A 144,179-nucleotide genomic window follows, 5' to 3' on the forward strand; every position below is an offset into this window, starting at 1 on the left:
CCTATCTGTTCGTCATTTTACTCACTGCCGAGATACTGCATCAAGAGGTTCAGTGCAGATGAGAAGAATTACGTGGTGTCCAGAGGAGCATTCCAGCTTTGTCACAATCAAGACTAAACACAATAGAACTAATGTGAAGCAGTACATAAAACAAATTATGTTTATTAACCTTGATTGTATTGATATTAAAGGTCTGTTGATATTGGTATCAGTTAAACTTCACCCAGGATCGTGCTGAGATTCATAAACTGCCTTCAAATTTCTTTCAACGATTTTTTCCAATCAATTTTCCAATTATTCAAGCAATTATTATTCAATTTCCATCGTGTCACATACCTATTCAGTTGACATTAAGGTTTCCACTTATATCTATTGCTGTTTTTTTTATCATGTAATATATTTAGCAATGCCTCTAATCTACTTCTAAAGATATCAGGATCGCCACATGGTGATCTGTACACAGACAGTATTATTAATTTACTCTTTTGTTTATTCAGCTGTACTGTTGCAACCTCAAAATGTTTTCCTTCATTCATAGATTTAGCTATAGACAAATTTTTAACTTTTAGTCCATGTTTTACATAAATGCAAACACCAGCATGTCTTGTTTCTTTCCTGCAATAATGACTGACTAAATTATATGGGGAAATACAGATATTTATTAGTTCCTAATTCCTGCCCCAATATTCTTGAACACAAAGAGAGTCTATACTAGCTTCACTGGCTGCATTCTCAAGTTTTAACACCTTATTTTTCATACATTGTCTATTGAGGCTCATGCTGCTCATTCCTACATTGAAAGCACACGCTTTGAATCTGGCCACACTCACTCGATCTGGCTACTCTGTCTTTCAATTCAAACTGTCTTTCCTGGGCAGCCCTTTAGTATCCCGTTTCTCGCCCATGTGTATGTCATTCTCAATGGCAGCTATCGTACTATTTATGCCGGAAAACGATCGTAGCTTAGGTGTGAGCAATACTGATAATCAGTCTTGTGGCTGCATCCCTTCTAAAATGCTGACAACCACATCATTTTCCAAAATTTCTAAATGCAGGAAATCATCGCTAATCGTACCTGATCCATGTAATCTACCAATGTCTCATTCACTGCTCTCAAACGATAAGAGTACCCATCAAAGTCCCTTTGTCTATTCATCCCCAAACACTCAGATAGAATCTTTTCACAGATAACCCTGAGAGAATAATCATTCCAAAATACCAGCTATTAATCTACTTAGATGTTTCACATCACTTGACATATCAGTCCAACCAGGATCTGTAATAATTTGGCTTGGTTTTGTAGCTTTACTACCAACTGCAATAGCAGACAAAATTTGAACACTTTGAATGATTGGAAGTAGGGGACTAGAGAGTTTGTTAAACTGACCCTGCATGTCTACTAGCTTACTTAACTTCTAGGTATTCTCCAATTCCTGGACCCCTCCCTTCCTGACTTTTAAGAAAAGCAATGTGTTGTGTACAAAAAATTTCGTTGTGCAAGGTTTGTACCTCGAACACGAACTTAGGCCATTGCGGTTTATTTGTCTCATATCGTTCATAATGTAAATCATTTGATTCAGGTACAGGAGACATATCCAAATTACGGAAAAGTTTCACTGTAAAAACAGAACAGCTGAAGTTAACAAATAGCATCATTATAATAATACAATTTTGTTATATTTATACACAATTTAATCAAATACTTAATTACCCCTTGATCAAATTATCATTTCATCCTCTAAGAATTCTTCTGTTGAATAGTGGCATTTCTCCCACAGACTCTACTGTAGCCTCATATTTCAAATTTATCAATTCTTATTCAATATGTTTTTGTCCATTAACTTGTTTTGTATACTGTGGACTCCTAGCATATAATTTCAACTGTTGTATAGGTAGCATATTTTTTAATTTCTCTTGTTATATGTGTAGTTCAAATGATTCTCCACAAATAATTTTTGTCTGCTGTGTAGACAGATTACAGTTTCATAAATGTATTTGGAGGGAACAGTCAGGATTTGTATTTTCCTCAATAATGGGCAACAAGACTGTGTTCGTTGTGCAGTATACTTGTATCTGACAACTTACTTCTACAGTTTCAATATTGCAGATATACTATTTGAACTTCCTCAGATAATTATCCCATATTTAATAACAGATTCAAAGTAACTATAATGTGCAATTTCTTGTGTACTCAAGTCAGTGGAATTTGCTAATATTTGCATTGCAAACGCAAAACTGCATAGTTTATTTGACAGGAAATCAGTACGTGTGTTCCAGATTAAGGTTTTGTACACATTTAGTCACAGGAATTTCCCTGTGGCAACTTCTTTCATAAGATGGTTGTTGTGTTCCACACATTTTGAATGTTTGGTTTTGAAATGTACCACACTGGCTATTGCAACATTCAGTTTCAACCCATTTAACCTGGAACTAGTGTTCTAAGGTAACCACTGTGCTTACGATGGAGCTCAGAATTTTTTCTCCATCATCATCTTCAATTAAAACAGAATTATCGTTTACAAACAGAACTGATGGGGAATTTATATTTCTGGGTAAGTCATTTACATAGAATAGGAACATGATTGCCCCAAATGGAGACTTGAGGCACACATTGTGATACTGTACTCCATTTAGAATAATAATTCACTGAATCTCGAGATATAATTACCCTTTGGTTTCTGTTGTGTAAGTATGAATGAGCCAATTTAAAGCATTGTCCGTAATCCCGTATTTGTCTAATTTGTAGATAAGCAAGTCACAGTTCACAGAGTCAAATGCTTTTATGACATCACAGAAGATACCTCAACTTTACTCCTGTATCCAATGATTTGCTTAACGTTTCAATAAAGTTATTCACTGCATCCAGAGTGTTTATTCCTGGCTGAAATCCAAATTTGTGACTTATAATAATTGCGTTTTCTACAATATAATTTTTGATCTGGTTTTCAGCTACTTTCTCTAATACTTTTGACATAACTGGAAGAACAGAAATAGAGCGATAGTTTCTCATGTCTTCCCTCGATCCTTTCTTGAACAGAGGTCTGATTTCTGGATACTTCAAAACATGGGGGAAGTATACCTGTTCAAAATTTGGTTGAATATTTTAGTTGGGGAGGAGGTATGATGTCACACACTGTTTGGTCATTTTAGTGAGTATCGCATCCTGCCTACCTGTGTTTTTTTATTTTTTTATTATAATATAAATTTTCCACATCCTATATTGTGACATTCTTAAAATCTGTTACATACTCAGCTTCTTGGTGGAATCCAAAGGGATTTACTTTACTCTGATTCTGAAGATGGTACTTATTTCAATACTTCTGATCTAAACGCTTCTTGCTGCCATAATTAGAGAACCCTGTATAGACACAACAATTTATAATAACAGATGCAAACACATACAGCAAAATAAATTCCTATAATTACAAACCCTAAAAGTCACTATTTGCGCAGTATTACGGTATGCAGTTACCCATGCTCACTATTACCAATGGAAATGGTTTACTGTAGGTTAAGGGCACATATTGGCTAACCATGCAGCCGGTTGGCTTGGATACAGGGATCCGTGAGCAGAGAGCCACTGTGCCCTTTTATTAAATATTTATTTTGGCAAACGTACAATGTTACAACTTTATTTTGTGTACATTGATACTTGAACAACCATCCTACTGGATGTTCAAGACAACCCTTCCAACAGGGTAACGAGCTCATAACTCTCAAGCAATTAATAACTTACTTGCACAGCCTTTAAATCAGCTATTAAGAAGGCCTACCAGACTTTAGACCTAAACAGTTGATTTAAACGACTAGCAAAAGGTACTTTAAAAAACTCAACACGTCCACTTACAACCAGAAACTCTTCGCCACATTAAATAAGATTTGTTAATTTAAATAGCACCTCAAGCAGCATTCTGTAATTGTAAACAAACACCAGTTTTTAAAATAAACACGCCACTCAGTAGAAACGTAGAGCAATAATATGCAACACACAGCCAACCTTTACTTTCTACTACTGGATCAAGTTTTGCCAGTTAATGGATTAAGTATTGACTCAAAGCTCTGATATTAAACAATATTAATTAAAAACAATATACAGGATAATAACAACATTTATAAATACAGTCATTTGCTGACTTGACATTTATTGCAGCCATGAACCCCAGCCATACATTCCACAGCAAATGTTCAGTAAACTGACATCGGCTCTGTCACATCTGGCCAAAGTACAACTTCCAACAACCACATACGTCATCACCCAATGTCTCACGCCGCATGCCAAATTAATTAAATGCTTCACAAATATTGGAGGGTTTTTACAACAGAGAGAGTATCACAATTAATCACATATAATAATACAAGTTAATTACACAAGAATTAACACTGCAGCCCCATCAAGCTATTCTCATGGCTGCAACTGATAGTGTAAATAAAAAATGTCAGACAAATAATAAACATATTGGTCAACAGCTCAACAAACAAAATGGGATATAGTTTAATGCTGGCAGTGCACATGCTGGAATCTAAGTCGTCGAGAGTGCAATATGCAGTACTGAGATTTAATCAGAGGTTCCAAATAATTGCCTGCCATTTGTCATGGATACCCAATGGAATTACCACCAAGTTCAGTAGAGTTGAAGACACTTGACTTGGCTTTAGTGTTCAGCAAATTCCTTCTGTTAATCAAACGTCGAGGACGAGAGTGAAACTTCAGCTTTCAGTGCAGTGCAGCTTGCACATTCGACACCTCGGCCGGTAGATCCACCTACAATTTGCATTAAAGTCTCATCCTCTCTCTCTCTCTCTCTCTCTCTCTCTCTCTCTCTCTCTCTCTCTCTCTCTGCCTTGTGTATCTTCTGGATGGCAGAAAATCTGGAACTGCCGCTCAGGCTCGTGTTGGTCTTGGGTGTGAACACCAGCACGTGGCCCCAAGTGCGGGCTCCCTACTCCTGTCCAGTGTACATTCCGCTTACTCTCCACAGACAAGACCCATTTTCGTGCTTGCACGCAGCTTAAAAGTTCTCCCCAAATCGTGGCAGGCGTCCTCTCACTACAAGGAGGACCAGCAACCACTTACACTGGTAAAATCGACCCAGAGAGAAATCAATACAGACATATCCATCACTGATGTTGTAGTAGGAAGGGATGGTAGTAGGGCATGTGTGTGTGTGTGTGTGTGTGTGTGTGTGTGTGTATTTTTAAGTTTCATTTTTTATTGATTTTGAGTGTGTGTGGCAGATTGTGAATTCGCTTGAATATTAGTCTCCTGTTGTTGTTCTTTTGGTTATTAAGTATATTTTGATTTTTATTTGTATCCTTCTGTATGAAATATTCTTCCTGTAGAGTAAGCTTTAACTCTCTTTTGTTGTTATGGCATAAGGTTGCCATGCCTGCTTTTATCCCAGGGAGATGGTGATTTTCTTTTAATAGGCATTCTACATATAGAAAGTTGGTACATTCTATCTTCAGTGCTGTTATATGTTCTCTGTACATGATGTTAAGATTTCTTGCCATCGTCCGAATATGTTAGATTGGAGCGTAAATTCGTAGCGTTTTTGTTTGGCATGTTGGTATTCCGCTTGCTATTGGTTTAATAAACGACTGTCATTTGTTATTTGTAGTTCATTGTTGCTATTTGAGTTTACATACTGTCATTTTGTCATTTAAAAACAGTGAATGGAGCTGTGGACGCCAGAATCTAGAGTGCCATGTGGAGAAATCGGAACGTTTCCGACATATTCTTCTGCTTAAATTCAGTTGAGAGATGATACCTGCGGAGGCTGCCAGAAACATTTGCGCCATGTATGGGAATAATAACACTGGACAGAGCTGGTAGGAAAATAGTTTTCTCGTTGTAAGGAGGATCACTTTGACGTTAGTGACTCTCCATATTCAGGAAGATCTTTGGGGTTTGATGAAGATCGTTTAAACGAATTAATTCACAATTATCCACGTCACTGTACTCAAGAACTGTCTTCATTCAACCATCTTGCAACATTTGTGTGCAATGGAGAAGGTTCAAAAATCAAATGTATGGGTAACGCATACCCTAAGGTAAAACTTCAAAAATCAGCAGGTGGCCATATGTGTACCTCTGCTTGTTCGTCATCAACTGGCTCATGAATAACACCGACCATCACTATTCTGTATGGTTTCTGGTAATGGAAAGTGGTATCTTTATGCTAACATAAGGAAAACAAAGGAATGATTGAGCCCAAACAAAGCACCAGCTCCCAGTACAAAGTTACAGAAGATAATTTTATGCATATGGTGGAACAGCGATGGTGTGGTACACTGCATATTGCTTACCCCACGGTGTAACCATCACTGCTGTCAGCTATTGAGCTGGGTATGAACTCATTCTACACACCCCTTATTCACCTGAACTTGCACTCTCAGATTTTCACCTTGTCCGATCTCTGTCGAACAACCTTCAAGGAGCTTCATTTCTGGATGAAAATGTCCTTGCAAACATAGCTGGACGAGTTCTTCACTTCAAAATCATTTGATTTCTACAGTCGCAGAATCACAAGGCTACCACAGCATTGACAGACTGTACCAGTTAGCTTAGTATTCATACATTCTGTTCAGTTTAAACCCATTTGTCACACTATTGTTTGTGACATACTTTATGCTGATTAATTATTTATTGGGATAAAAGGAGTATGTGGATCTGTATTCAATGAACGTGAAAATTTATTCAATCTTCATGTTATATATTATTAGATTATTTTTGTATCTGTAACCAATTGTAAATAAACCCTAATGAAATACACTTCATTATTCATATGTAGGGACTCCACTCAGGAAGTAATCCCAATGATGTTGGGGTACACCATTCATTGATGCACTTGTTTCATTTATGACTTTAGTGCATTTTAATTACAGTCAAATTTACATGTACATAGCAAACATGGAAGCAACTAGACAATAGAACAAAGACAAAAATAAAAGATAATACATTTCAGCTATGAACAAGTATGTTGTTAATTTAACCTCCCCAACATAGTGCACAGCCCCACTGCAGATGTACCTGCATCTGCACTAGTCAAGGGCATAGTCGCCGAGGCAAGGTGTTAGTCAGTGGGTGTGCCCATGAGGGAATTGTGGGTTGTTGCCCTTTCAAGGGTATGGTGCAGCTGGTGGTGGAGGTGGGGAAGCAGGTGGTGAGAGCCCTACCGGTGTCGCCAAACAATAAGGTGTGTCTGAGTGTTGCTGTGTGTCCACAGATGTGAGAGTACTGCCCGCCTCCAGGGCATCAATGGTGGCCTGTAGGTTATAGGCTGATTTAAGTCAGTGTAATAAGACAGTTGTAGATTTGTGGTGAAGGAGTACATCAAAAGTGTTAACACCTCTCCTTAGACACTTTTGGGGTTTAGAGTATGGTAACTGGAGACCTTTCAGTACTGTGTCATTATGCAGCACTACAAACTTGCAGGTTGTGAGGGACTTATGAACGAATATCTTGTGAATTCTGCGGTGTTGAGGAGGTGGCGTTCTAATGTGTGAAATGTGCTGTTTCACACAGCTGACTAGAGTTGGCAACTGACTGGTGTTTTGAAGTTCTATAGGCTCGAGGAACTCCGCTACTAGATTCAAAGGCTCTCCATATAAAATCTGTGCCAATACTGCCTGCAAGTCCGCCATAAAAGCTGAATAAACCCCTATCAGTAGCCAAATTAGTGCTTCTGTCTACTCGCCCTCATGGCACATTAACAGCGCCTTTAAAGAGCTCGACCATCTTTCCACCAGCCTCCCTGCCGCCATTGGATAAGCAGCATCCAGCAGCAACTCTTACCCTGAGTTCACTTATTTGTTTCATGGTTTAATTCTTAACTTCTTTGCGTGTTTTTGGGTACTTGTGTAGTTTAATTCATAAATTTCGGGCGTATTATAGTATTTGAGAATTGTATCGTCGCGTTTTAGTACCTGAATAGTGTAAATTCGCGTAGCGGTCAGTCATCGGTTTTTGTTTTGAACGGCCAGTGTCGGTTGGTCACAGCCAGTGAGCTCCCTACCGCCGTTGGATAAGCAGCAGCAAGTCGTACTCTTAGCTCACTTATTTGTTTCATAGTTTAATTCTTAATTTCTTTGCGTGTTTTTGGGTACTTGCATAGTTTAATTCACAAATTTTGGGCTTATTATAGTATTTATAAGTTGTAGCATCGCGTTTTAGTACCCCTGTAGTGTAAATTTGTCATCAGTCATCTGTTTGTTTTGAACGGCTTGGGAGATAAAAGAGAGGAAAAATATTGTTAGGGATGGATAGGGACTGCACCTGTTGTGTACGGATTCAGGGGGAATTGGCCACCGTCCGTAAACAGCTGGAGGCTGTGTTGGCCGTGGTCGACAGGCTCCAGGCTGTTGCCCTGGGCCGCGGTGACATTGGGACACCCGAGGCGAGCGCTTTGGCGCCTCTGGAACCTATAGCATCGCCTGGGATCTCTGTGTCGACACTTGCATGACGGTGATTGGTGAACTTTGGCGGGGTCGCGAATCCCTCGGCGGAAGGCGACAGTTGGTTCTGGCCGCAAGGCTATATCCTTACGCATCCGTAACAGATCTGAGGTGCTGCTCACTGCTGAAAGTACTTCTGAGCCAGCAAAGGCGGCTTCGCCTGTTGCGGCACTGACCGGTCTTCCTGAGAGGTCCGGACAAGCGCAGGGAGTGGGATTACTTGTCACTGGGAGCTCCAATGTTAGGCGGGTGATGGAACCCCTTAGGAACATGGCAGCTAAGGACGGGAAGAAAGCCAACGTGCACTCCGTGTGCATACCAGGGAGAGTCATCCAAAGTGTTGAAAGGTTCCTTCCGGATGCCCTGAAGGGTACAGGGTCCAGCCAACTGCAGGTGGTGGCTCATGTCGGCACTAATGATGTGTGTCGCTATGGATCGGAAAAGATTCTCTCTGGTTTCAGGCGGCTATCTAAGTTGGTGAAGACTGCCAGTTCTGCTTGGGAGATGAAGGCAGAGCTCACCATCTGCAGCATGGTCGACAGGACCGATTGCGGACCTTTCGTACAGACCCAGGTGGAGGGTCTGAATCAGAGGCTCAGACGGTTCTGCGACCGTGCAGGCTGCAGATTCCTCGACTTGCGCCATAGGGTGGTGGGATTTCGGGTTCCGCTAAATAGGTCAGGTGTCCACTACATGCCGGCCGCGGTGGTCTCGCGGTTCTAGGAGCGCAGTCCGGAACCGTGGGACTGCTACGGTCGCAGGTTCGAATCCTGTCTCGGGCATGGATGTGTGTGATGTCCTTAGGTTAGTTAGGTTTAAGTAGTTCTAAGTTCTAGGGGACTGATAACCACAGCAGTTGAGTCCCATAGTGCTCAGAGCCATTTGAACCATTTTTTTGTCCACTACACACAGGAGGCCGCTACACGGGTAGCAGGGGCTGTGTGGCGTGGACTGGGCGGTTTTCTTTAGGTTAGACAGTCTTGGGAAAGATCAAAAATGGCTTCAGTCTCATAGGGCACATGGCAAAGAAACGACGACAATCGACCAAGCAACAGTCGGTATTGTAAATTGTCGTAGCTGTGTGGGAAAATTACCAGAGCTTCAAGCTCTGATAGAAAGCACTGAAGCTAAAATCGTTATGGGAACAGAAAGCTGGCTAAAGCCTGAGATAAATTCTGCCGATATTTTTACAGAGGCGCAAACCGTGTTCAGAAAGTATGGATTAAATAAAGTAGGTGGTGGTGTGTTTGTGTCTGTTGGTAGTAGTTTATCTTGTAGTCAAGTTGAAATAGATAGTTCCTGCACATTACTGTGGGTAGAGGTTATACTCAACAGCTGTACCAAAATAATAATTGGCTCCTTCTACCGACTCCCCGAATCAGATGATATAATAGCTGAACGCTTCAAAGAAAACTTGAATCTCATTACAAATAAGTAACCCACTCATACAATTATAATTGATGGAGACTTCAATCTACCCTCGATTTGTTGGCGAAAATCCATGTTCAAAGCCGGTGGTAGTAAGAAAACATCTTCCGAAATTGTACTAAATGCTTTCTCTGAGAATTACATTGAACAATTAGTTCATGAACCCACACGAATTATAAATGGTTGCGAAAACACACTTGACCTCTTAGCCACAAATAATCCTGATCTAATAGAGAGAGTCATGACGGATATAGGGATTATTGAACACAAGGTCATTGTAGCGAGGCCCAAAACCATATCAACCAAAACCACTAAAAATAAAATATATTTATTTAAAACAGCAGATAAAAATTCGCTTGATGCCTTCCTAAGAGAGAGTCTGCATTTCTCCCAAGCTAATCATGTAAGTGTAGACCAGATATGGCTCAAATTCAAAGCTACAGTATCGACAGCAATAGTCAGATTCGTACCGCGTAAGTTAAGAAGAGATGGGACTGATCCATCATTGTACACAAAACACGTCAGAACGCTGTTGCAGAAGGAACGAAAAAAGCATGCCAAATTCAGAAGAATGCAAAATCCCCAAGGCTGGCTAAGTCTTGCGAGATGCTTTTAATAGTTTCCACAATGAAATATTGTCTCAAAATATGGTAGAAAACCCAAAGAGATTCTGGTCTTATGTAAAGTACGCCAGTGGCAAAAAACAGTCAATACCGTCACAGTGATAGCGATGGAAATGTTACTGACGATGGCGCCACTAAAGAGGAGTTACTAAATACAGTTTTCGGCAATTCCTTCAAGAAAGAAGACGAAGTAAATATTCCAGAATTCGAAACCAGAACAGCTGTTAGCACGAGTGACATAAAAGTAGATATCTTAGGTGTTGTGAAACCATTCAAATCACTTAAGAAAGGCAAGTCTTCTGGTCCAGCTGGTATACTAATCAGGTTCCTCTCAGAGTATGCAGACACTATAGCGCCTTTCTTAGCAGTCATATACAAACGCTCACTTGACGAATGATCTGTACATAAAGACTGGAAAATAGCACAGATCATACAGATATTCAAGAGTGGAAATAGAAGTAACCCATTGAATTACGGACCCATAGCAATGACCTCAATTTTCTGTAGGATTTTGGAGCATATACTGAACTCGAACATTATGAATCACTTTGAAGAAAATGACTTATTGATACAAAACCAGCTCGGATTCCTTGAGTGAATTCCTCACAAGACAGACTGTAAATCATCGCGTAGAACAGAAGTGATATCTGGCGTTCCGCAAGGTAGTGTCATAGGCCATCTGCTGTTCCTGATTTATATAAATCGTCTAGGTGATAATCTGAGCAGCCCCCTTAGGTTGTTTGCAGATGACACTGCAATTTACCGTCTAGTAAAATCATCAGACGATCAATTCCAATTACAAAATCATCTAGAGAGAATTTCTGTATGGTGCTAAAAGTGGCAATTAGCACTAAACAATCAAAAGTGCGACGTCATCCACATGGGTGCTAAAAGAAATCCGATAAATTTTGGGTATACGATAAATCGCACAACACTAAGGGCTATCAATTCGACTAAATACCTAGGAATTACAATTACGAGGAACTTAAATTGGAAAGACCACATAGATAATATTGTGGGGAAGGAGAAGCAAAGACTGCGCTTTGTTGTCAGAACACTTAGAAGATGCGACAAAACCACTAAAGAGACAGCCTTCATTACACTTGTCCGTCCTCTGCTGGAATATTGCTGCGTGGCATGGGATACTTACCAGCTAGGATTGACGGAGGACATCGAAAAATTGCAAAGAAGGGCAGCTCGTTTCGTGTTATCGCGCAATAGGGGTGAGAGTGCCACTGATATGATATGCGACTTAGGGTGCCAGTCACTGAAACAAAGGCGGTTTTCTTTGCGACAAGATCTATTTACGAAATTTCAATCACTAACTTTCTCCTCCGAATGTGTAAATATTTTGTTGACACCCATATACGTAGGGAGAAACGATCATCATAATAAAATAAGAGAAATCAGACCTCGAACAGAAAGATTTAGGTGTTCCTTTTTCCCACGCGCCATTCGAGAGTCAAATTGTAGTGAAGTAGTATGAAAATGGTTCGATGAACCCTGTGCCAGGCACTTCAGTGTAAATTGCAGAGTAACCATGTAGATGTAGATGTAGATAGATTGCTTTGTGTGTGTTAGGTCATGTTGTGACAGCGTTTCATTCCAAACACTTTGCATACTTCTGATAGCAGGGTCGACTCAAACTGGTGGCTGTGGTCTGTGATTATTGCAGCCAGACTTGCAAAGCGTGTGATCCAGAGCTGTACAAAGGCCTTAGCTGTGGTTTCTGGCATAATATTTGGTATGGGCACTGCCTCTAATCGCTGCATAACGCGATCAATTGTGGATAGTATGTATTTATATCCTCCATACTCCAGAAGTGGGCCGACTAAGTCCAGGTGAATGTGCTGCGGTCTTCCCGTTGGACATCATATTCTCCAAGTTCCAGATTTGTGTGGCGCTCTGTTTCGCATCGCTGGCGGTCTTCGAAAGCCTAGTGTCTGCAGTTTCCACTCAAATTTCACTTGAGGCCATGCGAAACAGTATATACCTAGTCTGCGGGCAGGTCGAATTCTGTGACGTGACAAACGGTGGAAACTTTGAACGGTGTAATGTTGGATTCAAACATGAATCAATGGGCGAACTCTCCCAAGTGATATGTCACATCAGATCTGTTTCTCAGATCTGGTAAGAGAGCGATGTTCGAAAATCAAACTAGTCGATTGATCGTGCAGTAGTACACAGAATTGCCGGCCGCTGGTGGCCGAGCGGTTCTGGCGCTACAGTCTGGAACCGCGCGACCGCTACGGTCGCAGGTTCGAATCCTGCCTCGGGCATGGATGTGTGTGTTGTCCTTAGGTTAGTTAGGTTTAAGTAGTTCTAAGTTCTAGGGGACTTATTACCTCAGCAGTTGAGTCCCATAGTGCTCAGAGCCATTTTTTTTTTAGTACGCAGAATTGTTGGTCGTGTTATTGAGCCAAAGCGAGTTCATCATAGTTTATATTCATAGACAAAGCATTTACGCGAAACAAATAGTCTGTTACTAAGTTCTCACAACCCTTGATGTGTTGAATGTCGGTGGAGAATTGGCTGACATACAGGGTGTAACAAAAACGTATGGCAGAAATTGCAAGACACATTCCCCACACATAGATGAATAAATTATGTTATGTGAGCATGGATCTGGAAAAGCTTTGTTTACATGTTACAGCTCATTCTCCAACTCTTTAATCATGGGGAAAAACACACAAGAACAGGACATTAGAATTGTGGGAAACATGCTTTCTTGGTGACAACTGGTTACATTGTGAACTGCCAGTGTTTTGTTTTACATGTCCCTATTGCCATATTTACAGGTAATATAAACTGTTCCAGCGATCATCCTGACAACTGCAAACACACGAGTTACTATGTAGAGTTAATCACAGACTTGGGTCGTGCAGTCAAAGTGTACACAAATACAGAGGTGGCAGACGCCCATTTGATTTATGGATTAGCTGACGGAAATGGCGCTCACGCTCAACGTTTGTAGCGGAAGAGATTTCCAGAAGTAAGCTACACCAACAGGAAAACGTATGAAGCCATTGACCATCGACTTAGAGAACAAGGGGCATTTCAACCTGATACTTGCTACCAGTTGAGGTCTAGAAGGACGAGGACCACTCTAGTATCAGCACAAGACTTGTAGCTGTCACACTGAATGTTGACCACATGACTGCCTCATGAGTGTTACACGAAGACCAGCTGTATCCATACCATTTACAGCGTGTGCAGGCACTATCAGCAACTGATTTTCTTGCACAGTTACTCTTCTGCAAAAGATTTATTCAACAATGAGTCAACCCCAATTTTAGTGAAGCGGTGCTGTTCACAGATGAGGCGCTGTTTCAGTGAGATCAGATTGTAAATTTCCACAATCAGCATCTATGGGCAGATGTCAACTCTCACGAAACTGTTGAAGTAAGTCATCAACAAAGATTTTCTGTCAATGTTTGGGCCAGCATTCTTGGTGACTGTTCGACAGGGGCTCTCTTTCTTCCACCCATTATCAACAGCCAGTTATCATAATTTCATAGAGTTTGTTATACCTGATCTTTTAGCAGATGTGCCTTTAGCTGCGTGACAAAACATGTACTTCGTGCACGATGGATCACCTACTCATTTCAATGTTAATGTCCGTCGGCTTCTAAATAATAGATTTGATGACGGATGGATAGGTAGAGATGGACCAATTGCCTGGCTCCACGCTCTCCAGACATAACCCAATGGACTTTTTTGTGGAGACATCTGAAATCTCTTGTGTATGGAACCCCAGTAAAAGGCGTTCATAGTCTATGTGCCCATATGATGGAAGAGTGTGAAACCTGATGCAATACTCCTGGGATACATCAGCACATTCAACATTCACTACACTGGCGGGTTGCTGCATGTATTAATGCCCACAGGGGGCATATTGAACATCTCCTGTGAGAAAGAGTTGCGGTTAGTATGCTGGTGTCTTCTATTTGTGCGTGTTTCCCATGAGTAATGAGTTGGAGAATATGAGTTGTAATATACACTCCTGGAAATTGAAATAAGAACACCGTGAATTCATTGTCCCAGGAAGGGGAAACTTTATTGACACATTCCTGGGGTCAGATACATCACATGATCACACTGACAGAACCACAGGCACATAGACACAGGCAACAGACCATGCACAATGTCGGCACTAGTACAGTGTATATCCACCTTTCGCAGCAATGCAGGCTGCTATTCTCCCATGGAGACGATCGTAGAGATGCTGGATGTAGTCCTGTGGAACGGCTTGCCATGCCATTTCCACCTGGCGCCTCAGTTGGACCAGCGTTCGTGCTGGACGTGCAGACCGCGTGAGACGACGCTTCATCCAGTCCCAAACATGCTCAATGGGGGACAGATCCGCAGATCTTGCTGGCCAGGGTAGTTGACTTACACCTTCTAGAGCACGTTGGGTGGCACGGGATACATGCGGACGTGCATTGTCCTGTTGGAACAGCAAGTTCCCTTGCCGGTCTAGGAATGGTAGAACGATGGGTTCGATGACGGTTTGGATGTACCGTGCACTATTCAGTGTCCCCTCGACGATCACCAGTGGTGTACGGCCAGTGTAGGAGATCGCTCCCCACACCATGATGCCGGGTGTTGGCCCTGTGTGCCTCGGTCGTATGCAGTCCTGATTGTGGCGTTCACCTGCACGGCGCCAAACACGCATACGACCATCATTGGCACCAAGGCAGAAGCGACTCTCATCGCTGAAGACGACACGTCTCTATTCGTCCCTCCATTCACGCCTGTCGCGACACCACTGGAGGCGGGCTGCACGATGTTGGGGCGTGAGCGGAAGACGGCCTAACGGTGTGCGGGACCGTAGCCCAGCTTCATGGAGACGGTTGCGAATGGTCCTCGCCGATACCCCAGGAGCAACAGTGTCCCTAATTTGCTGGGAAGTGGCGGTGCGGTCCCCTACGGCACTGCGTAGGATCCTACGGTCTTGGCGTGCATCCGTGCGTCGCTGCGGTCCGGTCCCAGGTCGACGGGCACGTGCACCTTCCGCCGACCACTGGCGACAACATCGATGTACTGTGGAGACCTCACGCCCCACGTGTTGAGCAATTCGGCGGTACGTCCACCCGGCCTCCCGCATGCCCACTATACGCCCTCGCTCCAAGTCCGTCAACTGCACATACGGTTCACGTCCACGCTGTCGCGGCATGCTACCAGTGTTAAAGACTGCGATGGAGCTCCGTATGCTGACACTGACGGCGGCGGTGCACAAATGCTGCGCAGCTAGCGCCATTCGACGGCCAACACCGCGGTTCCTGGTGTGTCCGCTGTGCCGTGCGTGTGATCATTGCTTGTACAGCCCTCTCGCAGTGTCCGGAGCAAGTATGGTGGGTCTGACACACCGGTGTCAATGTGTTCTTTTTTCCATTTCCAGGAGTGTAGAAACAAAGCGTTTCCAGACCCATGTTCATATAAAATAATTTCTTCGTCTATATGTGAAGAATGTGTCTTGCAATTTGTGCCGTACATTTTGATACGCCCTGCAGTCTAGGTGGCAATAGTGTCTAGGAGATCAATCACTACTCAGATCGCTTATGGCATCCACGAGTGGCCAGTGGTCCGTATAAACATTAAATAGCCTGCCCTCCACTTCTGCTTTGAATTGCCACACAGCGTCATAATCTGTCACGAGCTCTCGGTCAAATATAGATAATTTTGGTTTTGCAGTGGTAAGTTTTTGCGAATAAAATCGTAATGGCTACTGTTGACCATTTACCAATTGTTGCAGGATCGTTCCAACTGCTGTTTCACTGGCACCAGCCGTGACTGCTAAATAAGCGTTCTTGATAGGGTGAGCCAAGGTGACAGCTTGTTGCAGATTTAGTTTGATGTTGTCGAATGTTCTTGTTGTGCTTATTTTTTCCTAGTAGTGCATTCATAAGTGCAAGTTATATCTCCCAGCTTGGGACAATGTCTTCTGTAAAAGGTAATAGCTCCAAGGAATCTTCTTAATTCTTGATAGTTGCTTGGCTGTAGGAGTAAGCGTAATAATTTGATTCTTCTTGCTGCAGGGCAAATTCCAGCCTGATTGATGGAGTAACCAAAAAACATAATCTCTTTCTGTCAACACTGACATTTGTCGTTATTCATCGCAGCACGGTGCTTTTCTAGAGTGTCGAAAATACGTTCGAGATGTATGTCATGTTCTTGAGGCGATGATGGCAGTTTCGGATATATCTTCACTTGCCGTGGGAATCTGTAAATACGCCTTTTTGAAGTCTAAAATGCTAAAGATGGTAGCCAATCAAAGCCAAAGTATATGAAAAGTCCTGAACGTTCAGAATGGATATCGATCAGGTACCGTACGCGTGTTTAGTAAACGATAGTTACCGCAAGTTAATAAGAACTGGCTTTCTTTGTCACTAAGTGGGCGAGTGAGGCCCATGAACTCTCTGATGGGCTGACAATATCCGCCCACAGAATATATTCAGTTATGTTTTTGGCAGTGCGTAGTTTATTCAGTGCCAGGCCTACATATTGTGATGCACTGACGGTCTGGGTATGGAACTGATTCTATGACCAGTGTCGTGAATCACTTCACATTGTTTAATTTGCTCACACAGTGAGTGATTGGTAGAGATTTCATTGGCAGGAGTAGCAAGAAAACTGGGAGTGTCATAAACTTTATGGACCTGAGCATCTGGTGATATGTGGGTCACCTTTTCCGAATTCTGTTGTCGTGGAGTCGGCGATGGACGCTGCTGCTGTACTTCCTAATGCTGCAATTACTGAAAAACTGGCTGATTCTGCTGGTGCAGATGACGCTAATGAAGGTGATGCCATTGTAACTGACGGGGTTTTGTAACTGTTTGAGGTAAGTTTATTTGTTGTTGGGGTATGTCTCCAACAGACATAATTTTTCTCTTGAGACAGAGTTTTCATTCAACATGGAAACTCGCTCTCTTTCAGTTTCCTTAAACACACATCAAAAAAAGTTTTGCATCGCCCCGGTTCCCAGAAATCTTGAAGATAGACGTTGACTGTGGATGTTGTATCACAGACACAGTCAATTTGACTGTTCAGAGATGTCACTCAGTCCACCCAAAGATGTAAACAACCATGCATGAGCAGCACCTATTAGACAGAAGGGGTCCTACAGCCAATCAGTTACAGTCATTCCACCAGGAAAGAGGTACACGGCTCGTGTTGTCTGTAGTTCAACCTTGCCTAGACGGTCAATACCGCGGTTCGATCGCGGCCGCATTATTACTTTGTGCCAGGAAGGGCTCTGAACAAAGGAAGTGTCCAGGAGTCTCGGAGTGAACCAAAGCGATGTTGTTCGGACATGAAGGTGATACAGGAGAGAGCTCAGGTCGTCCAAGGGCTATTAGTGCAGTGGATGACGGCTACCTACGGATTATGGTTAGGAGGAACTCTGACAGCAACGCCACCATGTTGAATAATGCTTTTCGTGCAGCCACAGGACGTCGTGTTACGACTCAAACTGTGCGCAATAGGCTGCATGATGCGCAACTTCACTCCCAAAGTCCACACTGAGGTCCATCTTTGCAACCACGACACTATGCAGTGCAGTACAGATGGGCCCAACAACATGCCAAATGGACCACTCAGGATTGACTTCATGTTCTCTTCACCAATGAGTGTCACATATACCTTCAACGAGACAATCATCAGAGCCGTATTAGGAGGCAACCCGGTCAGGCTGAACGCCTTAGACGCAATGTCCAGCGAGTGCAGCAAGGTGGAGGTTCCCTGCTGTTTTGGGGTGACATTATGTGTTGCCAACATGCGCCACTGGTGGCCACGGAAGGCGCCATATTGGTTGTACGATACGTGAATGCCACCCTACAACCGATAGTGCAACCATATCACCAGCATATTGGTGAAGCATTGGTCTTCATGGACGACAATTCGCACCCCATAGTGCACATCTTGTGAATGACTTCCTTCAGGATAACGACATCTCTCGACTAGAGTGGCCAGCATGAACTCCAGAGACGAACCCTATCGAACATGCCTGGGATAAATTGATAAGGAATGTTTATGGACGACGTGACCCACCAACCACTCTGAGGGATCTATGCCGAATTGCCATTGAGGAGTTGGACAATCTGGACCAACAGTGCCTTGATCAACTTGTGGATAGTATGCCACAACGAATGCAGGCATGCATCAATGCAAGAGAACGTGGTACTTGGTATTACAGGTAGCAGCGTGTACAGAAATCTGGACGACCACCTCTGAAGGGCTCGCTGTATGGTGGTACAAAGTGAAATGCGTGGTTTTCATGAGCAATAAAAAGGGCGAGAATGATGTTTATGTTGATCTCTACTCCAATTTTCTGTACAGGTTCCGGAACTTTCGGAACCGAGGTGAAGCAAAACTTTTTTGATGTGTGTATTTCATAATCATACTCTGAAGGTCGTATTCCAGCGAACACTGTGTGTCACGAAGGGTAGTAACCACGTCAAATGTCGGTGGGAAGTTATCCACTAACTGTCTGTCAAGGAACAGCTCTGCCAAGCTGGATGAAATGTGGAACTTTCATAGGGTTGCACAGGCTAGTTACAATGAATTGCCAAGTAAATATCTCATGTAGCCCCATATCTATTGTCTGTTCCATAGTTCTGAAATGCTTGACAGAGGTGTGGTTTGCGGTGTATAGTTGTGCATCTGACACTTCATGTGTTGATTTAAATGAACGAGCAGATATGATGCTCACTGTGGAACCTGTGTCAATTACAAAGAGTCTGTTAGAGGTGTAGTTGTTGTTGTTGTGGTCTTCAGTCCTGAGACTGGTTTGATGCAACTCTCCATGCTGCTCTATCCTGTGTAAGTTTCTTCGTCTCCCAGTACTTACTGCAACATACATCCTTCTGAATCTGCTTAGTGTATTCATCTCTCGCCCTCCAATGTTAAATTTGTGATCCCTTGATGCCTCAGAACATGTCCTACCAAGCGGTCCCTTCTTCTTGTCAAGTTGTGCCACAAACTCCTCTTCTCCCCAATTCTATTCAATACCTCCTCATTAGTTATGTGATCTACCCATCTAATATTCAGCATTCTTCTGTAACACCACATTTCGAAAGATTTTATTCTATTATTGTCCAAACTATTTATCATCCATTTTTCACTTCGATTCATGGCTACACTCCATATAAATACATTCAGAAATGACTTCCTGACACTTAAATCTATCCTCCATGTTAACAAATTTCTCTTCTTCAGAAACAATTTCCTTGCCATTTCAGTCTACATTTTATATCCTCTCTACTTCGACCATCATCAGTTATTTTGCACCCCAAATAACAAAACTCCTTTACTACTTTAAGCGTCTCATTTCCTAATCTAATTCCCTCAGCATCACCCGACTTAATTCGACTACATTCCATTATCCTCGTTTTGCTTTTGTTGATGTTCATCTTATATCCTCCTTTCAAGACACTGTCCATTCCATTCAACTGCTCTTCCAAGTCCTATGCTGTCTCTAACAGAATTACAATGTCATCGGCGAACCTCAAAGTTTTTATTTCTTCTCCATGGATTTTAATACCTACTCCGAATTTTTCTTTTGTTTCCTTTACTGCTTGCCCATTATATTGATTGAATAACATCGGGGAGAGGCTACAACCCTGTCTCACTCCCTTCCCAACCACTGCTTCCCTTACGTGCCCCTAGACTCTTATAACTATTATCCGGCTTCTGTACAAATTGTAAATAGCCTTTCACTCACTGTATTTTGCCACCTTTAGAATTTGAAAGAGAGTATTCCAGTCAACATTGTAAAAAGCTTTCTCTAAGTCTACAAATGCTAGAAACGTAGGTTTGCCTTTCCTTAATCTTTCTTCTAAGATAAGTCATAAGGTCAGTATTGCCTCATGTGTTCCAAGATTTCTACGGAATCCAAACTGATCTTCCCCAAGGTCAGCTTCTACCAGTTTTTCCATTCGTCTGTAAAGAATTCGCGTTAGTATTTTGCAGCTGTGACTTATTAAACTGATAGTTCGGTCATTTTCACATCTGTCAACACCTGCTTTCTTTGGGATTGGAATTATTATTTTCTTGTTGAAGTCTGAGGGTATTTCTCCTGTCTCATACATCTTGCTCACCAGATGGTAGAGTTTTGTCAGCACTGGCTCCCCAAGGCTAGTTCTAATGGAATGTTGTCTACTCCCGGGGCCTTGTTTCAACTTAGGTCTTTCAGTACTCTGTCAAACTCTTCACGCAGTATCGTATCTCCCATTTCATCTTCACCTACATCCTCTTCAATTTCCATAATATTGTCTTCAACTGCATTGCCCTTGTATAGACCCTCTATATACTCCTTCCACCTTTCTGCTTTCCTTTCTTTGCTTAGAACTGGGTTTCCATCTGAGCTCTTCATATTCAGCCAGAAGTCAACGAAACAGTGTACAGATTTAATGAATATATAATGAATTTGTCATCTAATTTTGTTAATGTGAAAGTAATTGATGTCAATTTATTCTTGCAAAGGCCTGATTACACTAATCATGGGCTACACCTGAACAAAACAGGAAAGCTCAGACTGTGCAGGAACATTGCTTCATCAGTATCAAACCCAATGAAACGGTGTGATGTAGTAAAAACACTTACAACCAGCTCTGCAAGAAAGGTCAGATTTTGTACCGGTACTGTAGAAACCAATTCATGCCAAGATAGACAGGGAACCAATGTGAATACAAGAAACAGATGTATAGCTGTGTCTCACCCTGTCACTGCCAATGACATATTAATACCATATGATGAAGTTCCACCCAAAGAACCTCAAGGACTGGAAAATAATTCCGATGCAGTATCTCCAAGGATAAAAGGTAATCCCCGATTTTCTAAGAGAGAAAGAAGAATTCCAAAAAGAAACAGTGATTTTTTATGGCCAGCACCCACCCGACCTCGCCAACGACATCTAGTGAACAAATCTCCAGCTGCGACATAGGTCTTAATGTATCCAACACAGTTTTGAGTGCAACGGGGACTAACGGTGTTAATGGGCAAGCAGACCAGCAGAAGGACAGTAGAGGTAGCTATAAGAATCTTATTATTCTTCATCAAAATATCAGAAGTCTCAAAAGTAAATTAGAGTTTTTATCTGTAAATTTAGGGGACATGGACACTGTTGACCGTCCTCATGTTTTATGCCTTACTGAGCATCATGTAACAGTTGGAATTGATGGGCTGCAGCTTGATGGGTATGATCTAGCTACTCATTACTGCAGAACAAGTAAGGAGAAAGGTGGTGCTGTAATTTATATAGACAGTAAAATCATTTATAAATCTTTAGATCTAAGTAAGTATTGTGTAGATCAACATTTTGAAGTTTGCGGGACTGAAATTTCTGCAAAGGACATGTTACTTACTGTGCTTGCAATTTACAGAGCTCCAGCAGGGAAGTTTTGCATCTTTATTAATAAGTTAGAATCTCTTTTGACCAAATTGTTCTCTAAAACTAGAAATTTAATAATTGTAGGTGACTTTAATGTCAACTTCTTAACTGATAACAACCTCAAAACTGACCTGGACCACTTAATGAATTCTTACAACTTGGCTGCGATGGTTACCTGGCCCACTAGAGTTACAGAAAATTGCAAGAGCCTTCTAGATAATATTTTCATTGACAAGAATAGAGTCAACAGTGCTAGTGTGAGCAAAGTAATTTATGGCCTGTCTGACCATGATGGACAACTTCTGAAAGTAAATAACATCAGTTTGTGCAATAAAATCTCCCACACCTATAGGTCCTATAGATGTACAAACACTGAAACTGTGTCTGCCTTTAACGACTATTTGTCACAGATAGATTGGGAGCCAGTGTACAGCACATCAGATGTTAATGATAAATTTAACCTTTTTTTAAATGAATTTATATCTGTATTTGAAATGGCTTTCCCAAAAAAAACTGTCAGAAAGAACAATGAGGTTTCTTCCAGTAAATCATGGATTACTGGAGGTATAAAAATTTCTTGCAGGACTAAGAGGGAGTTACATGCCTCACTAAGAGTATCAAATGATCCCCTTGAAAGGTCTCATTTTAAGTTATATTGTAAAATTTTAAAAAGGGTGATAAACAAATCCAAGAGCCTGTATATTAAGTCTGAAATTGATAAATCTGAGAACAAAATAAAAGCAGTTTGGAATGTTATAAAGAGAGAGTGTGGCAAGAGTAACAAGAATGTTAATACCACAGAGATAAGCTATAAGGATGAGGTTATTCATAATCCTGTAACAGTTTCCAACATATTCAACAATCACTTCATAACTGCAGCAGAACAAGTAGGTTGTAACGGTTCCTTAAATGCTGCTACGCATTTATTACATAGAGCTAACCCTAACACGTATGACCCAATTTGTATTGCCCCAGTTACTATTACTGAAGTTAAAAATACCATCAAGGCCTTAAAAAATAAAAATTCCACTGGTATTGACAACATTTCACCAAAAATACTGAAGCATTGTAGTGACCACATATGTCAAGTCCTGTGTCACATTTTTAATGAGTCTATCCAGCAAGGTGTTGTCCCAGAGAGACTAAAGCTTGCCGTTGTGAAACCACTTTTCAAGAAGGGTGACAAAACTAATTTATCTAACTACCGTCCAATATCACTACTAAGTAGTTTCTCAAAAGTATTAGAGAAACTAATGTATACAAGAATTGTAGAACATCTTAACAGCCACAACATACTCAACAGAAACCAGTTTGGTTTCCAAAAAGGTAGATCAACTGAGCAGGCTATTTTTTCTCTCACAAATGAAATTTTAGAGTCAATAAATAATAAAATGTCACCTATTGGAATTTTTTGTGACTTGTCTAAGGCCTTTGACTGTGTGGACCACAACATTCTCTTACATAAGGCTAATTTTTATGGCTTGCGAGGTAGCATTGGTAGATGGATAGAATCATATCTGCAAAACAGAAAACAGAAGGTGATAATTAATGGTGCCAATGATAGTCCCATTTCTTCTGATTGGGGCACATTAAAGTGTGGTGTGCCTCAGGGGTCCATCCTAGGACCTTTGCTTTTCCTTATCTTCATCAATGATCTCCCACTTTGCACAGACACCGAGTGTAAATTTACTCTTTTTGCCGATGACACCACTATTCTGCTTGAAAGTCGAACTAACAGTGACCTAGAAAATAAATGTAATGCTGTACTCGTTGACATCCTACACTGGTTTAAGTGCAATGGACTAACTCTAAACATTCAGAAAACTCAGTATATGCAATTTCACACATCTCAACAAGAAAATGAAGTATGCCACTTAAACTGTGGTAACCAAAATATACTACACTGTGAATCATCTAAGTTCTTGGGCATTCTAATTGATGGCAAGCTGAACTGGTCTGAGCATATCTTAGACCTACATAGAAGGCTCAGTGTGGCAACTTATGCTCTGCGTGTAATCACCCCCATTGGTGATGAGGACGCTACTAAAGCTGCCTACTTTGGTTATTTTCATTCTATCATGTCGTATGGCATAATATTTTGGGGCAACAAGCCTTTAGCCAAAAAAATATTTACTGCACAGAAGAGAGCTGTTAGAATCATGAGTGGTGTTCATCCAAGATATTCTTGCAGAAGTCTGTTTCATAAGTTACAAATATTAACACTTACCTCTCAATTCATATTTTCTTTGATGATTTTTGTTTCTAACAACCTATCTCTTTTTAAAACTAATAGTGAATGTCATGATCATAATACTAGGTCTAAAAATGATCTACACAGGGATCTGAAACATTTAAGTCTTGTTCAGAAAGGTGTTCATTATTCAGCCACAAAAATTTTCAACTCCCTTCCATCAGGTATTAAAGATCACATTAATGTCTTACCTACTTTTAAATGTAAATTGAGAGAATACCTAATGGTAAATTCCTTCTATTCTCTTGATGAGTATCTACAGATAAAGCAATGATTTTTTATACTGATAAAAATTTGTTTGCTATAGATCACATTAACTGTTTAATTTGGAAAATGTACTATATTTCCTTTTTAGGTATTGTTTTATATTACTTGAGCTATACCTTTGATTTGATTTTAACCTACAAACTTATTCATAATCTTATGGTACATTTTTGTCATTTTATAAATGTGTATTATTTGTTTAATTTGGAAAATGTACTATATTTCCTTTTTAGGTATTGTTTTATATTACTTGAGCTATACCTTTGATTTGATTTTAACCTACAAACTTATTCATAATCTTATGGTACATTTTTGTCATTTTATATATGTGTATTATATCTGTTGTATGTAATCATGACTCATTCCACATCCTTGTGATTTATCACAATACGGATTAATGGAATACGAAATAAATAAAAAATAAAAAAAAATACAAGTGGCTCTCTTTTCTCCAAAGGTCTCTTTAATTTACCTGTAGGCAATATCTATCTTGCCCCTAGTGAGATAAGCCTCTACATCCTTACATTTGTCCTCTAGCCATCCCTGCTTAGCCATTTTGCACTTCCTGTCAATCTCATTTTTGAGACGTTTGTATTCCTTTTTGCCTGCTTCATTTACTGCATTTTTATATTTTCTCCTTTCATCAATTAAATTCAATATTTCTTCTGTTACCCAAGGATTTCTACTAGCCCTCGTCTTTTTACCTACTTGATCCTCTGCTGCCTTCACTACTTCACCCCTCAAAGCTACCCATTCTTCTTCTAATGTATTTCTTTCCCCCATTCCTGTCAATTGTTCCCTTATGCTCTCCCTGAAACTCTGTATAACCTCTGGTTTAGTCAGTTTATCCAGGTCCCATCTCCTTAAATTCCCACCTTTTTGCAGTTTCTTCAGTTTTACTCTACTGCTCATAACCATTAGATTGTGGTAAGAGTCCACATCTGCCCCTGGAAATGTCTTACAATTTAAAATCCGGTTCCTAAACCTCTGTCTTACCATTATGTAATCTATCTTCTAGTATCTCCAGGATTCTTCCATGTATGCAACCTTCTTTTATGAGTCTTGAACCAAGTGTTAGCTATGATTAAGTTATGCTCTGTGCAAAATTCCACCAGACAGCTTCCTCTTTCATTTCTTACCCCCAATCCATGTTCACCTACTATGTTTCCTTCTCTCCCTTTTCCTACTCTCGAATTCCAGTCACCCATGACTATTAAATTTTCGTCTCCCTTCACTATCTGAATAATTTATTTTATCTTATCATACATTTCATCAATTTCTTCATCATCTGCAGAGCTAGTTGGCATATAAACTTGTACTACTAAAGTAGGCATGGGCTACATGTCTATCTTGGCCACAATAATGCGTTCACTATGATGTTACAAAGAGCATAGTGAACGCATTATTGTGGCCAAGATAATTCATTATTAAACCTACTACTGCATTATCACTATCTGATTTTGTATTTATAACCCTGTATTCACCTGACCAAAAGTCTTGTTCTCCTGCCACCAAACTTCACTAATTCCCACTATATCTAACTTTAACCTATCCACTTCCTTTTTAAATTTTCTGACCTACTTGCCTGATTAAGGGATCTGACATTCCATGCTCCGATCTGTAGAACGCCAGTTTTCTTTCTCCTGATAACGATGTCCTCTTGAGTAGTCCCTGCCAAGAGATCCGAATGGGGGACTATTTTACCTCCAGAATATTTTACTCAAGAGGACGCCATCATCATTTAACCATACGGTAAAGCTGCATGCCCTCGGGAAAAATTATGGTTTGTAGTTTCCCCTTGCTTTCAGCCGTTCACAGTACCAGCACAGCAAGGCCGTTTTGGTTAGTGTTACAAGGCCAGATGAGTCAATCATAAACACTGTTGCCCCTGCAACTACTGAAAAGGCTGTTGCCCCTCTTCAGGAACCACACATTTGTCTGGCCTCTCAACAGATACCCCTCCGTTGTTGTTGCACCTACGGTATGGCCATCTGTATCATTGAGGCACGCAAGCCTCCCCACCAACGGCAAGGTCCATGGTTCATGGGGGGTAGAAGTGTAGATCTGCATTTAAAGCCTTGTATTCGTTCCTGCTGGCTCAGTCAAGCTGGTTTACCTGTTGCTCTTGATCCTCAAGAGATTCTACTGTCTGTCATGATTTAGAGCACCTATTGTGGGCAACTTCTGAAGTTTTGAGAAGTCACATGGTTGTGAGCCACTGCTTGCTCTCTTGCCAAAATGAGCATGGAACCAGCACCATCATTTTCGCTCCATGTCATCGACACACTGTAATCCCCCCCTCTTACCATCTTCTATCTATTGTCCACTTTAAACAGTACCCAGTCCAAGTAATTAATAAACAAAGTCTTTTATGAATATTTGAGAGGAGCAAAGATTACAATAAACTTTCAAGTTTACTTAACTAGTCATGCTGAGATGGCTCGAGTTCTTCTTGTCTAAAGGTCTGATTCTTGAAGCTGAAAATCTAACATCAGGTTCGCAGAGATGGCTACAATAAACTTTCAAGTTTACTTAACTTGTCATGTTGAGATGGCTCAAGTTCTTCTTGTCTAGAGGTCTGATTCTTGAAGCAGAAAATCTAACATCAGGTTCTCACAGATGGTTTGAACTAAATAAATTGGAAGATTGTTGTTGCAGAACTTTTCACTTAAATATATTTTCCACTGATTTACTCACATTTTATTATATCATACAGTATTTTGATTTTTCACATTAACAAAGCCAAAATTACATTGCTCGCCCCTATTATACAAAAATACGTCCAATCACATCAGAGACAAGCTTACGACTCTCACACTCTGCAGAAATAACAATAGGAATAAGGATTTGCAATTTTTATTAACAAATGAGTGTCTACTAGTTTTTGTTACATTATTAATTTCGATTATTATTTCATAAATGAATCCAGAAATAAACATAGGTGAACTGTTCAGGATTGCGTAATTAATAGTAGAAATTTTAAGTGTGAAAATAATTCATAACTTAAAATGTTTCTAAAAAAATAATTTTAACCGTACATTCAGAACTAGAACTTATCGATTATAACATACAAACTAAAATATTTTATAAACTAATTGCTTTTCATAAATTTTATCTTGTAATATAACATGCTGTGTATAAAATTATATGAAAGTTTTCAGAAAAGCAACTGAGATAATATTGGCCTGTCCAAAATTCGAAAAAAATAATACTGCTATCGACAACTCTGTTGAGGAAAAGTAATGTTAGATGAGGATGTCCTGTTATAACATGAAGTGTTGACATCCATTGAGGGCATGGTCCCCCAGCTGCTGTGCACACAGCCGGGCACCATTAGCAATGTCCATGAGCATTTGGGAACCATAGTACTCGTTTGTTGAGGATCACAAATGACCAGTAAATTTGAGTAGCAGATGTTATAGTTCCAGTCATCTGCTCCTTGTCGTTGTGGTAGAATAGCATCAAGCTTACAAGCTAAACTCAGTCCTGCGGATCACATTCCTTCAGAATCAGCACACACTGAGTTATAGCATGCTGTGTATAAAATTATATGGGAGTTTTCAGAAAAGCAACTGAGATAATATTGACCTGACCAAAATTCGAAAAAAATCAACCAGAGAGTGTTGTCCGGCATGCTGCTTGGAAATACAGCCTCTCACAGTTGCCATCCATAGTTGAGAGGGTTTTTTGATACCAATTCTTTTCTTGTAGATAACCTGACATAGCTGTTGTCTAAGAGTTTTTCCAAGTCACTGAAATAGCGCCCATTTTGCGGTGTCGAATTTATAAGAGCTGGCAGGGCATGGATGATTTCGCTGATAACAGGGGCATAATTCGCAATACTACTCAATAAGGCCATAATTTTGGGTTTGTCTTCCACAATGCTGCGCCTTTTTAAAAATGAGTGCGCTGGTTCCAAAACACAATGCAACATGCCAAGGATAGAAAGCCACTAATTTAGAAATGGCGTCAGATCTTAGCGGAACAGCATAAAATCCAGATTACATTGTTCAGCCTGGGCTCACAGCACATTTGCAGTGCGGGAACAAAATCTGAACGCATCTCGCAAGGCCCAATCAGCTGGACTGCATATTGTTTAACGAACAAATTCACCAAGGGCGGAACTGAAACGAAACAACAGAGAAACATTCATGTGTCTTAATTGCAAATTCCTGCACTTGTCATCTAAACTGAATATTGTTGGTAAGTAGCACAATGTTTTCACGGTGTGGCTACAACTAGTACGTCTGCATGGTACAAATGTTGGTCATATCTTTGTCTGCCATCTGCATAGTCGGCAAAATGCTGCTTCGTACAACACTTTCGTGTTTCGGTTCCACCTTGCGTTGCACAAGGAGCATGAAAATGTTTGTCTGTGGAAGAGGTTGCTTTGAAGTATTTGTGCGAAGAACGCATGTTCTTGAAGGTTCTCCATGTCTGGTGTAGGCACTGTAGCTGCAGAGCACACTTCAGAAGTAGAATCTGCTTTTGTTGTACTGGGGTCACCAGTGTAGGGAATCTACTCAGGAAGTACTCTGAATAATGTTGTGATACTTCGATCATTGATGCACTTCTTTTATATGTCAATTTAGGGCACTTTAATTACACCAAAATTAACATGTTTATAGCAAAATGGAAGCAACTAGGCAACAGGAAAAAGACAAAGATAAAATTTAATATACTTCACCAAAGAATAAAGATATTATTAATTTAAGGACTATGATCTCTGATGAGAAGAGTTCCCATAAGCATATAATAAAGCAGTAATTAATTACAGTACAGTACAAACCTTAAAACTTATTACTGTCGTGATTTTCTAATAGTCAGGGAACAGCAGTAGATTATAAATTCATTCCTAATTATTTTCTAACTGTGTTTTGATACAGATCAACTTTAGCTCTCATATTATGATGACGAACATCATTTCTAACAATAAGTTCTGAAATATTGCTTTTGTTGTACCGTACACTAATAAACCACAAATGTATAAATTCTCTCTGATAATGAACAACCTTCTTCCATATAATCTTCTTGTTTAGAAGCAGAATACTTTTGTTTTTCGTTTTCTAAGTGTTACTAATATTTTAATTTATTTAAGCCATAGCTTAACTACCAATCGAATTTTAAAGAAGATGTCAATTTAGAGACAAAAATTTTATGAGACAAAAGCATAGTGGGCTATGCCATTTATTACGTTATTTGCTGCTATTACAGAAATAGTCCCTGTACCAGATTTATCATTAACCCTAAAATAAACTTGAATACTGGTTAATAAATAACAATGCGAAAAACAAATAAAAGCTTTAAAACTTTGTTAAGGATCAACACGAATGTATGTCAAATATTTTTACAGTCGGTCATTGTCCGCTAAATTTATTTGTTGTTACAGTATTTTTCTTGGTGACAATTCGATAGACATTCAACATATGACATGTCGATAGTGTAACATCGATCATGTAACAGTTGACCCGCTAAAGAGGTTCTATGTTCGTTTTGACATTAGACACATTGTTTATTTTGATTATCTGTGGATTATGTTGACACTTGGTGGTGTTTTGTTGTGCGTCAGCGTCGGAGATACAGTGAGAGTGAAATACGTGTGGAACTGCTGCTAAAATTGCCCTTTTTCACGGCGTCGCTCCATTCGTAATACAATTTATTGTAGCGTGATGTCGTTTACTGTTCCGAAACTAGCTGTGAAAGACAGCTTCGACGAAGATGATGGGAGCGATGATGTTGAGGACGATGTGTTTATTCGTGACGGTAGAAATGGTTTCAAAGTGGACGAAGAAAGAGGAGTGAAACGACCACTTATGGCCCCAAGAAGGAAACTGAAAAGCACACATCTTCAAAATGAAACTGGCAAAGTTTCGTCCTGTAAAGTTTTCTGCGTACCTTGTTGTTACGGTGTAATAGCATTGACGGCACTTTTAGGTAACACATCTTGGTCTCTACTTCTTTCCTGATCCTGTGCTCTTAGATTATTGCATTACTTCTGCAACACCGTGTTTTTCTTTTCCTGTTTTGTGTTATAACTTATTAGTACGTAACGATGTAACAGTTCTTAAGTACATTGCTAAACCAATAGAGAATTTACGCAGAAAGCACCTACAGAGTGAAGATCACTGCAATTTCGCAGTTGGCAAGTTCTGGCAGTTACCACCATATGTTTGTGGACACAATTATGTGCCCGAAAAGGCTACTTACAAAGGACACTATACCAAGAAATATTGCTCAAACAACACTTAGCACTAAATAAACATGCAGCGCCATATGGATGAAAAGAGAAAAATTAGAACACTTTATACAAGTCATAGTCTGATACAGCTTTCTCCTTAAATTACATGATTCCACTAAGAATACCGAAGAGTCAATAAAATATATTTCCTTTGTCACTTTTTTGCAATGTTATTGAAAGAGTATACTATTATTATTAATTGTGTTTGTAATTATCTATGGAATAACGGGTTTTCTTTAACAACTTAATGCAGCTAATTACTGTATAGGAAGAATGAGGTGTGTGTATGCCACAATTTTATCTTAAATTTTGCAGGCTATAATATTATGTCCCGTACGTTATACTATTTATCTGAGGTAGCCTATTTTACATATTTTATGTCACAAATCGTTATTTACTGAGTTTTAAAAACAAATTGTAGTTATTCCAGTATTCTACTGCATATATTATGATAGCTCATGCAGATACTCAAACACCCATTGTAGTGCCCCCATTTTCGCATAGCCACATAAGGTTTCCAGATCGTTGACCATGAGCAGGGAAAGAATATATAAATCTTTCTACAGCTGATTGCATTGTGTGAGAGCTGAAATCAGCAGATTGCATCTTTCTATTTATATTTCATGAAAAGTCTATGAAGGTAAGATAGAGAAATTTGAGCTTACATGGAGGTGTACCAGCAAGTGTTCTTCCCACAAACCATTCACAAGTGGACAAGGAAAGGAGGAAGTGACAGTGGTACACAAAGTACCAGCCACCATGAGGTGATAATGTGGCTTGCTGAATATAGATGTAGATGTATCACAAGTACTATATGACACTTTACTGAAATTGACCTGGTAACACTGTACTAAAATTGTAGAAATATCATGTTCTGTTGGAAATACAGTAACACTGATGCAGCTGCTGTAAAGCTGATGTGTAGCTATATTAGCATGGTGTAGAACTAAACACATTATACAGTTGCACATCTTATCTTTGGAATGAGTGCACGCTATTCAAAGAAAGACACATTGGTCATTGTTCAATGCAGTTTAAGTAGGTAGAACTTTTAAAAAAATACACTTAATGGATTTTTTCCTGATGCACTTTTTTTGTATTGGTACTGACGAACGAATCCAGTAACAGGTTGGGAGGGGAAATGGAAGTTGTCTGCATCTAAAATCATTGTAGCTTGACATAATGGATAGAACATTTTTAAACTTCAGTTGTCTTCAGTATATATGGAAAAGAGGCAGAAAGATGAATATATTAATCTGTTTACTGATAGATTAGCTGCTGTTTGCTGTTACTGTGTGTGCAACAACCAATGGGAAGGGCACTGGGGATTAGTGTTTGATAATTTCCTGAAAAAACTGACAGAAATATGGTACTCTCATTCACCATCAATGAAAGTTAGCCCTAAGCATGAACAGAAAAAGAAACAGCTCAGATGGTATAAGGATGAGCTGACTCACATGGGAAGATATGCTCAGACTGTACAGAACATATAAAAATATTGTAAACAAGAGCCTGAGTTGGATGACACCATATATAGAGCTTATTTACAATGTAAAAAGAACTACAAAGACAAACTGACCCTGGCCAAAAATCTTACATGTGAATACTACATAGAGGGTGCTCCCAACAAATGTAAAGCAGCATGAGACACAATCAATGAAGAAAAGTCGAAAACCCCACACAAGTTGCAACACTGGACCCTGAAGAAGTAAAGGGTTACTTTATTAACTATCTGAGCAAGCTGAAAGCCAAAATTAAAGAAAATGGCACTTGTACTTTAGATCTTATTGTTGCTGAGCCACCTAAGGGTTGTGCCTTCCATTCGAATGCCATCATCCCCAGGGATATTACAAAAGCTGTATCAAGATTCTCAAACTTCAGAAGTATAGACTGTTATTAGTTCTCCAGCCATGTGAGGGAAAAACGACTGTCTGTATGCCTCTGTATGAGTCCTAATTTCTTGTATCTTATTTTCGTGGACCTTACGTGTAATGTAGGTTGACAGCAGTAGAATCGTTCAACAATCAGCTTCAAATGCTTGTTTTCTAAATTTTCTCAACTGTGTTTTTCGGAAAGAATGTCGCCTTCCCTCCAGGGATTCCCATTTGAATTGTCAAAGCATCTCCGCAACACTTATGTGTTGTTCAAACCTACCAGTAAAAAAGCCAGCTGCCCACCTATGAATTGCTTCAATGTCTTCCTTCAATCTGACCTCATACGGATCCCAAACACTCGAGCAGTAGTCAAGAATAGGTCTCACCAGTGTCCTGTATGCTGCCTTCTGTAAGAGGTGAACCAATCTTTACTAAAATTCTCCAAATAAACCAAAGTCGCACATTTGCCTTCCTTACCACTGTTTTCACATGCTCGTTCCACGTCATATCGCTTCGCAACATTAAGCCCAATTATTTAAGTGACTTGACTGTGTCAAGCAGGACACTAGTAATACTATATCCGAACATTACATTTTTCCACATTTAAGGCTAGCTGCCATTCACAAATTGTCTTAATTTTCTCCAAAGTTTTTGACAATCTAATGTACAAACAACTCAATAGCTATTTTGGAAAGCATGATCAACAGACAGTTTGGATTCCAACATGGCAAAAATACCACTTATGTGGTCACTGAAGTTGGTAAACAACTGTTAAGTGCATTTGAACATAAGGATCTAGTATCAGTTGTATTTTGTGATCTCAGCAAAGCCTTCAACTGTATGCCATTTAACACCCTATTGCAAAACGCATATTTTAGTACATTCAGCCTATTTTTAGATGTAATAAAGTAATACTGAAGCAACAGAAAGCAGTTTGCATCAGTCAAAAACAGATGCTCTTCTTTGAAGGAAGTTTGGACCAGAGTGCCACAGGACTCCGTCCTAGGTCCATTTCTGTTCATCACTGCAGTTAAGGATGTGCCAAACCATGCCGGAGCAGATTCCATAGTGTGTTTTGTGGATGACACAACACTGCTTAGTACACCGTGCCATGACATGAAAGAACTGCATCTGGCAACAAAGGGAAAATTAGAACTAGCAATGAATTGGTTTTCTTCCAATGGATTCCTATGCGCCAACATCACCATCTGTACTCTGCAAACTGCCTTGAGGTGCATAGCAGAGAGTCTATCCTGTTGTACCAGTTATTAGGGGTTCTTCCTGTTCCATTCCTGTGTGGAGTGTGGAATCAGTAAAACTACTAGGCTTTCACATTGATAGGAGATTAAACTGGGAGCAACACATTAGCCATGTCTGCAAGAGAATAGTAAAAGTAAGCTATTTCATGTGAAACTGACGTCACCAGAGAGTTTCTGAATGGAAGTAATTTGTAAATGCTTCACTGTAAAAATTATTCTTAATTGTATATTTAATGTTCAAACCTATTCCACCATAAGTGATCAATGGTGAACAAAATGAAAGTTGTATTCTTATAATGTAGATGCCTTGGGCTTTCTTTTTATGTATGAGATGCTACCTTTGTTACTACATTGGACATAAATTTAATGGGCAAATCACTTAAAGTAAATACCGTACCAAGATGGCACCTTCAGCTATGTCATAAATTCCTCTCGCAAATGTGTTTAGTTCACTAAAGCATTGTCTCTGAGTTACTGATGAAATGTTAACTTCAACATAACTTCCCTTCTATTCTGCCTTTCAGAATTGTCAAAAAGTGGTGATGCATGGCACCTCAGTGTAATAGATCTCAGAGAAGATGACTTTCTTAGATACTCATGTGTCAATGAGTCTGATGATATTTGTGGCAAGATACAATGACTTTATTCGTATTTCTAGTAGAAAAATAGTTTTTCAGCTACTTTGGGTGTCTCCAGCCAGTAACGTTCTCAGCGTTATTTTCTAGATTGATGGTACTGGCAACCTTAAAGACTGATTGAAGTTTCTGTTTTAGAAAAAGTATTCAACTTTGCCAACACAATAGTAGGCTTTCTTAATGGTGTTTTAGAACAGTTTTGATTGTACTTTTAATTGATTGAAGGTATTTATTGTATAAGCAATAACTTTTGCTCAGAAAATTAAACGTGTCTTCTAGTCGTCTATCCTGGACAGCACACGTGCAGTGATCAACAATCCCTTTCTTAGTAATTCTGAAAGTATTGCCAAGGCCTTCATGAATAGCATCTACACACCAAAGTCCACAGGCAGATGAGCCATTACCACCACAACCTCCACCAACATATTTGCATTCAGTTACTTCCACCAATATACTGCTTCTCACCCAATACTACCACAACCTGGATAGCTTAATTACATCCTCAGGCCAGGCTTTGAGTACTTTTTGTTGCATGGTTGCACTAGTGCTCATTTCAGTTGTGTGATTAAGAATCACAAAATATGCTGTGTTATTAATGACAACTTTATCACATGATACATTTATAGAGTACAAATTCACCATGCATAATCAATTGACAATGAGTGCATAGTTTTTATTGAAGTCAACAATTATGAATGCATATAACAGTGGACTGTACATAACATGTGATGCCCAAGTGAAGATAATAGTCTCAAACCAAAAAAAAAAAAAAGTTAATTACCTGACTATTTTGACAACCAAAGTGATGGACAGTGGTTGTCACATTAAGAAGTTTTTTGCCATATGTCTCTTTGTTTATAATAAACTGGTAACTGTTTGAAGTATATGAGGAGAAAAATCAGTTGCGTCTATTAGTACTATTTATTGTTACTAATGAGACATTCTTATTCCAGGTCTAATAATGCTTGTGGTGTTTCTTATTATGTGGTTCCCATTTCCTCTGGATCAAGTTGCATTTTGGAGACTGGGTCAGCACAGCAATATTGGAGGTTCCTTAGCTCCTTGTACAGAAATACGAGTAACTGACATCTGGAAGAAGAATTTTCCTAAGTTTACATCAGAGTCTGCAGTTCAGCTGAATGATGTTAATAATGATGGAATAGATGATGTGATCATTGGTTACGGGACAGGTAAGTTGGGAATTCTTGTTGTGCTTTCCAAGCAACTTTGCTAAGTTTGCTCTTGGAATCATGACTGATTGTGTACTGCAGGCACGTATAAAACTTGTGTGGTAGCTTCTCATAATTTTACATTGCCTGCTCAGGGCTGTTGTGTACACAGTGTTTATTACATTTCTTCCTTTTATAAGGCCTGACACATAGTCTTGAAATAAGGTTGTAACTGACCCTGATTTCATATATTTGGGGATACACTTTCAGGGAACATATAATACTGTACAGTATACAGATTTGAGATGGTGTGTGTGACTGGAAACATGGGATAACTTTTTTTTAAGCTCCCGATGTACATGACATGTTGGAGAACATGCTTAAAATAGGTTGTATAAACTTGTCTTAATTTCTTTACAACAATAGTAGGACCTATATTTCAAAATATATGTTTTTCCAGCTCAGTAGAATAATAACAACATAAAAATATAATAAAAAGTATTAAAAATTATTACCAATAAAAATGCAATACAGTAATATAAAATTTTATGTTTATACCCCAGTTATAAAGTATTTATAAGCCTTCTCCATTTCTCACATTATTTAGAAACTAAAACTCTTCTAAGTACCAGCTTAGCACTGTCTTCAGTAAAACACAACTCTTAGCAGTGATACTACTTGTACAGGAACCTGATTTTCTAAATAAGGCCCAAAATTTTTGTGGTACTTGTCAGAACTTGAGCAACTGTATCTCATGTGGATTACGAGTTGTTTGATTTTATGATACTTGGCATGCCTACACTAACAGTAAATAGTGTGTCAAATCCAGTGACAACTATACAAGACATAAAAAGAAAAAAGAAACAGCTGTTTGGTATACAATTAAATATATTATGTAGTAATAATCAAACAGTGGGAACTCCAGGTTGGAATGTCAGCAGCTTAAGGAAAAGATAGCTTGCTACTTATCACAAAAATGACACATTGAGTTGCAGACAGGCACAATGAAAAGACACGTACACATTAGCTTTCGGCTAAAACCTTCTGTGGAAAAGGAAAGACGCAGACAAGCAAGCACATCTCATGCTTGCATGACTGCAATCTCCAACAGCTTGGACTGGAACTGAAATGCAACTGCCATGGAGAACAGTAGCAGCAGTCTGGAGGGGGCAGGGAAGGGGAGGTATAGCAGCGTATGTGGAAGGTGGGTGAGGGAAGATTGCTGTTTGGAAGCGCATGCAGGGATTGGACTGCCAACAGGTGCAGAGTGAGGCAGCTGTGGAACACTGAGGGGAGGGAGGAGGACAGATGGCCAAAAAGGAGAGGAGCAGGGAAAGGGGAAGATGGGTGGATGTGTCGGCAAAAGGTGGCACACAAAGGGGGTGAGGGGACAAGAATAAGGAGGAGGTCATAGGACAGAGGGGATGGAGACTGTTGAGTGGATGTATGGGGACAGTAGGTTACCGTAGGTTGAGGCTGGGATAATTTTGTGAACAGAGAATGTATGGTAAGGATAACTCCCATCTGCACGTTTCAGAAAAGCTGGTGGTGAAGGGGAGATTCAGATGGCTCGGGCAGTGAAGCAGCCATTGAATTCAAGCATGTTATGTTCAGATGCATGTTGTGCCACAGGATGGTCTACTTAGCTCCTGGTCACAGTTTGGCAGTGGCCATTCATCCTGTTGAACAGCTTTTTCATAGTTGTACTGACATAAAAAACTGCACAGTGATTGCAGCAGAACTGGTGTGTGACATGGCTGCCTTCACAGCCTCTGATGTGGTAGGATAAGCCTGTGAAAGCAATGGATTAGGAAGTGCTGATTGGGTGGATTGAACAGGTCTTGCACCTTGGTCTACCACATGTATGGCCTCTGTGGCAAGGGACTGGGAGTGGGAGTAGCATAGGGATGGACTAGGATATTCTGTAGGTCACATGGATGGTAGAACACTACTTTAGGAGTGGTGGCAAGGATCAGAATATCATTTGTTTCAGGGCATGAAGAGAGATAATCAAATCCCTGACAAAGGATGTGGGTCAGGTGTTCCAGCCCAGGGTGATTTTGGATAACAAGAGGGTGGGGGGGTTGCTCCCTTGTAGCTGATTTGTGTGGGGTAGTGGGAGTATTGGGTGTGTGTGAAGATATGGCACGTGTTCAAATATCCTCATGTCATAAAACTACCCTATTGTCCTCAGCAAAATTTTTTCTGTCATTTTCACTCCCTGAATTCATGCTCTGTTATCCAGTTCTCCTTATAACCACCAAATGCTTCCACTTGTCCATTTCCTGCATCATTCCCACAGGGACAAAGAAATTACCATCCTCTTGGCAGGTTCATGTGAACAAGACGCCACTAAGACTTATTTTTGGAAGAGTACACACATTTTATAAAATCTGGATGAGTTGATTGGCCTAATTACTGTAAGATTTTAACTGTTATTGTAGTTGTAAATGTTTGGCATAGTTTGTGTCACTTTCTTTCTTTGCTGTAAGATGCAAATTCTTGGATTTGAAGGAGATAGAAACTACCCGAAAAAAAATTCACAGACAATCATTTACTGTGGATGGGAATACATGTGGAAGAAATCTTGTAACTTTATCATGTCAGTGTGAATACTGAAGGCCACAGTGTGTAAAGGGATCCCCACACTGTATTGTTTGATTTTAATTGTACTTTTAAGTGTCTTTGTCCACTAAGGTTATATTGTGCTTTCTTGTGCATTTTGTTTATTATTGTTTCTGCTGTAAGTTTGTTTATTTATTCCAATATTATTTTACATATGTATTTACTTTTTTATTTTCACAATATTTTGTCTTACATCCAAGAGGCTCTTTAAATTTTTTTCTTTTTGTTTTTATTTTCAGATTTGCTGCTTTTGTTTTTGCCTTTGATATCGAAGTAGTGTACTATGTTGTTGTGAGTATGTTGTAACTTGTTACAATCATTTTTTATTCAGTGAGAGACAGTACTCCATTTTACATTTAACCAACAAGAAAGCAATTTTCTTTCCTTCTTTTTATTCTTTTCTGTATAATTTTTAAGATTATTATATTATAATATGTTGCATGTGTGATCTAATCTCTGTCCTACTGTATTGACGAAATTCAGAGACATTTGTCAGGTTTATGTAGCTTTAAGGTTTGAGTAATTTCAGGAAGTGGGTATTTATAATAAACATATTGCTTGGAGTAAAGAGAAAATTACTCTTATCCTTAATGTGGGGGGTGGGGGCAGAGGGGGGTGCCATATACTCAAATTAATATAACAGTTCACAGAAATACTTCTGAAGAGAAAGTGGAAGTTTTGTGGAATAGACTGTTGCTGCAGACAACTGGTAAGATGTATTTGGGCATTAGGCCAGCAGACTTCGGCCTACTACTGTCATGGGTTGTTAGCATGAGATGCCACAGTGATGGTTGTGACATCTGTGGTTCTGACACTGTTGTGCCATGTGATGCACTCGAGCTGGTTGAGTCTTCCTCATTTGGTACTGAGAGATAGTTGCAGATACAGTACATGGTGAATGTAGGTTCTGCTCAAATGGTCGTCCTGATACAACTTAATGACAGATATTAGGTATTATCCTTTGCAAAATGTATATCTAAGCAAGTGGATTGTGAATTGAAAGTTAATACTGGATTCAACTTTCATGAAAGGCCCAGACCCAGGCAAGCACAGATGATACATCCATACATATTATAAAAGTAGATATCTGTGTGTTGATTTTTTTCCACAGCTCCTCCTAAACCACTGGACCAATTTCAACCAAACTTAGTTCACATAGCCCTTGCTGTCAGGCGACAATTGCTGTTGGGGTAATACCGGCCTACTTACCATGGTTCAGGAGGTATGACATCGTAAATATTGAGATGCGTGAAAAAATGCCACATTACGCATGAAGTTTTAATACATTTATTCTTTATTACTTAGACACTCTGATAGTCGAGTCAACTTAGTGATGCTGTGGTATATCAAGAGGTTATAACAATGGAAAATTGTACTGAAATGGAGGAGGATCTCCAGCGAATTGACGCATGGTGCAGGGAATGGCAATTGAAACTCAATAACAATCATGTACGAAAGGTACTACGGAAACAAAGAAAGCTTCACCATAGGTTTAAGAGTAGTCGAATCATAGCTGATAAGGAAAAGCTGAACGAAGCGAAAAAGAGCGTAAAGAGAGCAATGAGAGAAGCATTCAACGAATTCGAACATAAAACATTGGCAAACAATCTAAACAAGAACCCTAAAAAGTTTTGGTCATATGTAAAATCGGTAAGCGGATCTAAATCCCCTATTCAGTCACTCGTTGACCACGATGGCACCGAAACAGAGGACGACCGAAGAAAGGCAGAAATACTGAATTCAGTGTTCCGAAACTGTTTCACTGCGGAAAATCGTAACACGGTCCCTGACTTCAGCCGTCGCACGGACGCCAAAATGGAAAATATTGAAATAAACGATATCGGAATTGAAAAACAACTGCTATCACTTAGTAGCGGAAAAGCATCCGGACCAGACGAGATACCCTTAAGATTCTACAGTGATTATGCTAAAGAACTTGCCCCCTTTCTATCAGCAATTTATCGTAGATCTCTGGAAGAACGTAAAGTACCTAGCGACTGGAAGAAAGCACAGGTCGTTCCCATTTTCAAGAAGGGTCATAAATCAGATGCGAATAATTATAGGCCTATTTCACTTACGTCAATCTGTTGTAGAATAATGGAACATGTTTTGTGTTCTCGTATTATGACGTTCTTAGATAATACAAATCTCCTTCATCATAACCAACATGGATTCCGCAAACAGAGATCATGTGAAACCCAGCTCGCCCTATTTGCCCAAGAAATTCACAGTGCCGTAGACACTGGCGAGCAGATTGATGCCGTATTCCTGGACTTCAGGAAGGCATTTGATACGGTTCCGCACTTACGTTTAGTGAAAAAAATACGTGCTTACGGAATATCGGACCAGGTTTGTGATTGGATTCAGGATTTCCTAGAAGAAAGAACACAACATGTCATTCTTAACGGTTCAAAATCTGCAGATGTAGAGGTAATTTCGGGAGTACCGCAAGGAAGCGTGATAGGACCTTTATTGTTTACAATATACATAAATGACTTAGTTGACAACATCGGTAGCTCCGTGAGGCTATTTGCAGATGACACGGTTGTCTACAAGAAAGTAGCAACATCAGAAGACTCGTACGTACTCCAGGAAGACCTGCAGAGGATTAATGAATGGTGCGACAGCTGGCAGCTTTCCCTAAATGTAGATAAATGTAATATAATGCGCATACATAGGGGCAGAAATCCATTCCAGTACGATTATGCCATAGGTGGTAAATCATTGGAAGCGGTAACGACCGTAAAATACTTAGGAGTTACTATCCGGAGCGATCTGAAGTGGAATGATCACATAAAACAAATAGTGGGAAAAGCAGGCGCCAGGTTGAGATTCATAGGAAGAATTCTAAGAAAATGTGACTCATCGACGAAAGAAGTAGCTTACAAAACGCTTGTTCGTCCGATTCTTGAGTATTGCTCATCAGTATGGGACCCTTACCAGGTTGGATTAATAGAAGAGATAGACATGATCCAGCGAAAAGCAGCGCGATTCGTCATGGGGACATTTAGTCAGCGCGAGAGCGTTACGGAGATGCTGAACAAGCTCCAGTGGCAGACACTTCAAGAAAGGCGTTACGCAATACGGAGAGGTTTATTATCGAAATTACGAGAGAGCACATTCCGGGAAGAGATGGGCAACATATTACTACCGCCCACATATATCTCGCGTAATGATCACAACGAAAAGATCCGAGAAATTAGAGCAAATACGGAGACTTACAAGCAGTCGTTCTTCCCACGCACAATTCGTGAATGGAACAGGGAAGGGGGGATCAGATAGTGGTACAATAAGTACCCTCCGCCACACACCGTAAGGTGGCTCGCGGAGTATAGATGTAGATGTAGATGTAGACAAGTGTAATGTGCTGCGAATACATAGAAAGAAAGATCCCTTATCATTTAGCTACAATATAGCAGGTCAGCAACTGGAAGCAGTTAATTCCATAAATTATCTGGAAGTATGCATTAGGAGTGATTTAAAATGGAATGATCATATAAAGTTGATCGTCGGTAAAGCAGATGCCAGACTGAGATTCTATTGATTGGCGACTCCATGTCTTGTGCACAACGACCAGATAACAGGTATACTTGAAAAAAGAGACAGCATTGGTCGTATATTTTTACTATTGCAGAATCGATTTTCTGTCACTGAGTGACCATCTTCAGTGCTATATTGTATAACTTAAATTGGGATGCACTGTTGACACTATGCATTACGGCGATCACATAGACTCTATGTGATCGCCGTAATGCATAGTGTCAACAGTGCATCCCAATTTAAGTTATACAATATAGCACTGAAGATGGTCACTCAGTGACAGAAAATCGATTCTGCAATAGTAAAAATATACGACCAATGCTGTCTCTTTTTTCAAGTATAGACTGAGATTCATTGGAAGAATCCCAAGGAAATGCAATCCGAAAACAAAGGAATTAGATTACAGTACGTTTGTTCGCCCACTGCTTGAATACTGCTCAGCAGTGTGCGATCCATACCAGATAGGGTTGATAGAAGAGATAGAGAAGATCCAACAGAGAGCAGCACGCTTCGTTACAGTATCATTTAGTAATCGCGAAAGCATTACGGAGATGATAGATCCAGTGGAAGACTCTGCAGGAGAGATGCTCAGTAGCTCAGTACAGGTTTTTGTTGAAGTTTCGAGAACATACCTTCACCGCGGAGTCAAGCAGTATATTGTTCCCTCCCAGGTATATCTCGCGAAGAGACCATGAGGATAAAATCAGAGAGATTAGAGCCCACACAGAGGCATATCGACAATCCTTCTTTCCACGAACAATACGAGACTGGAATAGAAGGGAGAACCCATAGAGGTACTCAAGGTACCCTCCGCCACACACCGTCACGTGGCTTGCGGAGCACGGATGTAGATGTAGATGAATCCCTTCACCTGGCAACACTTTTGACAGCTTTCAACTGTGAAGTGCAAATGGCTGTAGGCAGGAACAGTCACTGTCATTAGAGCTAAGAAAGGCATTGCCATAGAAACTTTACAAAATTGTGTTTTAGGCACATGAAGCAGATGCGCCCAGCATGTGTAAACTGTCCGGAATATTACAGTACAAATGCAGTTGGTAAAAATGGAATCCTTATAGGATCACTTTGTTTGTTTGTTTTTTTATAATAGAAAATTGATAAAATGAATACCCAATCAGTGCCAGGTTAGTTAGCCAGTATATTAATAATTGGGAGCTCCAGTGTTAGACCAGACTTGTTGCTGTAGCGACAGCATGCAGCCCACAACAAATATTTTTGCAGTCCAGCCATGCGAACACTAAACAAAGTGCTTTCTGTACTTGCAAAAGTCTTCAAATATGTAGTAAAATGGCCTTTCATTATTCACTAACTAATAAGTGAACAGATCCCACACTTAACTTTGCCACTTTTCATATTAAAAGCAGAGGACTGCATATTGCAGCTTTCTCTTTGAAGATCATGGTCTAGTGCTATAAACAACTGTGCAAGCAGCTACCAAAACACAGCACTTTGCTTGAATTGATCTGTTTTACTTTAATTAAAGAAACATTCCACTTGCTTGTAAGAAGAAAAATTATTTCATTGCCTAATGCTGCTAAGTAGTAGACCCCCCATAATATACTTATAACCTGTGCGAGGACGTCCATTGTACATTTTGTATGTTTAACGGGGAGGATGTGTGGCAGTCTTGTCCTAGATCCAGAGGCAGCCCTGCCTGCAGCACTAGTGGTTGCATATTGTGACTCATGTCAGCACCAGTGTCAGATGATGTCTGGAATCATAGGCCGTATGCTGTACTTTTATAGATGTGTAACTGCAGTCATGAAGCTTACTAGCCTTGTTCATGGGGTGTGCACATGGGTTGTGATGTGCAGTCTTCTGATTTAGAATCAGATGGAAGACTTAAACCACAAACACTGATGGTTCTACAATGATCTCAGTTGTAGAATTTGTCACCTATGCTATCGATTGGAGAAATGCAGAACACACTTAAAAAGATCAGGCACATGCTACACTTATGAAGTGTCTACTCAGATATTAGAGTACACGTGGAATTCACATTTGGATTTATTGAGAATCCCCTCCACAGACCTGATTATCAATCATGTACCACATTTGGATAGAGGGATAAATTCTCATCAGATTGATTACAGAGGGTAGCATTCATTCTTGTAGGTCATAAAATAACTTTTTTGTATGTTACTGCCTAACTGCAAGAAGTCTCACTTAATAATCGTAACAATATCCATGTATTACAAGCATAAAGCTGGCAGGAACCAGAAGCAAGTAGCAGCAAAACCCTAAATTCTAAAAGAAATAAATCACATGGGTACGCTACACATGTACTGTGAGGATGAATTTTTAGCTGTGAGAAGCATAACTAGAGAGACTTGCTGATTTCAAACATGAAATAAGTTGAGTGAAAATAAACACTTTGGATGACATTGTAATGGCTTGCTTTTATAGGCCACCTGTCTCTGATGTTTTAATAGCAAAATGATCCAGAGAAAGCTTAAAAAATGTCTTGCATAACTTCCCAATATTCCAGTGGTATAAGGGGAAGATTGCACTGTACCATTTATGAACTGGGGAATTTACAAGTAGAGCAGGGATTTATGTAACATTCTACTAAATGTATTCAGAAATTACCAGGCACCCTTCCACATCAATAATCTACAAATCATAGTGATGTGTATCCCAGAGAGTACTTTTTATTGTGCTTCGTACCACTGGTGATAATAATGTCCTGAACCTATAGTCCCAACCTTTTTGATTCAATTAACTTGACTGCAGGCATCACAAGTAAAGTTAAGCAGAGTAAAAAGATGTGTCTGATTAGCAGGTATGATTGCAACAGATGCAGACTATCTGACTAGTCATTTTTGGACCTGAAAAATGTGAAGTATCAGTGGATAAAATTTGAGTATTGTACAATAAAATGAGAGAAGAATGTGCTTAACAATGTTGTGAGACATGTATGCAAGCATCCTGATGCAGTAACTGTGTTGGAAATTTGCTATAAACTTAAATAGCATTTAATCATAGATTTAAACAAACCAAATATCTTATTGGGGAAAAACTGAGCAAAGTCAAAAGGAGACTAGCACAAGAAATTGGTACAAGTAGTCTGTCACAATATCTCATCTGTAAAAATGATGAAAAACTACGTAGGATAGATTGCTTCTGATTAGATACAAGAGGCATCAAGCGGTGTATGTGTTCATGCGTGCCCCCCCCCCCCCCCCCCCCACACACACACACACACACGCACACTCACACACACTAATGGTGTGCTTCCAGTTCACAGGAGTTTTTGTTTCCATATCTTGCAATATTTCAACAATTGACCAAGTCGTCTTTTTCTTGAGGTCCTGCTTATTGTGCTGTTATTTGTATTCATGGCCTGGACTCCAACCTGACTGTGAACTATTTTAATCATACTGTCACAGAAACTTGGTGTTTACACTACGAAGCTGATATCATTGCATTTAATTTATAATTGTATTTGAGTGACTTCAAGTGATTTGCATTGTACTCTTAGTCGGGTGTGTCACTTACATTCCTTTCATTTCTCTTCAGTTTTTCTAATAATTTGCTGCCAATAAGACACATAAAATTTGCATGGGATGCAATACACACCTGGCTTTTAGAGACCTAGATCATCTTAACATTACGAAGTAAACTTTTCTGTTTGTTGACATGAGAAAAATATACTGTATGCCATGTTTCCACAGGAGTCTACCAATCCTCCAGGATATTCTGGCAGCATAAAGTACACAAGCGATTTTTGGCATTTCTGTCCTGGTCTCAACGTTTTTGTTAGGCTGTTCTTGATTTTGACTGCAATATCCACTCAGTTTGATGATCTGAGTTCCCATTTCCTTAGAACGCTATTCATAGGTGTTTCGGTTCTTCCGTTAAGCTCTCAATATCTGAAAGTGTTCAAGCTTTATGGTCCAGAGTCTATAACTGAATTCTTTGGAATGAGTAATGATGGCACAATGCGTGAAGACAGCGGTCTCTGTGAGTGAATTTTCTATATGCAGTGAGACCCAGGGATCCATCTGGTCTTTTTCTTAACTGACATGTCAAGGAAAAATAGCTGGTCCTCTGTTTTCAAGTTCCTTCATGAATTTTGTGTTAGAATAGGAATTTAAATCTTCCAGGAATGCTCCCACACACACACACACACACACACACACACACACACACACACACACACACACACACACACACACACACACCGCTACCATCGCAGCTGAGATCCCTGCTCATTGCAGTCTGGCCGCCTTAGCATCTGCAGATGACAGTGGCCGTGTGTGTGAGTGTGAGTGTGTGTGTGTAAAGAGAGAGAGAGAGAGAGAGATCTGAAGAAGTACTTTGTCTGATAGCCCAGACTATCTAACAGTCAACGTGTTTGTCTGCTGTACAATGCCTCCCCTATTTCATGAAAAGCAATCTATCCTATTTCATGCTGTTGTTATGAGAAGTTTTTCTTTAACATAAAGTCTGTCAATACATCAGAATCTATCCATTGATCTAACATACTGGCACCAAAACAGAGCCTTTATTGCTTACGTCAGTGTGTTACGAAATAAAGGAATATATTTTAATTCCTTTTCATGTCGGCGCATTGTGTTCAGGACTCATTCCTGTGGATTGGTTCTATTCTTGAAGTGAAATTCTAGCAGACCTGAAAAGACTCATCTATGTGGCTGTCAAAACCCTTTTAGTCCCATTTTCCAAAACAAATTTCTGTAGATCTAAAAATAAGTGATACTCACAAGGTATCAAATCTGGTGGATTGAAAACGTTGGTCATAGCATTTCTAGAAGATGAAACTGAATTGTCCATTTTTGGTGCAGGCTCATTGGCTTAAACTTACTTCATATGCTGTTTTGCCTCTGCAAAGACAGAGTGGATCCGTTTTTGATCCATGGTACAAATCAGTGCACAGAATTATTTTAAAAATTGTTTGAACATTATGCAGAAGTTTGTGCTAACATTTTCTTTTGGTCAGTATTCAACAAATGCTGCACCCATCTTATCACATCTCTCTCAGGATTAATTCCTCCAAAAAAAATTCTGTACACTTTCTTCATATTTTCTTATGGCATCAAATATTTCATTAATTAATTATTGATTGTCCAACTCCATATTGTACACTTCTTTGACTTTTTTCATGTGTACACAGATTAGAAAAACTGCCCAAGGTGAACAAAGTGACCATTGTGCAACAAAATTATTCTGTTTAACTTCGCAGCCTTGGGTCACACAGATAATATCATTATCAGTTTCAACTTCTGGTGATGCATTACTAAGAAGTTCAAAACTGATAATGGCATTGTTTGTATGACCTAGGCTGAGAAATTCTCTTCAAGAGAAGTGTACTGAGATTTTAACTCTCATGCCCATTAATCATCAGTGCAGTTGCCAACAGTTGATGTAGGTCCCACTGTGTCAGAGTATAAACATTAATACATGATGGGCATGCAGATGGCTGACAGACACATGCATGTCAGTCACATGCACACCCATATCATGTATTAATGATTATACTCTGACTCATTGGGACCTATGTTAGCTGTTGGAAACTACTGATGATGACTATGCAACAGTCAAAATCTAGGTCTGCTCCAATAAATGATGGATTTTGTGACTGATTGTTGTCCTTTTCTTAATATTGTTATCCATTTGTGCAAAGCACACGCAACATTATTACTTTAAAATCTATATAAATAAATAAAACTATGTGTGGATGGATATGTGTGTGTGCGCGAGTGTATACCCGTCCTTTTTTCCCCCTAAGGTATGTCTTTCCGCTCCCGGGATTGGAATGACTCCATACCCTCTCCCTTAAAACCCACATCCTTTCGTCTTTCCCTCTCCTTCCCTCTTTCCTGATGAGGCAACGGTTTGTTGCGAGAGCTTGAATTTTGTGTGTATGTTTGTGTTTGTTTGTGTGTCTATCGACCTGCCAGCGCTTTCGTTTGGTGGGTCGCATCATCTTTGTTTTTGGATATAATAAAACTATTCTGTTACTCAAATTGAAACTTTAGTTATATTTTACTCATTATGTTTAATATAACAAAAACAAATTTTTGTTGCTGTCACTTACTGTTTCTATTATGTCTACAACTTTGCTTTCACTGTTTTGCAGTAGGTGGCCACAGTGGCAAGTGTCATACAATAAGCATAGGCAGCTATAAACATAACATCGTCAAAATATTAGTTTATTTATGATTGCATCATAAAGTTATTCTGGATTGATTATGTCAACTTATGAGCCCAGTTCTTGTCATTTGTGGCGTGTTTCTTCTTTAGTCTGAAGAAGCCTGTGGTTGCGGCCCATAAAATGCTGGGTACGGCATACCTTGAGGCACCTGTTTGTGAAAGGACATGTGGGGAATGGTTTGAACATTTCAAAAATGGTGAGTTTGATGTTGAAGACCAGCACTGCCATGGAAAAGAGAAGGTTTTCAAAGCTACTGAAACTGACAGAAACAATCACAGGAGATCATTATCAAAAGCAAGTGATGCATTCACACTGAGCACTGAAAGACAAACGGCTACAGTACAGCGATAGACGTGAATAGTTGATTTTGCAGGATGGCAATGCTCGACCCCATCTCACAAAACTCATCTTAACATATGTGGAAATGGTGAAATGGGAAGTCCTACCCCACATGCCATATTCTCCAGACATTGCTTCCTCTGACCACCACCTGATCAATGGCGCACAGCCCATCTGACCAACATTTCCAGTCATATAACAAGTGCAAAATTGAATCAGTTGATTGATCTCCTCAAAAACTACCCAGTTCATCCACTGTAGGATTCATATGCTGCCTGAAAGATGGGAGAAATTAGTAGTCATCAATGGCCAATACTTCGTGTCATAATTTTTGTGTAAGTTTTTTGCAATAAAGCCTCAAACTTTGGGAAAAAATTATGGAAGCAAAATTGTAGACCTAATTTGTCAGGCCAGTCTTTCAGTGAATCCTTATATTGCTTGCACTTAGTAATGTTTTAAATGACTCTTGATTCAAAGTAATTAGTCTCTTTGCAGTGCACTTTTAGTGCAGTTCTTCTCCACTATAATTCGTTCTTCATTACATTGCAAACTCACATTAATGTCCCTCTTAAATTATATAATTATGATTGCATAACTGGTTTACGTCTCTGTTTCTCAGAGATTGCCGTAAATTACTGAATAAGTTGTATATTGATTTTCATGTATGTTGTAAGTTTTCTTTTCGCTTCCAGGAGCTGATGGTGATACAGATCCAAAATTTGTATGCACTGTGTACTTTAATGGGGCCTCACCATGTTTTGGTGGCCTTTTGGCACTTGATGGCTTAACAGGCAATATTTTATGGCAACACTGGGCACCCCACACTGTTTTTAGAGTTGACTGCAATGCAGATGTTACGGGTGATAAGATTAAAGATTGTTTGGCAACTGGGAAAGGAGGTGTAAGTACAGAGTTGTGTGCCAATATGTTAAACAATTTGACATTACCAGTTTCAAACCGTTTGTAAAGACATGACATTTTGATGTAGATGAAAACTATACTGTTGCTGTCATGAAAAGTATAACTATGATGTTCCATTCATGTTTAGCAGAATACAATCAGACTGTAACTGAGAACACTTGTATGTATATGTTCTGCGATATTTGTTTTGTTGAGAGGTTGTTCATTTGGATCTCAATAACTTCCAAACAACTTATTACTAAAGCAATTCCCAAATAATCTTAATGTCAGCTTCAATTATAGTACCCACAGTGGAAACTACAGTGCTTTGTATTTCCATTTTTTATATGATGGGTTTGTATTAAAACAAATGTCCATGGTCATATCCATCTGACAGAGTTAATAGTACTTCATATATCTCATAGTACTAGTTAACCGTTACCTAGCAGTCATGAAAATAGCAGAAGGAAAAGGTATGTGTGAACGCACTTGAAGAATACCAGTTGTACTATTTGCAACAACAGAGAAGAAAGGTGCAGTAATAACAAGGTGACACATCTAAGGCAGGCCACAAGAATAACTCAACCACCTAGTGATAGAAGAAAATCTTTCAAACAAAAGCTGCTTGCTGGTGATGGGGACATAGTGTGTGTGTTCTTCATTTTTGCATAGAGGGATTGGCATGTTGTACTATTTACCTTATAATAATATGTTTGAAGATGCGTACAATACATTAGATTTTGCAGTAATAAATTCTATCAAGATCGTGATGTTGGCCTTGTACGAGTGCATTTGCAAACACATATGGTGAGACTAGGATGAAATGTACAGTAAGTAATCTAATGACATCAGATAACATTGTTACAACATGTGTTCAAAATGGCGACTATTAAGGTCATACACACTGTAAAACAGTTGGATGTAGACAACACTGCCCACTCAATTTTATCTGAGCTGATAGCAGAACAAGCTCGTGTAGTATGATTCTTAATGTGTTTGTGAGTGGTTGGAATTTAGTTGTAAACTTGTTGTTTCAGTTTACCCCTCAAGTAAAAGTTCAGAGGCATTTGGTTTGGTGAACATGCAAGCCATTTTGTGTTGTCAGACTAACCAGTCAACAATCTTAAAATCTATTGTTCAGAACCACTGTGCAGAATCTGCAGGACATCCAGTGTGTTGGTATTACATGGCTTGTTGTACATCCATTGGGATGTCCTCTAGTAAAAGTAGCAGTACTTCTGTTAAAAATTAAAAATACTCGCACTATTTAAGTTCCCATCGATAAAATATGTACCCATAATTTTATTATTTAGAAGACTGCCCACTTGCTGACTGAGAAAGGTTTTGTTTGTCCACTTCTCGACCGGCCGAGGTGGCCGAGCGGTTCTAGGCGCTACAGTCTGGAACCGCGCGATCGCTACGGTCGCAGGTTCGAATCCTGCTTCGGGCATGGATGTGTGTGATGTCCTTAGGTTAGTTAGGTTTAAGTAGTTCTAAGTTCTAGGGGACTGATGTCCTCAGTAGTTAAGTCCCATAGTGCTCAGAGCCATTTCATTTGTCCATGTCTCTCAGCTACTCTGGGTTTTTGGAGGATCAGTAGTACATGCTGCAAAGATTAATGTGTCTTTGTTTGTAAATGATGCTTTGTCTGTAAATAACATCCTTGTCAAGAACTTGTCATTGGTTTGCAGTTTCCGTAGCCCCCATTGAGAGAATTGTACCCTTTATCTAAATTAATCACCAAGGTGAAGTTTATTGGAATGTAGTATTCACAGAACATCGAATGAGTCCACCCGCATGTTTGAGCTGCCTGGTAGTAATATGCAGATTGTTTACTATAGCTGCTAAGATGTCAATTGCATGTCACAATTGGTTGCTAATTTGAGCCATTTATGTTTTTGGTATTGGCATTCCCTGAAAATGTTTGTGTTACCTTTGCAAAGGTAGATTGCAAGAGTGCTCCATGTTCAGGATATCTCTTGGCATACAATCCCCATGCTGCTCTCATATTTTGGTGACATTTGCCATAAACAAAAACCATATCCAGTTTTTTGGCTTTTGTGTAGAATGCTGTGAAGATCTGATAAATTTATGAAGATATCACCTACTCTATACAGCAGCAAGGCAGAGACCAATGGTCTTCATGCAACAGATAAACATGCAAATCCTACAGTGTGTGGGATGTTGTTTACTTTTGATGCTCTTCCCTTCCACCTACAAAAAAATGATGAACTCAACACTATTTCCATTCTTCTATCACTAAAAGTGGCTGAGTTATTCAAGTGACCTGTCTTAAATAACTCACCCTCTATAGATGGAATTGACATAGAAAAATACCTCAAATTCTGGAATAAAAATATATTATTTAGACAGCATAAATGGCAAAAGACCAACAAATGAGAACAATCAAAGGCAAATAAAGAAACATACACAATGATGCAGAAGTTTTTATGATGTCTTAGCTCATGAAGTCGAAGTACCTTGATCATTGAATGAATTTCTGTGCACTTTAGGCTGCTGACTCTGAAGATGAATATGTATGTTTATAATACCTACTTAGACTAGCTTATCTCTACTTATTGATGAACTGTGTCCTCCAAAGTTCATATGAGACAAAGCAACTTTCTGTAGACACTGCTACGTGACAGTCAGGTGCAGCCCAGTTCTGTAAGTCCCAGCGAAACATGCTGGACTCTGCGTTGGTGGATATTTATTTACCTAATGTCTCATATTCCAAACTGGCCTCTGATTCACTACATCTATGTCCATACTCAACAAACCGCTGTGAAGTGCATTGTTTATTCCTCATCCATTTGCACATGGAGTGCAGGAAGAATGACAGTTTAAAAGCCTCTATCCATGTTGTAATTAGTCTGACCTAGTCTCTTCGGTCCCTTTGGAAGTGATACAAAGAGGGCAGGTTACATTCTTCATGTAATACTGGTTCTTGAAACATTGTAAATAGTCTTTTGTGAGATATTTTGGTGTTCTCTTGTGAGACAAACAAATCTGTGAACATTTGTGCTGTCATTCTTTGTAAACATTCATTATCCCTTATTAAGCCTACTTGATATTGGTTGATGCACTTGAGCAGTAGTGTAAAAGAGCATGCATGGGCACTTTTTAGGGAGCCCACTTTGTAGACTGACAGCATTTTCACTGAATCCTACCAGTGAACTGTTGTTGACCACTTGCTGTGCTACAGTTGAGCCTATACGATCACCTCATTTCTTACATTAGTGCCATAAATTGTTACATCTAGATTGTTTTATGCATTGACTCAATCCAATTGTTGCTCATTGATGATGTAGTCATAGCTACTACTTACTTGAATTTTAGTGAAGACCACGATTTTACATTTCTCAGTGTTTAAATCAAGTTGCCAATCTTTGCACCATTTTGAAATTGTATCAAAATTTGGCCGGATATTTGTGCATATTTTTTTCAGGCAGTATACTACTTCATTATTAATAACTGCACCATCTTCAAAAGCTGCTATTAATATTGTATACCAAGCATTAATATACAACAGGAACAGGAATCCTCCCGGCAGACTTCTCTGGGTCATACCCAAAGTTCTTCTATGTCCGTCAGTTACTCTCCTTGTAAGATGTCATACTGTGTCCTCCCAACCAATAAATCCTCTGTCTGTTCACATATTTCATTGGATGTACCCAGTGATTGGACTGTAGCTAATAAGTGTTGATCAGTACACTATATAACAAGAATATAACTTAATAATAATGAACTTAACAACAGTGATAATAATAATAATAAATTTCAGCAATAGGGAAATATATGGCAGATGGGGTGAAAGAATTTTGCTGTCTTAGATCCTAAAGTTGGGCCACACAGCCAGAAGTCTATATCTGTGTGTGCATCATTAATGATAACAAAGAAGCAACCATCAGTATTGTCATTGTGTGCCGGACCGAGAGTCGAACTCAGGACCTTTGCCTTTCGCGGGCAAGTTCTGTACCATCTGAGCTATCCAAACACAACTCAAGACCCTCTCTCATAGCTTCAATTCTGCCAGTACCTCGTCTCCTACCTTCCAAACTTCACAGAAGCTCTTCTGCGAACCTTGCAGAACTAGCGCTCCTGGAAAAAAAGGACACTGTGGAGACATGGCTTAGCCACAGCCTGGGTGATGTTTCCAGAATGAGATTTTCACTCTGCAGCAGAGTGTGCGCTGATGTGAAACTTCATGGCAGATTAAAACTGCGTGCTGGACTGAGACTCGAACTCAGGACCTTTGCCTTTCGCAGGCAAGTGCCGTACCATCTAAGCTCTGGCAGGATTAAAGCTGTGAGGACAGGTCATGAGTCTTGCTTGGGTAGCTCAGATGGTAGAGAACTTGCCTGTGAAAGGCAAAGGTCCCGAGTTCAAGTCTCGGTCTGGCACACAGTTTTAATCTGCCAGGAAGTTTCACATCAGCACACACTCTGCTGCAGAGTGAAAAATCTCATTGTAGTATTGTGATTGTTTGGGATTTGGGTGCTTAACATCTAGGTTATCATCACTTTAAATATATTGTGTGAACAAGTGAGCTTCAAAACTAATTTAACGTTTCTGATTAATGCAGTAAAACAACACTAATAGTCATAGGATAAAATAATTCTCACTAAAACCTATAATAATAAGATAAAAGTTGTAAAAGCTGTGGCTGGTAGCCCATGCTGTTCAATCACTTGAAATAAAAAAAATTGCACTGTGTGGTGATTTCAGTGTACAATTTGATAAGGAGAGTACCATGAGGAGAGAATTTATGAACTTAGTAGGTTGTGTACTGTTTGTAGCAAACAATTTGCCAGCCAGAGGAGATGGGTGCTTTGACGAAAATCTAAATATGTGTGCTTATGAGATAGCTGTAGTTGAACCAAAGGTCTCTGACCACAGAGCACTGGTTATGGAGATTTGTGCAAAAAGAATTAAAAATCCATCAGCTGTTTCCCTCAAATAGAGGTAATAAGGAATGGTTGGGTTGGGTCTTTCAGACCCAGGTGTATTTTGTCTTAAAAATATCTGCAAGAGTATGCTACTTATGTACTTCATGTTTGCTTTTGCTGTTTTCTTGATATACTGACTGTGTGTAATAAAACTGCTCGAAAATAGCTTGACAGCATCCCTTAGGTCAGAAAATGATACTGACGATTCCGATGTGTATGTTAATTTTGTTCCTAAGGGTGATCATGGACAGAAAGTGAAATAAGTGACCATCCACTGGACAGTGATGGTAATGTTGTCATTCCTATCATAAATGTGAGTGCACTCACTAACACCCATCAAGAGTCTCTATGAACTAGTGCAACTGGTGCCGTCCTCTCTCACAATACAGTCACACAGTTGCCTGATGTTGGTGGTGAAGCATTAAATGGTAACAGTCATCATTGAGGTCTGGAAACTGTTGATTAATGGTAAGTTGCTTGATTTTATACTAGAGAGCAAAATACTTACATGTATCACATAAAACAGCTATATAAAAGTGACCCAAATAGTGCAAGAAACTTGAAATAAGAGGAGTTTAAGGAATTTTTGGGTATATTTCTGGCATTCTTCATGGAGGCAAAATGAATATGCAAGAATTTTGGGACACTTGCGCCCCAGGGACAGAAATCTTCTTTCCGATTACTTCACTGTGAAGATTTCATTTTCTTTTGAGATGTATTGGATTAATAATACAGTATTCACACAAAACAGGAACATACAAAATGATAAGTGATAAGTTGGCCCCCTATATGTGATGTTATTGAGAGATTCACAAAAAAAACAACAGTACAGAAAATGAATACCTTACAGTGGATGAAATGTTACTTTTTTTTTGGGGGGGGGGGGGGCATTCTTCTTTTATAATGTACATTCCTTTGAAATCTGGGAAGTGTGGGATCGAAATATGCTAGAAAACTTTACACAGAGTGTAAGCTTAGACTAGTGAGAACACTGCACTAAAATAAAAATAAAAAATCCTTTGGAATTCTCACCTCACAGAAACAGAGACAGACATTTGTCTATATTCAGAATTAGTGACATTTTCACATTGGGGTTGTGTGTATCAAAGAAAAATAAACGTGTAACCTTGATGTCGTCAGTGCATACAGACCATAAAATCAATGAAGAAACAGGTGATTGGAAGAAGCCAGAGATTGTCACATTCCATAATTCAGTAGAGACTGGAGGAGGAGGAAATTAGTGTTTAACATTCTGTTGACGAGGACATTAGAGATGGAGCACAAGCTCGGATTAGGAAAGGATGGGGAAGGAAATCGGCCGTGCCCCTTCAAAGGAACCAAAGTGATCTTGGGAAATGATGGAAAACCTAAATCAGGATGGCCGGATGTGGGATTGAACCGTCATCCTCCCGAATGCTAGTCCAGTGTGCTAACCACTGTGTCACCTTGCTTGGTAATAGAGACTGGATTGGATGTGATTGATGCCTTGGGGTCAGAATGTAATGTTGGAAGGTGAACAAGATGCTTAAAATTGTGCATGTTTAATGCCATTTTGAACCCTGTTTGTATAAATGCATTTGTAGTACATGAAGCAAACACAGGATTTGAAGAAGGCTGTTTCTCAAGCAGTTGGGTTTGGCAGAAAGAGCTGTGGGTTTGACATAGAGAGCTAACCAGAAGAACCTCGGGAACACTTCTCCAGCTGGCAGCATGGATTATCTCAGGGAAGGAAGTGGTTCCAAGAGGCAAATGAGGTCATTTTTATAAATGCAAAGACAGTAAAACAAAAGAATCTGAAAAAGTTATGGAAAGTGGCTGTTTCTGTCTTATTCTATAATGTTATGTGAAAATTGTGCCGAAAATACAGATCAGTAACATATATATCGTAAAGATTGGCAACCATTTTGTGTTATACTGTATTATGCACTAAAATGTGTAATACTCTGTGTAACAGTCCTAAATTTATAGCTTGTAAGGGCATAAACTTTTAAAATCCCAAAAAAGTTTTAAATCCTCAAGAATATTTTTTAAATGCTGAATAATTAAATTTTCAGATTTTCAAAGGAATACAACCTTATTTCAAAGAAATGTATGATAAATTTAAATACTAATAAAAATTGAAAGAAGTATTTTTGGCACAGCTGTTTAGAATTTATGCATTACATATCTTTGAATTTAAATAAATGTTGGATCTGTTAGACCCAGCCTCTCTATCTGTGTTATTTTCCTTTGCCAGTCTGTCTTAGGTTAAATGTTTCTCAAACAGCACAGTCTGCACTAGAGTGGCAGCCATGATTAAAGGAAATAGCAGCAACTTGTGCATTTAAAGAATTCTTCTAGACCAACAAAACCAGATTTGACTATTTATGTCTACAGATTACCAAAATATTTCCTCTAAGCAGGCAAAATGCTGTGAAAGGTAAAACATGGTATACTAGTGGGCTGGGAAAATTAAAATTCATCACACTGCTATTACATAATCACTTCAAAGCAGCAACAGATACCATCTCAAAGGAAATGTTTTACAGTAAATATTTTCTGCTAAACAATAATTTATGGAAAGCCTGTAGAAGAAGCCAAGAAGAAAAGCAATAAAAGATTCATTGAAAGAGCTCACAACCCGTGCCAGGCAGCCTGAGACCTGATCAACGAACACAGAAAGAAATCTACATCTTCCTTAAGTTTTTGTAGTTCAGATGAATTCCACAATTATTTTATTGGCATTGTGGAAAACATTATGGATGCAATCCCAGATCTGAATATAGACACCCCGCCCCCATTTTAAGAAATGCCAAAATGTGAACCATCATGAACCGGACAAAATTATAAAACAAAATTAAAAGAATAAAGCTTTGAACCACTAACTATGGTAATTAATAACTGTTTCTCTGTTGGTGTGTTTCCAGACTTACTGAAACTTGCACAGACAGTTTCAGTTTATAAAAAGGGTGACCCTGGTTTGGTGGCAAGCTTTGGACAATTTCAATAATTCTAATCCTTGCCAAAATCACTGGGTCTGCTACGAGAAACCAAATCCCAAACAACATTGAAATTAATGAACTCTCAACAGATGCACAGAATGGCTTCCAGAAAGGCAAATCTACAACTATAGCAGCACAAGATCTAACTAATAACATAAGTCTTAATTTTGAAGAAAAAGAATCTTTAGCACTGACAGTTTTGAGCCTTACTAAGGCATTCGACTGCATAGCTCATAAGATTATTCTAAACAAGCTCAGTTAATATGCAGTTGGAAGCACTTCTGGCAATCCTCAGATCTTATTTAGAAAACAGACAGATTGTATCTGTACAAGGAACACATCATTTGAACAGAAGTTGAAATACAGTGTCCCACAGGGATCAGCCCTTGCCCCCCCCCCCCCCTCCTGTTCCTAGTTTTTATAAATGATTTAAGCTCACATGGACAGTTATTGCAATTTGCAAATGACACAGATTTGTACTCTAAAGGCATCAATGCTAGCAAGGCTCAATAAGAAGCAGATGTTTTGTTTGATGTGACAAGGGAACGGTTTGTTGTGAACAAAATGAAAGTCAGTGAAGAAAAAATGCAAAAACTGGTGTATAGTGTTAGTGATGAAGGACACCCAAACTGTGTAGGTGCTGTGAAACTTCTGGATTTCATGGTGAACAGCAAATTCACTTGGCATGAGCACATTGCACATATGTATGACAAACTCACATGAGTCATATACCTCCTGAGAAAACTGACATGTGAAAACTGATCAGTGTCTACTCATAGTATGTTCTTCACTGTTTCACAGCCATATCAGCTACATCCCAGTGACATACTTGGAAGGAAGTTTTCAGTCCCTGTGCCACATGTGTCCCAAAATTCTTGCGTATTCATTTTGCCCCCATGAAGAATGCCAGAAACATACAAAAGACCCAAAACTGACTTAAACTTTGTGGTCACTCTGGAAACTGAAAGAAAGCACCTTTACTGAAAAGAAAGCAATAAGAATCACAACATCAAGCAGGAAACTGAACCGCTGCAAACCCATTTCACACATCTAGAAGTGATGACAATTTTCAGTCATTATGTCTTAAACTGTCTCATTTATGTGTAGGAAAACTATAAAACATTCGGCAACAAGTGCAATATTCACATTTATAACACATGCAATAAAGAAAACAGGGATATGCAAGCTGTCAACACCCAGAACATGGGAGGGTTTTCCAGCAGTAGCTATTAAAAAGTTTGTCATGTACAACTCGAAATACAGTTCCTGGAATTACTAAAAGTTTGGGAAAAGATGTTTCAATTGGACAGCCTAAGCAATGGACTGCTGTACAAAATAAATTACTGTTCGTGAACACATATTTGTACTCAATGTTAACTCATTATAAACAGGGTGCAGGTCCCAATACCAAATGGTGGTTACAGGAAGTATTGAACGTCTATGAAGATGGTCAGTTCAATGGACTCAGGTTTGTCTAACTCACAGGAGAGCATCACAGAAACGCTGAAAAACATTGATCGACAGACACTTCAAGATAGATGACAGCTAGGCAAATCTTCTTACTAAGTTTCAAGAACCAGTATTAAATGAAGAATCTAGAAGTGTACTAGAGCCCCCTGTATATCACTTTCAAAGACACTACAAAGATAAGATTAGTTTTAGTACAGTGCCACACAGCCATATTCTACGCTCCATTTGCAAGACGAATGGAAAGAAATTATAATACATGTCTCAATAAGAAGTAGCATCTGCCATGGCCTTGTAGATTCAGATGTATTCATTCTTTTATCTTTCCTTTCTAGCATTTTTTACCGTCAGCTCAACTGTTAATATTTAACATTTAGAGCTTTTGCCCTTGCCTTTTACTCTCATTCTCATATTTTGAATAACATCCTGTCATAGAGTTAAGATGTCTTTGTCCCTTTAATTTCCTATTATGTTCTTCATTCTATCATTCATTCTTTTCTACTTGTTTATTTCCTTCTGCTGCACTTTCAAACTTTTCAATTCCAACCACCCGTCTGTCACTGTTGAATTCACCAACCACCCATCTGTCACTGTCGAATTCATCTGATAACCTTAGTCTATGCCTCCACAGCTGTGTTCAGCTTTTCTGATCTGTCCTAGGCATCAAGTCCAGTAGGGGTTTGCTGATAATTCTTTACATTGCGTATGGTTCTTTTCAATGAGTTATCTCTCTGCAGTGAGAGTGAGATATGTACCGGTGCAATACAATATGCATTAGTAGGAAAACAGAAGCTAGTATGAGCCCCTCTACCCAAAATGTAAAAACTTTCTTTGTTGTATTGAAATAAGGAATAAGTGCATGAAATCTTCACTTGGTGGTTTGTTTTGGTTTAAACGGTTAAAAGAATTCCAACCAAAGTGACACACAGTAAGCAAAGATTTTCTAAGACTTACAATTTGAAATGTTAAGAGGAGTGTCATGTAGTACAATAAAATATACATTTTTAAATAAAAAATGTGTTTCTGTGGTTCACAAACTGATTGATCTGTTTATGTGTGGTGTCACAGGAGGAATGGTCAATATTCAGGGATATGACAAGAACAGCCATTTGAAGCAAAACAGTCTATGGAAAGCAAAGAGCTTGCAGTAGAAGAGATTCGTTTCACTGTATCAAAGATGAAGTAGTGCTCGTAGTTCTTAAGATATGCATTTTAAACCCCAAGTTTCTTTATTTCTTCATATGATATTTCATGTCATATCCCTCAGTGTTGATGATACCTCCTCGGACACCCTGTATATCAGAAGTATAAAATAATAAACTCAGTTGGTTGATAAACCTTATCTCTTGTGATCTAGTGAATCTGACATAAAACATTAAACTTGTTTTCGATAATACTGTTCTGGGTGCTTAACACAAAGTTTTGATAGAAATCCATACCTGCCCATTTCTTTTCTGTGTTAAATCTGTAAGGCAGTTTTAAATTTTCTGCCAACTCATAATTCAGCTTGTGTGCTACAAGCATTTTTTCATAATTTTCTTCAAATGTTGGTTTGAAAAACCCCATCTGACGTGTCATAGATAATCATCTTAGGATTGAAGCTCTTTTTTTCCGTATTTGCTTTAACAATACGTATGTTTTTGGAGGGTCTGCCTTTAGTGAAACACTATTTTGTTTTTTAACCCAAACATGCTTCACTGCAGTTGCAGCGTTTCAGTGGACTTTTATTTTTCATCTGTTAAAGATACATAATGTTCTTTACTGTTTGTATACATGTAACTACTAGTTTTTTAACGCATTACACATATTTGAAAAAACACATAAATTATGAATTCATACCTTTTTACCACATGGTGTAGTTTTTCTGATTGTTGTGTTTCTACAGTGACTGTTTTGTTCCACAGTTTGGTATCTGCAACCACTTACACCTTAAAGTAGATAAATCATTTAAATCAAAATTACGATTTGAAAATTATTACTTCTATGCCTGAAATCAATTAATTCTGTGTGTGTGTGTGTGTGTGTGTGTGTGTGTGTGTGTGTGTGTGTGTGTGTGTGTGTGCAAAATTACGATTTGAAAATTATTACTTCTATGCCTGAAATCAATTAATTCTGTGTGTGTGTGTGTGTGTGTGTGTGTGTGTGAAAAGGGAGAAAGAGGGGGGGGGGGGGAGAGAGAGAGAGAGAGAGAGTAGGTCTTAGGATTTATTTGTGTGTGTGGGGAGGGGGGGGGGGGGGGTGCGAGCTCTATAGGTTGGTCTTGTCTAATAATTCTTTGAGGGCAGAGAACAGAGTTTCATTGCAGAGAGCTGTGTATTCATTTATCACTTGTTTTCCTTCCACTATGGCTTTTTGTATGTGATAATTTTCTTCAATTATTCGTTTTTGTAGAGGGCTGTTGCTGCATTTGAGAATTTTCAAATCAATATTGATGTTTGTTGGGTTATGTTTCTTGTCCATAACGTGTTCAGAAAACGTGGAATGACAGATGTTACTTGTTAATGCTCTTCTGTGTTCTGTGTATCTGACATTAAAGTTTCTGCTTGTCTGCCCTATATAAACTGATTTGCAGTACTTACATGTTAGTTGGTAAATACCAGATGTGTTGTGTTTGTCTGTGCTTGTGTTGGTTGTCCTTAGTTTTCTCTGTGTTGAGCATACAGGACAGACAACTCAACACAGAGACAGAGTTGATTTCTGATATTGATTTAATCTTTTTTGTATTGTAGTTCTAGGAACATTAAAATGATCAGCTGCAACCTTTTTGGTCATTTTGCCTTCCAAAATACTTGAAATTCCTTGCTTATTGCAGTGTCTGACCACTTCCCTCAAACCATGACGCACACTTCTTCACCTGTAACATCGTGCCCTAAAAAACAGAAATAAAATTGCTAATATTGCCCATACCATCTGACTTTAATATAGCCAATACCACCCAACTGACAATGCATATTAAAACACGATGGAAACAGAAACCTGCTTGAGTTAGGGCAGTATCACTATTATGATGCAATCTACATTAGACTACTTAAATATTAATACTGGTGTGATAATATTACTTTTTACCTTTAAAAGTATAAACCAATACTGAAAACAACACCATTCACAAGATTTGACTCTCAAAAACAAATAAAATTTACTTGTGGCTCAAACTTAACAGCTAATAACTCAAGTTCTTGGAAATGATGGAGTGATGTCTACACTTTATTCCAAACACTACATGTATCACTTGTTTTGCAGCAGACCCAAAAAACACTTAAGTGGCTCGTACTGTCCAGCGACCAATAGTAATTGCCGGTTCCCTATGTGTTTAATTTAGTCCAAATGGTGTGGTGTAGAACTCATTACATGGCTGAAATGTACTTTGCTGATACACGTTCAGCATCTTGGGTTTTAATTAATTTTCATTTGGTTTTTGTCACTTTTGTGACTGCTCATATACATAATTTCTTTTTATTTGCTGTTATCGCTGCACTCTCCTTTATGACCTACCCCAGGCATCAAATTTAGTAGGGTTTTGCTGATACCAATTTATATAATTCTTTACATTCCATATGGTCCCTTTTCAATAAATTATCTGTTCAGTGAGACATACAGCTGTACATTACAATATAAAAAATGTATCAGTATCTGTTTAATGTAGTCCAAATGGTTTGTAATAAAACTCGTTACATTGCTGACAAGTACTTTATTGACATCTTGGGCTTTTAATTAATTTTCAAAGCTTTCATTTGTACTTAAATTTTAGATTTATTGTGACACAATTTGATGGTGAGTAGCTATCCAACAGTAACCCTGCTCATTTCACTTTTAATATAAAATGAAAAAGTTTTAGCACATTTCAGTAACAGCACAAGCCATGAGATAAAATAATAACATTGATGGGGAAAAATGTCACAGGTATTCCGAGTAATCAATGGACATGATGGCAGTCTTGTATGGCATATGCAGTCGCAAACTTCCTCTCCATTACATCATCTGAATGTCTACACTGGCCGTTTTATCCATGATGTTGATGGTGATGGTGTACTGGATATCGTGGCAACACATACGGAAGAGACTTTAGATGGCGATGGGGGTAAGAATCAGAAAAACCAACCATAATCCAAATTTTGATAATGTATGAAATGAGGAGTTTCTTGTTAAATAGTGTTATTGAGCTCTTGATATTGTAAAATTTTAATATAAAATTAGCTTTCCAGCAGAACTTATGTTGCATTTACCACAGCTTAACTGTTCACTACAGTAATTATAAATGTGTACATGCACCAAAGTGACATCTTTGCTGGGTCATCTCATGCTTGTGAGTGGCCGTCATGGCAGAATGCTCCAGAGTGTACCAACACCAGGAAGAGAGGAAAGCTACTATGCTCCTCAAATTCTTATTCGTTCAGATGGAGAAAATGTAGTTATATTTGGAACTGGTGGCCACAACTCAGCTGGAGGTCTCTACATCGTCTCATTACAGGAACTCATGTTAGGAGAAATGCAACATGTAAGTGTGCCTTCCTTGTTCCTATCTCTTTTAAAGTCAGAATATAATCTTAGATATGTCACAACCTATTAGATGCTTTTGAAATACTACTTTTTTGGTTATACATATTTCCAATTAGTTTTTTAATGTTTATTGTCACTTTCTGTTTGCACTGTAGGAACATTTTGTTCTGTAGTATTGCTGGAGCTGCCATTATTTCAGTAATGTAAGTTTACTTCCTCAAAATGTGTTTTATACCTCTACAAAGACAGAGAAAGGAAAATAGACATTTGTGTCATAAGAAAAGAAGAGATATCTACTTATGTTCTTTGTCTAGTGGCTGTAGCAGAACAGTGGATGTAAATATTTTCTAGTATTACTGTAAGAAAGAGGTAATTTTGGAACATACGTGTGTGTGTGTGTGTGTGTGTGTGTGTGTGTGTGTGTGTGTGTGTGTGTGTGTATTGTACTATCTTTACATACAAGGTTTGTAATTTTGTAAGTGAACCTTTGTTTTGCAACTGGAAAGTAGGGAGGGAGGTGGCTAATCATGCAGACAACATATTTTTTATTATGTGTGCATTGCGTTGATTTGAAAAACTGTTGGTACTGCATAACTTTTGTTTTGTAGTGGCAACTTGTTCATTGTTTCACAAGATATAAAGCCGTATTTTATAAGCGTGACTTATATCTGAAGACTCAGAAACCACCAAATGTTGTAGTATAATATGGACTAGAAAGTTATTGGCTGAACAGAATAACAGAAGGGGTAAAGATAGCAACTCAGCACATAGTTGAGGTTTCGAATCATCAGTAACCACATATATAAGACAGATAATGTTCCTACACTTTCAGACAATTTGTTCTTTAGAACTAAAAGTATGCACACACTCTGGCATGACTACATTTTCCTGGCTGACTACATCGTTCTTACCCTGAAGTTCAGCTGGTACAGATGAGTTGTCAGGTCGAGCAGATGAGGGGAAAAATGAGATGAGAGGGAGATAAAGTTGGAGAAAAGTAGCTTGTGACTGATAAAGAGAGGTAGCCAGCACAAAGGATAGTAATGTAACACTCTGTCCATATCGACCCCACTAACCATCAACAGTACATCCATTTTGATAGCTGCTGTCTCTTCCTCACTGAAAATTCAGTCCCATATAGTCTGGCCACAACTGATCAGCCCATCTTCAGTGACAAGCAGTCCCTTACAGAAAATGCTATAGGTCTTAGTGAGGCCTTCGCACATCTGTGCCATGTCTGTGTATGCTAGGGTGGCCAGATGTCCTACATTTCACAAGATACTCCCTTTTGTTTTTAGGCTTTATCCTCCTGCACACACTGGAGTTAAAAAATCCTAAAAAATATCCTGCATTTCAATTTTATTATGCAAAACAACATGCAAAATTCGGTTATTGTCTTATTCACAGGAAATTAGTAATTAGACAGCTAAAGGAAGATGAAACTTGTGTATGCAGACTCTTTTTACAGAGGAAGAAAGTGTTAATGAGAGCAGTTGGCAAAACTGATAATCACAGTGTGTTCAACCAGAATGATCTGTGGTATGCAAGTCGATGCAAATCATTAGTGGGTCAGCTGTGGAGTGGCGTTTGTTTGATTTATCATCATGTCAAAAGTGAAAGGAAAATGTGTCTTGAATCCCGAATTACGATCTTTGGAGTGATTTATTGTAGACGTTAAAGATAAAGCCAATAGTGATGGTCATTGTTGTTTTCTCAGTAGCAAACAGAGGATTAAGTGAAATATCTGGACACATGCAAACTAATTAGCATAGGTTGGCTGATAATTCTGCTGTATCCACCATGTCTCTTAAAACTGGGGTCAACTGAAGAAAAATTGGCTGCTGCTTTATGTGTGTTGCCTTCTACACCACTCAATATAACCACATTTAGTGCAAAGGACTTCACATCAAAGCTGGTTCAAAAGTGCTTCGATCCTAAATATTCATGTGCAAAGACTGAATGTAAGACTATTGTGACAAACGTCGTTAGCCTATTTGCAGTGTCCGAAGTGGAAAAGGACATGGCGAAGGTGGTTCGATGAGCCCTCTGCCAGGCACTTAAATGTGATTTGCAGAGTATCCATGTAGATGTAGAAGGTGAATTATATTATTTTTGCAAAAACTTTTTTCCTCTTTTGATTCCACATTTTGATTTCAAGACAGGAAATGCAGGTGAAAGTTCTGGACTTTGAAGAAGAGTTTGGAGAACATTCTGACATTGTTTCTTCGTGTTTTCTGAATGCATTGAGTGATCATAACCTTGGAAAAGGAAAATTATTGGATTTTGTGCAGATAACTCAAATACAACACAAATTCATGGAAAGGCAATAATAATATATTTATTCCATTGTTCAGAAAATGTTTGATAGACCAATTGTAGGAATAGGTTGCAGTGTCCATATTATTAACAATATAATACAAACTGCTGTAGACTGTCTTCCAATTGTTTTGAAAGTGCAATTCATAGACTTTATCCTTATTTTGAGACGTACATTTATGTGAAGCCTCCTTGCAAGCATTTTGCTTTTATGGTACTTGATTATTCTAGAGTACTTGGTTACAGTGGAACAAGGTGGCTGTCTACACTATCTTCAATTGAATGGGTATTGAAAATATTTCCGGTACTAAAGTCATATTTTCTATCGCAAAACAAATGCCCTACTTTAATGAAGCAGTTTTTTAATAGCCCTGAGCTAGAAGTGTGATTGCGTTATGCAAATAATCAGGCATCCATCTTTCACAATGCTATACAATCATCAAAGGGAGTAATATGGTAGGTGTTGGTAAACTACTTTGCGATACAAGGAAAAAAGCTTTCAAATAGATTGGATTTTGTATTTATATTTTTAGTAGTAGACACGAAACTAAAAATGCTGGAGAGTGAAGGCCTAGTTAGAGTTTCTGATTTTAAAATCAATATGGAAGCTTTTTTATTCCACTTGTATGCAAATTTGGACCAATGGACGTCTCAGTTTTCTGCACTGGAGGTACTCTGGTAGGCTAACCTGAATTCTGTGTTTGAGTGGTGTCATGTTAAAAGATCTTTGGATTTTGTGCTTAAATATACTGTAAAGGAAATTCGTGACACAAACCTTTTTGACGAAATGCAAAATGTTAATAATCCTGCAGTAAAGGAATGAAATGCAAGTCACAAACTAAGTCGTTTAAGATGGGTTTAAATATTTGCAAAATTGAATGTGTTAAATATTTATTTTGGCAATGTCAGTAACATTGTAGAGTTTAACCTTTGCCTCCCTGCCACAAATGCTCCAACAGAGTGAGTATTTTCTGTAATGCACAATACATGGACAAAAAAAATCCAGACTTAAGCCAGAAACTTTCAACACTTCAGCATTACAAAATGTAATTTTAATCAAAACTGTGTGTCTATAAGGTACATATATCTAAAAACAAAGATGATGTGACTTACCGAACGAAAGTGCTGGCAGGTCGATAGACATACAAACAAACGCAAACATACACACGAAATTCAAGCTTTCGCAACAAACTGTTGCTTCATCAGGAAAGAGGGAAAGACGAAAGGATGTGGGTTTTAAGGGAGAGGGTAAGGAGTCATTCCAATCCCGGAAGCGGAAAGACTTACCTTGGGGGGGAAAAGGACAGGTATACACTCGCACACACACACATATCCATCCGCACGTACACAGACACAAGCAGACATTTGTAAAGGCAAAGAGTTTGGGCAGAGATGTCAGTCGAGGTGGAAATAGGGGCAAAGATGTTGTTGAAAGACAGGTGAGGTATGAGCGGCGGCAAATTGAAATTAGCGGAGATTGAGGCTTGGCGGTTAACGAGAAGAGAGGATATACTGAAGGGCAAGTTCCCATCTCCGGAGTTCTGACAGGTTGGTGTTAGTGGGAAGTATCCAGATAACCTGGACGGTGTAACACTGTGCCAAGATGTGCTGGCCGTGCACCAAGGCATGTTTAGCCACAGGGTGATCCTCATTACCAACAAACACTGTCTGCCTGTGTCCATTCATGCGAATGGACAGTTTGTTGCTGGTCATTCCCACATAGAAAGCTTCACAGTGTAGGCAGGTCAGTTGGTAAATCACGTGGGTGCTTTCACACGTGGCTCTGCCTTTGATCGTGTAAACCTTCCGGGTTACAGGACTGGAGTTGGTGGTGATGGGAGGGTGCATGGGACAGGTTTTACACTGGGGACGGTTACAAGGGTAGGAGCCAGAGGGTAGGGAAGGTGGTTTGGGGATTTCATAGGGATAACTAAGAGGTTACGAAGGTTAGGTGAACGGCGGAAAGACACTCTTGGTGGAGTGGGGAGGATTTCATGAAGGATGGATCTCATTTCAGGGCAGGATTTGAGGAAGTCATATCCCTGCTGGAGAGCCACATTCAGAGTCCGATCCAGTCCTGGAAAGTATCCTGTCACAAGTGGGGCACTTTTGGGGTTCTTCTGTGGGAGGTTCTGGGTTTGAGGAGATGAGGAAGTGGCTCTGGTTATTTGCTTCTGTACCAGGTCGGGAGCGTAGTTGCGGGATGCGAAAGCTGTTTTCAGGTTGTTGGTGTAATGTTTCATGGATTCCGGACTGGAGCAGATTCGTTTGCCACAAAGACCTAGGCTGTAGCTACCAAGCCCCCACAGAACATATCTCTGCCTACGTATATCAACACCTTCAACCCATTACATGCAGTCTCCCATCCTTCATCAAAGACACCAACCACTTACTCGAACACCTGGAATCCCTACACAGTCTGTTACCCCCGGAAACCATCCTTGTAACCATTGATGCCACTTCCTTATACACAAATATTCCGCACGTCCAGGGCCTCGCTGCGATGGAGCACTTCCTTTCACGCCGATCACCTGCCACCCTACCCAAAACCTCTTTCCTCATTACCTTAGCCAGCTTCATCCTGACCCACAACTTCTTCACTTTCGAAGGCCAGACATACCAACAATTAAAGGGAACAGCCATGGGCACCAGGATGGCCCCCTCGTACGCCAACCTATTCATGGGTCGCTTAGAGAAAGCCTTCTTGGTTACCCAGGTCTGCCAACCCAAAGTTTGGTACAGATTTATTGATGACATCTTCATGATCTGGACTCACAGTGAAGAAGAACTCCAGAATTTCCTCTCCAACCTCAACTCCTTTGGTTCCATCAGATTCACATGGTCCTACTCCAAATCCCATGCCACTTTCGTTAACGTTGACCTCCACCTGTCCACTGGCCAGCTTCACACGTCCGTCCACATCAAACCCACCAACAAGCAACAGTACCTCCATTATGACAGCTGCCACCCATTCCACATCAAACGGTCCCTTCCCTACAGCCTAGGTCTTCGTGGCAAATGAATTTGCTCCAGTCCGGAATCCCTGAAACATTACACCAACAACCTGAAAACAGCTTTCGCATCCCGCAACTACGCTCCCGACCTGGTACAGAAGCAAATAACCAGAGCGACTTCCTCATCTCCTCTAACCCAGAACCTCCCACAGAAGAACCCCAAAAGTGCCCCACTTGTGACAGGATACTTTCCGGGACTGGATCGGACTCTAAATGTGGCTCTCCAGCAGGGATACGACTTCCTCAAATCCTGCCCTGAAATGAGATCCATCCTTCATGAAATCCTCCCCACTCCACCAAGAGTGTCTTTCCGCCGTCCACCTAACCTTCGTAACCTCTTAGTTCATCCCTGTGAAATCCCCAAACCACCTTCCCTACCCTCTGGCTCCTACCCTTGTAACCATCCCCAGTGTAAAACCTGTCCCATGCACCCTCCCACCACCACCTACTCCAGTCCTGTAACCCAGAAGGTTTACACGATCAAAGGCAGAGCCACGTGTGAAAGCACCCATGTGATTTACCAACTGACCTGCCTACACTGTGAAGCTTTCTATGTGGGAATGACCAGCAACAAACTGTCCATTCGCGTGAATGGACACAGGCAGACAGTGTTTGTTGGTAATGAGGATCACCCTGTGGCTAAACATGCCTTGGGGCACGGCCAGCACATCTTGGCACAGTGTTACACCGTCCAGGTTATCTGGATACTTCCCACTAACACCAACCTGTCAGAACTCCGGAGATGGGAACTTGCCCTTAAGTATATCCTCTCTTCTCGTTATCCGCCAGGCCTCAATCTCCGCTAATTTCAATTTGCCGCCGCTCATACCTCACCTGTCTTTCAACAACATCTTTGCCTCTACTTCCGCCTCGACTGACATCTCTGCCCAAACTCTTTGCCTTTACAAATGTCTGCTTGTGTCTGTGTACGTGCGGATGGATATGTGTGTGTGTGTGCGAGTGTATACCTGTCCTTTTTCCCACCAAGGTAAGTCTTTCCGCTCCCGGGATTGGAATGACTCCTTACCCTCTTCCTTAAAACCCACATCCTTTCGTCTTTCCCTCTCCTTCCCTCTTTCCTGATGAAGCAACAGTTTGTTGTGAAAGCTTGAATTTCGTGTGTATGTTTGCGTTTTTTTATGTGTCTATCGACCTGCCAGCACTTTCGTTCGGTAAGTCACATCATATTTGTTTTTAGATATATTTTTCCGATGTGGAATGTTTCCCTCTATTACATTCACGTCTGTAAGGTACAATACATATGTAGAATTGTGGACAGTTGGTAATGTGAGTCTCACGGGAAGCGTGCGAGGGATAAGTCCCTGCAGTCGTGCTATTCACCTGTGTCCTCGGTGGCTCAGATGGATAGAGTGTCTGCCATGTAAACAGGAGATCCCGGATTCGAGTCCCGGTCGGGGCACACATTTTCAGCTGTCCACATCGAGGTATAACAACAACACCTGTCGGCAGCTGAGGTTGTCAGTTAGTCATCATTTAAAACTGTGTGGAGTTCTGTAATATACCTCTGAGAAACCCAAAGATGTTAAAAGCAGTTGCTCTGGCACATTGTCATGTTGAAGCAGCCCAACTCTCACTGTCCAGTGGGGCATTTCTTTTTCTAATAAATCTATGAATATGATGTCCTCGGTACCATCCAAAAAATTGTCGACATTACTTTTCTGATCAGTGGACACCGTCTTTGATGCAGGTTCACCAGCAGCGACCCATTGTTTAGATTGTTGCATGGTTTCTGATGCATAACAATGAGTCCAGGTTTCATGGACAGTGACAACTGAATTGAAAAAGTCTTTTAACATCTCACTTATATGACTCTACACTTAAGTTTTGTCCACCGTCAGCAGCCATGGAACTTACTGAGTTAAAATTTTTTTCTGTGTCGACTCATGTTTAGTATTAATTACCATTCCTGTCGAGGCAACTGTGGCATCTGCTTTTTCGTGTGCTTTTGTTCTCAATCAATAAAATTATTGTCTTGACTTCTCAATTATTTCTGTAGTAAGCATATCAGCTAGAAATCCAGGCAATGGTCATCAAAAACAGGTGTTCAGCCATGTTTAAATTTGTTGAATCAATATCTAACTTGCCAGTGATGATGTATTACTATAAACAGCATCCAATTTCACTTTTCCAATATTTGATCAGGGAATTCTTCCACAGTAGAGACAGGCGACCATTTAGATTTGACACAAACTGCAATTGTGAAAAAACCTTGATCACATAATTCTTTATTAAATGCTATAGATTTCAAAAAAGTCATCATCAGACATAAGCTGAGGGACAATGTATAGAAATTATGAAAAATACATACCATTGTAACAGATGAACATGACAAAAAAGCTAGACATTGGTTCAACAAATTTAAATATGGCTGAACATCTAAGAAAAATGGTTCAAATGGCTCTGAGCACTACGGGATTTAACATCTGAGGTCATCAGTCCCCTAGAACTTAGAACTACTTAAACCTAACTAACCTAAGGACATCACACACAGCCATGCCTGAGGCAGGATTCGAACCTGCGACTGTAGCGGTCGCACGGTTCCAGACTGTAGCGCCTAGAACCGCTCGGCCACTCTGGCCGGCTGGCTGAACATCAGTTTTTGTTGAGGATACATTGTTATTTCAATACTTACATGTACATCCCAAGGCTCAACAATCTGGGCATATGGATGGTATATAGTAATGCAATTCTTATTTCATAAAGACTGCATATGGTAGTACAGCTGTCAGTTCAATGAATGCAGGTTGTTAAACTGGCCATAGAATATTAAACTGTCAGAGAAGTAAACTATACATTCAGATGATGAAAGCATTAACCAAAGACAAAATTTGCATCAACAAGTAAGTATACTATGGTTGCTTTCTCAGCAAAAATGCAATAAGAGTTTTTATGAAAGAAGATTTTTAAAAGTTGTTGGGTAAAAGGTAAATGACAGTTAAATGTGCTTCGAAATATAACAGTGACGCAGATGAAATTTAAATGACAATAAAATGTACTTCAAAACATAACATTAACACAGCATGTAAGAACTGTTTGATTGCATGAAATTCATGTACAGAGGATGTCAGTTATAACAGGTGTTACTACACAAATAAGTAAAATAATAAATGAAGTTACAAAACATATACAATAAAATGTGTCATATGTGACATACCTGAGAGAAATACATACTAGTTCCTATTTGTCAACAGTACCAGAGTCTTTTAACAAACAAAGGGCAGTAATACATGGAAAAAAGTACAAATATAAAAGGTCATGAGTGATATGCACACTTAATTCTGAGTAAAGTTGGTTGTGTAGTATATATTAGAAAATAGTTGAAGTGCAAATATCATTCACATACATAACATGGTAGAGAGATCCAGGTTACAGTAATGAGGTTAAAATTATGAAGTGTCAAGCTGAAGCCATTGGTATAAGTAAAATGATAAATAGGGAACACATTAGTATGAATGTCATGATGTAAACCATAATCATGTTCCTTGTAGATATGCCCTTATTACTAATATGTAACAGAAAAATGAAGTAGTGAATGAAGGACGAATACTGTAAAATAGCCTAGAGGAGTTTTGTAACTATATTGAGCATGCTTCGTGGGACTGATATTTACATTAGCGATGTGTGATGCTAGTGGTACTATCACTTGGTGTGAAATGAACATTTGGAGGAAAGTCAAGTGCACACCATGGTGTCAAATGACCTGCAGAGATGGTGGCTTCATCTCGTGGAGTGGAAGAAAAAGCAAGGAATGTTTGACAGTAGATGATACATTCTTGGGTTGGACAAAAATGGCTTGCGTATGAATTATTTGTGCTTCTGGGATAAGATCAAAATTCCCTTTTTGTGGTATTTTTGAATATGTCTAGGAAACAGTCTCTACTGAAATAATGTTGCTCATTTAATAGTCAGTATGGCTGACAGATTCAATGTATATATATATATCTCAAACTCTTATGTATCTCAGACTCTTCCACAATGCCTAACAGATGGCTGTGAGAGGTGACATGCAGAACTTCAAGGCCATGTTTAATAGTCAACAAGCTGTGCCTGTTCACTCTCAAATACTGTCCCAGAGCATTAGCATTATAATATATGAGTGCTCCATGTATTATGTGAAGAAATCCCTCCCCTTGCAACCAATGTAAAAATTGTCACAATCAATCCACTTTATCATATATGCAGCTAGTTTACTAAAACTACTTTGAGAGTTCTGCCCTACATCATAGTTTAATCACATGTGCAAGTTACTCCTATTTTAAATCTAACACTGATTTTTCAAGACTTCGCAATTTTATCGTAGTGGGGGCCATTATATGTCAGGCTAAGAAATCTACCATGTATTTCCTCTTTTTTGTTCACCACATTGTATTTCCTCTTCTGTATAGAATAGAGCAATTTTCAAACACTTTTTGCTTTATAGCCATTTGTCGCATAATCGTTTGCAGCTCATTTTGCCTTGCTTCCTGACTTAAATTACAGCACTAGGCCCTAGATTGTCACATTCTAGATTGTCACCTTCTAGATTGTTACTACTGTCTATAATACTAGCATATGTTATAACTGACATCCTACGTATGTGAATCTCATGTAGTTAAACAGTTCTTATCTACTGTTTCACTGTTAAATTCTGATGCTGGTTTTATTGTCATTTACCTGTTATCTGTGTCATTGTTATATTGTGATGGACAGTTTATTGTCGTTTAACTTTTACCCAACAATGGCATTTAAAATATCATATTTTACTGAAGTTTTTATGTCATTTTGCAGAGATACAAATTGTATTTGGTTAATGCTTTCACCATCTATCAGTGTAGGTTACTTCCTTCACAGTTTAATATGGTACAGCCAGTTTGAGAATTCATTGAACTGACAACTGTACTACTATATGCAGTCTTTATGAAATGAGAATTGTTTTACTATATACAGTTCATGTGCTCAGTGTGTTGAGCCTAAAACTAGATCTATGTTTAAGTATTGAAATAATTGTGCATACAGTGTCTGCCACAATTGTGTTATATTGTATGTGTTACTTATGTTTTATAATTTCTGTACACTGTCCCATGACATATGGCTGACAATGATTTTTGTGAAACACGTAACATTGAACAAAGAATTATGTGATCAGAACTTTTCCGTAATTGCAGTTTATATCAATTTCATTTTTCTCTCATCACCCATTTTTCCATCCAAAAGCAAAAGGCAAAAGGCAAATCACAGAACAATACCCCACTTTTACCATCTCCATGAATATGACATGGCAAGACGTACTGAAACGACTGCCAAATTCAAACTAATCTATGAATCACTGTTATTTTTGCCCTAGCATCATCTAACAGATAATAGCACACTATCTGGTAACACCAAATCATGTTAGCTGTGTCATCTGTCTCCAAATACACATACTTCTTTACCACCTTGTAGCTAAACTCTCCTACAAAAGCAAAAATGCCATCTTCTATGTAAGCATTGAGTATTAGTTTCAAGAAGAGGCAAGCAACGTGTTATTTTCCACTTTATATATCATAAAATAAGTGTGATGATAAAAACACAAAGTGGAAATTGGGCTATGGTAATGAACCGTGAGAGTCAAATGTATGTACAAAGTCATTTTAATAAATTTCAGTCTGTATAACCATCATATTAATTTGAAAGCTGTAATCTTTACGATTAATATGACTAACTTAAACTTGATTTGTGCATTTTGTTTTATGGTTACTGCAGTCATGTAATAAAACAATTTTAGGTAAAAGTCCTCTATAGAGATGAGTTCAAAGGCATAATGTCACCATCCGTACTAGCTGATATAACTCATGATGATGTAGAGGATATAATAACTGCAGCTTTCAATTCAACTGTTCTGGCATTTGATGGGCAGCATTTGAAAATGTTGTGGAATTACACTGTTCCCAATTCTGAGACTTTCAGGTAAGTGTATACTATGAACAGCTGTTAATATCTTAACTTTAATTTGTTATTTTTTGATTGAGTTAATATATTTCAAACAGTATCATAATGTTCATTTTTCTTTTTTCAAAGTATGCCCACACCTGGTTACTTCAATGATGATGATACACCAGATTTTTTGGTGAAATACCAAACTGGGCCTGGTTTTCCAGTCTACTATTATTCACAGGTAAACTAAAATTGGTGTATTTGTATTATCATCTCTCACTTCTACAAGTTATGGTCACAAAGTTTTGATTATCACCTTGAAAAAAAATCAAACAGTGAACACTCAACTTGCTGATGCTGCTAGTCCTTCACTACATACTCATTTGCCAGTGTTACATTTTTTCCAGCAGTGGGAAACTTGACAGAAATCTCAGTTGTAGAAGCCTGTATTCTGGCTGTTCAGAAAATTCTCCATATTGAAAATCACTTTGTTGTCATTTTGGAAATATCTGCTGTGCAATGGAGGAAAGAGGGCCTAGTCACTGGGTGCCATATCAGGAAAATATGAGCGATGAAAAAAATTTTATAGCCCAAAGGAGCATCAGATGTGACTGTGTCCTGTGCATAATGAGCTGAAGCATTGTCGCAAAGCAGAAACACCCGCTCTGACAACTTCTAGCAATACTTCATCTTGACAGCCTCCCATAAACTCGTCAGGAGATTTCGGTAACATTTTCCTGTGAAGATCTGTGCCATAAGAGCATAATCTGTTAGCAACACACCATGGCAGTCCCACAAAACACTCGGCATCACCTTGCCAGATGTTAGCTGGGTCTTCATCCTTTTCAGTAGCAGTGAATCCAAGTATTTCCCCTGCTTGCTCTGCTCTTTGCCTCAGATCACAATGATACACCCAGCAAGCCCATGGTGATTTGGCAGCTAAAAGAGTAACGTGGATTAACCTCATACAGCTGCAATGTATCTGCTGCTGCCTCGTTCTGTGGGATTTTTGAATGAGTGTGAGCAGTCGCCGGATCCGGCGGGCGGTGACTTTTGTCATGATTTTCACTTTTTCTGTTATCACCTCAATTGTGATACACCTGTCTTCAAACACCAGAGCATCCATTTTGTTTGCAGTTTTTAGATACTCACAGAGAGATGGTATGCTACATTGTGTTTTGGACCATTTTGCGCTATTTTGTTTTAACTTCTCTGATGGCGTGCTGACGTAATGTACAATGGGGTTTCATTGTTTACCAGAACTGCAGACATGTACCTGCAAAGAATCAAAAAATTAATGACAGAAATTTATTTTTTTGAGGTGATAATTAAGACTTTATGACTAACTATAATATAGCTGTCAGGTAGAGTAAAATGATAAAATTTCTTTCACGGTAGAAATGTTTTCACATCTTCCCTTCCAGACTTAATCATTCGTCTATACTGTAGAAACCCATCTAGTATACACTGTTTTAGGTAGCTATTTATTTTATCATGACTGGAAATGTCACTGAGGAATTAAGCTCACCAAACAAAATATTCCTTTAAATATCACATTGGTCTCTTTGGAGCACTGTAGGTGGTGTATAACTGGTACCAGGAGGTCATATGGTACTGCACAACTGAAAGTCATGGCGGTGTAGTGATATGTATATCTCAGTTGGTTGTATGGAATCAGCACAGTAACGTTGGTCAACATGGAGATGTGATGGAATGTATTGTATTGTATTTATTGGTCCAGTAAATCTTACATGTACAGTAAAGCACATCAGATATTGGACAGGTCAAAGTATATCTTACAATTATAACACTTTAGAAACTAGAAAATTATGTTCACAAAATTTTACAGCACTTCATATACTGGGCAAGTCAATGTGTAAGTTATAATTAAACCACATTAGAAACTTGAAGTTTACAACTGAATACATGTATAAGCCAATATTAACGATTACAGTATTTGCATGATCCTCACTTAAGCTCTAAGGATTTTTGAGGAACTCTTCTACACTATGAATTGACATGTACACTAGAGAATTACATTCACAGAATTTTACTTCATATACTGGGCAAGTCGGTATACAACTTTTACTTGAACCCCATTAGAAACTTGAGAATTACATCTGAATGTATTTATAGGCCAATATTAATGGTTACAGTATTTGCATAATCATCACTTAGACTCTCGAGGATTTTGGAGGAACCCTTCCACACTATAAAAGCAATGTGTCAACAGATATTCTTTTAATGCTGCTTTAAAATTTTTTACATCAGTATTTACTTTAATTTCTCTTGGCAATTTATTGTAGATAATTTTTCCATGGTGTAATGTTCCTTTTTGGCACAAACTGGTTTTTGTATGGAGTACATGAAAGTCAGTTTTCTGTCTTGTATTACGATGATGAACATTTTCATTTTTTGGGAGGATACTAGGATTTGTTATTGTATATTTCTTTATAAACATTGCACTTTCAAATAGGAGGAAAGGAATTATTGGATTTCGAGGAACCCATGACCAGACTGTCAATGGTGTTGCCCAGTGCCTGTATAAGGAATGGTGTATCTCTTACAATCATGTAACACAGCATAAGAACAGTGGTCATAAAAAGATCCTGATGATGGGGACCAGAGTAAAGTGTTGTACCTTATCAATGACAGTGGGTTTCAAATCTATCAGCAGCTGCTTCTGTCACGTTAATACATGTCCATTTCAGTCAGTACCGGAGTAAGCATTGTGATTGTAACTGCATACAATGAACATTTGAAATTAGTACCTTTCAAAAGGCCATTTCTCACAGTGGCATGTAAATTTACACATCTTTAGTAGGCCAAACAACACAGAAAATTGACAGTAGCTGACTGAAGGTGTGTAATGTGGTCCGACAAGTTGCAATTTTGCCTCTTTCAAGCTGTGCATCAGGTTGAATGTAGCAACAGCCCAATGAGGCATTTAACGTGCAGTGTATGGAAAGTATAGTTCAGGTTGATGGTGGTTGTGTGATATTTTGGGTTTGCTGGTTTTGCAAACTATATGTACCCTATCACACTTCAACCTCCCTATTATATCACTTTAATCTAGTCCTACAGAAAATATCTGGGACTGTTTCGAATAGCAGGTGAAATTTAGCAGTCAGGATTCCCACAGTTTGGTAGCTCTATTGGATTTAATTATCAATGAATGGCTTCAGCTAGGTATGGTGTACTTGAAGAAACTCTCACCCCCCTCACTGCACATTCCAGTACAGCCTCCTACTGCTTGTCCTCGCCACACTCCCACAGACATTATAGCATTTTCTCCCACCCTTACCCTGCTGTCCCATCCCACGCCACTACCCATCCGAGTCTAAGATCACAACTCAGTACAGCCATAAGTATCTTGCTGATACTGTTGTGTTTTAATCACAAGGTAGTCAATAGTAAGATTAGACTTTTGAGGATTATGCTTTCATCTATAATGAAAACATCTGCACAAATATTCAGTCAGATCTTGATAAGATTCCAAATTGATGCAGAGACTGACTACTTGTTTAAATGTTCTGAAATGTAAAATTGTGCACTTCTCAGAATGCAACACATAGTGTCCTGTGTCTACAATATCAGTGAGTCACAAGTGGAATCAGTCAACTCACACAAATACCTTGGTATAATAATTGTAACAATACCAGAGAAGGAAAGTTGCTACTCACCATATAGCGGAGATGCTGAGTCGCGATAGGCACAACAAAAAGATTCACCCAATTACAGCTTTTGGCCATTAAGGCCTTTGTCAGCAGTAGACACACATACACACAAGCGCACACACACACACTCACATAAACGCAACTTGCACACACTTCTGCAGTCTCAGAGAGCCGAAACTACACTGCGGGCAGCAGCATCAGTGCATGATGGGAGTGGCGACTGCTTGGGGATAAGGAGGAGGCTGGGGCAGGGAGGGGGAGGGATAGTATGGTGGGAGTGGTGGACAGTGAAGTGTTGCAGTTTAGACGGAGGGCAGAAGAGAAGGTGCGGAGGGGGTAGGGGGTAAGTAACAGAAAGGAGAGAAATAAAAAGAAATTAAAAGACTGGGTGTGGCGGTGAAATGACGGCTGTGTAGTGCTGGAATGGGAAGAGGGAGGGGGCTGGATGGGCAAGGACAGTGACTAACGAAGGTTGAGACCAGGAGGGTTACACAAATGTAGGATGTATTGCAGGGAAAGTGCTGCTCGCAGTGTAGTTTCAGCTTTCTGAGACTGCAGATGTGTGTGTGTGTGTGTGTGTGTGTGTGTGCGTGCGTGCATGCGTGCGTGTGTGTTTGTCTACTGCTGACAAAGGCCTTAATGGCCGAAAGCTATAATTGTGTGAATCTTTTTGTTGTGCCTAACGCAACTCAGCATCTCCGCTATATGGTGAGTAGCAACTTTCCTTCTCTGGTATTGTTACATTCCATCCTGTATTTTCCATTGTTTGATTTTTGCCTGACAGCTTTTCTTCGATCCTAACCCTGTGCTGTTTTCCTTTGTAACTACATTCTTTTGCATCCGCTATACTCAATGTCCATCCTTCTTTCTTTTCTTTCCTGTGTTTCTCTTGTTGCCTTACGAACCGCACTTGAGGCTTTACTTATGAGTTACACTGTATCAACCGTCTCGGCCGCACGCAGCAGACAGCCTCAAGACCACGCTGGTTGTTAGTGCAGCATCTTAGGTCCCAAATTACTCCCACCAATATAATGAAGCCTGTAGTTTCAAACTGATCATGCTTCATGTGTCAGTTCCTGTATTTTTGTATGTATCTCCCTCACTTTTCTGGTGCCACTCGATCTTACATCTCTAACCACGAACCTCTCCCCACCCCCCACACTTTCCCTGTTCTATCCCTGTTCGCACCCACTAAATCCACCTCATCCAGTCACATCTGCCGTCCCCCTTAGGCTTATCCACCCTCAAACCTGCTATCCACAGTAATATACATGTATTTATTATTGATTAGTTATTCTCTAGTTTGACCCTTGTGACTTCTCCCAATTTTAGTGAATTTTCGCCTTCCACTATCGTCATCTTTCTCAGATTTGATCTCGTTTTTTTTTCCCCCTTATGCATCCATTTCGTCCTTTTCGTAATTTTCACACGTATTTGGGTGTATTTTTTTGTAATTTTTCAGACATAATTCAACTTTCTTACGTAATTTTTCGCATTTTTTGCACCACCATGGATCCTTGCTCCTTCCATCTGCATCGATACAGAAAAGTTTCCTTATCCCTACCCAGATCCCAGTCCCACATACCGTTCCTGCATTGTTGCTTGGCTCATGAAATCCCCCCTAATGGTCTTACCATCAAATTACCTGTCTCTGTTTGCCACCCCTCCTTCCACAATGACCTCCACCTGTTCAGATTCCGCCAGTCCTTAGCCCTCACCAACATAGTCCTGCAAAACCATGTCAACCAAGCCCAGTCCTCCTTGCAGTACCTTCTCTCCATCCGCAAAATTCTCCTGCTATGTAATCCCAAATTCCTGGAACCCATAACACACATTGAAACTCTTGCCCTGCAGGAACTTGAGCAACATGCCCAACGCCTCCTCAAAAAGCTCCCCATCCTACTCACTTCCTATTCCCGCCTTGGAGTACCACTGTCCACCACTTCTACAACAACCTCCAAACCTCCCCCATGCCCCCTCATAGCTGACAAACCCTGTCTCGCAGACCTACTGCACTTACGCTACCCTCCAAAGCTCCCACCACCACACACAACCCAGAACCTAAACAGACCCACAACACAGTTATGAACTTTTCCTCCAGAAGCCTTACTCCCACAGAAATATCAGTCCTTTCCAAAGGTCTCACCTTTTGCCCCACTCCCAAATTCAACGATACACGACTAGTTAAAGACCTTCCCTCCTTCTCCCAGTCCCTACAGCGGAAACACTTTTTAGCCACCAACCCGACCAATCAGACTCAACCTAAGACCAATATTGAACCTTGCCTAACTCAGTTCACTCCTCCATCCAACTGTGATCCACCCCCACTGCCTCCAAACCACCCCCTGTTAACTTTCCAGAATTTCTTAACCTTGAACATCAATCCCCAAATCCCTCAACATACAAACTAAACTTACATCCGCAGAAAGAACCACAGTCCACCATCTAAAAACTGATCCCAACCTTATAATCCAACCTGCTGACAAAGGCTCCACCACCATTGTTCTGAACCGCAAGGATTATGTGGCAGAACGACTCCATCAGCTCTCAGGTACTTCCACCTACAAACCATGCCACAGTGATCCCATTCCAGTAATCCAGCAGGATCTCCAGTAGGCCCCTCCCAGAACCTCTCCCTAGAGTCCATCTCTCTACTTACCCCTACCACTCCCCTACCACCACCCAGGATGCCCCATTGTGGCCAGTTACTGTGCCCCCAGTGAGAGAATCTCTGCTCTCATAGACCAACACCTTCAACCTATTACCCGGAACCTATCCTCCTATATAAAAGATACCAGCAATTTCCTCGACCAACTCTCCGCAGTTCCTGTCCCTTTACCACACGGTGCCCTGCTTATCACTATTGATGCCACCTCCCTATACACTAACATTGCTAATGCCCATGGCCTTACTGCTATCGAACACTACCTTTCCAGGCCTCCTATGGATTCCAAACCAACAACCTCCGTCCTAGTCTCCATGACCAACTTTATCCTCACCCACAATTACTTCTCCTATGAAGGCATTACCTACAAACAAATCCACAGTACAGCTATGGGCACCCACATGGCACCATCCTATGCTAACCTATTCATGGTCCATCTAGAGGAATCCTTCCTAAAAATCCAGAATCCTAAACCCCTCACCTGGTTCAGATTCATTGATGACATCTTTGCTATCTGAATTGAAGGTGAGGACACCTTATTCACATTCCTCCAGAACTTTAACATCTTCTCCCCCATTTGCTTCACCTGGTCCTACTCAACCCAACAAGCCACCTTCCTAGATGTTGACCTTCACCTCATAGATGGCTATATCAGTACCTACATCCATATCAAACCTACTAACCACCAGCAATACCTCCACTTCGACAGCTGCCAACCATTCCATATGAAGAAGTCCCTTCTGTACTGCCTAGCTGCCCATGGTCATCACATCTGCAGTGACGAGCAGTCCCTCTCAAAATATTCTGAGGGTCTCAGTGAAGCCTTCACTGACCATAATTATCCTCCCATCCATGTACATAAACAAATCTCCCGTGCCTTATCTTTCCAGTCTCCCACCACCTCCCGAAGTCCCACAGTCTGGCCATAGAAGAGCAATCCCCTCGTAACTCAGTACCATCCGGGAATGGAGTAACTGAATTACATTCTCTGCCAGGGTTTCGATTACCTCTCATCGTGCCCTGAAATGAGAAATGTCCTGCTCACTATCCTCCCCACCCCTCCTACTGTGGTATTCCGCCGTCCACCGAACCTACACAATATACTCGTCCATCCTTACACAACCCCTGCTCCCAATCCCTTACCTCATGGCTCATACCCCTGTAATAGACCTAGATGCAAGACCTGCCCCATACATCCTCCTACCACCATCTATTCCAGTCCAGTCACTAAAATCACCTATCCCATCAAAGGCAGGGTTACCTGTGAAACCAGTCATGCGATTTACAAGCTAAGTTGCAACCACTGTGCTGCATTCTATGTAGGCATGACAACCAACAAGCTGTCTGTCCGCATGAACAGCCACCGACAAACTGTGGCCAAGAAACAAGTGGACCACCCTGTTGCTGAACAAGGTGCCAAACATGATATCCCTCATCTCAATGACTGCTTCACAGCCTGTGCCATATGGATCCTTCCCACCAACACCAGCTTTTCTGAGTTGCGCAGGTGGGAACTTTCCCAGCAATACATCCTATGTTCCCGTAACCCTCCTGGCCTCAACCTTCATTAGTCACTGTCCTTGCCCATCCAGCCCCCTCGCTCTTCCCATTCCAGCACTACACAGCCGTCATTTCACCGCCACACCCAGTCTTTTAATTTCTTTTCATTTCTCTCCTTTCTGTCACTTACCCCCTACCCCCTCCGCACCTTCTCTCCTGCCCTCCGTCTAAACTGCAACACTTCACTGTATGCCACTCCCTCCATACTATCCCTCCCCCTCCCTGCCCCAGCCTCCTCCTTATCCCCACCCAGTCGCCACTCCCATCATGCACTGATGCTGCTGCCCGCAGTGTAGTTTCGGCTCTCTGAGACTGCAGATGTGTGTGCAAGTTGCGTTTATGTGAGCGTGTGTGTGCGCGCTTGTGTGTATGTGTGTCTACTGCTGACAAAGGCCTTAATGGCCGAAAGCCGTAATTGTGTGAATCTTTTTGTTGTGCCTATCGCGACTCAGCATCTCCGCTATATGGTGAGTAGCAACTTTCCTTCTCTGGTATTGTTACTTTCCATTCTACATGAATTATGACAAGTTTGTTTGACTTGCAGGAAAGTAGTGATGGGAGAACCGACTATGTTTAACAACCAATTGGCCACTCAATTGCTTTTTCATTTAGTTTATTTTGCATTCGAATGAAACTAGTCTCTGCAACCATGTCAGCTATATGAAAGCTTTTCACTCACTCTCCAGGTTTGAGTGGTTTCATTTATTGTAAGATAAGTCACAGACACATGATGGTTATGTCTGTTACATGAATGTTTTCAATTCATTCTCATGTTTGATTAATTTCACTTACATACTTTGTCAGCCTTTTTAGTTATACATGAACTATGGCTTTGGTTGCCAACTTTTTAGAGTCAAGTAATATGTCTTATTTCAAGGAGAGGTTAATAAAAAGTGTATTTATAAAAATAGCAGTTTGTTGGTGGAAATATTATTTTTCGTTTTCACATTAAGGGACGCTCAGCAGACCATTACTAGGTAGTACATGGATCATGAGCAGCAACAACTGTACTGAGAGCGGCTTCATATGAGCAGGAGGTTACTACTTATATTAACTCCCTCCCTCCTTCCCTCCTCCTCCTCCTCCTCCACCTCCTCCAGCAATTTGCATGCCTGCCATGCAGGACAGAGTGTATGCCAGTCTTCTGGTCAGTCAGGAGGGCAGGCAAGTGCATTAGGTTGCAAACACTGGTGCTATAATAGGCAGTTGCAGCTGGCAGACGATACACACCACCAAGAGGTCACATGTATCTCCACTGGCAGCTGAGACACTGCTCCTGCTGCCCTACACAGCAGTGCAGGTGATGTAGTATGTGACTCCCAGCAGTCCAGAAAAGTCCAAATGTTGTGTCACACTCTTCAAGTAATGGCTAGAGATAGGCAAAACTGCTAAATTGAAGTACCAATATATAAATGTGAATAGTACTTCTTGATTCCTATGAAATACTGTACATGGTACTTTTCAAAGGCTGGAAATAGATTTGCGTGCTTGAGTATGATTTTTACATACCTAGCTGATAATGTAATTTTCTGCACAATATATTTACCTTTGACATAAATCAGGGCTTAACAACTGGCCGGTTTTGAGCACGAGTACTCGCGTCTGCTCAGGAACGTGCTCGCGAGCAGATGCAAGGTCGCGGAGTATGGAGGGAGGGGAAATGCGCACGCACGTTTGAATAGGGCCGCAGCGTGCCTATTGAATTCGCGTCGACTGTGTAACGTTTAAAGTACTACGATAAGTTCTAATAGTCACTTCGCTGGTTAAGAATCATGTCAAGTCGCCGTTTTGTAACCCCAACCATTCTTTCGCAGTTCAACCCCCATTGGGGGGAATTGTATCTGTTTACAGAAAAGATGGTGTTGCAAAATGTTTAGTATGTCACAAAATGCTGAATTCTTTTAGGAAATTTAATGTGCAGCGATATTATATGTCGTACCACGCGAAAGACTACGGAAGTGGACAATGTGATGGACCAGATCGTGCACAGGATGTTATTAAATTTAAAAGGAAGCTATCCGAAGAAGATCTGGACGACGAAGAAAAACCAACTCAGGCAGCTCTCAGAGTGAGTTACAAAATAGCTTTGCTTTTAGCAGAATCCCTGCGCCCCTTCACTGATGGTGATTTAATAAAAGAATGTTTGGTAGTTTCAGCGGAACATTTGTGTCAAAAAATCGCTCTGAGCACTATGGGACTTAATATCTGAGGTCATCAGTCCCCTAGAACTTAGAACTACTTAAACCTAACTAACCTAAGGACATCACACACATCCTTGCCCGAGGCAGGATTCGAACCTGCGACCGTAGCGGTCACGCGGTTCCAGACTGAAGCGCCTAGAACCGCACGGCCATACCGGCCGGCAACATTTGTGTCCATCTCAAGTTGAACAGTTTCGGATTGTGCCATTATCTAACATGACCATTATGTGTCGCATACAGGACATGGCAGACGACGTCCAGAGCCATCTTGCAAATATCTATAAAGATTTTGTGGCGTATTCGCTAGCACTGAACGAAAGTGTTGATATCACTGGAACAGCGCAGCTTGCCATATTTATTAGAGGTGTTAATAGAGATCTTCAGGTGAGGGAGGAGCTCATCGATGTAGTAGCCATGAAGAACACTACAACCGGAGGTGATATTTTAAGTAGTGTTGAAGAATGTATTGAAAATATAGGATTGTCGTGGAATTCTTTAGTTTCAGTGTCTACAGATGGTGCACCAGCGATGACAGGGAAAAATCAGGTTTCGTCGCGTTGTTGAAGGAGAAAATGCAAAAACTGACCGTGCCGAATGAAATAAGGGGCGTTCACTGTGTGATCCACCAGGAAAACTTATGTGCAAAGAATATCACTTCACACTTTGGGTGAGTCAGCTGGAAACAGGAAATCTAGCTCATTTTCCTAAATTATCATCCATGCAAGATGTTCACAAAGACTGTGAACGTTATTCACATAGTTTAGTTGCCCTTAAGGAAGAATTTGATCAACGCTTTCAATCTGACAGCACTAGACAGTGATTTTGATCTGTTCTCCTCTCCATATTCAGCGAATATTGAAGAGATTCGTCCTGAGCTGCAACTAGAAATTATTGACCTGCAATGTGACGGAGAACACAGAGACAAATTTCAGAACAAGAAAAAAATTTTGGAATTCTACAGACACTTCCCTCAGGATAGATTTCCTCCTTTTCACAAACTGGCGGCTACAATAATATCAGTGTTCGGTTCCACGTATATTTGTGAACAACTGTTCTCTGCAATGAAATGTAACAAGACACGCCTGAGAAACGCATTGTCTGATCGAAATTTAAACTGCACGCTGCACCTACAATGCACAAGAACAATTACTCCGAACATAGACGCAACTGTAAGTGGCAAAAAGTACAAGATAACCGAGAATCCCACACTTCATTGACACCTTTTATTGTGTAACAGTTCACAAATTAATACCAGTGTAGAGGCATACACTAAGCTAATAAAATTATGTGGCACATGTACATTCTCCTTTATTTGTTTCATTTGTTGCAGTAATAATTCGTGAGTGATATCCCTGCAGGTGGCCGCAGATTTACATTGACTGGCGGCAGCTGTTGTGTGCCCCACGTGACTCTCCCCACTCTCCGCTCTGGTCCGGTAGTGGGGGTAGCGTGCTCGCGCTGCTCCGTGCTCGCGCCTTGCTGCTCACTGCTTGCTCCGCGAGCACGTATGTTGTGAAGCCCTGACATAAATAAATGGCCGAAGAAGTATTTGTGCACTAGATTGAAATGGTTTTTAATTAATGGATATCATCCCACCTTTTCGGTAAAACTGAATGCAAATGTCACTAATATTCAGCTATGTTTCTTTCTTCTTCATATACCCCTAGCAGAAATTTTATTCTCAGTTTTATACCCCTAATGATACACCAGCTTCATCAGTTATGTGTTAATTGCATCTGGAACAATTTATTCCACAGAATATATTGATCAACTTTCCGTGATGAAAAGAAGAATTAGTTTATTCAGAAAATAATTAAATGAAAATATATGACGTTTATTTTAACTTTGGTGTACCTCCTGAGATGTCTTCACTTACCATGAGGGATAGGGCTACCCTCTGAGTGGATGTATAACCGGAATGTATACCATTGCGTGAGTCCAACTTATGAAAATACTGCAGGCTGATTCCACTCGAAAGAATGAATGGACAGTTCAGTCAGCTAAAACAGTAAAGGATGGTTTCAGTTGAAAAAACAAATTCAAATTTCAGCCAGCAGTAAAATAGCAGACTGGTTTTACTTGAAAGGAAGGAGTGAATAATAATCCAACCAATATGTAAAACTACAACTGATTGAATTGATTGTTTTATTCAGTTGATTCCACAGACAGGTTTCACTCAAAAGAATGAATAAATAATTCAACTGGTATGCAGAAAGTGCAGTCAAGTGAATCAATTGTTTTCCAACAACCAGCTGAATTGATTGTCTTGTAAATAATAGATTTCAGCTATCAGTCATCCTTTGGAATTTTTACTGTCAGATCTAGATGTCAGCTAGAAACTAGCCAGTCTCAATGCACTATCATTTTTGATCAATGCATGTAATGCCTGTTGGTCGGGCTTCATCCACAGTTCATTGAATACTAATGTAATGTAATGAAACATTATTATTCAATGAACTGTGGATGAAGCCCGACCAACAGGCACTACATGCATTGATCAAAAATGATAGTGCATTGAGAATGGCTAGTTTCTATCTGAAATCTAGATCTGCCAATAAAAATTCCAAAGGATGACTGATAGCTGAAATCTATTATTTACAAGTCAATATAACAGTCTCTGCGTGCAACAGCCTCTGAATGAAGGGTAACCAGATGAATTGATTGTTTTCATCCAATCACCATAGGAAAATGTCACAGAAATGCTACAAAACCTGAACTGGCAGACTCTTGAAGATAAATGCCAGCTAAGCCATAAAACTGGCCCTTTAGGTCTAGCAGTAGTGTTAAAGCAAGCCTCAGTGCCCATACATCATTTTTTTTGCCAGACAGGTGATAGTTAAATTCATAATTATAAATCTCACAAACATTGATTGTCACTTTACCCCTAGTCATTAACTCCATTACCATCATTCTTATTTGTCCATTTATTCCTTCCTCCATTTTGTCCCAGTTGATATTATTCTACAGCTTTGTTTTTTTATTATTTCCTTTATTTTTCTCTTACTTATTCCACATGCACTTTCAGCTGTCTTGTATTCTGCCCTTAAAACCTCATTTAATTTCTTGCTGAACTCCTTTCATCTTCTTCTGTGTAAAATATTTGAATAAGTTTTATTATCATGTTCTTACATTACGACATTAGTGTTCTGTGCTATCTCTGTGTAATACTTTGTGCCTGTAATTATATATTTCCCAGCATTCATAGCTGTAGGGTAATGTACATTTAATAATAACTTTAAAAAATTCCACAGCTACATTTTGATATTGATATAAGTGTAATTTGTCCACAAATTTAGATAAAAGTGTCTTTTGTTATTTATTCATCAACAGTAATGTTTATAGTGCCCACACCTTATTCAAGAAAATTGCCTTTTTTTATTTCATCTCTCAGCAGTCTTCTGTTTTTATCACAGTGTTTGTCTGTACAACTATGTCCAAAACAAAATTAAATTATATAAGCAGTATTTGTCAATTTTCAGACATTAATACTTGATGGCAAAAGTGGTGCTCTTATCATAGATGAACCACTAATTGACACTGCAGGCTCTCAAACTGGAGGCCTCACTATTAGCATGGATGGAATGGGAAATGACGTGTTTTTGTATTGGAGTGCTGACTGTCTGGGACATGAAAAAGCCCAGGATGTGTATGCGTTCATGCCAAGTAAGTAAAAGGGCTTATGGATAGTGAAAATTGTTACTTCGTGTCTATGCTGGCTTCATCATTGAAAATGAATGTTGCGCTTAATAGGTTGCAAGTGCTTTTGGCTTCCATTCCATTGAAACAAATTTCTGATTTTAAAATTTATATCCTTAATAGTCATTGAATCTAATGTTTCATTGGCACCAGTGGTCACCACTTTCAAATGCTAATGTTAAAGGTAATGAGTTTTTTTAGTCATCACTTTCTGATAACAAATTGATATTATAGGTAGAAATTGTTTCCAGAATGACTTGTTCACTCTGAAGCTGATTGCTCACCGAGATGAAGCTTCCGGAGAGATTACAATTGTCTGCATGTTCATGACTCAAACTTTAGTCTTCTATGGACAGTACTCTTAATATCCCTCACAATCATATAAACCAAACACCAGCACAAAACAGTTGACAACATCTGTCTGCATCAACAGCATCAGCTTAAAAAAGGAAGCAAACATCTTTATTAATTTACTTATTTTTAACAGTGTCAGGTCTGAACCCAGAAAAATATGATTGTGGGGGAAGAATATTCATCATCTTGGAAACTGAAAAAATATTCAGGTGATAATAGTTCATTTGAAGACTGCAAAAGACAGTAATTTGGTTAAAATAGCTTTTATTTGACACAAATGGAAATTTTGAGAAGAAATAAAATCACACACCTATTCTCTGATGTTTGTACACAGTTGAACAGGGAGTGTGTTGTGCAGCCTATAGTCAAAATTTAAATTCTACTGTAATCATTCATACTGAAATGTGATTGCTCTTTGGTGATTTGAACATCAGTTTATGGCGTAGTGTAACTATCCAAAATTTTGAGATACTTAATGAATGTTGCAAGAGGTACTAGGATAAGAAAAACTAACATAAGATAGAGGAGAATTCGTAGAGGAGGACACTCAGTATTGACCATGTTTTTCATTGTCCAGATGTGTTATGAGGCAGATTTATTAATGCATGAGTCACTGGCATCACATTTGTACTATGAGTCTTAACAGTGATAATGACCGTATACAGTAGGTGCATGTGCATGTGCGTGTACTAGTTTGTGTGTTATACAAATATATCTATGAGAAGGCATCCAATTTAGGAGCTGGTTCAGAGTTTATGATGAATTTCAGAAATGGAAAATGTATAGGCAAAACAAATCATCAGTTGGAATATGATAGAGAAATGTCCTTGGTGGAAAATAAATAATGGAAGGACTAAAGGTAACAACTCACCATACATATGAGGTATTGGGTCATTGGTAGCCACATAAACAAGACTTAGAACATTATTAAACCTTAGGAAAATATTCCTGTAGAACTCTCTGACAGTGCACATGCGCACACACTTCCGCATACAAGTGCGTGCGTGCACACTCGTGCACACACACACACACACACACACACACACACACACACACACACACACACACACACACACACACACACACACACAGAGGTAGCAAGTTCACAGGGTAGGAATGTGGTACTGGTGAACTCACTCTAGTCCAGGCAGGGGGAGTTTGGTGTGGTGTGCAGTGTGGAACGAGAGAGGAGGATACAACAGAGGAAGAAGTAGATTGCTAAGAGGAGGATATGAGTGCAGGATGAGTGAAGTGGGAGCATGGAGTAGGGGTGGATGTGGGTGTGTGACAGAGATTAAGGTCAAATGGATTGTGGGATCAAAGGATGCATTGTATTGACATTTTCCGTCCATGTGATTCACAGAATCTGGTATTGGGGTGAGCAACCTGCTGTCTTGGGTTTTGAAGCAGTGATAGAATATGAGCATGTTTGCTCTGCCTCTGTCCATAGGCTCAGGTGAAATTTAAAATTGCAACATTCTAAGCAAACAGCACTATGTTACTAAATACTGTGTGGGACTTGGGAAACTATGGAGGTGTTGGCCATACTCTAGCAAGTGTGCAGAAGAGAAAGCCTATCAAAAGCTGCTCTTTTGAGATGGCAGAAGTGCCAAGAAGAGAGAGAGAGAGTGCAAAGTGAACCCTCAGCATGAGGCCCATCCACAATTAAAAACAAGGACAGTGTGCAACATCTGCACAATGTGCTACTCAGAGCAACCGTTAAATGTTCAAAAGATTACAGAATTGATAAAATGACTGTGCAAAGTGATAACTGAATAAGGTCAGGTATTGCCATCAGTTGAAAGCTGGATCACAACGATGCATTAAGTCATACATGTTTCGTGATCAGTGACCACCTGTCATTGCAAAACTTCCCCAACCTTCCTACAGGTGATCCTGGCAGACTTTTTCGTGTTCTCCCAAATGAAAACATCCCGAAAGGGCAACACCACAAGGCCATAGCAGAAACTTAATGCACTGCTTGGAGGACATTCTGGGAAGAGACACCCAGGTCACTTTCCCAAGTGTGTAAACTCATTGACAGAATTATGTAGATCCCAAAAGGTTATATTTTGAAGAATTTAAATTACTTGTAGTGATATCTTCAATACATTGTATGTTCCAGGCTTGTACTCCTCACAAATCCTGTACAACTGCTTTCACAGGTGACCATGTCTCTAACAAGACAGGATATGCCTGTTACAGCACTGGAATATGGTGTTCTGAGTGGGTTCATAGGACATGTCTTGCACCTAGGTCTTCCTTAGGTGTCAGACCCATGTGGGAAGGGCTGAGAGTACATGTAGCATAAGGATGGTCTAGTATATACAATACATTGAGTGTGAGGTGATACATAACACTGGGAGGGATGGGAGGATTAAGTGCAGGATGTTCCTCATTTACAGACATAGTGTAGTAGTTCCAGTCTGAGATCATATTGAGCGATGAGGGGGAAGAGAGCTCCTTTGCAGCTTGTTCATGGGAGCAATTGAAGGGTTAGGGGCATACATAGAAATGGGACACATGTGTGAAGGTCTTACTAAGACCTTCAACATGCTCTTCAAGGTATTATTTGTCATTACAGATGTGCCATTCATGGGTGCCCAGACTACATGAGAAAAACTTTTTAGTGTGGGGAGATGATAGCTACCAAAACTGAGATGCTGTTGATGGTTAGTGGACTGGACATGGACAGAGGTTTTGTGGAGCTGTTAGAGATTTAGTAAAATCTACATCTACACTCTGTAAACCACTGTGAAGTGCATGGTGAGAGGTACATCCTACGGTATCGGTTGTTATGGTTTCTTCCTGTTCCATTCACATACGGAGCTTGGAAAAAATGATTATTTAAATGCTTCCAACCATTTGCAGTTAATTTAATCAGGAGCAATATGTTTGGGGTTGTAGTATATTCCCAGAGTCAGTACCTAAAGCCGCCTCTTGAAACTTGTAAGTAGCTTTTCTCTGGATAGTTTGTGTCTATCTTCAAGAGTCTGACAATTAAGTTTCCTCAGCATCTCTGTGACACTCTCCAGTGGATCAAAGAAACATGACCCTTTGTGCTACTCTTCTCTGTATACATTCAATATCTCCTGTTATTCCTACATGGTATGAGTCCCATACACTTGAGCAATAATCTGGGATGGTTCATACAAGTTATTTATAATCTCCATTGTAGACTAATTGCATTTCCCTAGTATTCCCCCATTAAACTGAAGTCTACCACCTGCTTTACCCATGACAAGAGTCTGTGTGACCATTCCATTTCAAACCCCTGCAAAGTGTTACAAGCAGGTATTTCTATGGCTTAACTGATTGAAACATATACAAACTCTGCTGCAATCATTGCACAGTCTTTATAATGGTATGACTACTGACCAACTTTCACCAGTATGAAAGGCCATCGCGAAACTGTGGCCAAGAGCAAAGTAGACCAGCATACAGCTCAATGTGACGTGCTTGGTTTCAATGGTTGCGTCAGTACCCGAGCCGTCTGGTGCTCCCCTCCACCTCAAGCTTTTCTGAACTGTGCAAATGAGAGTTATCCTTACAACACCGCTCTCTACTCCCGAAATTATCCTTGCCTCAACCTATGGAAACCTACTGTCCCCACATGCTCCAACTAATAGTTTCCACTGTCTCTGTCATATCATTTCCTCCATATTCTTGTCACCACATCCTCTGCGTGTGTCACCCTCTACCAATGCACCAGCCCGTCTTTCTGCTTTCTCCTTTCTCCTTTTCTGCTCCCACTCCCCCCCCCCCCCATCTCCTCCCCACCTTCCTGCCCCACTACCTCTTGATGCTGTGCCTGTTGGCATTCTAGTCCCTGCACACTCTGCCAGACAGCGATATTCAATCCCCCTACCTATACCCTGCTGTACCTTCCCCTTCTCTTCCCCTTCCAGATTGCTGCTTCCATTCTACATAATAGTTACATTCTAGCCTGGGCTGCTGGAGGTGGCTGTCATGTGCATATGAGGTGTGGTTGCTTATGTGGACGAATGTGTGTGTATTTCCGTTTCTGATGAGCTCTTTGGTTGAAAGCTAATGTGTAAGTCTCTTTTCGTTGTGCCTGTGTACAATTCAACACTTCATCTTTACAATGAGTAGCAATGTGTCTTTATGTTGTTGATATTCCAACCTGAGGTTTCCATTGATTTCATTTGGTACATTTTTATATTTTCTCCTTTCATCAACTAAATTCAGTATCCCACTTGTTAGCAAAGTTAAATTCAGTATCTCATGTGTTATCCAAGGTTTCCCATTTGGCCTTGTCTTTTTTCCTTCTTGTTCTTCTGCAGCCTTAAAAACTGCATCTCTCAAAAGTACCTATTTGCCTTCTGTTGTGCTCCTTGCCCCTGCTTCAGTTAATCATTGCCTAATGGTCCCATTGAGACTTTCAAATGACATACAGAGTAGTAAAATGTAACTTTTTCCCCAAAATTATTGGTTCATAGCCCACTTACAGGATTTCAGAAGTTGCCAAAGATACAGAATACTTTTTGTTGTCAAGTCAGAGGACCCAATGAGACCTACTCCAGGGCCCATCCTGTCTCTCCATGGGCTTGTGTGGAGTTTTGCATATCAGTCATAAAAATTCCTGTTTCAACCCAACAAGCATAAAATAGCATGTTATTATTCAGTTAAAAGTGTAAGTATTGGACCTACATGTCAGATATAATGATCTTGAATGAGACCATTGAAATTTTTTGTCACTGATTCCATAATTTCATCATCTCCTTTAAAATTCAGATACATGACTTTCTTTATATATACTGTCACATAAAATTACCAAAGCTTTTTTTTAAAATCTTGGATGGTATTATAAAACATGAATCACTATGCGAGTATACCTGTTCCTGTAAAATTATGATCAAGATATACATCTGTATGGGATATACTGCTGTATACAAAAGCATAGCTTTGAGAAATGAAATAGTGAAGGCAGCAGAGGATCAACTAGGTAAAAAGAGAATAATTCAGACTTAAAGAAGAATGGAATAATTCCAATTCTAAAGAAAGCAGGTGCTGACAGGTGTGAATATATGATCCAATCGAAATGCTTCAGATGTTAAGAAATGTGGAATAATTCCAATTCCAAAGAAAGCAAGAGCTGATAGGTGTGAATATTATACAGCTGATCAGTTTAATAAGTCATAGTTGCAAAATACTGACGTGAATTCCTTGCAGAAGAATCGAAAAACTGGTAGAATTCTACCTTGAGGAAGATCAGCTATGGTGCCAGAGAAATATAGGAACACATGATGCAATACTGTCCCTAAAACTTATCTTAGAAGGTAGTTTATAGAAATTCAAACTTGAAAGAGCAGTTGAATGGAATGCATAGGGTCTTGAAAAGAGGTTATACGATGAGCATCGAAAAACGTAAAACAAGGTGAATGCAATGTAGTCGAATTAAATCAGGAGATGCTGAAAGAAGTAGATTGGTGAATGAGACATTAAAAGTAGATGGGTTTTGCTGTTTGGGCAGCTAAATAACTGATGAAGGCCAACTTAGACAGGGTAGAAAATCCAGATTGCCTATAGCAAGAAGAGCAAAAAATTAATTTGTTAACGTCAAATATAAATTTAAGTGTTAAGAAGTCATTTCTGGAGGTATTTGCATGGATTGTATCCTTGAACAGGTGTGAAGTGGGGATTATAAGCAGTCAGACTAGAAACAAATACAGGGTGTGGCAGAACAGACTAAGCAGCAGAGCAATAAAAAGTAAATCTGGATGTATAGAGAAAAAATGTTTTTATTTTCTAAATTAGTACAATATACCATTTTACATTCATTTAGTTTTGAAAATAATATCCTCAACATGGTGGCCGTCAGCATCAATACATTGTTGTAGACGATCCCTGAAGTTTCAACAACTCTTGCACACATATCACGGGGTATGGCATTCACTTCATCAATAATCAGCTCTTTTAACTCTGGTAGGTGTGAGGGCAGCTTTTGAAAACCTTTTCCTTCAGATGTCCCCAAAGAAGGTAGTCACATATGCTCAAATCTGGTGACCATGCAGGCCACCCGACGTCACCCCTCAAAGAGACAAGGCATCCCGGAAACATTTCTCTCAAAATATCAAGTGAAATTCGAGCTGTGTGCGCAGTAGCTCCATCCTGTTGGAACCACACAGGTTCCCCAGTCCATGTTCTTCAACAATCTCGTCCATTCAGGGTTGCAGAAAATTTTGCAACACTGAAACCTAACGTGTGGAATTCAGTCATGGTCATTCCTTCCTCAAAAAAGTAAGGGCCTACTACGCCAAATTGAGATATGGCACACCACACTGTCACTTTAGGAGAACGTTGTGGTCTTTCATGAATAATTCAGGGGTTATTTTCAGCCCAGCAACGAAAGTTGCACCCACTAAGATGAAAATGTGCCTCCCCACTACTGAAGAAAGCTGCATTCAGAGGGATCTGAGCAAGCATTTGCTCACACAGATTTTGATGGTTGGCACAGTCTGCTGGGCGTAATTCTTGAGCAATCATTATTTTGAAAGGATGGAATTTCAAATCATGTTGCAGAATCCTTCTCAAACTGTGGTCTGAAATCCCCAATGCAACAGCTTGTCTTTGAGCAGAACGTGGCAGCAATTGTTGAACTGCTGTTTCTCACCTGCTACACGTTTTCTGACCATCTGATGGATCTGCATTGGCGATGTGTATCTATTCTTAGTGTGCTACCAGTGTCCTCCAACTGCCAAACCCTGTTGCACGGAATGTTGAACTGTCGTCGAAAAGCTCGTTGTGTAGCGATCACAGATCTGTTGTTTTCATAATAAGTGTGAACGGCAAGACCATGGTGTACACTAGTCCAGACCATGTTGGCTATTGAAATGGGGTCAATAACTGAACAAAGACAGACCACGTGCAACTGCCTACCCTCACCACAGCCCCAGCAGTAATCGATAGAAACTTCTTAGTCGGTTCTGCCGCATCCTGTAGAAGCTTTTCAAGTGTGGTGCTATAGAAGAATGCTGAAGATTAGATCAGTAGATCATGTAACCAATGGATTGGCACAGAAATGAACAGGGGAAAAAAGAAATTATGATACAATTTGACTAAAAGAAAAGACTAGTTCATAGGACACATCATGTGGCATCAGAAATATTCCATTTATTTAGTAATGAAGGAGAGTGTGGGAGGTAAAACTTGTAGAGAGGCCACAGGGTTTGACTGCATTAAGCCAATTCATATAGATATAGGTTGCAATAGCTACACAGAGATGGAGGCTTAGCATAGGCAAATGTGTAGACTTGCATCAAACCAGTCTTCAGAGTGAAAGAACGCACCACCATTCTAATTGAATCAACAGGTGTCTGTCATACAAGATTATAATTTGTGATGGTTTGGATAAACTGTTTTGTATGAATATAGTGCAGGCCACGACTTACTTGTTGATGAGTGAATGCTGGCAAATGAGGGCAGAGAAAAGGATGGGGGATGGGGGGGGGGGGGGTATTACATAGTCTCATTTACAGATGAGAAAATGTTCATGTTGTGTACATATCCTCCAATTATTCTAAGAAATACAGCAACCAACCACTTATATAACTTTCTTAAAATAATGTAATCCACAGCCATGGACCTCAACAACCAGTAAAATGGATGAACTATTTTATATATTGCCTGCAAAACAAAGGAAATAATTCTGTGTTTGTTTTATAAGAGTTGTTTTACATAATGCAGGGCAGCCAATGTATCAGTGCTTCAAATTATTTAGATATGTGATCTGTGTGTATTTGATTTCAGATACACCTATACAAGTGCAGAGCAGAGCCAATATCTGCAAGCTGCGATTCAATGCCACATTAATAACAAAGCTGCTAGCATTGAGTCAGCATTTGGAACCACCTGGAGTGGCTGTGTATTCTTCAGGTACTTGGTGAAAGCCACTGCTTTTCCTTTTACACTTCTCAGATGTTGGTTTTAGCTTCTACTTCTTACGAAGTATTTGTGTAGCTTCAGTGATCAGCTGCCGATACACCGAAGACGTCAAAAACCTGTTGAATGTATTTTTATTATTATTAATTGCAGTTTACTTGGTGAAGTCCAAATAATTATTTTCTCTGCCACAACTGGTTTTAAAGATTTAAACCTGATCCCGCTTTTCATTTGATGCTGAGGTGCTATTGCAACACAGTTGGAGAGCCCCTGCAATGTTCGAATCTAGGGGAATACCAGTGAGTTGAGGTGTGATTGGGAATTTGGATTGAGGAGGGAGACTTGCTAGTGCAGTCTGTGCAGTTGTGCAAAGCTACTGTGCCAGAGTGGTTAGCACAACTATCTAGCGAGCAGGTGACTATGATTCAAATCCCATCCTTGGTACAAATTTGCATTCATTGCTTCAGTCTGCATATACAGGGTGGTCGGAAATTCCCGTTACAGACTTCTAGGACTTGTAGAGGGGAGTGAGTACATTGTGTTATGAATAGGAGCCCATGTCCAGAAATGTCATCCAACGAGACTACAAAGCGTCAAAGTTATAGGTGCGGGTGTATGTAAATGTACGTATACACAGGTTGGTTCCGTGATGATGTTACAGACTTTCTAGGATGATGGTGAACGATAAATGTATTAATTTGAAGTAAGGATCTCTGTACCAGAAATGAATGAGTCGAAAGTTATAAACGAAAACCATTCTGATACCTCTTCTGACAGTTGAATACATGTACCGGTTCTTGTGTTGCGAAGAGTGTAGGGTTGGTAACTTTCAGTGGTGGTAGTGTGGACAAAAATGAGAAAAAATGTCCAATAAACTTGGGCTCTAAAGTGCGTACCTTAACAGCTATGAACACTTGCTCAGTAGAGAGATGTGTTTCACATTAGCGAAGATGAACGAATGGTCATAGCTCCTCAGGTATGCAATTTAGAGCCCATGTTTATGGGACATTTTTTCTCGTTTTGTCCACACTACCACCACTGAAAGTTACCAACCCTACACTCTTTGCAACACAGGAACCGGTACTAGTATTTAACTGTTAGAGGTATCAGAATGGTTTTCGTTTATAACTTTTGACTCATTCGTTTCTGGTACAGGGATCTTTACTTCAAATTAATACATTTATTGTTCTCAATCATCCTAGAAAATCTGTAATATCGTGACGGAATCACCCAATGTATACGTACATTTACAGATGCCTGCGCCTATAACTTTGTCGCTCTGTAGTCTCGTTGGATGACATTTCCGGACATGGGTTCCTATTCATAACATGATGTACTCACTCCCCTATACAAGTCCTAGAAGTCTGTATCAGGAATTTCCGGCCACCCTGTATACATCAAAAATGTATGAAGCTCGAGAAGGTCTTTGGAACCATGTAGTTTCATTTGATTACCAGTAACTGTTTTGGTAATTCGCATTGATGAAGAAAGATCTTGGGGAGCAAAATTTAGCATATCTGTGAACACTTAAATTTATAACGTGACTTCATAATATTTAGCTATCATGGGAGAATGTGAGTGAAGAGTTTGGTATTTGAAGTAAGCAAATTAAATTATTTTGTGCTTTGGATATATAATTTGAAATATGAAAGAACTCTTGACAGTTGATGTAGCAATATATGCCTTGAAGTAGAGGAGTAACAGCATACAAGTTTTTAATAATATTGTCAGACATATACTCTACAATATAGGTTCTAAATATTAAAAAAAATAGACTATGAAGAGCGAAAGGAGGCATACTGGATTGTTTTGTTTTTGCATGTGATTTGTAATTTGTAAACTCAATCCGAAGTCTTTACCATAGGTCTTCTGTAAGGTTTAGTCACTGGAGGTTGTAAGGCTTCATTCTTAGTGTAAGTTAAGTTACTACAATAATATTGCAGTGTAACTATAGAATTTTCTTTCACTTTCAGAGGATTACAGGGCTTTTGAATATAACAACACAGTTAATGGGTCTACTGAATTGCAAAATTACATTGATAAACATCCAGACTTTTGGGAAATGTACGGAAGGCAGAAGATTCTGGGAAAAGAAGCTGAATTTGAGGGAGAGGAACTTGCAGAGAGTGAGCCTAATTTCAGATTGAAAGGCAGCTCATCTCACATTCCAGAAAGTGAGCACAAAAATACTCAGGACCATTATTTAAGAGGGCCATACCAAGTCATGAATCGTGGTCGCAACAGGAAGCCCAGTAGCCATATGTTTATTGGAGAAGATGAGGAAACATTGCCAAGTTACAATGGAAATAATGACTATCCAGACGTGAGGAAACATGGTATCAGTTTGCCAAGACAACATAAATCAAATTCAGAATGGAGACATGAGTGGCAGAACTCACCTATCTCAACACAGGATGAGAGAATAGTTGACAAGCATAAAATCAATAATTATCAGAATATGAACTCACCTTCTGATGTTCTTGAAAATTCATTGCCAACCCATGATTCAGATTATGACTTGATGTATGACCCAGCAGCAGAAGACTCATTAACTGTTCACCCAAGACAGAGGGATGAAAGAAGTAGTCAGCAAACTGAACTAAATCAGAAACAAAAAATCCAATCTAGTGCAGATGTTCTTGGAATACAACGGCTCACTTCTGCAGGTGTGTTAATTGATGCTCATGTCTTAATTTTATGAAACTGGTTTATACTAATTTACTTAAAAGTTTAAATGTAGGTAATAAAGAATTATATTAAATTTTTAAATTATTATAGAATTTTTACTGAAATAAAAATGTGGGATTTACTAAATCTGTTGAAACTGTACCTTACCATTCTTAGCACTGTAACAAATCTACTCCAGCTCCCACAAAACTGCTACTCTATGAAAGAACCACTAAAAACACAGACTGTGAAGAATTTCATGAAAAGCTAATTGCATTTCAATCAAGAAACTACACACATTTTAAGCAGAAAACCTGTTAATGGAGCCATTAGCCACTGAATTTATTTTATTATGCTGTTACAGTTCAAAAAGCTTTATCAATTCTGTAACAGATATATCAAGTAATTAGATGTGGCTGTCTACCGAGGGCAGGCAGTTATAATAGCAAGCAAAGTTACCCATAAAGCTGTTGTTGACTACAAATACACCTGTTTGATGTTACTGATTGTATTGACTTTGAATCAGTGTTATTTGATCATAGCCAGGACTCTCCTGAGTTATGGCTTTCGAAGTCATGTTGAGGATTCCCTTATATGCCATATGCCATTCTTGTTTTAAAGTTTATTATCTTGATAGGCATTACTTTTGCCACTATTTTAGGTATACAGACTGGTTATAATTAAATTTACCATTTATTCACCATAGGGGCACCCAACTTTATAGGAATCATGTTCGGAATGTGTCTTGCAGGATTTGCGTTCTTAGTAGTGTTCGTGTCTTGACTTGCCTTTAGGTGCTGGTTCTGGTACAGTGACATGAGGTTGAAACACAAGCATCAGTGTGCATTACAGTTGCAGACAATCAGCATGGGTTTGTACAAGGTGAGCAAGGCTTTACTCATAAAGCTGCTTAAAAAAACAACAGCAACGGTGCTGCTGTTCTTTGCGGAGTATTGGCACATGCTGGGGTTGAAGAACATGATTTGGAAGTTTGAAGTATCTGGCGATTCGGAAATCATTCCCCAGAGAGGCCAACAGCCAGTTTCACCACAGATTGTTGAAGACATTACTGTTACCATGGCAAAGAATGCTGAATGTAGTGTGCTATCTTCAAGCAGTACACAATCTGTGTCACAACAGCTGAACTTTCTATGGTCCACCATTTGAAAAGAGCTTCAATTAATTGTATATGCTCATCTCATTGAGGAATGTTTGTAATCTGGAATGCAAACATGGTATGCAATTAACAAAAGTTACCCTCTCATAGAAGTTAAAATTTGTTTCTTTCAGTGTTTCGTTTGTTATGTCTCTTCTGCATGTCCTTACAAATGTTTCCACAAAGTTTCATTGTTCTATGATTGTTTATTTTTCACAGGGGCTATCTCAAGTAGTGAAAGTTTAATTATTACCACACTGTAAAGGAGAATATTGTGATGGACCAGTAGGTCATTGCCATGTATTTCACATCAGTTTTGTAAATAGATATTAATTTTGACACTGGAAATTTTGAGAATTCTACCACCTATAATGAGCAGATAAATAGATGAGTGAAATGCTCTATTATATTTTTGAATGACATCTACTACAACTTGTTTGTTATGCCTCAATTCCTACTCAATACCCATTCTGTAGTCCTTTAACAGTCTCTGCTTTTTCTTTTCCCTAACAGTACCAAATAACATTGACAGTTTGCAAATGTCCAAAGGGCTCATTATTTTGGCAGTTGATCCAGTTGGCATCATTGGGTTTGCGTGGATGTAAGCACCTCTCAAGCCATCAGATAGTAAGATCACCAATGCACATGATCATGGTGATAGGATCAGTCACTGAAGTACTGTGTCCTTTTGAGACTAACAACTGGTGGTACACCCATGGATTATTTTGTTTTAAAATACACCAGGAGAAACTAAAGAGAGACTTCCTGAAATAAAAGTTTTTTTTTTGTGATTTCTAATAGAATTCAGCAATAAGATGTTTTTTCTTAGGGATTAAAAGATGTGACATCTAATGATAGCATATCTTTCTAACCTTAATATTCTTGTGCAGGATCTTATAAAATATTGCCAAACAAATCCTAAGAAAGTACTCAGTTTGTTGATATGGTATGTGCATCAAGGATCCTGTTCAGTCAGTGTTCAGATGTGACTTATTTTCTTCATTTCTGAGTGTTACTGGCCATCCTGGCTGGCTTTCATTTTCAAGAGTGTTTCTCTTGTGTCTGAACTCATTAAATCATCAGCAGACTGTTGTTCTGGAACTTGAAGAGTCGTCAAAAGTCAGCTGCATGTGTATCAAATACTGATTTGCATTCTATCCTGCATTAAAATCAAATGTAGAAATAGCACCAGTTAAGTGCCATTGATGGGTTACTCTAAGTGACATACATAGTGAAACCTGCTGGCTGACCAAGCTGAAACTTGAATGATTTCTTAACTATGAGTGCCACTGCTAATCACCTTTCTTGAGAATGAAACAATCAAAAAACACAGGAAATCTCAATACTTTCAGAGAGACCTTCAAAGCTTACTGAAAAAAGGGCACCTCTTCCCCAACAGCATGTGTTATTGTTGTGGTCGTCAGTCTGAAGACTAGTTTGATGCAACTCTTCACTCTACTCTATCCTGTACAAGGTTCTTCCTTTCTGAATAATTACTGCAACATCCACATGTACCTGATTACTGTATTGCTCTGCTGGTCTCCCTCTACAATGCGCCCCGCAATTCCCTTCATTACCAAATAAATTTGTATTAAATGTTAAGAAGCTACTCTTTTTCAAAAATTCTTTTATTGCTATAGCCATCCTGCATTTTATATCCTCTCTACTTTGGCCAGCATCAATTATTTTGCTGCACAATTATCGAAACTCATCTACTACTTTTAGTGTCTCATTTTCTAATCTAATTCCCTAAGTCTTGCCTCTATCTTCCTTTCTTTATTTTATTTCATCTTCGCCTCCCCCCCCCCCCCTTTATCTCTCTCTCTCTCTCTCTCTCTCTCTCTCTCTCTCTCTCTCTCTGTGGACTGCACAAGGCTCCAAAAGGAGGAGGAAAAATTCTCACATGCCTTCTTGCCAAAAGGCTTTCTGAGGCTTACCATTGACATACAGACAAAAACGTGATGTGTCTCACCATGTAATACACTCCCAGTGTTGCATACTCTGCTGTTGATTTCTGTTCAACCACTGTAATTGGGCCACATTCTGGACAGTGGAACTATCTGATGAACGTCCATGTGATGCAAATCCCTCTGCCGCATCCACTGGAAAATGGGATGGGAGGACCGTAATTGATTTCTTACAGTGGAGAGGAATTTCTGTCTACAAGCTGAGACACAGTATTGGTTTGTTGTAAGTGTCCTTTGACTGAGATTCTGACACAAAAGTCTTGTTGACTAGATTTTTTTTTTTTTTTTCAATTTAGGTAAATCACTGTGACAGTATATGGCATTATATCTGTGAAATTTGCTACGTACTTCTCTCTGGTATGCCCGAAACCAAGTACCCCTTTTATCATTCTGGCACACAAGCATTTTGGTAACATTGCTCATGTTGAACAGGATATGCATTCATCTTTAACACTTTGGTGACACTCTGACCACTAGTCTACATTCTCATGCAGCTGCGAACTATTCTGCTTTTTCTCATCATATACAGATCTCTGACGTTATGCTGTGGCCAAGCGGTTCTAGGCACTTCAGTCTGGAACCGCGTGACCACTACAGTCGCAGGTTCGAATCCTGTCTCGGGCATTGATGTGTGTGATGGCCTTAGGTTAGTTAGATTTAAGTAGTTCTAAGTTCTAGTGGACTGATGACCTCAGATGTTAAGTCCCATAATGCTCAGAGCCATTTGAACCATCTCTGATGTTACCCTTGATAAAACTGGTGACTAAATGTTCAGCTGATGAACTGAAATATAGTATATCCTTCAAGGCAATGTGCATAAAATTAAGTGACCTTCTATTATTTGTTTTTTTGTTTCTAAGTTTTGTATATAATGCATATGACATTGTTTGTTCTTGAAGTACAAACTTTTTTCTATATTAAATTATATTTCAAATAATTATATTTTTTACAAAATATTTTCACAGGTGTGTTATCAACACCAACTGTAATTGCAAGTGACACTGAAAGCATTGATGTTATTTTTGCTACTTACTGGATACAGCCATCTCCCAATGTTAATATTCTGTCAGCAAAACAGATTGAATGTATAGAGAAAAAACTTCAAGGTATGTCAATGAACGTTTGCTGAAGTATAATTACAAAAGCCAGACTTTTATCAACATTTGTGTCGTTTTAAAATTGTGCACCAGATAAGTGCTCAAACCCATATCTCTGCTGACACTTACAACATCTGTATACCTTTCCAATTTGTATCTGAGATATGAAATCCTAGCTTAACAAACCAATTATTACAACTCAACTTTCCAAATATGATACAGTTATAGAAAACTGTTTGTGTAGTTCAGCATTATTTACAGCCATTTTAGCACATGAGTAGATAAACTGGAAGGGGGGTGCTATAATGTAGTCAAGTTTTGTTACTTAACTGCGCTCATGATGACTTGAAGTTTATTGGTAAACTCAGTCTTGTTATTTTGATTTAGGGGTTCCACTTCATTATATATGGAAATTAAAACACTCTACTGAATTATCAATTCGTTATTTCTCTGTGCGGTGACACATGATAGCTATTTTTCAAAAGACAGAACTACCACTTTGTTGCATTACAGTAAATATCAAAAAAGCTCTCAACGACAATACAATGATTGAAACAATCAACATTTATTTTGTGTATTTGAAAGACTACAATAAAGTTTATGTGTTCAAAGGCTAAGAAACAACAGAACTGACATAAGTATGCATTTGAGGTGCTGAGAACCATAAGGAACTAAAGCATGATGTACAACAGGCTCTAGATACTGGCTCCCAGGTTGATGTCATATTCCTCGACTTTCAAAAAGTGTTCGACTCAGTTCCTCACTGTTGCTTGCTACAAAAAGTGCGCTCTTACTGTCTATCCAATGACATATTCGGCTCGATAGAAAGTTTTCTAACAGACAGGAAGCAGTATGTCGTCTTGAATGAGGTAACTTCAACAGAAACAAGAGTAACTTCAGGTGTGCCCCAGGGCAGCGTAATAGGTCCTCTGCTTTTTACGATTTACATAAACAATCTGGTTGATGGTATTGACGGTGACCTTAGACTATTTGCCGATGATGCTGTAGTCTACAGGAAAGTAGTATCACGCGAAATTTGTGAACAAATCAATGAGGTTTTGCAGAAAATAAATGCGTGGTGTAATGACTGGCAGTTATCTCTCAATATTAGTAAGTGTAACCTACTGCGTATAACAAGGCGAAAATCCCCATTAATGTATGAGTACAAAATAATGGTCAGTCTTTGGAAGCAGTAACATCAGTCAAGTATCTGGGTGTAACTATTAGAAATGATCTCAATGGAATGATCAGATTACACAAGTAATGGGTAAGGCGAACTCTAGATTTCGGTTTATTGGTAGAATCCTGAAGCGATGCAGTCCTTCAACAAAGGAAATAGCTTACAGTACGTTAGTTCGTCCAGTCTTAGAGTATTGTTCGTCTGTATGGGACCCTTACCAGTTGGGTCTGATTCAAGAGATTGAGAAGGTCCAAAGAAGAGCGGCAAGATTCGTGACTGGTACATTTAGCCATCGTGAGAGCGTTACAAATCTCATAGAAAGTTGAAGTGGGACACACTTGCAGAAAGACGACGCACTAAACAGAAGGGGCTGCTCACTAAATTCCGAAATCCAATCTTCACCGAGGATGTAGAGCTTATATTATTACCACCAACTTTCAAATCGCGTAATGATCATCATTCAAAGATAAGGGAAATAAGAGCTCTTACTGAGGCGTTCAGACAGTCGTTTTTCCCTCGCGCGATCCGCAAGTGGAACAGAGGGGGGGAAATATGACTTTGGCGCAAACTGTGCCCTCCGCCACACACCGCTTGGTGGCTAGCAGAGTATATGTGTAGATGTAGATGTAGATGTAGATGTGTGCATGCTCCTCACAATTGTTGATCTTACAGAGAACCAGCTTTATCTCTGGTGTAGACCCACACTGTATATATGAACATTCACAAAAAGCTGTCTCACCAATTTTTCTGACATTTACTTCCATATGGACTCAGCGCACAAATTTTCATTGTTGTAAGAGTGCTCACTGGCTACACAGGTGCCTATTTCTTCATAAAAGCTGGAAGCTCGTAAAGAAATTTCCCACCATAACCTCACCTTCCGTGGATTCAGCATTCTGGTCAGTAAATTGGATGCTGAGAAATTCAGAACATCTAAGAGTATTAATGACCTCACTATCCAACCAGAAGTCAATGTGTATGAAAACAGTCTATATTTCAGAAATTTTACAATGATTACTTTTTCAACAGATTACCAGAAACTGTTGTTTAAAGTGATGTACTATTCACTGGAATCTCAGGAGGCCACCATTTTCCATTAACCATGTCAAGGGATATCACCATTTGTCATTTCACCACAGACTTGCAAAACCTAGTGCTCAAATATGTAGGTGGAAGGCAAATATCAACCTTGAAACAGAGAGACTTAACAAAAGTATTAAATTCCATGCCTGAAGTGGACAGACAGTTTCATCTGAACCTCTAGTCACATAACACTGGTGATGATAACAAGGACCACAAAGTGTTGAAATAGGTGGGGGTGCAGTCAGTATTGGTTCTTTACATTCTGGTTCTAGTTTCACATTAATTAAAAACTTTACATATGTCAAAAAGACACTATTTTCATTAGCCTATGTATGAAAATTTTGTGAATTAACATTAATATTAATAATCCAAAATATTAACTAAAATTTCATAACATAAGTGGATACATTAGTTTTTCATAGGAAGTATAGGATGTTTAGACATGGTTAAAAAAACAAGTCAAAACTATGAGACAGGTTGTTTGCCTACAAATTTGATTTTCACAAAAATCTATTTTTCTCAAAACATCATGTCTGTGCTTTGAACTCTTACGGTTCTCAGTGCCTCATTTACTCTGTTTATTATCTATGGTTATGTGCCAGAAATTTCCTGAAGATTACAATTTTTAATACACTAGTTTCATATGGGAGACCACTGTTATAACAAAAATCATACTTTTTAGCAATGACAAATTTAATGCTGCAAAATGTAGGGTATATCAGTCAAAAATTCTCAACTTCACAGTTTTGTTTACATTTCTATAATCATATGAATTATTTTCATTGAACTTTTTTATGTAATTGCAATCAGTAAACTGAATAAAAGGTAATGAATAATAATCATTATTTTTAATCCTTCAAATAAAGTTTTGTTTGTTTTGGGTGATTTCGAACTTTTCAGAATACAGTTAATAAGAAATAAGAATAATAAAAAAAATTGTTGTACATTATCACAGTTTTGATGGATTTCTACCTGTTTTTTAATGTATATATTCCAAAAGGTAAAGAACAGAATAATGGACTTCAGTTATGAAATATTATGCTTACATGTTTTGAAAAAATGACAATTAAACAGATTATTCTCAAATTAAATGTAGTGTTGTGACAGCAGTGGGGTAAATGTATTGAGTAAATTGTCAGTAAACATGGATCATAAACTACTGAACTGGAACTGTATTGAATAGTATCCAGCAAATGTGGCATTGGTCTGTTCATATAGCCAATTTGGCTATTTCTTGCTCCCTTACATACTGCAGAATCAAATTATTTTGTTAGAGCATACCTCATGGGCCAACTTGAACCTTCATATTGCCACTAGTTTCTCTCATTTAATCTATGTAGAATTTTCTGTTAGTTGTAACAAAAATATAATTTTTATAACAAATTATTTAAAAATCATAGTTTCTAATTTTAAAGATCTTCTCCATTTATTTACTGCACAGATTCTACTTGCTATTTTTGGTGTTAGAGTAAAATATTCTGCTTGTTTCCATTTTGTTATTGTATATTGCTGAGTCAACTGACATTTTTGTCTGAATGGGTATCCCGTGACAAATTTCCAAACTGTTTGGAAAGTTCCTTCTTCTCTATATGTGATGAGATAGAAATGTCAAAGAGATGGATCTCTAACATATATTCTGTTGTTTCATTGGAACATATTGTGGTGGGGTGCTATCTTAATTAATTAATAGCATCATGAAACATGGTGGTCAACTTATGATATGGTGAATGTCAAAGGATTGTTATACAAGTTGCAACAGACAAGTGAAAAACTGGGAACTTCCCTATAATTTCAAAGAGTATAGTCTGGATGAACAAAAGAAGCAGAACAGAACATATGATTTCATTTGCTCAGAAACAGAATTTCAAGGTCAGTGAGAAAAGAGAGTGTAGGTGAAAAGGGAAATGGAAGGTTAAGGAATCTAAAATTCATTATGTGATGTAAAGAAACTGAAATCAGAGAAGTCAGTGCAAAATATGAACTTAAAATATATTTAATAATCTATGTCAAAGCGGCAACAGTCAACTGATGAGAAAAGGAGTAGCATTGAAATAACAGCTTCCAGACATTGCAAATGAAAAAGTTTGAGACATCATGAAAAACTGGATATTAAAGTTTATCAATAGTGTAAAGAAAAGATAGACTGCTACTTACCATAAACATTACATGTTAAGCTACAGACAGGCACAATTAAAAGACACTTACGTGTTAGCTTTCGGCCATAGCCTTAGTCAGCAAAAGAAGAGAAACATATACACATTCATTCACACAAGCAAGCACACCTGACACATGTATGGCCATAATCTCCAGCATCTCAAACCAGAATCAGATTCTCGTCTGAGCTGCCAGAGTTAATGGTCATCTGTGCGTGAGGTATACTTTCTTATGTGAATGAATGTGGGTGTGTGTTTCTCTTACTTTTTCTGATGAATACAGTGGCTGGAAGGTAACGTGTGTCGTTTAATTGTGTCTGGCTGCAACTTAAAGTGACATCTTTACGATAAGTAGCAATCTGTCTTTTCCTTACATTGTTGATATTTCAACCTGTAGTTTCCATTATTTGATTTTGGATATTAAAGCTCAGTTTTCATCAAACTTTACTGAGTGTGCAAAGATTGACTCATGTTCAACAGCTCATCAGGTACTATTTATTTATTTATTCATCTCCTTACTAGATAATCTGACTCTTGTGCAAAATTAGAGTTGATGTAATCAATAAAGAGTCTGCCTCTGTCATTGGCCGGTCATCATGTCTAATTGCCATTTGGAGGATAGGGGTTTGATTCCCAGTTCTGACAGAGATTTTTCCTTCACAACATTGACTGCAAGAGAAGTATACGGACCAAATCCGAAGGCTTTTGTGGCAGAGGATGACATGACAGCCAGTCGGCATTGAGTGGTGTTCAGAGCATGATTGTGGAACTATGTTTAAATAATGAATAAGAGTGATGTACAATTGTAGGAGGACTTCAGCATACTGGGCAAAAGAGTTCTCATCACTGCAAATATGTCATCCATTGGCGGCTAGGCTGTATGGGAGGAATTTTTTTTGTGTCGAAAGGATGGCAGCTGTTTCAAATGCAAGTACTATTGGTGGTTAGAGGGTTTGCTGTGAACAGAGGTGTGGGTGAAGCCATCAGAGAGGCAGAAGTTAATGTCCAAGAAGGTGGTGTGTTGGTTAGAGTAGGGCACAGTGAAGCATGAGGCAGAAAAAGTGACAAAGTTGTGAGAGACTGTGAATAGGGTGTCTTGCTCCAGCATCCATATCATGAATTTATCATCAATGAAACTGAACTAGTCTAAAGGTTGGGAGTTTTGGGAGGCTAGGAAGGTTTCCTCTAGGTGGCTCAAACAGGGTGGCATAGGAAGGTGCTATTAAGGTGCCCATGACTGTGCTGCAGATTTGTTTGTACACCTTTCCTTCAAAGGAAAAAGTAGTTGTGGGTCGGGATATATTGTTAAAGTGTATAAGAATGAAGTGGTGGTTTTGAAGTCTGAATGGTGTTTGGAGAGGTAGTGTTTGATAGCAGCAATGCCATGTGCATGAGGAATGTTGATGTATAAGGCGACAGCGGCAGTGTCAAGTAGGGATGGAAAGATGGTGAAGGAATTGGTTAATATCTTTGATGTAGGAGGCTACGTTTAGGCTAAGTTTTCAGCACTTAGTTGACGTGTTGGTAAAGAAGAACGGAAATTCTTTCAGTGGGAACACAATAGCCAGCCAGCTATAATGAGGCTTCCAGTATTACTGAGTTGCGGATTTTGGGGAGCATGTAGAGGTGTATGTACAAGGTGTTGTTAGAATGAGGAAGGATGTAGGCTCTGGAGAGAGGTTCTGGGAAGGACCTGCAGATTTCAGTAAGGATTAGAGATTATGTTAGATTAAGGCCTTCTGTCAGGTAGAAGTTTCAGTCCTATCCATATACATCACCTTCAGTCCTACATCCAGGTTTAACTATGGTTACTTGTCAGAGACCCGCCCTCCTTCTGCTAATCTGTGCAGTGGAAACCTTTTTTAGCTGCCAATCCCTCCATCAAAGTCAGTCTAATCCAAACATTGAACCTTGCCTCTCCCAGTTCATACCACCATCCAACCACGACACTCCCTGCTCTCACCTAACGACCCCCTTGTCACCTTTCAGGAATTCCTTACATCCAACTTGGCTTCACCATCCTTCACCAGGTCTCTTCCTAAGAACACTAACCTTCTAGCAGAACAAAGGGCAGTGATGCGCAACCTGAAAACAAATCCTGACCTAATCACCCTCCTTGCAGACAAAGGCTCCACCACTGTCATGATTAGTGATTACCTGAAAGGAGGCCTGTGCCCGCTGTCTGATTCCTTCACCTACAAGCTCTACCAGAGTGATCCCGTCCCAGATGTCCTTCATGCCTATTGAAATCCGTAGGCAATTCTTGAACCTCTCGCGAGTCCACCTCCCTCCTCACCACAACTCACCCCACACACACACCTCCTACCCTGGGGTAAAACTAAATTCTCTGAGGAGTAAAACTGAAAATTGTTCATGAAATTAAATTTCTTTTAAAAGACTGTTGCAATCTGTATTAATAAACTGCTATTGCACAACCCAGTATCGGTTGCAGATTGCTTACCTAATGGCTTTCAGGGCCATCAAAAATTTGATTTTTCAATATTTCATTTGAGTATTGAGCTAACTTAAAAATTTAAAAAGCTCTCATAACTGACGATGTGCAAATACCTAGACTGTATTCAATCAGTATTTGAGAATGAGAACACTTAGCGACTTTCAACAAACTTCACACATAGTTCAAAGCTTTATGAAATCAAACAATGGAAAATCCAGGATGGAATGTAATGACACCATGGAAAGGAAAGTTGCTACTCACTATATAGCGGAGATGCTGAGTTGTGATAGGCACAACAAGAAGAATGTCACAAATATAGCTTTCAGCCAGTAAGGCCTTCATCACACTGAGTGTGGCCTCAGTTGCAGTCTTATGTGTGTGTGTGTGTGTGTGTGTGTGTGTGTGTGTGTGTGTGTGTGAGTTGCGTTTGCTTGAGTGCTTATGTGTACCTTTGTCATCTAATTTTGACGAAGGCCTTACTGGCCAAAAGCTATATTTGTGACAGTCTTTTTGTTGCGCCTATCACAACTCAACATCTCCACTATATGGTGAGCAGCAACTTTCCTTTTCACGGTGTTGTTACAAAGCTTTGTGAAACTTTTTCATGCTGACACCACCCTCAAAATGGTGAAGGGAAAATAGTTTATCACTTAGTACATTTTCTCTTTTCATTCAGTAAAACTGTGACATCGGGCGTGACTATTTAGTTTATTATTTCTTTACTCCTACCTCTATTCGCAACATAGTTTGCGTACAGTATCCACATATAACACTGAATGTACCTGCAAAATTATATCATTGTACAACACACAGTTGAGGAAGCTATGACATCATAAACATTTAGATGCATGAAAATCTAGCTTTCACTTTAAACAGAGCACAAATTACCCAGACCATACTCATCCAGTGTTTCAGAATGAGAGCACTTAGTAACTTCCAACAAATTTTATGCATAATTTCAAATCTTTCCTAAACTCTCTCTTGCTTACACACTTAAAGTCAAATATTTAACACATTATCTCATTTGTGAAGTAATTGGATGTTTGAAATTGTTTTGTATATGGGAGCTCAATTCTTTAAACAGTCAGGGGTTTACTGGTTATAACTATTTGGTTAGACGAACAACATTTACATAAGTTACCAATAACTACTTTTTTTTCCCCGCAAATACGAGCCTTAACACATGACACCATGTGTTGGAGGTCGCAGCTTGTGAAACAAAAAACACAAATGGTATCTTCCTCACATAGCCCACCCTTTACACACTTCCTTAGAAATTGGGACCATGCATCTGTGACAGTAAAACTGATAAATATATATCATATGTGCCTAAATATCTCATTAAAGTGCCTTCTCCGAGTTGTAGATAGTTCCCCCAGAAGACCACGAATTGCTTCATTATTCAGTTTACAACAGTAAACAAACTGACAGCACAACATATCAGTAACGCTAATGGCTATGGTCAGACACAAAGCACTGGCCATCTGAAGTCTTCCATTTTTAAGAAATGAGGACTCCAGCAATCAAGTGGTTTACAAATGGTAAAAGGTATAGTGCTTGTATCTTAATTTTGATTTTAAATGGGGATGCAGGATATGGGTAGTTGTACAGAAGAAGTGTGTTTCATAACATGTGTCTCAGTGTGAATAGTTGGTTTTCTTTTCTGAAAAGGAGTTGAAGGTAGCACTAGCGATGTACTGAGAATTGCTTCAACATTCTATAATACAACATTGTTAAAACGAAGCAGTACCAATTGTGTCACTGACTCAATAGTGTGTTGTTCAATGAAACACTTACAAAAACTAGATATTATCTATCTTCCATTGTTTTAAAAATAAAAGTGTTCAAAGAAAATTATTTTTCTTTCTAAAGCTAGTTAGGCTCTAGTGTTGATGATTGAGAGTTAGGGGGGAGGGGGAGCTTAGGGGTACCAGATAATATCTGGTTACAGTCAGTCTAATGGTCAAAATCCACAAACCCAACAATCCTGGACACCCCACTGTAGCTTGCCATCATTTTTGCACTGAAAGAATTTCCACTCTTGTTGACCAACATCTCTAACCAAACCCCTGAAACCTAGCATCCACATCAAAGATACTAAGCACTTCCTTTACCCACTTTTCACCGTGCCCACCCCTTTACCTCCTGGATCCCTTTCATCACTTTGATGCCATCTCCCAATACATTATCAATATTCCTCATGCACATGGGCTTGTCACTATCAAACACTACCTCTCCCAATGTTCTTCAGATTCCAAACTGACCACCTCTTTCTTTATACACCCAATCAACTATATCTTGATCCATAACCACTTTTCCTTTGAGCGGAAGGTACACAAACAAATCCATGGTACAGCTATGGGCACCTGCAAGGCATCTTCCTATGCCAAACTGTTTCCGGGCCTTGCATTTCGATAGCTGACATCCCTTCCACAACAAAAATTCCCTCCCACTACAGCACTTGGGGACAATGTCCTGTTGCCCCCTCCCAAGTCATGCCTCCATGTCACCTTCAGCATGTGCTACTCCCTATCAGCCCATACAGTTGTGCGTTACAAGCCTACCTGTATACCTATCACCCCTCCCTCTGACATTCCTAAGCAGAAGACTGACTGTCTCCCTCTGAGTTGCTAACCACCCATTCCGAGCCCCTCTCTCTGCCTCCTGCTTCCTCTATTCACCCCAACCAACATTACCCCACCACAACAAGTACACCTGCTGAAATACAGTATCGGTACTGTCAGTCCAGCCAGCACTATGTTGGGACATAGGCACATATGGGCTCACACGTGTGTGTGTGTGTGTGTGTGTGTGTGTGTGTTACTTAACTCATCAAAGGATAACATAAAAAGCTAGCAAGTTTTCTTTTTTTGTTTATTCCTGTCAGTAACTCAATGCTTCTGACTTTTGGTCAATGGTCTACTTTAATCCAAAGGTATTTATTAAGTTTTGCTATTTTCTGTTTATATAAGTATTTTCCTGTTGCCATTAATGTTCCTTTCATTAAGTCTCAATTAACACTTTGTTGATTTTCCATTAAGATATAAAATTGGTAGAGAAAAGGACAAAACTATTAAAAATTGTGGTAGTGCCACTGTGGAGCCATAGTTGTTATCAAATGCTGAAAATGAATATTTATTACTGTAACCTTTTTTCTTTGATTTATTTTGGGAAACTGTGTAAAACTTAAAATACAAGTAAATCTCATTGTATGCAATAGTTATTTTCTGCAGAGTCACCTCGCATACTGTATCCATTTTAAATCAAGTCATTTTACATGTAAAATACAGGGTTAGGGTCAGGTCCTTGTTTACTCACATATTAAGTTTAAAAAAGAATTTCTTAGTATTTTTACCAAAAGGAACCATTATCATCTTTCTGAAATGCATTTTAATGTAAAATTTATACATTCTGAAATTTAACACTGAAACACATAATAATACATTAAAATCATTTTCATTAGGCTAAATAGCCTCTGGATCATATAAGTTCGGAATAATTTGATAGCACTACAGTCAGTTTAGTATCCTTACATGCAGATCCTCTTTACTTGAAGTGTTCTCACCAGGCGCTTGATGTTTTCAGAGTACCATACCATTTTACAAAGAAGTGTTTAATTGTTAGCTGTGTACTCTTCTTTGCCAGTTGATTGTACAACTCTTTGTAACATTTAAGAGAATGTTTAACTTCTCCCTTCACTATTGCACTCCTTACTTCTTCAGGATCATATTCCTCAAAAATTGTCATTGCAGCTTTGATTGTTTCGAAGGCCTCGGCCATTTTCTTCATGCCAGCATACTAGCAGGTAGAACTTCCTTGATCCCGTTTCTTCTTTATTACTATTCTCACTGAACAGTATCAAATCTTCATTTCTCATATCCTTGGAATGAGAGATTAGGAGGTCACACACATTCTCTTCATCAACATCAGTAAACTCAATTGGCCATGCCATGTCTGCAATTTCCCCTGTTGCAATGATGTCACTGATCACTCCATCTTCTAGCATTGGCACACAGTTTCCTCCTTAGATCATTCATACATTTTGGAACAATGTCAGTCCCTGCACCTCTAAAAACATCAATCACCACTGAACATTAAACTGAATGTATGAATACTGAATAAAATTTTAACTGCCAAGATCCCTTAGACCATTTATTCATATATATGACTGGTTTTCATGGTTCTCTGTTGCCATCTTTGGATCTATGTATACAGCATCACACAATCTTCTTCTTCAGTACAAGAATTTGTGCTGTACAATGTATGTCCGTGTTGATATCATGAGCTATACTAAAAGTCAGCATGTCGATTTTAAAATAAAAGCTACGAACACACACGTTATTGTGCTTGCATTCATCACAGCTTTACAACTTTTAATCAAACCAACCCCAGCTGGTTGAGAAAGGTGCTGAATTATCTTTGCTTTAGCTCGCACAGCAGCTCCAGAGAGAGGCGTGTGTTGTTGGTTTTCGTGCTCAATCAGTGGCTTAGCATTTTTTCCATTCTTCCATCACCTCCAAGCAATATTTAGTCACACTTAAGTTAATTAAGACTGAATAGTTTTTCTAGTAGATTCTGCAGTGTTATGAATAATTCTCACAGTGGAGTCACAAAGTATCAAAACACACTGAAGGTCATAGTGATCCAAAACTTCTAACTTTGTTTCTACTGAATACAACCTTTGTACGTGCTTCTTTCGCTGGACAGGCACACTTTCTTACCTGACATTTTAAATACAGACTCTGTCAAGTGGAAATACAGGCTCTGTCAAGTGGAACTTCACAACTTTACTGACCTGAACTGACAATTCACGTCTCAATAAACATGACAAAAGATGCACATTTAGGGGCACTGACTTATTACCATTCCAATGTACTGTTAACAAATGGCAGCACATTGCTTAAAACTAAAATCATCTCTATGTAGAAATGCAGGTAGTGAATCTGCTCATAATGGGCTCTACCTGTATGTATGGCCAGATGGGGAGTTAAATCCCACTTTGCCTGAATACTAATCCAGTTCCCGAAGCACTACATCACCTTGCTCAGTAATGCTTAAAAAGATTTCATAAAAAAAAGAAAGAAAAAAAACCTTCTGTGAACTGTCTCTCTTTACCACCCAGCTAGTATCTTGTATTGTCGGAGAAACTTCCACTTCTTCATCATTAACATGGTGAAATTACTGCAGTCTTTGTGGTGCCATTGCCTTTTAAATTAAATCACTTTAATAGAATGCTGATAGGCTTCTGTATTATGGAGTTGGCTGATTCCTTCTTCTGTTCTGGTGTGGTTTGAGGAAGCATTTGCTTCTGTGACCTGGGTGATGAAAGGACATTTAAATGAAACACTAAAATAAAGCCTGTAAACAAGTTAAGTATATTTCTACATGTTATGTTGCAACACCTAACATAAAACTTTTACTTGTGTAGTTCTTAATGGTCTTGTTAATGAACTCTTATACTGTCTTTTTCAGGCAAATATTTTGGAATAGAAAAAGAGTCTCTTAAGATGAGAGTAGTTAAGGAGTGTTATAACACAAAAATAGTGGAAAAAAAGCCTGAGCCAACACCACTTTCCATAAATACTGGACAGATGACTGTTTACAGACTAAGACTAAGTTGTGTGTGTAAGAACACAAATAGTGAAGATGGCTGTGCAAATGTTTTGCCCATGTACAGACAAAGTTGGCCAACTGCTGCAGGAATTCTAAGCACTGGTTACTTTAAACCTAGAAATTCAGTATAAGGGCAAAACAGAAATGTACAGTTACGGGTAGCCTCTAAGAAATGTATAATTTAATACAGTATAATCTATGCCTATTTGTTGTGCTTCAGTTTTGCAGCCTAAGTACAGTATATGACTATTAATTCCTTATTGTTTATGCACAACTTTGGTGTTCTGTTCCAGTAATTATTTATATGAAGAATTTGCTGGTGATGAACTGTATTGTACTGATTGTATCATATTATGAGTATGTATGCTACATTTATTAATTAAAAGCAATTATACAGCACATATACAACATGTTTTGTGTAAGGGCATGATCATTATGACTGACCATTGTGGCTTCCCTGTATAGATTGTGAGAAAATATCTTTAGTTATGAATCTTGAAGTTTTGTGTTTGTATTTTTCATCGTTACAAAGTGTTATTGATTCAGGTGCTGTAATATGAATTCATTTCTAAAATTGTGATCAAAAATAATTTGCTGTATAAACAGTGTGTGGTGATGAAACAAGCCATACACATACAAGGTGTACAACTTTGCTTCCACTGTTTGCCGATAGGTGGCGACAATGGTAAGTAGCGGTCGAAAGAAACAGATCTCAGACGTCAGACAGTTAGCTTGGGCCCTGGTCACATAACATCATTCAAACATTAGTCGATTTGTGTCTGCATCATAAAGTTTTTCTTGATTGAAAATGTCAGTTTACAAGCCTAATTCTCGTCATTTGCAGGAGGTGTTATTGTTTTGTTTCAATATGAAGAAAACAGCAGCTGAGTCTCATCGAATGCTCTCAAGTACGTATGGTAAGGATGCTATTAGTGAAAGAACGTGTCGTGAGTGGTTTCAATGCTTCAAGGATGATGATTTTAATGTCTTAGACCATCATAGTGGTCGAAGAGAGAATGTGCTCGAAGATGCAGAATTGGAGACATTGCTGAGTGAAGACTCACATCAAACTCAAGAAGAATTGGCACAACCGCGCAGCTAGAGGCACCATGACACTAATCGTACGGCCCCTCACGCCGGAGGTTCGAGTTAGTTTATGTAGTGTTTAAGTCTAGGGACCAATGACCTTAGCAGTTTGATCCCTTAGAATTCACACACGTTTGAACATTTTTTGATGAATTGGCATGATTAGTGGAAGTGACACAGCAAGTCATTTCAAAATGTCTCAAGGCTATGGGCAGGATTAAGAAAGAAGGAACTTGGGTCCCATGTGAGCTGAAACCAAGAGGCGTTGAATGGGGTTTGTGTGTTTGTGAGCCAGCCACTGTGGCCAAGCGGTTCTAGGCACTTCAGTCCAGAACCGCACTGCTGCTATGGTCGCAGGTTCGAATCCTGTCCTTAGGTTAGTTTGTTTTAAGTAGTTGGGGACTGATGACCTCAGATGTTAAGTCCCATAGTGCTTAGAGCCATTTTTGTGTTTGTGAACAGTTGCTTCAGAGGCAAAAACGGAATGGATTTCTGCATTGCATTGTGACCAGGGACGAAAAATGGGTTCATTACGATAATCCTAAACGCAAAAAATCATGGAGATATCCCAGCCATACTTCCACGTCGATGGCCAAACTGAATATTCACAGCTCTAAGATCATGCTCTGCATTTGGTGGGACCAGCTCAGCATCATGTACTAGGAGATGTTAAAACCAAGTGAAACTATCATGGGTACTCATTATCGAACGCAGTTATTGCGTTTGAGCAGAGCATTAAAAGGCAGATGGCCTCAATACAGCGAGAGGCACGATAAAGTGATTTTGCAGCACGACAATGCTCAACGCCATGTTACAAAAGAGATCAAAACGTACTTGGAAACGTTAAAACGTTAAAATGGGAAGTCCTATCCCACCCACTGTATTCTTGAGACATTGCTCCCTCTGACTATCACCTGTTTAAATCAATGGCGCATGGCCTGGCTGAACAACACTTCCGATCTCATGAGGAAGTCGTAAATTGGATCGATTCGTGGATCGCTTCAAAAGATGAACAATTTTTTGGATGCGGGATTCATACACTGCCCGAAAGAAGGGAGAAAGTAGTGGCCAGTGATGGAAAATACTTTGAATGATACATGTGTAACCAATTTGTTTTATTAAAGCCTCAAATGTTTGGGAAAAAATGGCGGAAGCAAAGTTGAATGGCGAAAATCAAAAGCTGTACTGTTACTGGATCAGTTGCAATTTTTTCTAATCTGCAGTAGTTAAGATGATCACACTTGGAGCATTATATGTAGGTATTGGGTCTAAATGACATCAGTTGCTGCTGTCTTGGCACTCATTCACTTCTTGTCTCCAAGTCACCTTCTACATCAAGCTGTTCCACTGCTGCTGCTGCTTCCCAGTGGGACATGGGCAGCCTTAGACACCCATCAGCTACCTACAGGCAGGTGCAGCTATCGTAGGTTATCCTCCAGGTAGTCTATGCGGACTCACTAGCCACTTGGACACTTCTGACTGTGGGCACTTGACCAGGGCAGGTACCCAAGCTGGAACAGCTTGATCTACATTATCTTAAGTTGCTTTCTCTAATGGGTAATAAACACATTTGCTCCCATGTGTTGTCTGTTCTGCTCCATGCTTCAAAATACTGAAAATGTACACAGAATGGTAGTAAAAAATGAAACACCAATAAAATTTATAACAGAAGTAGAGCATATACTTATCAATTGCTGGGCAAAGAACATCTGTAATGGGGTTGTCAGTCACCAAAATTTAAAAACTTAGCTGAATTTCTAACTTTTAGCATCTGTCAGCAGAGTAAAAAATGAATGAAAGTAAAGGCCATTTCATACTTTTGACCAAGAAGTTTTCCTTTTCTTCCTTACCAATCTCTCTCTGTCAGCAGAGTAAAAAATGAATGAAAGTAAAGGTCATTTCATACTTTTGACCAAGAAGTTTTCCTTTTCTTCCTTACCAATCTCTCTCTCTCTCTCTCTCTCTCTCTCTCTCTCTCTCTCTCTCTCTCTCTCTCTCTCCCCCCCCCTCCCCCCCTCTCCCCTCTCCCCTCTCCCTCCCTCCCCCTCGCTCTCCCTCCCTCTCCCTCCTGCTCTCCTTTCCCCTCCCTGTGTGTGTGTGTGTGTGTGTGTGTGTGTGTGTGTGTGTGTGTGTGAGGTGTTCTTTTCCTCATTCCATGAAGGATTTTTTAATGCAATACCTGCATTCTTCAAATGTATTGTATTGGGACAGCAATGGGGTATCTTCTGAGATCCCGGGTTCAAGTCCCGGTTGGGGCACACATTTTCAGCTGCCCCCATTGATGTATGTCAACAACACCTGTCGGCAGCTAAGGGTTTTGATTTAATTACCATTTCATTCTAGAGAAGCTGCACGGTCATCAATGGTATCTGTTCTTTCGGGAGTAGATACCATCTTCGTATAGTTAAAGGCTACCCAGCCATTGATCTCCTTCTGTGCAAATGCACACACTTTGCCTGAACACTTACGGGACTCATCAGCTTAGTCTGGTGCGAGTAATGAGTGACTGGGCAAATATCTATTAAGAACACTACGAATGTAGGTTGTGGACAGTTGGGAATGTGGGTATCACAGGAAGCGTGCAAGGGATAAATCCCTGCAGTCGCACTATCCTCTGTGCCCTCGTTGGATCAAATGGATGGAGTGTCGAAGCGTGCAAGGCATAAATCCCTGCAGTCGCACTATCCTCTGTGCCCTCGTTGGATCAAATGGATGGAGTGTCTACCATGTAAGAGTGTCTACCATGTAAGCAGGAGATCCCGGGTTCGAGTCCTGGTCAGGGCACACATTTTCAGCTGTCCGCATTGATGTATATCAACAACACCTGTCGGCAGCTAAGGGTTTTGATTTAGTTATCATTTCATTCTAGAGAAGCTGCATGGTCATCAATGGTATCTGTTCTTTTGGGAACAGATTTCTGAATACTGACACAGTCAGTATGAAGTACTCCTATTGAGAAAGAAGACACCAACATATTCACCTACTCCATCGTTCAAAACAGTTTTGAAATTTTTTCCTGAAACAAATTTTCAGAGTGACATCATATGACCACTGATGTTCCCAACATCATCAAAATGTCTTCATAATAAAGCCTGTTTCACCTTTGTACAAAGAAAGTTGTCATTGCAAACAACAGAAGGTGAGTATGTTGGTAGTGTAATAAAGTTATTCTTTGGAAGAAAGATGGACTGTAAAGAAGAGGAACAAAGTAGCAGATAAGTAAGTAAAGGAGGTCACCAACACAGCTTACACACTTGGTATTTTTCAGCAGAATAACACGTATACACAACTTCTGTATCTTTTGAGCCACAAGACCGATGACCTCAGCATTTTGGTCACATAGGAACTTACCAGCTTTTGAGCCACAAGGTCAGAGAGTAGCCAATTATGAGTGTGCTTTATATGACAGCAGTTTGAAACTACAGATGCCTTTCCATCAAAAACTTCTGATTAACTATCTGTGTCTCGTCTTTATCTGTAGTCTGTAGAATGAAAATTTAATTTGCAAAATGCCTGTATCAGGGGCAGCTAAGAATTCGGCTCATGGGCCTGGCCCAGAACCAAGTGCGCCAAGCCTTGCTTCACATTTCCTCCACCACTATGCCATGCTGTCTGCATGTGAGGAGGGGGAAAAGGGGTAAACTGCAAACGCACCACATTTAAATAGCAGTACAGTTGCACTGTGTACTACTTCATTTCATATTTCACATTTGTCAACAACATAGGTCAAAGACAAAACAAATTTTCATGCTGGAGACATAATATAATTTTTATCTGATACAAACTGTCAGTATACAGACAAACACAGACAATTTCATAGAGTTTCACACTCGAGTTTCCACATAATTGTGACTTAATTAGTTTCATAATCAAAAAAAGAAACAAAGTGCAGTAAGGGGAGAATGAAGGCTCGATGACCCCCACTCGAACATGCACCGTATTTCTTGAAACACAGCCTCTCTCTTAGATGACTGATTTGAATAAGTGTTTTTACAAAAGGTTTCATCAGATTTCACGTCCACACGGTATTCATAGATTTTAATTACACCTGCTTTCTTGTCAAACACTAATATTCTTTGACAGTAAATCATTACTTATTTAGTTCCATAAACAAGAAAAGGTCTTTCACACAAATATGTTGATCAAAATATTGTAGCATTTCTGCAGCCTCATTATGGCAATTTGGAAACTCTACTTAAGGAAGGCAGTGTAGACTTCCTGGACAGTTTTAACATAAAAAGATCTGTCATGAAAGCTGGAATTACCTTGCAAGTCAGGCAGTTACATCTGCACATTCACAGTGGTGCTTTCAACTGGAATGACAAATGGTCTCGAAAATAGCTTGGAAGCAGATGTAAGATATACAGGTCCTCAAAATCTTTATAAAACTATCCTTGTAATACTTTCAATGCCACAGTGAATTCTTCAAACCTCCCATTTTCTTTAAAGCCAGTGAGCTTATGGAACTGGGCTGTCTTTGTCAGAATGTGTCTCTTCTACAACATGATTTTCTTTTTAAAAGCATCCCCATTAATCAGAAAGAAGTTACTGTGCAATGTCTTACTGTGAGCAGTGTGCAGTCGAGTCCACTTAAAATTGCGGAGTCTACACTCCATTCCAGATGCTCTAATTTTCATTCGTGCACTCCTTTGTCCTTCATAAATTCAATAATATCAAGTTTTGAATAGAAAAGTCATTGCAGGGATGTCCCTTGAGTTAACCAGCATACATTGCATTATTGTATGAAGTATCCACACTATTTTTTGAGTGCCATTGAAAACTGTTGCAAGAGACAATGGAATAATGAGAGTTACTTCAGAAATTTTATTATTTGTACCATCAATTTCTTCATGTGCTCCAGGCCTAGAAATTTAGCACAAAGTGCTTTTTGATGTACAGAACAATTAAACTAATGAATCCAGTGTGTTGATCATAATTTCTTGCTCTTTCATTGTCAACTATATCTTTAAATTCTTTCTGTGTGGTATTGTAATGCTGTTTCATAGCAAATATGTGGTAACTGCCGTTGATGCAAATTGAGAACTCTCATTCTTCTCTTCTGTTTTAACATAAATGAATTCCCATTCATTTTAAAAAGATTGTGAAGATAGATCGGAAGACTGCCTCTTTTTGTGAAAACAGCCATTGGTCCTGTGAATGTCCTTCACACCATGAAGAAATAGTGAAGGTTAAACAGTGTTGACAATATAACTCTGCCAAACTCGGAGAGCTGTGCCGACCGAGAAATGCCACACCGCAATGCTAAATGAAGTATCACGCTGTTCTGGGTACTTCCAAGAAGGACCAAGCAAAGGCAAGTGACATGGTGGGCCCTGCCCCACCTGCAGCCTGCACACGCAGCATGTGTGAAGTTTGGCACGCCGTGGCTCGCCCTGTCCTATATTGAGAATCATTATCAGCTCAAGCTACAGTTGAAAGTCAATGTTAAACTTTTTTCTTCTATTTTGCGTCTAACTTATTCCAATCTAAATATAATATTTATTTTGCAGTAATTAGATGTAAATTAGGTAAAACTGTATTAGTAATACTAAATTCAGATGACTCTACACCTGATGTCCATACATATTAGTACTGAAAGTATATTATGGACCTTTAACAATGACTAATTGACTAACATGTCTAGATTTGTTTCCTTCTGTTACAGTCTCCTATTATACATACTAAGTCACAAAAAATAAGTAAGAGCTCAGAAAATCTGATTCTGCCATTGCGTGGTTACCTAGTGGTCAGCTGCAGCTCATCTGATAATACTGTACTTTTCAAAACTCATCACAACCTTTACTCATTTCATAATTGAAATATAAGGATAGTACTTTTCCAATAAAGCTTACTATTGTTCTTTGTGATCTTTTCTTCCATTACAACTGTCTCCTTTCTTCCAGATGGGCATACAAAAGCTACACTACATTTCAAATTATATACACATCATTTGCTTCCAACATGAAAAAGTTACGAGGGTTGTACCAAAAGTAAGGTTCCCAATGAGCTACTGCCTCGAGGGAAGGTGCTAGGCTAAATCTGACAGCAGTGCCATGCACAGTGGTTCCCCCGCTCTCGAGCCCGTCTGTCTGTGATTCGCTATGTCCCTCAGTGTTTGCTTGGCAGCCGTCGGAGATGGAAGTGCTGATCACCGCTTCCGCCAAGTGCGAGGTTCGAGCAGTAACCCGGTTTCTTCACGCAAGGAAGTTACCGCACGTAGAGATTCATCGGCAACTGACAGCTTTATGGTGAAGAGTGCATGTCCATTCAGCACGTCCACAAAAGGTGCAGGGCTTACCCTGAGGGTCGCACAGAAGTTCACAATAAGAACAGAGTGGAATACCTCCGGTTTTGGTTGCGATTGTCCAGAAGAGCAACAGTGAGCTGGTCAAATATCGAAGGGTCACTGTCCATGAACTTGTTGAATGCATTCCTGGAGCTTCCCATGGGACAATTGAAAGAATTTCAAAAGAAACATTGGGTTATCACAAGGTGTGAGCTGGCTGGGTCCCCAGATGCTGACTGGCGGACACAAGGAGCAACACCTTGACAGTGCTTGCAGGTTTCTTCACCAGTGTGAGGGTGGAGACAACACGGAGAAGTTGTTGGACTCTGTCATCACGGGAGATGAAACGTGGGTGTTTCATTACACCCCTGAAACAAAACAACAATCTCGTCAGTGGCGTCACTCCGGTTCAGCGCCACCAAGGAAATTCAAACAAACGCAGTCATCAGGAAAGGTTATGATGACTGTGTTTTGGAATCAGAAGGGGGTACTCCTCATCGATTTCATGCAGCCTGGGATGACAATAAACTCAGACAGATATTGTGAAACATTGACCCAACACTGGCGTGCAATCGAGCAATCCAGAATCCCCGGAGAGGACGACTGAAGGCGGGAGCAGTGCTTCTTCACGACAATGCTTGACCCCACGTCGTTCATCAAACACAAGAGCTTTTGAAGAAATTTGGGTGGATTGTTATGCCCCAAGCCCTGTACAGCCCGGACTTAGCCCCCAGCGATTATCACCTCTTCCCCAAGCTAAAGGAACACTTAGGTGGCAAATGCTTATGTTGAAAAATAGAAAAAAGTCAAGCTTTTCAATGATGTATAAATTAATAACAATAAACAATGTTTTCAGTTTGTAAAAATTATGGGAACCTTACTTTTGGTAAAACGCTCGTGTATTACTTCAAGTCATACAGCTCTCCGTTCACTGCAGTTTTGAGTCCTTTTCATTGGTTCACTCCATTATAACCAGAGCAATGGTGCAAGTTTTCTGCTTTACAAGAAAAAGTGATAAATATGAGATAAATCCTATTGAAAGAAATAGGAGCAAGCTCACTTTAGAACTAGAGACAGTGCAGGTCAACCATTTGCAGATTGTGAAAGTACTTAGAGTACAGAGGAATGAGTATAAGTTATTATTTGGCCTATGAATCATAGCTTTCTGGAAAGTTATAATTCAGTTTCAACAAAGTCTATTAAAACATTGAAATCAAAGGAATCACTTAAACTAGTTCAATAATATAGTTCCAGTGATGCACTGACACTTTGTGCCAGTTGAAAATTTTTGCCAGGAGCAGTTGCCTTCAGCAAATAGACCATTTGAGTGTGCCTTCACAACTAACTCAAACTTTCAGTGGTAGATGTTTCTCTCCTACACTTCTGAACACCACAACCAGAGGCTCCCCCCAAGATTGCTTATTAACACATACCCTTTGGGAAAAGGCTCCGGTTGTTGCACAACAAAAAGGAAACATCAGTGACATTGAGGGTTTTTAAGTCAGTGTTGGAGGCAAGCTCGACTGGCATAATTGGGCAAAATGGCTACCTGTGATAAGCAGGAAATCTGGGTTGGAATCCCAGTCTGGTGCAAATTTTCATTTCACATACAGATGAGCTACAAAATCATTAACTCCTACAGCTCTGTCTAAAAAGTGAAATACTGCAAAATGCTGTTGGCTTTTCCTCCATCAGTATTCATAAAGACAGCTATTTATTTCAATTAAAACTGTAATACCACTGTAATTGTTGCACTTTCACACAAAAGGAGGTAAGAGGTGGCGCAATGATCAGAACTTGGCCCCATATTTGGGAGAACTGGGATTCATTTGCCCAGCTACCTAGACTCTCAAATTTCATGGGACTGATAATCACACAGTTTAGTCCCTTTAATCTGCAAATTAACCAAACAACAAAATATGTGGTTTCTATAAATCAGTAAAGCAATTGGAATGGCTCCTTTACATGGCTGACTTTCTTCCCCAGTCTGAGCATGTGCTCCGCCTCTAATTACCTTGTATTATTTTTGTGTTGCACAAGACCTTCATTAATATTAAAATAAGTTAATAAGAGAAAAACCTTGGATTTTGATCAGGCAAATTAACAAGCTAGCTTCAGAAATTTGTTAGTGCAATGAATCACTTGCAGTCAATGAGTAAAATTATAGAACAGAGGGTTGTGTATCGACAGCATTTTGCTCAAAATAATTTTTAAAGAGGTTTTGACTCAGTTTTAACAAAATCTGTGCTAATAGCTCTTGAAGAACAAAGCACTGATTCACTCTGCATTATCATAATGGTGCTGCCCAATGTTGCAAGGAACCCTAGTAGCTAGCACACGATTACTGTGGACTGTCATGGCATCACTACCCAGATGGCACCTGTTGCCATTAGAGGCCTCTGACAAGACCACATCAAACTGGACAATATAAGCCAGCAAAGGCCTGGTCTGAGTCAGTGTGAAGTCTTTGGAGTTTGCATCGAGTGTGTTTTTGGTTTGGCTTGTACAGCATTATATTGTGGACTCCCTTTTGTCATAGATTGGTCTCAGGCGAGTACTGAACTGTGCTTTTGGATATGGACAAAAGATAACTTGTACTGTCTGTGAGGAGTGTTATGTATATATATCTTTTGTTGTTAGTAAAAATGAGCAAGTACCAACTAGTCATGTGTGTCACTCGTCTTTACAACAGTGATGATAAGGATGGGATTCATGATGTGAACATATCAGACTTTGAACATTTTTTGTAATTAGGTGAGAGAGTGGTTTTTTCAGCCATGGAGGAACTACAACTACTAACACAAACCACACAAGGGTACCACAAGCTGACAGCAGCAATATTACAGGCAGTGTAAGCATTAACAAGTGTAACAAGTACATCTTCCATGCCACCTGTGTTTGTGGCTTTCGTACCACTTACTAAACAAAGTGAAGACTAGTACACTTACTGATGATGACTGCAGTTATTTTTTTCGCTTTGTCATATTTCTGACTGAGAAAGACAAAAGGTCATGTTCTTGTCAGGAAATTCTGAACTGTATCATCTAATACAGAAATTAGATGTATTTTAACAAACCTGCCAAAACTTAAGTTGCCTAGAATATTTTTGTTATTGCAAGAACATTTTTTGACAAAGAAACATGTTATTGCTGTCAGGTTAGAATTCAGGTAGAGGGCAAAGGGTCCTAGGCATTCTGATGCATACTGGGCCACCAACCTGCATGTGTTAAGTAGGAATTGCTATTTCAGATGTTGGTACAGGCAAAACTACACAGATACACTAATCAGGGACATTATAATCCATCTTTCTTAAACACAAAAGTGAGAAACCATTTAGATACACTAATCAGGGACATTATAGTCCATCTTCCCTCAACACGTAAGTGAGAAACCATTTACTGTAGAAATTGGATTCTTCTCTGAGGGAAGAAATGTGAATAGCTGAAGCTAGCCATGCATCCTAGATTTCGTGTATGATGGAATTCACCTCTTCAACAACTTCACTAGTGACACATCAGTGTCAGGGCCTAGCTTTGCTTCCTTCGCCACGTATGCAACTTCTGCCCCCAGTGGCATTCAGTACGCTACAGGTCCAGCAAAGGGGTCTGCTGTAAGAAGTAAGTTGCCACATTTCCAATGCAGATACATTTCAACCTATGGAAGTGTACAAAGTGAGTATTAAATCTATGGAAGAGCAGACTTTGCAGGATGTAATCCAGTAAATGTACTTAGATGAAACATTGTAGGCAAACACCATGTGAAATTACTTTTAGTCATCTGTGCCCTTGGTAAAGCAATCTACTTACGTAACTTTAGTGGCACAACCCTTGCAGACAACCATGACAAACCTGTTGGCCTCTGGACACCATCATGTGCCCTTGCTATGAAAGCTTCCAGTTTAAGCAACACATCCATTAAATATTCTTATGGTAGGTGACCCCAAATTGGAAAATGTTTTTGGGATATACTATTTTAACACTTTTGGTTTTACAATTCATAAAGCAGCAAAAGGACTCAAATGGAACCTGCGTGAGCGTTTTCTCATGCAACCATAAATGGAATATTTTGGTTTCAAATCTTCAGCCAATGGATTTGCATCAGTGAAGGACTATATTGCAGTCATCATGCACAAGGAAATTATGTCTAATACAATACCTAATGTTCTCTAATGTTTTCCACCAATTTACAAGCTAAGCCTGCTTAAAAGCTAGATGGAGTGATTTCATGGCTGTCCATTACCACACCCTCTCAGACATGTTGCATCTGTTATCAGTGAATGTCATCACCAAGGCCTCTTCCTTCCATGTGGGCACCCCAGCGTGGGCCCAAGAGATCAGATGCTGCCCTTCCTGGATCCATGGCAGCATCGCTACAATCAATTTCGCCTCCGCAATCCTGGTCAGCAGCCTGTTTCACTGACCTCGGTGGATCCTCCAGTCCTGTAGTGACTCTTACAACTTACACTGAACCTTGTTCTGTCCTGGGCTTTGGCAGCAATGCCCACGTACATCACTCAGCAGCCATTCCCAGTGGTGGTTCCTCCACACAGACACCACCTACATTCTGCTCCACAAGTGGTCACTGCTGGGGAGGGGGGAGGGGAGGGGGGGGGGGGCAGAAGATGGTGGTACCACTCAACATTTTTGTGAAAACTGAGTAGCTGGTGCAATATTATTCTCAACTACCATAGCACCTCTAACCATAAAGCACTTGTCATCAGAAACACTCTCTGCCAAGACCACACTAGAATCGTGCATATAAGCCAGCAAAGGACTGATCTGAGCCAGTTGCAATATGATTTGTGGAGTGCACCTCAAGAATGTTATGGTTTGACTATGTTGTCTTATTGTGGGCACTGTTTCTTGTCATAGGTAGTACTGTAATCACGTGAACTGGAGATAGCATGCACTGTCTCCGACAAGCATTCTGTATATATCTCACTGTTATTAAAGTGGTCCAATGCCCCACTAGGTTTGTGTGTCACTAACCTTTACAAAATTTAGTATTCTGCAAAATATATATATGTCAGTGCCACAGTGCCCATTAGATTTTGTAAGGATAGTAGTAAATACGGACCTTAAAGATGAGCTGGGGAAGGACATTCCCTACCACCAAAATTATTCTCAGCTGTCCCAGAAGTAGTTTCTATAGCCACAAACTAGAGAAAATGAGGAGAAATACATGTTAATGGAACACTTTTGAACCACCTTTGTTTTTCTGATATTTTGTACTCTTTGCTTCTAGTACAGATAAACTTGAACAATGAATGGAACTATACAAGTACCTTTAACCAGAAGTGAACAACATACCAGAACTACATGACAATGTTGTAACTGATAATGCACAAGTTACAAGTATTTTCAAAAAGCACTTTATAAATGTAGCGACAAAAATAGTGTTCAATGATTCAGTTTGAGAAGGAAGAGAATATGTGAAAAATGTCATCCCGCAAAACTTAAGCCATTAAGAATACAACCAAAATACTTCACTGAAATTAATAGAATTATAAAAATTTTAAGAAACAAAAGCTCATATGGCATTGATCGTATTTTGAACTAAATGCTGAAGAGCTCTTCTAACTTAATAAGTAATGTTGCTAGTGATATATATAATGCATCACTGGCATAGGGAATTTCTCTAGTCAGATTAAAACATGTGGCTGATAAATCTTGTTCAGGCTGACAAAAAAGTACTTAAATAATTATCATCAGATTTCCTTGCTGAAGTCTCTTTCCAAAATATTTGGAAAAAAAAGTGATGCACTCAAGAGTAGCCTCACATTTAAGTATGATCAGTTTCTTAACACATCATAGTTTGGATTCCAGAAGGGCTCTGTGAGTCAAAACACTATTTATATATTCACTCAGCAAACCTTACACTTCTTTAATGATAAGATAACACCAATTGGTATTTTTTGTGATCTTCCCAAGGCATTTGATTCCATAGATGATGCTATTCTCTTAGAAAAACTTATGTATCATCAACGAGTCATGGCAAGGGACTGGCTACAATCATGTCTGATATGCAGTCCGAATATAAAGTGACTGGAATTTCAAAACCTGGTGCTCCTCTACGAGAAGTGCTGAAAAACTGTGAAAGTTCCGTGAAAAATGACGTCAACTGTGTCATAATCGGAGGGGGAAACAATGTCTATAAAAATGAAAGCAGCCTTGCTGTAAGAACACTGAAAGAATCGCTAGGAAAAATTTCACTGGTGAAGGTATTTGTTGTAAACATTCCCTACAGACACAACTTAACAGAAGACTTGTGTGTAAACAGAGAAACCATCGCAACAAATCGGAAATTCAGGAAGATTTGTAGCGGTTTTGTGCACACAACTTTCATTGAAGCAAAGAGTTCAGTAAGAGAGCATTTTACTAGACATGGACTGCACAGAAACAACCTAGGCAAGAAAATGCTGACCAAAGAAATTCTCCAGGTGATAAAGACAGCAGGAGTGGATGCCTATGTAAAAATAGCACTACCTGCAACAGGTTTTCTGCCAATGACAACAGAAAAGAAAAGTGCACCAACAGCATATGAGGAAGAAACATCTGCAGATACACTCTACGATGAAAAAATTACAACTGTGCAAACATGTAAAGCGTCACAGTAACCAGTGGCATTATCAGTAGCAGCAGTGGAAAAGGAAGTAACAGTAGCAGTAACAGCAGAAGTTTCACCAGCAACAGTAACTACAGTGCCTCTAAAAGGAGAAAAGAGAATTGCAGCAGGAGAAGCAGCATCAAGTGTTACGGGTAGACGGAAAACAGCACCTCCTGTCCGTCTAAATGATTTTTTAGTGGAAGGCAGCAAGATGAAGAAGCCCATGAGATAAGTAGTGTAACAAATTTCATAACACCTCACCAAAACGTTCAATCTAAAATAAACAACAATTATGATCTTAAAATTTGCTATCTGAATGTTCAAGGACTAATAGATAAAGAATTTATTGTAAACAGTTTTGGACTAGATAACAAATTTGATATTTTCTGTCTGAGTGAACATTGGGTTACTGAGAGTGTACGTGCAGTTGTCAAACTTGATAACTATAATGTAGCAAATAGTTACTGTAGAAAATTGCATATAAGAGGTGGTGTGGCTATATATATTAATCAGTCATTCAGCTGCTCCATTGTTAAGTTGTACCTAGATTATTTATGTGAGGAACAGAACTTTGAAGCCACTGGTATAGTTATGGACAGTCTTAAGTTACTAATAGTATCCCTTTACAGGTCACCTAAGGGTATCATCAATGTATTTCAATTGGACATGCTGTTAGATGTACTAAGAGGGACCAGATGGTTGCATTATGACATAGTAATTGGTGGAGATCTGAATGCCGAGTTTGATATAACAACACATAAACATACTGTGACTGAGTTGAAAAACCTTCTAAGACAGAGCAATTTGCACTCAATCAATAACAGGCCCACAATAGATAAAGCATGTCTTGACAATATGTTTGTCAACTTTAAAACTACAGAAGAATCATGTGATGTTACAGCGTTTCCATTTTCAGATCATGACTCTGTATCTTTAAACTATACAAGTAGGTTCTGTATTGATAATAGTAATATTCCTAAGCCTGTCCCAAAAGTTATAATCACCAGACCTGTCACAGATGACAAAATTGTTCAGCTCTGTAAGTCCCTTGCTGAGAGAGACTGGTTCAACCAATGTCATGGTGACAAGTTATAGTCTTAGTGCTGATTTGTCAGGGAAACTATTATTTGAGAGATTTTTTAAAACATTTCTGACACAATTTAATGACAACATCCCCATAAAGAAATGCAAATTAACTGACAAAGGCTTTACAAACAGGGCTACAAACAGACAAAATTCATGGTTCACTAAACAATTATTAAATATGAAAAACCAAGTTATGGTGTTGCACAATATATGTAGCAATCAGAAAACAGAACATGCCGGATTAGCCTATATAAAATGCAGGAATGAGTATAAAAAAGCCATCGTGGAAGCTAAAAAAGCACATAATTTCAATACCATTGATAATTCGACGAATAAGTGCAAAGCTGCATGGAAATTAATAAAGGGTGTTGCTAAAGATGTAAGAAGCAAAAAACTTAATGTAAGTCCCCAAAAGTTCAATGATTTCTTTATTAAATCTGTTGAAGATGTAGGAAATACTATAATCAAACCTGATATCAATTCATCAGAGTTACGTTCTAAAAATGTTTGCAGAAGACCAACAGACACAGGTACGTTTATGTTCTCCGAGGTCTCACCTAGTCATGTCCTAAGCATTGTAAAACGGATGAAATCTTCAGACAGTGTAATTTACTAAAGAAAGTAATAGACTATATTGTGTACCCCTTAACATTCTGTATAAATAAATGCATATCTGTATAAATAAATGCATATCTGATGGATATTTTCCCGAAGAACTCAAAGTGGCTAGGGTAGTTCCAATATATAAAAAGGGAGATATGGACTCACCTTCCAGTTACAGACCAATCTCCATAGTCCCAGCTTTTTCTAAAATACTGGAATGTGTAACTTACCAACAGCTATCTGTCTTTTTGAAAAATTAGGAATAATTAGTGAATCTCCGTATGGTTTTAGGAAAAAGTTGTCTTACTGTGGATGCTATAGACTTTGAAGTCAAATACTTACATTAAGTGTTTGAGGATAAGGGCTGTGCTCAACTCACATTTTGTAATACAAGCAAAGTTTTTGACTGTGTAAAGCATAAGCCACCCCTAGAAAAACTGGAATTCTATGGCATTAGACATAAGAGCCTTAAATTAATAAAATCATATCTTCAGAATCGTAAGCAAGTTGTTTGTGTAGGGAGAGAAATGTCGAATATAGAACAAGTAAAGGTAGGGTGTTCTGCAGGGATCTGTGCTGGGCCCCTTTTTGCTCCTGATAATGATAAATGATCTGCCATCATTTATCAAGTCCACCACTGTGTTGTATGCAGATGATACAACATTTCTTCATGCTAGTGATGATTTCAATAGCCTTAAAACTTGTGCAGCAAAGACAATTGACCAAGCATCCTATTGGTTCAAGGCAAATGGATTCCTGCTGAATGAAAACAAAACACAGCAGATGGTCTGTAGTCTTAGAGACAAGCTTCTGTCAGATGATCCAAGTTATGTCAAATTTTTGGGGGTATGCATTGATGATAAACTATCTTGGGGTCAACATGCACAATATATTAGTGGTAAATTGTCAAGAGTTATTTACCTGTTAAGGCGACTTATGGATTATGTTCCTGAAAAATATGTTAGAACATCCTATTTTTCATTCTTTCAAAGTATAATAACATATGGGATATTTTGTGGGGGAACTCTAGCTGTGTACATGACATATTAATACTGCAAAAAAAAAAGCTATTAGGATAATTACTGGTTCTGCATGTAAGGCACACTGTAAACCATTGTTCTGTGAACAGAAAATCATGACTGTTATAAACTTGTACATATACTATGTTCTAATTTATACGAAGAAGAAATTACCAGAAACAAAAACCAGATAAAATGTACATAGGCACAATACAAGAAGGAATAGGTGCCTCTATATTCCTTACCACAGATTGTCAAAGTCACTCAACAGCTACGAAATCATGGGGTACAAATTATTTAATAATCTTCCTCAATCTGTTCAAGAATTACCTGAACAATTATTCAAACAAACAATTCATGACTGGCTAGTCCTCCACCCATTCTATGATATAAGAGAGTTTATCAACTGTAATATAATACTATAATGTTAACAACAAACCTGTTGTTTCTTTCAAACTATTAATTGTATTTTAGTATGTACATGACGTTGTCTATTGCTGTAATGGCTGAACGACAATAAAATTATTATTATTATTATTATTAATTTATACCTCAAGACATAACACGTCTGCATCACACTTAACAAACAATGCAAAAACTTGTGCTGAATAATTCAAACAATGTTGGAAGCAGAGAAAATTTTAGTGATTGGGAGAAATCACAAAGGGAGTCCTACAAGGTTCAAGTTTTAGTCCAATCCCATTCCTTATACACTGACGGAAAAAGAAAATGGCAACATCAAGAGTTGTGCGACATAAACGAAAGTTGGCAGGCATGTTTCTACATCTGAAAGATGGTGTCTATTCACATTTTGAACCAGTCGCATAAGAGTGATGTTACTACGAGGATGCAGATCAGGTTTGCTTTAAAGACAAATTATAATGGTCATAAGGATTACCTTTAAGACTGGACGTGTGAATTGATGTTAGCAAAGAATGTCTTTAAGATGACAAAGATACCATTATCAACACTTCTCTGAGTGTGAATGAGGATGTGTAATAGGGCTATGAGAAGCTGGGTGTTCCTTCTGCAACATTGCAGAAAGCTGTGGCAGGAAAGTAGCCAATGTACATGATAGCTGGCAGCGGTGGTTACAAGATTGAACAGTCACAAGAAGACCAGGTTCCAAGAGGCCACATGGCACTGCCAAGAGGGAAGACCATCATGTTCAGCGTATGGCTGTGTTGCACCAAACTGCATCTGCAGCCACAATTTGAGTATCAGTTGGCATCATAGTGACACAACGAACTGTTACAAATCAATTACTTCAAGGACAGTTCCATCCCAGATGCCCTGTAATGTGCAATCCACTAACTCTAAATCACCACCATTTGTGACTTCAGTGCCATCAAGTGAGATCTCAGTGGGCGAGGGTGGGAGTGGAGGCCTAGTGTGTTTTTTGATTAAAGCCAGTTCTGCCTCAGTGCCAGTAATGGCCCTGTGTTGGTTACAGAGTTGGTTGGGTTGTTTTGGTGGAGGAGACCGGACAGCGAGGTCATCGGCCTCATCAGATTAGGAAGGATGGGGAAGGAAGTAGGCCATGCCCTTTGAATGGAACCATTCCAGCATTTACCTGGAGCAATTTAGGGAAATCGTGGAAAACCTAAATCAGGATGGCCGGATGCGGGATTGAACTGTCGTCCTCCCAAATGCTAGTCCAGTGTGCTAACCACTGCACCACCTCACTCGGTTGTTGGTTAGAAGGAGACAAGTTAGGGACCTGCAAACAACCTGTTTGTGTTCTAGACATGCTGGTCCTACAACAGCAGTTAGGGTTCTTGGATGCAGTTTTGTATGACAGCAGGAGCACTCTCTTGGTTATCCCAAGCACTCCGACTGAAAATCTGTATGTCAGTCTGATGATTTCACCTGTTGTTCTGCCATTCATGAATAGAATTCCAAGGAGTGTTTTCCAACAGGATAACACTCACCCACATACCACTTACCACTGTTGTAACCCAGCATGCTCTACGAAGTGTCAACATGTTGCCTTGACCTACTTGGTCATGAAGCTTATCTCACATTTACATTAACCTGTCGTCTTGCAATGATAATCACTTAAATGTGTTATCTAGACAAATGTATGCCCAAAATTTCATTACTCTCCATTTGTTGGTGTTGTGAATTTTTTCTGTCAGTGAGTATATGAATGACCTGCCACTCAACATTCATCGAGGAGAACTGATACCTTTTGCAGATGATGCTAATAACATAATAAATCCTATTAATGAGAAAGCAATAAAAAATATTGTTAATGATGGTTTTCAAATAACTATTAATGGGTTGTCTGAAAATGGAGCCTTCCTTAATTTATATTCAGTTCTGTCCACAAAATAGAATTGTACGAACAACTGTAGTACATGAACATGAATTAGTAAACAGTGTAGAATGTTCCAAATTTATGGGTGTACATATTGATTAAAACTTGCACTGGAAGAAGGATATTACGGACCTGATCAAACAATTAAGTTCAGGTACTTTTGTTCTTTATATAATTATTAGTCTTGGGAACACAAAAATCAACCTTCAGACATATTTAGCATATTTCTACTCAATACTGTCTTATGGAATAATTTTCTAGAGTAACCTATCACTTAAAAATGAAGTATTTATTGCTCAAATGCAAGCAGTAAGAATAATGTGTGATGTTCACCCACAGTTACTCTTCAAGGATTGAGGCATTTTAACTACACCATCATAGTCCATATCCTCTTCTATCCCAAGCATATTAAAACTACAAGTGAGTTACATTTGTGTTCATGCTAGATAACTATGAATGACCCTAAAAGAAAATTTTAAACCAGAGTGAACTTTTTATAGGTGGTATCATATGTGATACTTTGGGACTCAAGCAGGACAATTATATACAGAACTATGCACTTTCATGTTGCTTTGTTACAAAAAAGACCCAGTCAGAAACATTACATACACTGTTCATGCTTCCATAGATTTCATGATGGGTCAGAACACAAACTTTATATCAAAAGTTTCATTTATATTAAGTAAACAATTCAAAGTATATAAACAAAACTACCTTGGCAAAATGTTTCAAGGTATTGTTGCTTTTTTTACATTACCATGTATAGCAAAATTATATTAAATTACTTATCCTAATTTAATTTTATTTTTTGTGGAATTTGTTAAAACAATACCTGTCAGCAGTCAAGCAAAGGAACACTTTTCATTGCTCACACCATACAAAAGTGAGGCCTCTGCTTCTGCCCAGCGTTTTGAACATCATTTCAGGCAAGTGACATACGTTTGTTGCCTTATCTCCATCAGTGGTAGTGGAACAGAACATCTTAGTCTTTTTCTATCTTGTGAACAATCTTCATCTTCAGAGTCTAGTTCTTGTTTCACAGGTTCCATCAGTTAACTTGACCTTTGGTGAAAGTATATTAATTTCCTGCAATAGCAAGCTTGGACTGATAGTATGGCATTGTACATTTCTTTGCAATACCATACGTCATTGCAGTCTCCCTGTACTCCACCCATGCAGCAGCAATTGCAAAATCCATGATGTGATGATTGTCCATTTGTGGCTCCAGGCTCTCGTGCCATCATATCTAATAGGCCAACACCTCCCATGTTAATATTCTAAAGACCACTGAGTGCAGTTTTCAATTGGCTCAACGCCAGATTGTTTTGAAGTAAATCACTCTGTTGTCAAATCATTTGATAATTGCTAGCTTTCTGTCTTTCTTTACCACCTGATCATGGCTTCCTCTTGTTTGTCTCATTGTGGCATCTTCCTGAAACAATGTACTTCAGGGGAAGTGACTCAGCATTATTGTGCCAGTGGCAGTAATATTCCTGTTACTGAGTAACTTGTCGAGGAGGCGATACTGCTTCATTTTCACTTGTCCATGAAATGGAATCATCTGTTCATCAATAGATATTTTCTTTGATGATGGTTTTCTAAACATCACTTCCTGACAACATTGATTTTACTTTCCAAATGTAATACTGCTTTTGCTGTTCACTAACAGTATTGTCATCAATAAATTTTAGATTTTTCCTCAGTAGGTAAACACTGTCTCTTGAGACACTGTCTGCAATTAGTGGGTACTTAGTTTTCCTCTCCCAGCACATTCTTGGTTGTGGTACACCTAAAAGTCTGCAACAATACTCACTTTTCAAAACGTGTACATTTCTTCTACAGTCAAATTAAGTGATTTTCCTATTTTACTGATGTGCCTAATATTTGTGAACTGAGACATACCCTCAAAACTTTGACCAAGAAAGTACTTGGAAAAATATTCAAATGGCTCCATGAGTTCATTGATGGCTGCTGACGTGCTGGCAGTAATGTTAGATTGGACATTACTGCAAGTGCCAACCACCTGAAAAGTAAAAAAGAAAATATTTTTTTTAAAGTAACCATTTCTTTCTTGAATTTTAGCACTTTCTTCACTTTGATTTGTTTGAATCAAACATCACATTCATCAACAGACTCACCAAACTCCACATCAGACATATCTGGATTACTTCTGTTGATCAACTCAGTGATCTCTTCATCAGTCAAGCCTGTTAATCACGTGGAAAACAAATATAAACTCATTTCCAATTATCTGAACAAAATCAGCATTGTGTCCCAAGGTATTGTAAATGATAACCAAAAGTTTAAATCTTATAAAACCTGTATAACATTAATTTATAGTTCACCATTAACTGAAGAATGTCTGTATTGTGTCACTAGGTTGTTGAATCGTGTGAAAACATGTAAATAGAAAAAATATGTCTTCACCTTCATTTTGCCAAGATATGCTGTGCAGTTGCAGAATCTTAATTTTCCAATCAGTGCTGCCACCTTCTGGTGCTTGGCAGAAGGACAAACAAGTGAGCTGCAGCAAATGTGATACCTATTGTACATGAGGCCACAGGTCAGGAAAGATTCAGCTGCATATGGCACCAAGAAAAATAAATAAAACCTTGAGGTATCATATACGATAGCTAGGGAATGATGAGGATATATTCCCTAATGAAATACGTCATAAATAATACATCGCAATTTGAGAAGAATAGTGGTGTCCATACCTATGACACTCAGGGAAAAATAACCTTTATTACCTCATTGTTAAAGCTGTCAATGGCTCAGAAATGGCTTCACTATGCAGCAACAAACATTTTTGATCAATTTCCCAATCACATAAGATATCTGATAGATAGCAAAGCAAGTTTTAAATTTAGCTTTAAATTGTTTCTCTTGGACAATCCTTTCTATTCCATGGACAAATTTTTGTTTAAAAACTGGTAGGCAGCAAAAAAAATTGTTTTAAATGTAGTTGCATGAGTATGACTAAAAAAATAATATATCCAATAATATTAACATTAGTCATGTGTATATATCCTGTAAACTAACTTTTTCCACATCATTTCAGTGAAAGATATCATTCAGATGATCTATGTAACATGTAACTAACTAACTTAATACAGTGTAGTGGTTCAGGGGTACAATGACCACTATGGAATGTTGGAGGAGCCATTCTTCTAGTTGTCAGGGGGACAGGGGCTCTCCCACTCTGGGTGTTATGGTTTTAATGGATTGGCAAGGTCTACAGGTGACTGGCATGAGGAGAAGGTGGTTGCGTCAAGACAGATGATGTGCATGTAAACTCTTTATTATTTTGACTAAATACAGCAGTTACAGGAGTGCACCATCATCTGGCAGCTCAGCGTTAATCTAAGGCATCCACATTCATGGATGTGTTCAGGTATCTATCTTCTAGCCCACAGTGGTGAGAAGCACTGTCATAAGAATGGCAGTAGCTGCTGCCCCACTAGTGCCAATGCCTTCCATAGTCAGTATACTTCGGTAGTGCTGCATCAGACAGGGCAGCCTTATATTGCTCTTACACTGCTGGTAGGGTACTTCCCACCCAGCTGAGGTGAGTGTTGAATGTTGTCAGGCAACCTACAGCTCAGTGACTATGAGGGCATAGGTCAGGCCCTCGCTCCATCCAACAGCAGCCTGCAGCAAGAAGAATGTTGGCTGCCTCGCACCAGCAGTGAACACAAAGTGGATGCTAGTTCGAAACCTGGCTGCATTGACCTACCCAGTGTGGCCACATGGCCAGCTTTTGTACAAGACAAGACAGGTCTTGTTGTGGTTGAGGTCATGTACAGGCTGTGCCAAGTGCCATCAAAATGTTTCAAAACCAAAGTCATTGCCTCTGTGATGGTCAGAGGTGATGGCATGGTGTAACTGCAGAGTTTGTGGTGTCAGCAACTGTTCAGATTTCAGCATTGGGCCCCATCTTGCTCCTGCACTGATACACTCACCCCTTCCTGGAGTAATTTGTCCAACCAAATTCTTGAGTGGCTAATGTCTAGCTGCAACAAGTGTTGGGGAGTGAGTACCAGGTCACCAGCATTGTGAAGCCTAGTGCAGGATTGGCTCAGGTGACTGAAAGCATAGGGGAGTTATGTAAGAATTTTATGAAAGAGGATCAGGTAGTGATAGTGGGTGGATCAGGGAACAGTCTCGATAGGGGCGGGGAATATGATGTCAGTGGTGACTTGGTTAAGATAGCTACTCAAACTGGTGGCACTAATGTGCATTTCGTGCAACTGTTTCAGCGTCGTGATCGGCCTCACCTTAATGCGGCTGTTAGGCGCATTAATGTGGGGCTGGGGAGGGCACTGATGGCGGAGGGTATGGATCACATCTCAGTGGTGCCAGTTGTGGCCTGCACCTCAATAGGTATGGGAAGGGGAGGCTGGCTAAGCTTATATGTGACAGTGTAGTGGGTGGTGGTGGTGGTGGTGGTGGTGGTGGTGGTAGTGGTATCACTCATGGAAAAATTCCTGTAGTAGTTGGTGTTAGAGCTGCATCTTTTTTAGACTGAAGTAAACTGATAGGTATACCTGCTTAAAGGAAGTGCTTCTAACTAAGGGCTCACCTCCAGAGGATGTAATGTTTCCAAGTAGAGAAGGAATTAGCATATTTCATCAAAATATAAGAGGTATTAGAGATAAAGTTAGTGAACTGCTAATAGATGTTAACTCTGAAATTATTGGTATATCAGAGCACCACTTAAATAATTTGAAAATTCAGAGGCTTCCTTTACCAGGCTACAGATTAGCTGGCTGTTTCTCAAGGAGTTCCTTGCAGGGTGGGGGAGTGGCTCTGTATGTAAAAAACAGTATTTCATTTGAGTACATAGACATATCACGACACTGCACTGAACAGATATTTGAAAGTTGTGCAGCATTAGTTGAATTTAGTGAAACTAAACTTCTAATTGCTGTTGTTTATAGGTCCCCTAACTCCGACTTCAGAGCATTTTTGCTTAAGCTAGAGAGGGTTCTTGATTCACTTTGTAGGAAGTACCAGAAAGTATGTGGTGACTTCAGTATTAATTTTGTATATGATTGTGCAAGGAAAAGGATGTTGGTAGATCTCCTAAATTCGTATGATCTGATACAAACTGTGTTTTTTCCAACTAGGGTGCAGGGGAATAGTAGCACAGTCATAGACAATATTTTTATTCATTCTTCATTACTAGATGGGCATTCTGTTAGTAAAAGGGTCAATGGCCTTTCAGACCATGATGCACAAATTTTAACATTAAAAGGTTTTTGTACTCAAACCAACATCGTATTTAATTACAAGCTATGTAGGAAAGTTAATCCAACAGCAACAGAGAGTTTTTCAAAACTTGTCAAGGAACAAGAGTGGCAAGATGTTTATAGTGCCGATAATATAGATGATAAATACAATGCTTTCCATAACACATTTATCATGCTTTTTGAGAGTTGCTTTCCATTAGAACATTCTAAACGGGGTACTAGCAGTAATGGACAGCCCAGTTGGCTGACTAGTGGGATAAGGATATCATGTAGAACAAAGTGGGAATTATATCAAAATGTTAGAAGTAGTCACAATCAAGCTACGGTGGCCCATTACAAACATTATTGTAAGGTGCTTAAAAATGTTATTAGCAAGGCAAAAAGTATGTGGTATGCAAATAGAATAGCTAATTCACAGGATAAAATTAAAGCCATATGGTCAGTTGTGAAGGAAGTGTCTGGTCAGCAGCACAAGGTTGATGATATAAAGTCAGTTCGCAATAATAATATTTCTGTTACTGATAAATCAGATGTATGTACAGTATTTAACAACCATTTTCTGAGCATTGCTGGTGAATTAAATAAAAATTTGGTTTCTACAGGAGATCATATAAATTTCTTAGCAAATGCCTTTCCGAGATTGACGTCTGAAATACTCCTCTGTGATACAGACAAGAGGGAGATTGAATCACTGAAGACTAAGGACTCTCATGGTTATGATGGAGTGTCTAGTAGAATATTAGAGTACTGTGCTGCACATGTGAGCCCTGTATCTAGCCATATTTGTAATTTTTCCTTTAGGAATGGTCAGTTTCCTAAGCGATTAAAGTACTCAGTAGTAAAGCCACTTTATAAAAAGGGAGAAAGGGATAATGTAGATAATTTTAGACCTTTTTCTATGCCATCAGTGTTAGCAAAAGTTATCGAAAAGACTGTGTATGTAAGGTTAATTGATCATTTTATATCACACTATTTGCTATCAAATGTACAGTTCGGCTTTAGAAGTCATTTGACAACTGAAAATGCTATATTCTCTTTTCTCTGTGAGGTACTGGATGGGCTAAACAAAAAGTTTCGAACGCTTGGCGTATTTTTTTGATTTAACTAAGGCATATGACTGTGTTGATCTGACAATATTGCTCCAGAAGTTGTATCATTACGGAATAAGGGGAGTAGCTCACAATTGGTTCACCTCTTACTTTAGCAACAGGCAGCAAAAGGTCATTATTCACAATGTTGATAATGGCTGTGATGTGGTATCTGAGTGGGGTACTGTCAAGTGGGGGGTGCCCCAGGGATCAGTGTTGGGGCCGCTCCTGTTCCTTATTTATATAAATGATATGCCCTCTAGTATTATGGGTAACTCTAAAATATTTCTGTTTGCTGATGACACTAGCTTGGTAGTAAAGGATGTTCTGTGCAACATTGACTCGGTTTCAAGTAGTGCAGTACATGACCTCAGTTCATGGCTTGTAGAAAATAAACTAACATTAAATCACAGTAAGACTCAGTTTTTACAGTTTCTAACACACAATTCAACAAAACCTGACGTTTTAATCTCACAGATTAGTGAAACTGAACAGTTCAAATTCCTAGGTGTTCAGATAGATAGTAAGCTGTTGTGGAAAGCCCAAGTTCAGGATCTTGTTCAAAGACTTAATACTGCCATTTTCACTATTCGAACGGTATCGAAAGTGAGTGATACTTCGACACGTAAATTAGTCTACTTCGCTTATTTTCATTCACTTATGTCATATGGTATTATGTTTTGGGGTAACTCTTCCCATTCTAGAAGGATATTTTTGGCTCAGAAACAGGCGGTTCGGGCAATAAGTGGTGTGAGTTCACGAACCTCTTGTCAACCTCTGTTCACGAGTCTGGGTATTTTGACATTGGCCTCTCAATATGTATATTCCGTATTGTCGTTTCTTGTTACCAATATTAGTTTATTTCCAACAATAAGCAGCTTTCACTCGGTTAATACTTGGCAGAAATCAAACCTCCATTTGGATCGGACTTCCTTAACTCTTGTGCAAAAAGGTGTGCAGTATACTGCTGCATCCATTTTCAATAAGCTGCCACTCAAATTCAAAAATCTTAGCAGTAATCCACGCACTTTCAAATCGAAACTGAAGAGTTTCCTCATGGGTCACTCCTTCTATTCTGTCGAGGAGTTCCTTGAAAAATTAAGCTAATTCTCATTGTAATGCTGATAGCATTTGCTTAAACTTATGGACTGATTTTCTTTCAGGTTCATGAACATTTATTTTTATCTGTTATTACTTTTATGTTGTAAGTTCATGCACTGACACGTTCCATGACCTTGGAGATTTTCTCCTCAATTTGGTCCTATGGAACTTGACATGTAAATTAAAAAAAAAAAATTAAAAAATAAAAAAAAAACAAAGGAGCTGTTCCTACAGTTCATATTTTATAGAACACTAGTCTGGGGTACAAGATCTAATTTAGATCCAGTATGTCATTACTCTTTGTTCTCCAATTTATACTTACACTGTTTTCATTGTTCCACCTTTTTGGACTCAGACACTGAGAACAATTACAAATGATAAGTCTCTCTACAGTTTGTGTAGTTCTAGTCATGGGCTGATTCAGAAAACTTTTCACAAGTCTTGTGAACAGACACTCTTATACCTCATACATATTACTACACTTGACTCCACTGTGGTTATTCTTGTCCACTTTTCAGAGTCCACTTACTGCTTCCTGCAAAATTTTCTATACATTCCCACTGAGTGCCTAGGCAAAAGTAGTCCATAAAATACTTCAGTCATTCAATTGCCCCATCTCATAAGGATAGGAGTGTGAAGATCCAGCAAGCAAAAAAAATGGCTCTGAGCACTATGGGACTTAACATCTATGGTCATCAGTCCCCTAGAACGTAGAACTACTTAAACCTAACTAACCTAAGGACAGCACACAACACCCAGCCATCACGAGGCAGAGAAAATCCCTGACCCCGCCGGGAATCGAACCCGGGAACCCGGGCGTGGGAAGCGAGAACGCTACCGCACGACCACGAGATGCGGGCATCCAGCAGGCATCCTGTCCCATTACAAAACTATGTACCCAATCAACCTCACGTGCTATCCTCCTTGATTCATAATTAACCTTAAAAACATATCACTTATCCCATTGTAGTTTTCACACATTGCAAGATGATCATGTTGCAGTACATAACATCGATGTTTCCCTGCCACATTAAATTAGCCACACTAAATTTACACTATACACATTACACATACCTGTTATTAGACATGTCACCTAGACATTTGTTTAACATGCTACCTAATCACTTACTTTAACTACAGCGAAATGTCTTTTTCTTACTGCTATGCAAGCCTCTTGCATGAAAGAAACATCTTGTACAATTTGAATCTCAGCATTCCTAAATGCATTCAGACATATCCTTAACATATAAACACACACACATTCAGAAGAAGAGCTTAACCTAATCTATTCACAAAAAGTATGAAATCCATGGTAGGGTCACTATAGTTGTGTTATAATGCCAGTAATAACTGGAGCACTATTACTTAAACTGTATCCCTCACCCAGAGAAGCCTGTCTGGTGTAATGTGTTTTATGAATACCATGATCTAACTGATGTATTTAACCACACGTGTTTTCTCACCAACAGCCTGTGTCCTTCAATACCACTCAACAGTATTCCATAATCCTTATGTCATAACTCCCTAATACAGCGTCTTCAATATCAGTCCTCAATATTGCATAAGAAACCTCAATGTCTCAACTTAAAATTACCTGAGAGACTAGTCCAGTGTATTGCACTACATGCTCCTCAATATCACTGACTTTAACCACAGATACTGTCCCAGCTACAATCAGTATCTGTTAGTACATCTACGATACTCCATAAAACGTACTAGTAACTGATATGTTCTACCTTACACTAATTCCGCCAGTTATTCCAGGTGGATTTTCTGCTATCATCTGCTGTTCCTCAGCAGACCAGAGAGGTTTAATTGACAAAGCCACAACCAATGACTTGTCTCGCACCTGTGCTGTGTCTTCAACATGTTGCTGCATGATGCAAAGACAAAGAAACCAAACCATAAGATGCTATTATGCCACTGATCTACATTTCACCTTGTTAACACTGTCCTGTGGTTCACAACTACCTTACTAGAAAGTAGAA

General features: G+C 39.3%; 1 protein-coding gene across 1 annotated transcript; it reads left to right on the forward strand.

Moving 5' to 3' along the window:
* The first annotated feature begins 29,884 nt into the window (after positions 1-29,884).
* Positions 29,885-116,116, forward strand: LOC126262915 (uncharacterized). Its single transcript, XM_049959829.1, has 12 exons — positions 29,885-30,343; positions 35,369-35,605; positions 48,974-49,182; positions 62,479-62,656; positions 62,853-63,073; positions 74,170-74,351; positions 74,463-74,559; positions 87,901-88,084; positions 96,242-96,367; positions 98,347-99,039; positions 103,129-103,269; positions 115,604-116,116. Exons 1-12 carry the CDS (start codon positions 30,079-30,081, stop codon positions 115,873-115,875), a joined length of 2,805 nt encoding a protein of 934 aa, XP_049815786.1. The 5' UTR covers positions 29,885-30,078; the 3' UTR covers positions 115,876-116,116.
* Positions 116,117-144,179: the final 28,063 nt, after the last annotated feature.

Source organism: Schistocerca nitens, chromosome 6 (genome assembly GCF_023898315.1).
Source record: "Schistocerca nitens isolate TAMUIC-IGC-003100 chromosome 6, iqSchNite1.1, whole genome shotgun sequence".
Lineage (NCBI taxonomy): Eukaryota > Metazoa > Arthropoda > Insecta > Orthoptera > Acrididae > Schistocerca > Schistocerca nitens.

Bases quoted from the DNA above. Each gene is read 5' to 3' on its own strand.
- LOC126262915 (XM_049959829.1), top strand. From the start codon at position 30,079: ATGTCGTTTACTGTTCCGAAACTAGCTGTGAAAGACAGCTTCGACGAA. The intron at 35,606-48,973 runs GTAAGTTGGGAA...TTTCGCTTCCAG, and splicing joins GATCATTGGTTACGGGACAG to GAGCTGATGGTGATACAGAT. The intron at 88,085-96,241 runs GTAAGTAAAAGG...ATTTGATTTCAG, and splicing joins TGTGTATGCGTTCATGCCAA to ATACACCTATACAAGTGCAG.